The sequence below is a fragment of the Halichoerus grypus genome, chromosome 5 (genome assembly GCF_964656455.1).
Source record: "Halichoerus grypus chromosome 5, mHalGry1.hap1.1, whole genome shotgun sequence".
NCBI classification, from domain to species: Eukaryota; Metazoa; Chordata; class Mammalia; order Carnivora; family Phocidae; genus Halichoerus; species Halichoerus grypus.
The window spans coordinates 146860746-147004924 of record NC_135716.1 but is presented as its reverse complement, the minus strand read 5'-3'; the positions used below and the strand labels follow the sequence as shown (position 1 = coordinate 147004924).

Below are 144179 nucleotides of genomic sequence, written 5' to 3'. Positions count from 1 at the left end.
CTTTTATAATTTCTTCCTTTCTATTATTGCTCTATTTGGAATTATGAGGTCTATTTTAAAATAAATTAATGTTATCAGTTCATGATTTATTCATAGAGTATCAAGTATTTTCTTTTCAGTATTTTCATTTTTATTCCTAAAGTTTTCCAACTAATACCACTTGTCCTATCATGTTACCCCAAAACAGGCATCACTCATAATATATATAGCAAGGGGCAAATAGATTCTTAAAAACATGACCCAATTCCCCCAATAACTTAGTGAAAAAACTGGTACAATCTTCTTTAAGAAAATAATTTTTCTAGGAAGAGTGACTATCAACAAAAGGATTTATTTATAACATATCTACTACCTGTATTCTCATATCTTTATGTCTCTGAGGGCTGACCACCTTATGGTATAATATGTTTGACATCTAGATTTTGGTCTTAGTATAATATGTTTGACATCTAGATTTTAGCCTTAATAATATTAACCTTATTTCATTTGTATGTTGACTATATCATGTTGAATGTATTATCGATAGTCAAGAAACTGATTTTAACAAACATTTGCTGATCGATTCAACTGTAATGTCTCCAAAAAATATTATCCTCTAATATAGGTACTCCCTACTGTAAAAAGGAGGCATTCTTTAAAAGATATCCAGAGAGGGAAATTCTCCTCATCAAGACCTATTGATATATTTACTTATTGTTATTATACTTGACCCTTAACACAGGTTTGAACTGCCCGGGTCCACTTAACTTGGATATTTTTCGATAAATACAATATTGTAAATGTATTTTCTCTTACTCATGATTTTCTTCATAATGGTTTCTTTTCTCTAGCTCACTTTATTGTAAGAATACAGTACATAATACATATAACATACAAAGTATGTGTTAATCAGGACGCCTGGGTGGCTCAATTGGTGAAGCATCTGCCTTCAGCTCAGGTCATGATCCCAGGGTCCTGGAATCAAGCCCCACATGGGCCGGGAGCCCGCTTCTCCCTCTCCCTTTGCTCCTCCCCCCATGCTCATGCTCTCTCTCCCACACTCTGTCTCAAATAAATAAATAAAATCTTTTTTTTTTAAATGTGTGTGTTAATCAACTATTTATCTTATTAGTAAGTCTTCCAGTGAACAGTAGGCTATTAGTAGTAAAATTTTAGGGGAACCAAAAGTTATATAAGGATTTTCAACTGCACAGGAGGTTGGTACCCCTGAACCCCACATTGTTCAACAGTCAACTATATATATATTACACTAAGCTCAACTGCCCATTTTTATTTCAATTCTTCCAAATTACTTGATGCTTTCCCGCAAAAAGAGATAAAAACACATGAAATTACTAAACAGAAATTACCCATGAGGACTCTCAGAACCATAGGCCCAGGTGAGGACTCTATACTACCTTGGTCTTTTCCTTTTCGAGTCTCTCCAAAGATAATATACTCTCTTATCCCTCTACTCCACGCTAAGAATTACACAAATCCTCAAATAGTAATATTTGATTGAGTGATTTTTACATTTTTTAAATTTTCCATCTATTTCTATAATGAGCTTCTATACTTTTATAATCAGAGCAAAATGTTTTTAAAATGTTTTTATACAGAATAAATAGAACTTTACTGAAGATCAAAAAATGAATATACACTTATTTTTTGACATTAAGAAATAAAACATGAGTTTAGGAATTATCCCAAAGAATTCCCAAATTAGAAAAAGACATAATAATAAACATGATTCACACCTGTTTTTCAGTGGTTTTCTTTCTAGCTTCTGCCCTCTCTTCTAATTCTTCCAATTCATTATCCTCAGTATCAAGATCATCATCATCATGTTCATCATCATCATCAAACTCCTCTTCATCATCAAAACCCTCTTCATCATCATCTTCTATTTCAGCTCCAGAATCTTCATCATCATCGTCGTCGTCGTCGTCGTCGTCATCGTCTTCCTCTTCTTCCTCTTCTTCTTCTTCTTCATCATCTGTTGCATCTCCTGTTTTACCTTCCATATTACTTAGGTCTGAAATCAAAAGTGCCTGCAAGCCATTCCGTAATTTGATGTATCTAAAGAAAGAAAAAAAATCACAAAACATTTTGAGTCAGCTATTCATTACACACACCAACACAAATGATCATTTTAGCAGAATAAAAAAAAAGTACATATACATACACACACCCCCAACACTATGTCTACATTAATAAAACTAGTTGTTTCTGCAGAGGGGAAACCTCAAAAGCTTATCACTTTCTGAGTAGCTAAAGAGAAAAGATAAGAGACAGTCACTGTATTTTTTAATTCTGAACTATGAAAATACATTTACCTGTTCAAATACCAAAATTTAGAAGTTAAACACAGACAACAAGCCCACAATTCAGCCTCCCTTAAACTATTTCTTTAATTTATAAGTACTTAAATATTTTATCATACCAGAAGACTCAACCTAACAGAAACATATCACTCAATACACAGAGCAGTCAGGTCAGCTTAAATATTAAAGCAAAATCTCATATATTTAAATTCTGTTCCTTCCCTTTGGTACAATGTATTTGATATTTTATACCAGTTTCCCGAACTGCTTTTATGGACTTAAAAAAGTAGCTACATCTCTAAGAAAACTAAATCCCACAGTCTGGTAGCCTAGCAGGAAAATGATTATCCTATTAGTAAAACTGCTGTGCCAGTTTGATGACAGGATGCCTACTATAAACTTCTCCTGTTTATACTTATTCTTTCGTGTGTTATTCAATAGCATTTACTCAGCAGCCTCTAATATATCAGCTACCATACTACATTTAGAGTAAAGTTAATAAAACCACATTTCTTACCACCAGGCATTCACTGTCTAGTAAAATATGACGCAATTAAGCCAGTACAATCCAGAATGATAGCACTAAACATGTTAGAAAGAAGGAAACAATAAGGGAAGCCCTTAAAGCAAGGTACACTTAACTTGAGCCTTCAAGATGAAAAATGTTTGGAAATGATATAAGTACTACAGCTCGGTGAGTTGTTCCTTTTTTCTCTCCCCTTTCATTTACAACTAATCGGACTTCCATAACTGAAAAAAACTGCCTCTGCACAGCAAACCAGGAAACCTGAGACATCCACCCATGTAACTCAAAGTGGGTAGATTGGGTCATGGAGAGGCTGTGGGAGCTAGTGTCACCAGGTCCAGCAGCAGAACAGCACAATGTTGCTGGCAGAAGAGATAGAGGGTCAAGGTGGTGGGTGGAGGTCTGCCCAGCTGTGAATTCTGCAGCTGGAGGGACCCATTGCTCTGAGGAATAACAGCAATGACTGTAGGGAAGGAAAGAAAAGGGAAGTAGGCAAACAACCAGTACTGAAAGAAAATGTCTCCTGTTGTGTGTCCTGGGTTCAGGCAAGGAGACTGCCCACAGACTCCTGGGTACCCCAACTGGAGGATCCTCCTACCAGGCTATGGGCATACCCAAAGCCTCAAATGCTAAGTATACACCTCCCCCCACTCTGCCTCCTTCCTGCCTTCCTTTCTTCCTTCCTCCCTCCCTCCTTCCCTTCCTTCCTTCTCTTTCTAAATCATCTGCTTCCAACCTTAGCAATAAATCAGCTCTGGTGTACTATAGTGCCACCTTCTGGAAAACAGTAAGAAGGCTCCTAATTTACCAGGCTGTTAAACTGTTAAAATCAAAGTAAACAAAACCTTGCCTAAATAAGAAAGGTGTTTGCTACTTAAGTGCTGCAGCAGAAGCACTTTTCATCAAACACCATCAAAAAACATAATATTTTTTAAAATAGTTTTTATTTATTTGACAGAGAGAGACACAGCGAGACAAGGAACACAAGCAGGGGGAGTAGGAGAGGGAGAAGACTCCTGGCTGAGCAGGGCCCGATGCAGGGCCCGATCCCAGGACCCTGGGATCATGACCTGAGCTGAAGGCAGACGTTAGTTTAACAACTGAGCCACCCAGGCACCCCTAAAAAACATAATATTTTATCACAAAAAGGAAATGACAATTTTCTAGCAACTGAACCCAAAGACATGGAATATTGCAATCTAACTGATAAAGAATTCAAAATATTATAAAGAAATTCAACAAGCTACAAAAAACTCAGGCAATACAATGATCTCAGAAAGATAATGAATGAACATAAGGAGTACTTTACCAAAGAGAAAAAAAAAAACCCCAGAGCTGAAGAAATCAATTAATCAGGTATGAGAATGCACTAGAAATTGAGCAGAGAGATGAAGAGAGAATTAACAAGCTGGAAGATAGGAATCTAGAAATCATTCTGGTGGAAAAGAAGAGAGAACTTAGATTTTTTAAAAGTGATGAAAGCTATTAAACTTCATTAGAAAAGCCAACATAAGAATAATGGGTATTCCAGAAAAAGAGGAGAGGTTGTAGGTGGCAATGAGTTTATTTAACAAAATAATAGCTGACAACTTCCCAAACCTGGAAAAGAAACTGGATATACAAGTCCACAAAGCCAATAGAATACCTTATTATCTCAATGCAAAAAGACCTTCACCAAAATATATTAAATCTGTTGAGGGGCACCTGGCTGGCTCAGTCAGTAGAGCATGTGACACTTGATCTCAGGGTTGTGAGTTCAAGCCTCACGTTCGGCGTAGAGATTACTTAAAAATAAATCTTTAAAAAAATTTTTTTTTAAATAATAAAACTGCCGGGCTCCTGGGTGGTTCAGATGGTAAAGCGTCTGCTGTCGGTTCAGGTCATGATCCCAGAGTCCTGGGATCAAGTTCCGCATCCGGCTCCCTGCTCAGCGGGGAGCCTGCTTCTCCCTCTGCCTCTCTCTCTCTGTCTCTTATGAATAAATAAATAAGATCTTTAAAAATAATAATAATAAAACTGCCATAAGCCAATGATAAAAAAAAAATGTAAGGTAGCTAGGGAAAAGAAAGACAGTAACCTTACAAAGGAACCCACATTTGGCTATGAGCAGATTTCTCATCAGAAAATCTACAGACCAGGAGAGAATGGAATTACATATTCAAAATGTTGAAAGATAAAAACTGTCAGCCAAGAATACTCTATATGCCAAACTTATCCTCCAGATATGAAAGAGAAATAAAGGCTTTCCCAGACTAACAAAAGCTAAGGGAGTTTACCACCAGGAGACCCACTATACTTGCCTTAAAAGAAATGTTGAAAGGAGCTCTTCAAGCTGAACAAAAAGACCTATGTACACTAAACTATAATTAAGGTGATATATAGAATTAGAAAACTGATTCTTTTTTAGAATATGTTAAACTCTTAATTATAACATAAAAATGAAAGGAAAAGAACATTAAAAATAACTACAGCTATTATAATTAAGTAAAAAAACCACAGCATAAACAGAGGTAATTTGTGATATCAAAAATATAAAAAGGGAACAGTAAAATGATGGAACTTTTATAGACAAATGAAGATAAACTGGTATCAGAAGAAAAAGGACTATTTCATTTATGAAATATTTTTTTCTTTCATAATTAAGTTTTTATTGATTATTTTAAGGATCAGGTCAGACATTTCAATTTGTACAATTCTTAACATACGTACTAAAAATCTAAAAAATCATGTAGTTGTGATTCTTTTCCAAAAGTTATTCCAGTGACCTTCCAGCTTAAAATCTGGAGGCAAATTTTCCTTAACAGTATTTCAAGTACCAATATCATCAAATATTGATACACTGTTACATTAAGGCCCATTAATTCACAATATCATATACACTACATACTCAAATTTTTAATCTTGCACAGCACATTAATAAAGTTACTAGAAAAACTGGACTACCACAACCAAGATGTTACAGAGAGTACAAAATTCTGACAGGGAGAGCCAAGATCAAGGAGTAGTTTTCTTTAGGAAACAATTCTACCAAAAACAACACGGGAAGAGAAGTAATTTAAAATGTTCAAGACAGGGGCACCTGGGTAGCTCAGTCGGTTATGCATCTGCCTTTGGCTCAGTCATGATCCCAGGGTCCTGGCATCAAGCCCCATATCGGGATCCCTGCTCCAAGGGAAGCCTACTTCTCCCTCTCCCACCCCACCCCTGCTTGTGTTCCCGCTCTCACTGTGTCTCTCTCTGTCAAATAAATAAATAAAATCTTAAAAAAAAAAAATGTTTGGAACACCTGGGTGGCTCAGTCGGTTAAGCGTCTGCCTTCAGGTCAGGTCATGATCCCAGGATCCTGGGATCGAGTCCCGCATCTGGCTCCTTGCTCTGTGGTGAGCCTGCTTCTCCCTCTGCCGCTCCCCCTGCTTATGCTATTCACTCTCGCTTTCTCTGACAAATAAAATCTTTAAAAATAAATTAATTAATTAAATAAATAAAAAATAAAAAAATTAATGTTCAAGACACACTAAATGCACAACTGCCCCAAAATTGCCATTTAGTATGTTTGGTATTTATATAAAAACAACCCCATCTACGGAATATTGAGCTGATACTCAAGACAATCAAGACCTCCCACATTCAATATCCCACTATTTTCTGGTTGTACCAAAAAATAGGCAACCAGCAAATGATTTCACCTCTTAAAAAAAAAAAAAGGCATTTACACTTAAAAAATTGATGAGATGGGATTCCCTCCTTCTTAAAAATATTTCTAGGGATGCCTGGGTGGCTCAGTTGGTTAAGTGTCTGCCTTCGGCTCAGGTCATGATCCCAGGGTCCTGGGATCGAGGAGCCTGCTTCTCCCTCTGCCTGCTTCTGTCTCTCTCTCTCTGATAAATAAATAAAATCTTAAAAAAATATATTTAAAAAAAATATTTCTAGAGCTACTAAAAAACTTGCATTTATAAAACAGTTGATAAAAATATTCCTCGGGGCACCTGGGTGGCTCAGTCGGTTAAGTGTCTGCCTTCGGCTCAGGTCATGATCCCAGGGTCCTGGGATCGAGCCCCGCATCGGGCTCCCTGCTCCGCGGGAAGCCTGCTTCTCCCTCTCCCACTCCCCCTGCTTGTGTTCTTCTCTCGCTGCGTCTCTCTCTGTCAAATAAATAAATAAAATCTTAAAAAAAAAAAATACTCCCCTGGGGGAGCCTGGGTGACTCAGTCAGTGGGTTGAGCTTCCGACTCTTTGGTTTGGCTGAGGTCATGATCTCATGGGTTAGGAGACCCAGCCCCCCTCCCCCCAAAACAGGCTCCTTGCTAGGTGCGGAGTCTGCTTGAAGATTCTCTCCCTCTGCCACTCCCCCGACTTGCATGTGCACATGTTCTCTCTCTCTCTAAAATAAATAAATCTTAAAAAAATATATATTCCCCTGGATTGTACGAGAAGGGAGACAGGGACCACTGATAAGACATGGTATATGATATCAATCAGACTTGGCTTTTTTCTCCTGCTTCATCCGAGGCTGGACTCTCCTCATTTTCAGTTTCTCCATTTTTCTGCAGATAAGTCTTCATTTCTTGGTTAGCCACTTCAGCCTGTTTTCCCTTTGCTCCCCCCTTCTCCCCTTTGCACTTTTTTGTCTAAAGATTTGTCCTTTCCTGTTGCCTTTTTTGGCTTCGTTTCCACTTCTGCAGGAGCAGGTTTAACTGACAACCTTGATGACCTCCTCTTGGGTTCCTCCTTTGCCACCCCCTCAGTGGAGCTGACCTTCCTCTTGAGTATCGTGATGGGGCAGGTGTGCACCAGGTGCCTGCAGCCACAGGGGCAGAAATCTTTCTTGAAGCTGGGCTGCCTGGCCACTGCCACTCCTCCTGCCCTATCTATGAAATGTTTTATGTAAACCTCATGATAACCACAAAGCAAAAATCTATGGCAGAGATACAAACATAAAAAAAAGGAGAGACTGAACAAATCACCATGGAAAACCACCAACTTACAAAGGTAGACATAAGCAGAAGGAAAAGGAAACAATGGAGAAACAAAATAACCAGAAGGCAAAAAAAGATGACAGTAGTGTATCCTTACATATCAATAACCCCCCTAAAGGTAATGGATTAAACTCACCAATCAAAAGGCACAGAGTGGCTGAATGGATAAAAAAAAAAACAAGACCTGACTATATGCTGCCTACAGGAGACTCAGTTCAGCATTAAAGACACACATAGGTTAAAAACAAACAAACGAAAAAACCCCACATAGGTTCAAAGTGAAACCAAAAGAAGGCAGGCATAGCCATACTTTCATCAGACAAAACAGACTTCAAAATAAAGTCATTATATAATGATAAAGGTGTCAGTTCATCAAGAAGATATAACAATCATAAACATGTGTGCTGCCAACACTCAAGCAACAAAATATATCAAGCAAATAATAACAAATCTTAAGGGAAAAATAGACAACAATACAATAATTATAGGAGAATTCAATACCCCACTATCAGCAATCGGTAGATCGTCCAGAGGGAAAATCAACAGGAAATACTGAAATTAAACCACACTTAAGAACAAATGTACTGGGGTGTCTGGGTAGCTCAGTCAGTTAAGTGTCTGCCTTCGGCTCAGGTCATGATCCCGGGGTCCTGGGATCGAGCCCCACATCAGGCTCTTGCTTGGTGGGGAGGCTGCTTCTCCCTCTCCCTGCTGCTCTCCCTGCTTGTGCTCTCTCTCTCTCACAAATAAAAAAAAATTTTTTTTTAAATGTACTCAATAGACATACAGAACATTCAATCCAACAGCAGCAGAATACACATTCTTCTCAAGTGCACACAGAACATTCTCCAGGATAGATCATATGATAGGCTACAAAACAAATCTTAGCAAATTTAAGACTGCAATCATACCAAGTATCTTCTCTGACCACAATAGTATGAAACTAGTCATCGACAACAAAAGGAAAGTGAAAAGATCTACAAATATGTGGAAACTAAAAAAGACACATCTAAACAATTGGGTCAAAGGAAAAATCAAAAGAGAAAAAAGATATCCCAACACAAATGAAAATGGAAATATAACATATCAAATATTGTGGGACACAGCAAAAGCAATTCTGAGAGTACAGTTTATAGCAATGAAGACATGTATTAAGAAATTGGGGGGGGGGGGCGCCTGGGTGGCTCAGTCGTTAAACGTCTGCCTTCGGCTCAGGTCATGATCCCAGGATCCTGGGATCGAGCCCCACATCAGGCTCCCTGCTCAGTGGGGAGCCTGCTTCTCCCTCTCCCACTCCCCCTGCTTGTGTTCCCTCTCTCACTGTGTCTCTCTCTCTCAAATAAATAAATAAAATCTTAAAAAAAAAAAAAAAAAAGAAAGAAATTAGAGGGGTACCTGGGTGGCTCAGTCAGTTAAGCGTCTACCTTCGGCTCAAGTCATGATCCCAGGGTCCTAGAATCAAGCCCCATGTCAGGCTCCCTACTCAGCAAAGAGTCTGCTTCTCCTTCTCCCTCTGCACCTCCCCTCCTTGCATGTTCTCTCTCTCAAATAAATAAAATCTTAAAAAAAAAAAAGAGCAAAAAAACAAATGGAACTACATCAAACCCAAAAGCATCTGTACAGCCCAAGAAATAACAATATGAGGGGCGCCTGGGTGGCTCAGTCGGTTAAGCGGCTGCCTTTGGCTCAGGTCATGATCCCAGGGTCCTGGGATCGAGCCCCACATCGGGCTCCCTGCTCGGCGGGAGGCCTGCTTCTCCCTCTCCCACTCCCCCTGCTTGTGTTCCCTCTCTCACTGTCTCTCTCTCTGTCAAATAAATAAATAAAATCTTAAAAAAAAAAAAAAAAAAGAAATAACAATATGAAAAGACAACCTACAGAACAGGAGAAAATTTTTACAAACCATATATTGGATAAGGAGTTAATATCCAAAATATATAAAGAACACAGTCAACTTAATAACAACAAAAACAATTCAATTAAAAAATGGGCAGAACTAAATAGACACTTTTCCAAAGAGAATATCAAAATGGCCAACAGACAAATGAAAAGATGCTCAACATCATAGTTATCCAGGAAATACAAATCCAAACCACAATAAGGTATTACCTCACACCTGTTAGAATTGCTATCATCAAGAAGACAAGAGACAACAGGTGCTGGTGAAAATGAAAACCCTTAAACATTGTTGGTAGGAATGTAAATTGGTCCAACTACTATGAAAAACAATGTGGAGATTCCTCAAAAAATTTAAAATAGATCTACCATGTGATCCAGCATTTCTATCTCTGGGTATATACCCAAAGGAAATATAAACAGGAATTCGACAAGAAATATGCACACCCATGCTTATTCCAGTATTATTCATAAAAGCCAGGATATGGAAACAACCCAAATGCCCAACAATGGATGAATGAATGGATAAAGTAAATGTGGCAATATATATACAATGGAATATTATTTAGCCATGAGAAAGGACAAAATGGATAGACCTTGAGCACATTATGCTAAGTGAGATAAGTCAGAGAAAAACAAGTTCTGTAGGGTATTATTTATATGTCGTATCTAAAGAAGTTAAACCTGTAAAAAAGAGAATAAAATGGTGGTTGCCAGGGGATGGGATGGGGTGGGAGTTAAGAGGAATGGTGTTTAAGGGTACAAACTTATAATGAACAGTGAACAAGTCATAGAGATTTTATGCACAATATAATGAATACAGACAATACTCTACTATAATTATGTAATGTGATAAACATCACTATATCAGCAATATTTCAATATATAAATATATCAAAGTAACATGCCTTACACCTTAAACTTACACAATGTTACATGGCAAATTTATTCAATTAAAAAAAGAAAAAAAAAAGTCAGGCTAGCAGAAACTGGGAAGAATAATGTGCAAAGAAAGACAAGGAAAGGAGCCTCTGGCTTAAGACGAAAGACCGAACATATGGATTTATCTACTTTCATACCAAAAATCACACGTAAATAACAAAAAAATTTTGTGGTTATATTTTGTTTTGGTTTTGTTTGAGAATAAAATCATGACAGACTCAAAATAGAAAAGGACACTGTTAGCAGATCAGAAATTTTTAGGGAGCCTGGGTGGTTCAGTTGGTTAAGCATCCAACTCTTGCTTTTGGCTCAGGTCATGGTCTCAGGGTCGTGGGATTGAGCCCTGCGTCAGGCTCTGTGCTCAGCACGGAGTCTGCTTGAGATTCTCTCTCTCTTTCTTGCTCTCTCTCTTCCCTGTGCTCCTCCCTCTGCTTACATGCGCTCTCTCTCTAAAATAAATACATCTTTTTAAAAAGTAGATATTTTTTAAAATAATAAAATAAATAAAACAGCACCCCAACCTCTCTCCTCTCTTATCCTGCTTTAACTTTTTTACACCATTTATCAACACTTGGCTCCTTCCTTCCTCCTTCCCTTCCTTTCTCTTGTCTGCACCTTTAGAATATCAGCTCTGAGGGCAGAGCTATTCTTTTTCTTCACAGATATACCACAGCACCAGAGACATTGTTTGGCACTTCGGAAACATTTAAGAAATGTTTGTTGAATGAACAAAAGAAGGTTAATGCCTGATACATGATTGGTACTTAATATCTGCTAAATGAAAATCTAACTCCTAGTTTTATAAAACTAAATAAAAGTATGTGTACACATGTACACATTAAATGTATATGAAGGTATCACAAAAGAATTAAAAGGATGGAAACCAAATATAACAGTTATATACAGAAAGAGAGGAATAAAAGTAGAGCAGCATACAAAAGAACTTCCATGCTTTATAATTTCCCTATACTCCATAATTTCTGTACTTTTCCAAACTTTTGTAATAAAAATATGTTAATTTATTATTTGTATAATAAAAGTAATTTAATAAAAATTCAAAACCCACTAGTTAACAAAATAAGAACAAACACACAAAGCCCTTAGCTTTATAGAGGGTTAACTTTCATAAATCAACATCAAAGCCACTTAAAGAGTCATGAAAAAAAATGTCCTTTATCATCACTTCTATTCAACATTGTATTGGAAGTCCTAGTCAATGAAAAATGATCCAAAATATAAATAAATAAATAAATAAGGCAAATATATTGAAAGCTAAAACAATTCATTGTAAAATATATGATTACCTAGAGAATACGAGAATTTAGAAAAACAAAACATGAACAAAAAGATCATGAACTTTCCTATATACCAAAGATAACCAATTTAAAGAAATATTTTATTTATTTATTTGAGGGAGAGAGAATGAGAGAGAGAGCACATGAAAGGCGGGAGGGTCAGAGGGAGAAGCAGACTCCCTGCTGAGCAGGGAGCCCGATGCGGGACTCGATCCTGGGACCCCAGGATCATGACCTGAGCTGAAGGCAGTTGCTTAACCAACTGAGCCACCCAGGTGCCCTAAAATGAGATTTAAATATGAGACCCTATTCACAAAAACAACAGAAACTATAAAATACCTAAATATATACTTAACGTTAGCTAACATACTAAATGTGTTAACTTACATGTCTCAACATGTCTTAATTCCATCCTCACAATAACCCTAATTAGTTATTATTACTCCCATTTCATGGATGAGGAAACTGAAACACAAAAAGGGTTTTTCATTTGCCCAAGCTTGGCAGAGACTGAACCCAAGTAGCATGGCACTAGAACCCATTCTTTTCACTACTACTCAACACAATCAACATAAGGAAAACTAGAAAACTGCAGAAGAAAATAGAAGACCTGACTAGTCATACCATACTGTTGAATGGGACGACCCAATATTGTAAAGATATAAATTCCTCCCCCAAATGAGTCTCTAAATTCAAGACGATTCCAATAAAAAAAAAAAAACCAACAAGATTTTTTGTGGATCATGACATACACACTGATTCCAAAATTCATGTGGAGAAGAGTCACATAAATGGCAAGAACATTTTGAAAATGGAAAACAATGAGGGGAAATGTCCTTACCAATTATAATAATATAAATTTTTATTTTTTTAAATTTTTTTAAAGATTTTATTTATTTATTCATTTGACAGAGAGAGAGACAGCAAGAGAGGGAACACAAGCAGGGGTAGTGGAAAAGGGAGAAGGAGGCTTCCCGCCAAGCAGGGAGCCCGATGTGGGGCTCGATCCCAGGATCCCAGGATCATGACCTAACCCGAAGGCAGACGTTTAACGACTGAGCCCCCCAGGCACCCCTAAAAATATAAATTTTTAAATCAACTGAATTCAAACAGTATATTGGTATAGGAACACTTACAGATCAATGAAAGGACATTCTAGAAACAGCAGTGTTTATAATACTGTTGCAACACCATTTATAATTCATTGATGATGCTAAAAAAACAGGCAATTCATTTGAGGGAAAAAAACTTATCTACCTCCTTACACTCAACACATAAATTTCAGAGAGATTATAGAGCTAAAAGAAAAAAGTTCTAAAAGTATTTTTTAAGTATTTAAGAGGAAATCTTGTTATAATATTGGGGTGAAGAAAAATCTGTCCTCAACAAAACACAAAATCCAGAAGTTTATAAAGGAAAAAAAATGGAAAGATTTCACTGTACTCTAATTTAAAACTTTTCTAAAACAAACCATCATAAACAAAATCAAAGAGCAAACTGTATACAGGCATATCTCAAAGATGCTGCAGGTTCAGTTCCAGACTGCTACAACAAAACAAATATTACAGTAAAGCGAGTCAAATGAACTTTTTGGTTTCCCTGTGTATATAACTTAATGTTTACCATATATTGTCATCTATGAAGTGTGCGAGAGCATTATATCTAAAAAAAAAAAAAAAAAATACATACCTTAATTTAAAAGTACTTTATTGCTAAAAAATGCTAATCATCACCCAAGGTTTCAGTGAGTCGTAATCTTTTTGCTGGTGGAAAGTCTTGCTTCAATGTCCACAGTTTCTGCCTGATGATGGTAGTGGTTGCTGAAGGATGGGCTGGCTGAGGCAATTTCTTAAAATAAGACAACAATGAAGTTGCCTCTGCATCAACTGACTCTTCCTTTCACAAATGATTTCTCTATAGCATGCAATGTTCTTTGATAGCATTTTATCCACAGAATTTCTCTCAAAATTAATCTTCTCAAACCCTGATGCTGCTTTATCAACTGGGTTTATATAATATTCTAAATCCTTTGTTGTCCTTTCAGCAATCTTCATAGCATCTTCACCAGGAGTACAATCTATCTCAAGAAACCACTTTCTTTGTTCATCCATAAAAAGCAACTCCTCAGCCATTCAAGTTTTATCATGAGGTAGCAGCAATGCAGTCCCATCTTCAGGCTCCACTTCTAGTTCTCTTCCTCCTTCCACCCATCTGCAGTTCCTTCCTCTACAGAAATCTTAAACCCCTCAAAGTCATCCATGAGAGTTGGAATCAACTTCTTCCAAACTCCTGCTCATGTATTTGCAGACAGTTTGACCTCTTCCCATGAATCACAAATGTTCTCAATGACATCTAGAATGGTGAATCCTTTCCAGAAGGTTTTCAATTTACTTTGCCCAGATCCATCAGAGGAATCACTATCTATGGCAGCTATAGCCTTACAAAATCTGTTAAATCGTAAGACTTACAACAAGTCAAAATTACTCCTTGATACATGGGCTGCAGAATAGATGATGCTGTGTTGGTGGGCATGAAAACAACATTCATCTCATTGTACATCTCCATCAGAGCTCTTGGGTGACCAAATGCATTGCCAATGAGCAGTAATATTTTTAAAAATCTTTTTTTTTTTCTAAGCAGTAAGTCTCAACAGTAGGCTTAAAAATTCAGTAAGCCATGTTGTAAATAGATGTGCTATCATCCAGGCTTTGTTGTTCCATTTATAGAGCAGAGGCAGAGTAGATTAAGCATAATTCTTAAGGGACCTAGGATTTTCAGAATGGTAACTGAGAACTGGCCTCAATTTAGAGTCATCATGAGCTACCATTAGCTCCTAGCATGAATCAGCCTGTCCTTTGAAGCCAGGCACTGACTCCTCCTCTATAGCTATGAAAGTCCTAGATAGCATCTTCTTCCAATAGAAAGCTGTTTCATTTACACCGAAAATCTGTTTAGTGTAGCCACCCTCCTTAATTATCTAAACTGGATCTTCTGGATAACTTGCTGCAGCTTCTACATCTTGCTGGTTCACCTTGTACTTTTTGCTTTTTTAAGGTAGGTATGTATGTATGTATGTATTTGTTTGAAAGAGAGTGAGCAAAAGAGAGAGCATGAGCAGAGAGAGGCAGAAGGAGAGAGAGAAGCAGACTCCCCTGCTGGGCAGGGAGCGTGGACGACGACACAGGGCTCAATCACAGGACCCTGGGACCATGACCTGAGTAGAAGGTAGACATTTAACCAACTGAGCCACCAGGCGCCCCTTGACCTTGCACTTTTATCTTATGGAGACAGCTTCTTTCTTTAAACCTCATAAACCAACCTCTGCTAACTTCAAAATTTTCTTTCGCAACTTCCTCACCTCTCTCAGCCTTTATAAAATTGAAGAGAGTTAGGGCCTTGTTCTAGATTAGGCTTTGATTTAAGGAAGTAATATTCTATCCAGAATACTCAAACCTTCTCCATATTAGGCTGTTTTGCTTTCTTATCACCCTTTCATTTGTGTATTCACTAAGTAGTACTTTTAATCGCATTCACAACTTGGCTAACTGGCTAACTTAGTCTAGCTTTCAGTCTATCTCAGCTTTTGACATGCCTTCCTCACTAAAATTGTTTCTAACTTTTGGTTTAAAGTGAGAGACAAAGGACTCTTCCTTTAACTTGTACACTTAGAGGTCATTGTAGAGTTATTAATTGGCCTAATTTCAATATTGTTGTATCTCACGGATATGTTAAGAGTGTTCACTGAAGCAACATTTGATAGAGAAAAACTGGACATCACCCAAATGGCCACAGATAGATGAATGCGCAAATAAATTATCCTATAGCCAGCCATAACATAGCATACTATATAGCCTTCAAGACCTCATTTTCATATATAGTGAGAACACAGTGACACAGCTTCCAGCCTTAAACTGCTATTTCTAAGCCTAGATAGATAGTGCTAAATCATTTTAGGTCAAAAGAGGATACTTGGGGTGCTAACTTCGTAATTACATAACTTGTCATTACTTACCCCCAAACCATGTAGCCTCAAATATTTATATGTATATAAGATGTCGCTCTTTCTCTAAGAAGACTTCTCTTCCTCTAGCTTATTCACTCTGTCTTCCTTTATTTGGTTTCATTCTCCCATTGCTCCTGTACTGACATGGAAGACCAAAGCAGATTTTTCAAACCATGTCCAAGAATCAAGAGTATTGTATTATTCTCTCTATAATAAAGTATCCACCCATGCATTTTTATTTGTTCCTTAACAAGCTAACTTTTTATGAAGAAATCTACTTTCAGTCACTAAAATTACCAGTTAAGAGCTCACATATTTAAATCCAAAAATACTTGAGACCACATGGTGGAGATGGGGAGGGTGATGACAAGTTACATAGTTACAAAGTAAGCCCTCCCAAGTACCCTCTTTTAACCTAAAGAGATTTAGCACTGTCTAGATATGGAATTAACAATTTAAGTCTAGTGCCTTAGTCATTAATTACTCTACAGCACATTTGGAATTTTAGACATCTTTGCATTTAAAACTGTAGGCCTGGCTCAAGAAATCAATAAAAGCATTAAGTATTGTTATACCCAAAAAAGCTTTAAAAAATCAAATCCCGGGGCGCCTGGGTGGCTCAGTCGGTTAAGTGTCTGCCTTCGGCTCAGGTCATGATCCCGGGTTCCTGGGATAGAGCCCCGCGTCAGGCTCCCTGCTCAGCGGGGAGTCTGCTTCTCCCTCTGCCTGCCGCTCTGCCTACTTATGCTCTCTCTGTCAAATAAATGGGTAAAATCTTAAAAAAAAAAAAAATTGGGGGTGGGGGGATGGGTCAGCCTGGTGACAGGTGCTAAAGAGGGCAAGTACTGAATGGAGCACTGGGTGTTATACGCAAACAAGGAATCATGGAACACTACATTAAAAACTAATGATGTATGGTGATTAACATAACATAAATTTTTAAAAATCTGTTCTCCTTAAAAAAATAAAAAATAAAATAAATAAAAATTAAAAAAAATAAAAAAATCAAATCCCTATTTAGCGCTTTGCCTATAATTCTAGGCCAGCTGCAACTCTCAAGTTAAAACAGCCCACATACTAAAGCTGATATGACCTGCCTGAGTCAACTAAGGCCTTCTTGCCCAAGCTGTGTCAGTTTAAAGCTAACCATACTGGGGCGCCTGGGTGGCTCAGTCGTTAAGCGTCTGCTTTCGGCTCAGGTCATGATCTCAGGGTCCTGGGATCGAGCCCCGCATCGGGCTCCCTGCTCGGTGGGAAGCCCGCTTCTCCCTCTCCCTCTGCCCCTGCTCGTGTTCCCTCTCTCGCTGTCCCTCTCTCTCTGTCAAATAAATCAATTAATTAATTAAATAAAATAAAAATAAAAATAAATAAAAATAAAGCTAACCATACAACAGTTAAAAACAAAAAACAAAAAACCCTGCATGGTACAACATAGTTCCTGCAAATAACCAAGCTCAAAAAACCCACGTCTCCTTACTTGTTAAAACATAATACCAAGCCACCCCATTTAAGACTCACCAGAAGTACATTTGGCTCCCTAAATGGCAGTCCTTCCCCATTTCTCAAGGTTCCTTTGCTACAGAACAGCTGTGAGGTTATTAGGTGTGACTGATCATTTTAATAATGGCCCCAATTATTAACCTGACTAATCTTCCCACAAGACTTAGAGACTATTTCTCTCAACCCCTTGAATCTAGGCTAGGTTTGTACATTTTGCCCTATACATTGTGGTGAAATTGATGTGTGAGTCCTGGAGTCTAGGCCTCAAGATGTCTTGCAGCTTCTGCCTTTATTTTCTTGGGACTCAGCTGTCACCTAAAGTAATACAAGCCACACTGAATAAGGAGAGATTGTGAGCAAAGAGAAGGCCCACTTTCTTGTTGTCCTCACCAAGGCCCAAACATGTGAGTGATGCCATCTTAGGTACTCTAGCTCCAGCCAACCCACCAAATGAATGCAGTCACACAAGTGACCCCAGGCACAAAAAGTACCTAGTTATCCCATAGAATTTTAAGAAATAATAAATCATTGTTGCTTTGAGTTACTTAAATTGTGAGGTAGATTGTTACACAGCAATATTAATATACTAGGAGAATGCAAATGGTTGAGCAATACCATTTCTGGATATATATCCAAATGAATTTAAAGCAAGGACTCAAATAGGATTTGTAAATCAATGTTCATAGCAGCATTATTCATTATAGCTAAAAGGTGCAAACAACCCAATGTCTATCAACAGATGAATGGATAAACAAAATGTGGTATATACATACAATGGAATATTATTCAGCTTTAAAAAGGAAGGAAAAATCAGGACCCCTGGGTGGCTCAGTTGGTTAAGCACCTTCGACTCAGGTCATGATCCCAGGGTCCTGGGATCGAGACCTGCATTGGGCTCCCTGCTCAGTAGGGAGCCTGCTTCTCCCTCTGCCTGCCACTACCCCTGCTTGTGCTCTCTCTCTCTTTCTCTGACAAATAAAATCTGAAAGAAAGAAAGAAAGAAAGAGAGAGAGAGAGAAAGAAATTAATTCTGACATATGCTACAACATGGATGAATTCTGAAGATATGCTAAATGATGTAAGCCAGATACAAAAGGACAAATATTGTATGATTTCACCTACATGAGTTACCTAGAGCAGTCATATTCACTGAAAGAAAGCAGAATGATAGGGGCACCTGGGTGGCTCAGTCTAAGCGTCTGCCTTCGGCTCAGGTCATGATCCCAGAGGCCCACATCAGGCTTCCTTCTCAGCAGGAAGCCTGCTTCTCCCTCTTCCACTCCCATTTGTGTTTCCTCTCTCAATGTCTCTCTCTAATAAATAAAATCTTTAAAAAAAAAAAAAAGAAAGAAAGAAAGTAGAATGTTAGCTGCCAGGGGCTGGGAAGCAATATTTTCTTTCTTTCTTTCTTTTTTTTTTAGATTTTATTTATTTCTTTGAGAGAGAGTGAAAGCAAGAGATTGCAGAGCCAGAGGGAGAAGCTGACTCGCCACTGAGCAGAGAGCCCAATGCGGGGCTTGATCCCAGGACCCTGAGATCATGACCTGAGCTGAAGGCAGACACTTAACTGACTAAGCCACCCAGGCGCCCCTACAAGAATATTTTCAAAGAGGTTGAGAAAACATGAATGTACTACAACTGGAAGTGGAATCTAATACATATTACCACCACTGTTGGTAAAAATTTGTAATGGAGCAGAAAAAACGGTTTAGTTGGAAAAATTTACCCTTTGTGAGGTGTTTCAAAGCCTATGATTATTCATTGTCTTATTCATCAGCAGTACTTTACAGAAAATATTTGAATCTATCATGTATTAGTGAGATAGTAGTGTCATTTACTCTTGTAGACTTTACAATGATCAGTTCTGTGAATTTTTTTTTCAGAAACAGAAGCTGAATATCTTGAATTACCTTACTATAGAGAGGTTTGATGGCTTAGCAATGGAAACACTTCATTGCAATTGAGTTCAGGACAAGATTGAAATTTTTCTGAAAAAGAACAGCCTTCAACAACTACTGTCAAACACCAAATGGCTTTGGAAATCAGCTTTTGCTGAAGGCTCCATAGTGTTTCTTAATGAACTCAACCCAAAATTACAAAATAGCACTTATGCAAAACATCTTATGGTAAAGTCATTTCAACAACAACTAATGTTATCTGAATCACCCATAATGGCAAGCTGCTTATACACTTCCTGTGCTGTCAAAAGTTAAAACAAGAAGCCATATCTCCATTTCAACACAAATTTCCAACAGTTATGTTTTCCAAGCAAACTATAGTTCCAGCAATGTTTTTCAGATCTTGGTACAAGCACAAAGGAAATTTCCGTATTTCAAAGTCCTTTTAACTGTGCAAAGACTCCATCTAATTGAGGAGTTTCCACCTAATTTTCAATCAGAAGTGATTAATCTACAATGTAACGACATGCAAAAGGGCAAAAATATCACAAGAATCTAACGGAATTCTATAAATGCTTTCCAAGCAATGAATATGCTAAATTAAAAGCAAACACTCAATGGACTGATAACAGTATTTGGCAGGACCTGTCAGGATGAAAACACATTTTCAAAGATGAAATAAGTAAAGTCTCATTACAAATCAGTATTAACAGATGAACAGTTGCAATCGACTTTGATAATGAGAAACACCATGAACCCCCCCCCCAAAATGTTATCCCAATAAAAAGAATTCCAGTCTTCTCACTAGTTGATCTGTATTATTAAAAAAGTACTATTACAGGCGCCTGGGTGACTCAGTCAGTTAAGCGTCTGCCTTCAACCCAGGTCATAATCTCCAGGTCCTGGGATTAAGCCCCACATCAGGCTCTCTGCTCAGCAGGGAGTCTGCTTCTCTCTCTCTCTCTCTCTCTCCCCCTCTACCCCTCCTCCCTGCTTGTTTTCTCTGTCTCTCTCAAATAAATAAATAGATAAATCTTTTTTTTAAAGTACTATTACTATATCTTGAACTTAATAAAAATTTTATTTAAAATTTGCAGAAATCTAAAAAAATTGCAGAAATTTGTTCTCTTCCTTTAGAAGTACCTACATAATACCTTTAATTTTGCCTCTTGACTGATAAAGCCTAAAATGTTTGTTATATAGGCCTTTACAGAAAACATTTGGAGACTTCTGGGATGCAGAGTTCAAAAGGTGTGCTTGGAAACTGGTTGTATGTATTTATACAACAGTAATAAAATTAGATCCATACCCAAATATAAAAAGCAAAACTGTAAAACTTCTAGAAGAAAATAAATCAGATGAAAAAAAAGCACAAAACACAAAGATGAAAAAATCTGATTAAATTTTGAGACTTTATAAACAAAGGGTGAAGAAAAGCTATATAGACTTAGAGAATATATCTGCGATTCATATAACCAATAAAGGATTCAAAATATATAAAGAAGTCTTACAAGTCAATTTTAAAGAGGAAAAGAAAGAACACCTCCCCCTAAAATGGGCAGTTCATAAAAGGAGAAATTCAAATGACCAGAAAACACGAAATAATGCTTGATCTTATTAGTAATAAGAGAAAACACAAACAAAAAGACTTTTTAGAAGAGAAAAATAGGGACACCTGGGTGGCTCAGTTGGTTAAGCATCTGACTCTTGATTTCTGCTCAGGTCATGATCCCAGGCTCATGAGACTGAGCCCTGTGCTGCGCTCTGCACAGGGAATGGAGCCCACTTAAGATTCTCTCTATCCCTTTGCCCCTCCCCCTCCACTCACGTGCTCACACGCTTGCTCTCTCTCTCTCTAAAAAAAAAAAAATGAGAATCAAATTTTTTTTAAATCTAACAATATCAAGAGTTGGTAGAAAGGTACAGGAGGAGGAACCCTAATGCTCTATTGGCATAAATGTAAAATAGTACAGCCAATTAGAAGAGTACTTTGGCAATATCTAGTTAAAAATGAGTTGTTTCACTTATAGGTATATAGATAAACTCTCAAATGTGTGCCCAAGGAGTCATGTATAAAATGTTCACTGAGGGCGCCTGGGTGGCTCAGTTGGTTAAGCGACTGCCTTCGGCTCAGGTCATGGTCCTGGAGTCCCGGGATCGAGTCCCACATCGGGCTCCCTGCTCGGCGGGGAGTCTGCTTCTCCCTCTGACCCTCCTCCCTCTCATGCTCTCTGTCTCTCGTTCTCTCTCTCTCAAATAAATAAATAAAATCTTCAAAAAAAATAAAATGTTCACTGAATACTGGGAACAGTTAAATGTCCAACAATCAGAGAAAAGATAAATGGTGGCATAATCATAAAAAAATAACAGAAAATTGGGAATAGGGCGCCTGGGTGGCTTAGATGGTTAAGCATCTGCCTTCGGCTTAGGTCATGATCCTGGGGTCCTGGGATCGAGTCCCGCATCGGGCTCCGTGCTCAGCGGGGTGCCTGCTCCTCCCTCTGCCTCTCTCTCTGTCTCTTATGAATAAATAAATAAAATCTTTTAAAAAATGGGAATAATCTAAATGACCAATAATAGGAAAACAGATAAATTATGATGTATTCATACAAGATATTACTAAACAGCATTTAACAGAGTATTATACTTATTAGCACTGACAAATCTCAAAAGCAATGTTAAACCAAAAAAAAAAAAAAAAAGGTTCTGAGATATCTAATATTACAATTTCTATTTATATGTCTTAAAACAATATACACTGTTTACAGATAAATGCATATGATAAAAAGTATAAAATAAGCATAGGAATGGTATACATTTATATATCTAATTTAGATAGTGATTAATACTGGAAAAAGAGGGTAGGAAATGAAATGGGAGGAGCAGTTATAAAGAATTTCAACTGTATGGGTATGGTTTTATTTCCTAAAAAAAATTTTTTAGGGGCACCTGGGTGGCTCAGTCGGTTAAGGGTCTGCCTTTGGCTTGGGTCATGATCCCAGGGTTCTGGGATTGAGCCCCGAATCGGGCTCCCTGGCCTCAGCAGGGAGCCTGCTTCTCCCTCTGCCTCTCCCCCTGGCTTGTGCTCTCTAACAAATAAATTTCTGAAACAAAAGCGAGAAATAAAATGATTAAAAAAAAAAAGACTGAAGAATGTATCTTTATATAACAATCAGACCAGAGGAGAAAAGGATGAAGGAGTCAAGAGATGGAAGCAAGAATATGAGACAGGCACTAATCTAGGCACTGGGGATACAGCAGTGAACAAAACAAACTCCTTGTTCTCACAAACCAGTAAATATATAGTATATCAAATGGCAATAAGTGCTATGAAGAAACATAACTGTAAGAAACAGTATAGGGGGTGCCTGGGTGGCTCTGATGGTTAGGCATCTGCCTTTGGCTCAGGTCATGATCCCGGGGTCCTGGGATGGAGTCCTGCGTGGGGCTCCCTGAGGAGGGAGCCTGCTTCTCCCTCTGCCTCTCTCTCTGTCTCTCATGTATAAAAAAAAAAAAATCTTAAAAAAAAAAAAAAAAGAGTATAGGGATTGGGAACCTGAGCAAAATTGTTACTTTATATAGGGTGCTATTTAAAGCCAATGAAACTGAATGAGATAACACAGAGAGCAAAGGAAAACAGGGAAAAGAAGAGGTCCGAGGACTGAGGCCTCAGCACTCCAAAATTTAGAGGTCAAGGAGATAAGGAGGAATCTTCAAATGAGGCAGAAAGAGAAGTAGAACAGTACTGATTGACCCGGGAGCCATTTGCAAAAAGCATTTCCAGAAGAAAAGAATGATTAACTATGTCATATGATACTGAAAGGCCAAGTAAGATAAGAACTTGAGAACTAACCAACTGTAAAGGATATTGGTGATCTTGAAAACAGCTATTTGGATATAGCAATAAATGAGAAAAGACCACTCTGAGTTCAAGAAATAATGTGTCAACTATACATTAATAAAAAATATTTTTTAATGATGCTGTGGAACATATTAATGGCAATGAAAGATAGAAATCATATATTAAATGAAAAAAATTACAAATTAAAATGGACAGTCTCAAAAAAAAAAAATGGGAATAAGTGAACTGCAAATTTCAAGTATAGACAATTTTTTTTTTAAGATTTATTTATTTATGAGAGAGATCAAGCGCACACATGTGCATGTGTGAGTGGGGGGAGTGGCAGAGGGAGAGAACCTTCAAGCAGACCCCCTACAGAGCATGAAGCCCCACTGGATCCCACAACCCATGAGATCATGACCTGAGCCAAAACCAAGAGCTGGAGGCTCAACCGACTGAGCCACCCAGTGCCCAAGTATAGACAATTCTTATAACAAGCTTTGCTATAAAGAAAACCAAGAAACTTGGGGCGTCTGGGTGGCTCAGTCGTTAAGCGTCTGTCTTCGGCCCAGGTCATGATCCCAGGGTCCTGGGATCGAGCCCCGCATCGGGCTCCCTGCTCAGCGGGAAGCCTGCTTCTCCCTCTCCCACTCCCCCTGCTCGTGTTCCCTCTCTCGCTGTGTCTCTCTCTGTCAAATAAATAAAATCTTAAAAAAAAAAAAAGAAAACCAAGAAACTTGAGTAGCTGGAAGGGCGTAACTCAGAGGGGATGTGGAATAAAGAAATATCTTTTCCCTGAAGACGAACAATTACAACATATTTGTGTACTCATGGAAATGACCCAGTAAAAGGGGGAAACTGATGATGCCAAGTGGAAGGGGGAAAATTGCTGGAATAATTGATGGATAGTATCAATAAAGGGGATGGGAGCTAGTGCACAAATGGAGCGACGGGTCTTAGATAGAGGTACAGATATGTGACTTACTAGTTAACAGAAGAAAAGGCATGCAAAGACTCAAAGTGACAAAGTCTCTCCGTACAAAAATTTCAGAATAAGGGGGAAAGATAAATTGAACTTATAAAAAATATAAAACAGCTTGAAAAAAATTGCTACAGGGATACATAAAGGAGTAAATAACTCACATGTGGGAGGGGAAGACTGAAGTAAGAGAAAGGATTCACAAGGGGCACCTGGCTGGCTCAGTCAGTACAGCATGTAACTCTTGATCACAGAGATTACATACATACATACATAAAAGGATTCGCAAAGGAGGTAATGCTTCAACTCACAAGGCAAACGTGACCAGAGTACAGCATGTGCCAAGAAAAAGAGTACAAAACAGCACAACAGAAGATAAAGCTAGAAAGAAACCAAAAATTGAGGGGCTTGGAGCTTGTCTGTCACGGTAAGAAGTACGCTTAGAAGGAACCAAATGACAGAACACCCATTTACACTAATCAGTGCTCGGTACCTGCTCAGAATGTGTTTTCACAGAACAGCATTTCAGGCTATCATGTAATAAGAGCACTACCTAATAGGGTTACTGTAAAGATTAAATGAGGTAATCTACATAAACTCCTTAGAACAGGGCCTAGTACATAGTAAGCACTCAACAAATACCAGTTATTATTATTAGGAGAAGCAAGATTACTGTTAGTTTTAGTAATAAAAATATAAAATCTCTCTAAACACCTCTCCAAAGGACGAAGTTAACTTTTCAAACTACAATCTACTTCCAACCCTTCTGAAAACAGTTAAATTCTGGTCCAACCATATAGTTGAGCCCTCCCAGCCCCCCCCCCCCCCCCCCCCGCCAATACTAGAATAAAGGGCCTATAATCTACTCAGTTTCCTGTGAGTTGGAATTGACTTCATTCTGGGAAACAGTATGAATATGAGGCTTATGTCAGAGTGGAAGTCCCAGACCAATCTTCTTGCCTGCCAGATCTCCCAATTAGAGAATATCCTTGAAACAGACCAGATGACCAGAGGTTACCCTACATACCTACCAAACTCATTATGATTGGGTTCACTCTCAAAGGACTCTGTAGGCTTCTTAGGTAAAGAAAATTTGACAATCTAGCTTTTAAAATGGTAATGATTAAATTATGGCATACCTACACAATGGACCACTAGGTAGACAAAGTATATTGAAAAACAGTAAGGGGGCACCTGGGTGACTCAGTCATTAAGCATCTGCCTTCGGCTCAAGTTATGATCCCAGGGTCCTGGGATCGAGCCCCGCATTGGGCTCCCTGCTCGGCAAGAAGCCTGCTTCTCCCTCTCCCACTCCCCCTGCTTGTGTTCCCTCTCTCACTGTGTCTCTGTCAAATAAATAAATAAAATCTTAAAAAAAGAAAAAAAAAGAAAAATAATAAGAAAATGTTCATGACCATTTTTTAAATGTGTATCAAGACAGTATGGTACTGGCACAAAACAGACACATAGATCAATGGAACAGAATTGAGAGCCCAGAAATAAACCAATGCACGCTTATATGATTATGACAAAGAAGCAAAAATAGACAATGAGGAAAAGACAATCTCTTCAATAAATGGTGGCGGAAAAACTGGAAGCTACGGGCAAAAGAATGGAACTGAACCACTTTCTTACACCATACACAAAAATAAACTCAAAATGGATTAAAGACCTCAATGTAAGACCTAAAACCATAGAACTCCTAAAAAAACACAAGCAGTAATCTCTTACGCATCAACCTTAGCAATATTTTTCTAGATATGTTTACCCAGGTAAGGGATAACAAAAGCAAAAATAAATGGGGATTGTATCAAACTAAAAGCTTTTTCAGAGAATGAAGCCATCAACAAAACAAAAAGGCAACCTCCCGAATGGGAGAAGGTATTTGCAAATGATACATCCAATAAGGGGTTAACATCCAAAATAAATAAAGAACTCATACAAGTCAACACCAAAATATAATCTGATTAAAAATGGACAGATGACCTGAATAGACATGTTTTCAAAGAAAACATACAGATGACCAACAGAAACATGAAAAGATGCTTACTAATCACAAATCAAAACCCAATGAGAAATCACCTCACGCCAGTCAGAATAGCTAAAGACAAGAAATAACAAGGCAAGGGTGTAGAGGAAAGGAAACTGTTGTGCACTATTAGTGAATGTGTAAACTGTTGCAATCACTATGGAAAACAGTATAGAGGTTCTTCAAAAACTAAAAATGCAAGTACCAGAGGATCCGGTAATTCCACTTCTGGAAAAGAAAAACGAAAACACTAATTCAAAACTGCAACATTATTTACAACAGCCAAGATATGGAAGCAAGTTAAGTGCCCACTGATGGATGAATGGATAAAGGAGATGTGGTGTACATACACATGGAATATTAACTCAATCATGAAAAAGAATGAAATCCTGCCATTTGTGAAAACATGGACATTATACTACAGGACATTACACTAAGTGAAATAAGTCAGACAGAGAAGGACAAATACCTTATGATTTCATTTACATATGGAATCTGGACAAAACAAACAACAACAAAGAAAAACAGACTCATAAATAATAACTAATGATCCCCAGAGGGGAGATGGTGAAGGGATACCTGAAATAGGTAAAGGAAATTAAGAGATATAAACTTCCGGTTATAAAATAAATAAGTCACGGGGAAGAAAAGTACAGCATTGGGAATATAGTCAATAATACTGTAACAATTTTGTGTGGCGACAGTAACTATACTTATCATGGTGAGTATATGACAATACAGATAATTTGCAAATCACTGTGTTGTACACCTGAAACTTACATATCAAGTATACTTCAATTAAAAATATATATACACAAATTATAAATGCATAGGAATAAAGGTTATAAAAATGTAGTTACAAGTGGTTAATGCTGGATGGACTGAATACAAGGATTTTTAACATTTTCTTTTCATGATCTAAATATCCTACAATGACCATATAACAACTTTTATTTACTGACTTTTTTCATTATTAAAAAGTAAGTAATACTGGGGTGCCTGGGTGGCTCAGTCGTTAAGCGTCTGCCTTCCGCTCAGGTCATGATCCCAGAGTCCTGGGATAGAGCCCCGCATTGGGCTTCCTGTTCAGTGGGAAGTCTGCTTCTCCCTCTCACATTCCCCCTGCTTATGTTCCCTCTCTCACGGTCTCTCTCTCTCTCAAATAAATAAATAAAATCTTTAAATAAATAAATAAAAAGTAAATAATAAAAGTCAAATTCCTTCCACCTTTCCTTAGAGAAATAAGCTTACTATCATTCCTAACCATCTCTGTACATATCTAAACATAAAAAATTGTATTTTAGGTAAACATATAATGGGAGGTGCTATTTTCTCCTTTTAAAAATGGAATTATATAAAAAAAAAAAAAAAAATGGAATTATACATGAACGCCTGGGTGGCTCAGTGGGTTAAACGGCTGCCTTCAGCTCAGGTCATGATCCCAGGGTCCTGGGATCGAGTCCCACGTCAGGCTCTCTGCTCAGCGGGGAGCCTGCTTCTCCCTCTGCCTGCCACCCCCCCTGCTTGTGCTCTCTCTCTGACAAATAAATAAATAAAATCTTTTAATCTTGGTAGCAACAAGCTTTTTTCATTCAACAATAAATCACAGGACATCTTTCCATTTCAATATATAAAACCATCTCTTTTTTTTTATGGCTACATATTATCGTCATTATATAACTATATAACTTAATCTTTAGCCAACTAATGGACAATAAAGTTGCCGATTTTTTGCTATTACAAACAGTGCTGCAAATATCATTTAATAATTGGGAACATATTAAAACAATAACTAACATTTGACTGCTAACTATCTGCCAAGCTCCACAAGCTTCTACATGAATTAAATATACAATTATTACTGTATTATTATTACTTGTATAATTTATATTTTCTTCTATAACCTACCCATTCATACTGTTTTCCTTGAATATCAAGTAATTTTTTTTAAATGATTTTATTTGGGCGCCTGGGTGGCTCAGATGGTTAAGCGTCTGCCTTCGGCTCAGGTCATGATCCCGGGGTCCTGGGATCAAGTCCCGCATCGGGCTCCCTGCTAGGCGGGGAGCCTGCTTCTCCCTCTGCCTCTGCCTCTCTCTCTCTCTCTGACTCTCATGAATAAATAAATAAATAAATAACATTTAAAAAAATAAAAAAATTTTTTTTAAAATGATTTATTTGCCAGAGAGAGAAAGAGGGCTCAAGAGAGTGTGAGAGCACAGGCAGGAGGAGTGGCAGGCAGAGGGAGAAGGAGACTGCTCGCCGAGCAGGGAGCCTGATGTGGGACTTGATCCCAGGACCCTGGAATAATGACCTGAGCCGGAGGCAGACGCTTAACCAACTGAGCCACCCAGGCATCCCAAGTAATTATTTTTTTAATCTAAAAATTTAATCTAAAAAAATTCTGGAGTGCCTGGGTGGCTTATTCAGTTGGGCATCTGCCTTCGGCTCAAGTCATGATCCCCGGGTCCTGGGATCCAGCCCCAAGGCGGGCTCCCTGCTTAGCGGGGAGTCTGCTTCTCCCTCTCCCTCTGCTCCTCCTCCCCCCACTTGTGTGCTCTCACTCGCTCTTTCTCTCAAATAAATCAATAAAATCTTAAAAATAAATAAATAATAAAAATAAAAAATTTCTGGCAGAATATCCAAGAGTTCCATGAAAACATCTAGCGTATGAGCATTCATGCATTTATACATTCTACATATATTATTTGAGAACCTACTATGTGCTGGACACTAAGTGAACAAGAGGACATGGTCTCCATACTCATGGGTTTTTAGCCTAGCTAAACTGAGTTAATAAGAGGAAAGAAAAAAAAAGTAAAAAAGGGAATATGTATATGTCAATTAGGGAAAGACTAGTATATATCAGTGCACACCATTCAATACACAATTATAGTTACCTTTTTTTTTAGATTTGACAGAGCACAAGCAGGGGGAGTGGCAGGCAGAGGCAGAGGGAGAAGTAGGCTCCCGGCTGAGCCGAGAGCCTGATGTGGGGCTCGATCCCAGGACCCTAGGATCATGACCTGAGCTGAAGGCAGATGCTTAACCAACTGAGCCACCCAGGCACCCCTATAATTACCTCTTAAACCAGTCTTGCCTCATCCTATGGATCTAAACTATCTTTAATCTTCTTAAAAACTGGTTTACTTATGTCATTTTCATGATCAAGAACCCACAACTTCTCTTAGTACTTCCCAAATAGATTTCACCCATTCTCTACATTAGCTATTTCAATCTTTACCACTGAAGGTTTCCTGTTTCCCACCACTTCCCCCACAACTTCTAAAAAACCACTTAAGTAAACTCCAGTGCCTACTTTACAGAGCAAAAAAAGTCTATAAAGAATGCTTTCAACACCGAACCGCCTGCATCCACGAACCGCCTGCATCCACGTTCTTCATTACACATTCCTCCATTTTCGATAGAGATTTTCTATTTCTCTAAAACCAATCCCCTCGGGGCACCTGGGTGGCTCAGTCGTTAAGTGTTTGCCTTTGGCTCAGGTCGTGATCCCAGAGTCCTGGAATCCAGCCCCTGCTCCGCAAGAAGCCTGCTTCTCCCTCTCCCACTCCCCCTGCTTGTGTTCCTGCTCTTGCTATCTGTCAAATAAATAAAATCTTTGAAAAAATAAAAAATAAAAAAATAAAATAAAATAAAAAATAAAAAAATAAAATAAAACCAACCCCCTCATGAATATTCTTGACCCTGTCACCTCACAATCATCTAAGGATCTTGTTCCCTCTATTATCTCCTGTATCTTCAACCTCTTCCTCTGATTCTTTTTTTTCTCAGGCAATAGACATGTCTCTTCTGTCTTGAAAAAATTCTCCCTTGACCACATATAATACTTTATCCTAAAACCTCCTCATCCCCTCCCCTAGAACCAAACTTCTTTAGAAATATCTATCTCACTATCTAAAATTTCTCACTTTGTAACTCACTGCAATCTAGCTTCTGCCTCCCTACCATTCCTTTGAAACTGCTTTCACCAGGGCCAAATAATTTCTTGGGTCTCCACAAGACTGTTCTCAGTTCTTACATTACCTGACTTCTCAGAATAATCTAATAATGAAATACTTAAAAGAATTTTCCTTCGGGGCACCTGGGTGGCTCAGTCGTTAAGCGTCTGCCTTCGGCTCAGGTCATGATCCCAGGGTCCTGGGATCGAGCCCCACATCGGGCTCCCTGTTCAGCGGGAAGCCTGCTTCTCCCTCTCCCACTCCCCCTGTTGTGTTCCCGCTCTCGCTCTCGCTGTCTCTGTCTCTGTCAAATAAATAAATAAAATCTTAAAAAAAAAAAAAAAAAAAAAAGAATTTTCCTTCAATGGCTCCTCACTTAAAAAAAGGGTGGGGGGACACTAGCATTTTCTCCCACTTTCTGACTTTCCCTTTTCAATTTCAATGATTTATGGGTTAAAGGTCCTCAGCCTTGGAGAGATTACTGTGCTCAAGGTCACATAATTAATGATGTAAAACTAGATACACGAAGGACTAAGAATGCCATACTTTATACATTCTAGCACCTATTACATTTAATCCATTTGTGCTTCAGTATCTATCTGCTCCCTAACTCTACAGGGGGCTAGATGAACTAGAATTCTTTTTAATGGGCTAGAGATCTTTTTAATGCTAAATCTTATTTCCAAAAGAAACATTTTAGTTAAGCATGTTCTTCCTGGGACGCCTGGGTGGCTCAGTTGGTTAAGCGTCTGCCTTCAGCTTGGGTCCTGGGATCGAGTCCCGCATCAGGCTCCTTGCTCAGCAGGAAGCCTGATGCTTCCTCTGTCTCCTGCTCCCCCTGGTTGTGCTTTCTCTCTCTCTCTGACAAATAAATTAATAAAATCTTAAAAAAAAAAAAAGAATGTTCTTCCTATTCTTACCAGCCCATCAGCCCACACTGAAGAAATTAGTCTAAGGAATGGTAACAAAGATACATTTATTAAAGTCATATTAGTTTTCAGAAGGTTCAATGTATTTCAACCACAGATAGCACCCACTTTGTTAACTGAGCTTGAATCTCACAAGGAATTTGTCTCTACATTACAAGACTAAGAAAGTACAACTGAAATCAAGTTTTAAATTCAGGTATCTGAACAAGGGGTTGGGGCGCCTGGGTGGCTCAGTCAGTTAAGCGACTGCCTTTGGCTAGGGTCATGATCCCAGCGTCCTGGGATCGATTCCGACATCAGGCTCCCTGCTCAGCGGGGAGCCTGCTTCTCCCTCTCCCTCTGCCTGCCACTCCCCCTGCTTGTGCTCTCTGACAAATAAATAAAATCTTAAAAAAAAAAAAAAAGAACAAGGGGTTGGATGGCGTCAAGTTCCTAGAATTTATATAGATGTAAGTACATGATTTCTTTTGTAGCTCTCAGATTCTATAATCTTACCAATAAGATGTATATATACCACACTGCAATTGCTGCCTCATCTACGAAAAAAAAAAAGCATTACTATTCCAGGGGGGTTTAGTTGAAAAGATCAAGAAATAAACCCATGTTCTTCCCATCTAATACAAAAGGAAATGGTCTCTTATGTATATTCTGGTATCTGAGATTTGCCCAAAGCTTCTGCTCAGAAGTGTGTCACCCTACTCTTAACTTTGGGAAGCCAGCAGATGTTCACTTGGATTGTGAACATCCTTCTGTTCATCAGCATGTAACAGTAAACAACATTCAGAAATAACCTGTACCTTATTCAGCACACATCCATTATTTTCTATGGTATATTGAGAATTTATTAAGATAACCATCTTCTCAGCGCCTGGGTGACCCAGATGTTAAGCGTCTGCCTTCGGCTCAGGTCATGGTCCCAGGGTCCTGGGATCAAGCCCCGCACTAGGCTCCCTGATCCGCGGGAAGCCTGCTTCTCCCTCTCCCATTCCCCCTGCTTGTGTTCCCTCTCTCGCTGTGTCTGTCAAATAAATAAAATCTTAAAAAAAAAAAAAAAAAAAAAAAAAAGATAACCATCTTCTTACTTGTAACAGTCTGAACAAAATTTAAAATAAAAGAGCTTGCCCTTCAGAAGCTTACAATCCTTTTCATATTGTTCTTCTCCCCTCCCCCACAGAAAAACACGGGTCTTTTTACAAACTGGTTAAACATGGAAGTGTTTTATACTCTTTTTTTAAGATTTTATTTTTGGGACGCCTGGGTTGCTCAGTCGGCTAAGCATCTGCCTTTGGCTCAAGTCATGATCCCAGGGTCCTGGGATCGAGCCCCGCATCGGGTTCCCTGCTCGGCAAGAAGCCTGCTTCTCCCTCTCTCGCTGTGTCTCTCTCTGTCAAATAAATAAAATCTTAAAAAAAAAAAATTTTTTTTTAAAATAGGATTTTATTTTTAAACACTCTCTACACCCAACATGGGGCTTGAACTCACAACCCCAAGATCAAGAGTCACATGCTCCACAGACTGAGCCAGCCAGGTGCCCCAGTGTTTTATACTTATTTAAGTCAATCCAAACTTCCTAACTGCTCTTCATTATTAAAATAATTTACTACTGGGTACCTGGGTGGCTCAGTCGTTAAGCGTCTGCCTTCAGCTCAGGTCATGATCCCAGGGTCCTGGGATCGAGTCCCACATCGGGCTCCCTGCTCGGCAGGAAGCCTGCTTCTCCCTCTCCCGCTACCCCTGCTTGTGTTCCTGCTCTCGCTATCTTCTCTCTGTCAAATAAATAAATAAAATCTTTAAAAATAAAATAAAATAAAATAATTTACTACTTAGACTGCACTAAAAATTCTGTCCATCTAGAATCTCCACTTTACACCAATAAAGATTTGAACAGTAGTTTCCAAATTGAAGTCCCTTAATTCTTGCAGATGAGAAGGAAATCAACACTTACCACTTATACAGATCCCTAAAAAAAACAGAATAGATGTCCTGCAGGTAGTTTAACATTTCAAAAAAGCTGAATACAAATTACACATATACATAAGTAAAATTCCACAGGCTATTACTTAATAAATGCAGACTGGTCTGCAAATCTTTCTAGGCATTATTTCCCCATAATATTCCTTTAATAAGGGCCACCTCTGGTGCTTATTCACACATTCAAAAGACATATAATTAGGGACGCCTGGGTGGCTCAGTCGGTTAAGCGTCTGCCTTTGGCTCAGGTCATGATCCCAGGGTACTGGGATCGAGTCCCGCATCGGGCTCCCTGCTCAGCACAGAGCCTGCTTCTCCCTCTGCCCTTCCCCCTGCTCATGGGCTCTCTCTCTGACAAATAAATAATAAAATCTTAAAAAAAAAAAAAAAGACATATAATTATACGATGGATATGTACTGTAATAGGCCATGTACAAAATCCTACTGACATACAGTGAAAGGAGGAATTGGTTCTACCTGTAAAAACTTCACAGAGATAACATCTGAGAGTCCTGAAAGGATAATTCAGCTCTCTGGGCCGCAGGTGCCTCATGTCTATTTCTAACTACAAAAATTCACAGAATTTCACTTTAGGTTGGATAAGTCTTTAAGGATCATCTAGTATTGAGGTTTTCCAACTTTAGTCTATAGTCACAGAATCTTGGGGTGCCTGGCTGGCTCAGTCGGTTAAGTGTCCGATTCATGATCGCAACTCAGGTCTTGATCTCAGGGTCATGAGTTCAAGCCCCGCATTGGGCTCCATGCTGGGAGTGGAGCCTACTTTAAAAAAAAAAAAAAAAAAGTAACAAAATTTTTCTTTGTAAGTCTAATTGAAATTTGCAGTATATAGGATAGATAAAAGTGGACCTGCTCTTTTGAAAGGAGAAAGTTACTGGAAAACACTGTTGTTCTAATCAACCCCATTCACTTTAAAAACTAATAAGAACAATGATTTGACAAAGGACCTCATCAAGATAGAACTGCAACAATATATTCAAAGAATACCCCTACCCCAGAAGTATTACCTCTTCTTTTAAGTCTTTCCTAATTTTCCCCCTAAATGTAGTTTGTAACTCCTCATATTATTCCCCAATATATCTAGCATATACTTCTATTATGGCTTCTATAAAATTTTAGTGCCCTAATTTTACCTTTTTTTTTTTTAACGTGTATGTGTGTGTGTGTGTGTGTGTGTGTGTGTGTGTCGCTCTTTTAGATTAAGCTCCCTGAAGGCAGGGACTGTCTTACTCATTTTTGTATCGCCAGCATAGAGAATAAGTTATACTCAACCAAGTTTTAGAAAAGATTTAAGATAGTGCAGCACCTGGCACACAGTAGGACTTAAGCATTTGTCAAATAAATTTGCCAAACTGAGGTCATTAAATGAAACATCTAAAGCGGTTAGAACAGTATTTGACACATAGTGTATATTCTGTAAACATGAGCTGTTATATGTAATTTTATATAGGCAGAAAAAACTGAAGCTGTTACTCAACATTTATTCTGGAAAGTAAGCACCTTTTATCAAGGTTTCAATTTGCTCATTCACATATTACCACACTTGATCTTAGCCAAAAGGCTGAGCAGCTCATTCACATATTACTAATGCAACCACTCTCATCTTTGATGAGAAAAAATTTTAGCCCACCACAAAGATCTCTTGACCCTGCAGCCTGCAAAAAATAGTACAAAGAGTTGTGTACTGTTAATCTCTAGACTTGGGAGTGAAAGGAAAAATTAGGCCAGTCTCAGACTTGAGGCTAAATCACTTCTTTCTAGACCTCAGTTTCAGTCATTTGTCAAATGGGAGAAATGGGGAGTCAAAAGATTTCCTCCAAGGTTCTTTCCTGCTCTAATACTGTAGGGGCTTATAAGAAATTGGGATCTAGAATCCTTCACCTTCCAACCCAACATGAGTAAGAATATAACACCTTCCAACCCAACATGAGTAAGAATATAAAAATCAGTAAATGGTGAACGGGATTTGGTGTCAAACGGACAGGGTTTTCCTATCAGCTGTTACTTAACTGTGTAATTCTAAGAAGCCAACTCTCTGGATCTCAATTTCCTCAACCTGGAAAACGAAGTTGTTGGACAATACGATCTCTCTTTACAAGACATCATAGTCACAACATTCTATGAAATAAGCTATCTCTGAAAGAAATACTCAGGTGGGGACTGAGCCACTAGTTATTAAAGATGTTCAGAGGATTCCAGCATAAAAGTAGACAATTTCAGGATTAGAAGAAACCGCACAAGTCTTCTATGACTCACCCAACTGAGAGCCAAGTCCTCTCTAACAACACCTTGGAAGAGATCCCCCAAACATTCTAGTAAATGAGGAACAACCCATGGAAACGAGCCACTTCATCTTAGGCCAACTATGATGCCCAAGTTCTTTTACTGAAGCCACACCATCCTCTAACAACTTCCACCCATTAGTTTTACCCCTCTTTCAGCCATGGGCACCTAAAATATTTCTGGATAGTAATAATATGCCCCTTAAATATCCTCTCCAGAATTAAAATTACCAACTCCTTCAACCTTTCCTCCTAACATAATACCAAGACTCCCTCACCATCCAGCCTGCCTTCCTCAGAGAACCCTCCATTCTTGCTTTAGCGAATGTCAAAATCACTCGAACAGCCCTTCCCATTGTAACATCCTGATTCCTCGTAGAACCTAAGATTTTGCACTTGTCCAGCTGAAACCACATGGAAGCCCCTAATTGCCCTTGCCACCTCCACCCAAGGAAGCACTTGGGATGGGAAGTGTGCCCCTGTTGCTCCTTCGGAAGACAGAGACAAGAAGTGACGGCGTCAGCAACAGAGAGGCCCGCACCCGGCTCTCCCCTCCGGTCCAAGCCTCCTCCCTCACCGGTATTGCTTGGGGTCGCTGGGAGATTTGACGATCTCAGGGTCTCCGGCATTATTAATAGGCCCCCTCCGTCCCTCCTCCTCAGATTCATCAGCTCCTAGACGGGCAACCCGGCCGCTCTCCCCCAAATCCTGTCCATTGGGTTGCAGGTCAGGACAGCTGCAGGTAGACTTCGCCTTGTTCCTTCCAGGCATGGTCAGAGTAGGAAAGGGTCTGGCAGCAGCCGAGTCTTCGCACTGACCCCGCGCTTGGATTCTCCACAGCGCCGCGAGCTCCCGCCCGGCCTCACACCACAACTTCCTCCCGGTGGCACAGACTGCAGCAACCGTGATTCTCCTCAGCATTCACCACGAAGCCGGAGCAGTGGGCATCCCGCTCGCCAGGGACCACCCCCTCCTCCTCCTCCTCCAGCCGCTCCTCCTCCTCCGCGTTCCAGAGGCGGCGGCGGCCGGCGCTGGTGCTGCCGCAGCCGCTGGGGAGGACAGGCCTGAACCCCTCCCCCAATCCGGTCGGCCTCACGCCAGCTTCCCTCATCCCTCCGCCCTCCCGGCCGCCGATGACGCTACTGATTCTAGCCAATCAGGAGGCAAGAAGAGAGGTCACGCGCATGCAAACAACCAATGGGAACAGGGAATAAAAGGAACCAAAGAGACCGGGCCGGATTCTGGGAGCACCTCGAAACCTAGGGTGGGCGGGGCGAGGAAGAAGAGGCGGAGAGAGCGGCGCGGAGGACGACGGGAAGAAAAGCGCTTGCGCTGCGTTTATGACGTATACGGGGTGTTGGTGTGCGGTCGGCAGTGAATAATACTCCGCGGCTCTGAAAAAAATATTCCCCTGATGAGAAAACTGAGAAGCGAGTGGAGAAAATGAATTTCCAAGGTTTTTTTCCCCCAATTATATATTTTTTATATTCTGCCCTTGACACCCGGGGCGTAGCTTTCAGCCGTGACTCAGCACGTAAAAAGCGGAACGCCGGAAGTATTTTTCTCGGCCGGATGGAAGCTGCGAAGGAGTGAAGCCTAGCCGTATGCCAGAGATAGCGGTTGTGGTTCTCCGCCTTATCGCTTGGAGAACCTTGGTGCTATTCCCCCTCAGAGCCTAAGAAAGTGCTTGAGAGACTAGCGTAGATGTGCTCATTCTTCCATGCGAGAACATTAGCTCCGCTGCAGCCTAGAGTCCACAGCGTGTCTGCTGCCTTCAAGTACCTTTTTCCAAAGTTTTTTCTGCCTCTAATGGTCTTTGGTGGGCAATCATTTAAATTGAAACAGACATACTTGAAAAATAAAAAGCAACTGACATGTTAATAAGATACAGTATACTGACATCCTGAAGCAAAAGATCCTCACACATAAGGGGGAAAAATACATATGAATGAATGGAGGAAGATAAGAAAGAGGTATTGATGGCTGTTGAATGTGTTTACATTTTACTAGGCCTCCGGAGCTCCAGACTCAGGGAATGCAATCATGAACAAAACAAAGATCCTTGTCTTTATGAAGCTTGCTTTTTTTTTTTTTTAAGTAAACTCTACCCCCAGTGTGAGGCTCCAACTCAGACTCTGAGATCAAGCGTGGCATGCTCTACCAACTAAGCAAGCCAGGAGCTCCTGGGGCTTGCATTCCAATGGGGATAAACAGACAATAAAATCAGTGATATATTTTTAAAACAATGAATGCTATGACAAATAATTCAGGATAAACGAATAAGAAGTTGGGAAGAGTAAGTGCATTGATTCAGGCAGATGATGAAAAACTGAACTAGGGCAGCACATGAGATAAATTAACTGAAAAATATTGTTTAAATATCCCAGTTTATTTTCATACATCTTCAGGAACCTGTCAGTTTTTAAGGTAAGAACTCCACTGGACTGCCCTCCTTCAGGGAAATGTTTTTTCTTTGTAAATCCAGTTCCTAGCATAGCTTCCCAGTCAGTACATTGTAAAGCAGTCAGTAATGTTTGTTGTTGAATAAATACCTGAAGTGACATGTCTATTTTGAGAGTTTTTTTTTTTTACTTAACAAAGCAATAATACCGTAAGGAAGGACTCTTTAGATTCAGCCAGTAATTAGAATTTTATAACTACAGACAAAGAGAGGCTGCATCTAAAGTGTGACCTGTTAGTTTTTCCCTTTAAAAAGAGGCCTCTGGGGGCGCCTGAGTGGCTCAGCGGGCCACAAACTTTTAAATTTACCATTGTGAAAAGCTCTAAAAGGAAAAATACAGAGGGACCTAGTCTGGTCAGAGAGTTTCTTTAAACAATAGACATTTAAACTTAAATTTGAGGGGGCGCCTGGGTGGCTCAGTCGTTAAGCATCTGCCTTTGGCTCAGGTCATGATCCCAGGGTCCTGGGATGGAGCCCCGCATCGGGCTCCCTGCTCTGTGGGAAGCCTGCTTCTCCCTCTCCCACTCCCCCTGCTTGTGTTCCCTCTCTCGCTGTGTCTCTCTCTGGCAAATAAATAAATAAAATCTTTAAAAAAAATTTAAAAAAAAATAAATTTGGGGATGCCTGGGAGGCTCAGTCGGTTAAGCGTCTGCCTTCGGCTCAGGTTGTGATCCCAGGGTCCTGGGGTGGGTCCCGCATCAGGCTCCCTGCTCCTTGGGGAGCCTGCTTCTCCCTCTGCCTCTCTCTGTCTCTGTCTTTCATGAATAAATAAATAAAAATCTTTTTTTTCTTTCTAAATAAAAATCTTTTAAAAAAATTAAAAATAAACTTAAATTTGAAAAATATATGGGAGGGCCACCTGGGTGGCTCAGATGTTTAAACATCTGCCTTTGGCTCAGGTCATGATCCCAGGGTCCTGGGATCGAGCCCCACGTCTGGCTCCTGGCTCAGCGGGGAGCCTGCTTCTCCCTTTCCCTCTGCCTCTCCCCCTGCTCGTGCTCTCTCTCTCTCTGTATCTCTGTATCTCCAATGAATAAAATCTTTAAAAAAAAAATTCTTCTAACTTGCTTTAAAATATATATATATATGGGAATTTGCATATAATTTATAGGAATAAACTTGTTCAAAAACTCTGAGAAAGCAAGTCAGTATGGCTAAACTGTAGTAATCTGGGAGCAAAGGGGAAGTGAGTCAGTGGCCAAGATCGAACAGAACCTTCATAAGAATAAAAAGGAGGGGCGCCTGGGTGGCTCAGTCATTAAGCGTCTGCCTTCGGCTCAGGTCATGATCCCAGGGTCCTGGGATCGAGCCCCGCATCGGGCTCTCTGCTCTGTGGGAAGCCTGCTTCTCCCTCTCCTACTCCCCCTGCTTGTGTTCCCTCTCTTGCTGTGTCTCTCTCTGTCAAATAAATAAAAAATCTTTAAAAAAAAAAAAAGAATAAAAAGGAGTAATTGCCTTGTCTATTTTGTGTATCACTGGATTTCTAGTTTCTAGAATAGTGTCTGGCACATTATACTCACTAGGGGTGCCTGACTGGCTCAGTGACTCTTGATCTTGGGGTCATGAGTCTGATGCTCACATTGGATGTAAAGATACCCACTAAATAATGGTTGAACAAATGAGACAGGAAGACAGGATCACAAGTGTTTTCCAAGTAGATCACTCTGGTTGATGTGTGAAAAAGAGTTCGGATGGCGGAGGTGAGGGCAAGACTAAAAGTAAGAAGAGAGAAATCAGGAGAGTATTGAAGTAATATAGGTAATGAAGGATAGTCAGAAGAAAGGCAGGCAGGGACAAGGGACCCCTGCCCTGAGAGGAAACCACCCTTAAAAGGATTTTACACCAGCCTGGAAGGAGCCCTCTACCCTTTCCTAGGTGATAGGTAGATGATAAAAACCTGATTGGGTGACAGGCACATGGAGCGTTAATCAGATTAAAACAGCCCAACAACAAGCCCATAAAAACCCCTAGACTTATAAACTCGGGTAGCAACCCTCTCGGGTCCCCTCCCTCTTCAGGAGCTTTCTACTATCACTCAATAAACTTTGCTTTGCTGCCCGCCACTCTTCCTCTGGTCTACCTCTTCATTCTTTGGAGCAGTGTGACCAAGAACCGTGAACACTGGAAGAAAAGAAATCCTGTAACATATGCACTAGAAAATGATAATTTGGATTTGAGAAGTGTTAGTTGGAGATGGAGAGATGTATACAGATAGGTCATATATTTAGGAGGTAGAAATGACTGGTTTTGGATAGTAATTGATTTAATGTGGAAGAGTAAGAGAGAAGTGTCAAGTATAACTCCGTGGTGTCTTGTTTTCTGGACGAGTATGAGACAGCAGGGACTGGACTCAGGTCCTCTCAACCTTGACTGCAAAATCCAGTGTTCTTTGGCTTCCTCCATAAGGAGGGAGGGAGGGGCTAAATCTCTATGCCTCTGGAGTAGCATATCTTGCAGGAATGCAGAGGGAGGATGCTTACCAAAAGGAGGACACTTACAACAAAAACTGGTGAAGACTGGACTAAACCAGTCTGTGCCAAGATGCACCCCAGTGCTGAACTTTCAACAACTTTTTCCCTCATTTTAACACTAAAAATCCTGCTGGGGGTGGAGATTTAATGTGCCAGTTAGACATGGGACACATGAAGAAGCATGACCTTTAAATGTGCAGGTGCTAATAAATCCCAGCCTCTACATGCTTAGACATCACCCTTTTCCCACCTAATTTCTTTAAAATAACTCTCCCTAACCTCTCCTCATGGAGTCAGACTGAGGATTCTTTCCTTTGTGTTGTCTACTTTATGTTCAAGCAAAAGCCCTAGTAATGCCTTGCCTAAAACTCCCTTTGGCTTCCTATCGATTTCTATTGTTTAGAGAGCTTAAGGTAGATGATGGTGCCATATCTCATTAAGCAAATTCTGAAAGAGGGACAGGTTTTAGAGGAAAAAGCATAAGCTTAGTTTTAGATATGTTAAGTTTGAGTCGTTTGTGTGCCATGCAAAAGAAAGATTAGGCTGGAGATCAGAAAAGAGGCTTTAATTGGAGATGCCAATTTGAGCCAATTTGAAGTTTATCCGTTTATAGGTGATAACCAAAGCCTATTGAGATCACTTACATTGAGGTTGTAAAACAAAAAGAGAAGAAGGCTGAATGGCCAAGCTTTTAGGAGCTTTTAGAAAATGAGCTCCCCAAAGACACTGAGAAGCAGCTACTGGAATGGTAAGAGGAAAACCAGAAGAATGTAATATTCCAGGAAAAATACCTCTTTAATGGTTGGCCCAATACAATTCTGACCCTACAGCAAATGTCAGAGAGTCAGATTAGATGTATAAAATATGAGAACTAGCAAAGGATCACAGAAGTACTTTAATCTGGCCTCTTCAGATATAAAGAGAAATACCTACCCAGAGAGGTGAAGATCACAAGCAACCTGTAGCACCGCCAGGACTTCCAAATCAGAAGTACTGTTTTCCCATTTAAAATACAGTGAACTGGGGCACCTGGGTGGCTCATTCGGTTAAGTGTCTGACTCCTGATTTCGGCTCAGGTCATGATCTCAGGGTTGTGGGATCAAGTCCTGTGTTGGGCTCTGTGCTGGGTGTGAAGCCTGCTTAAGATTCTCTCTCTCCCTCTGCCCTTCCCCCTGCTCTCTCCATCTCTAAAAAATAAAATAAAATAAAATAAAATAAAAATAGTAAAATAAAGTAAAATAAAATACAGTTAATAATAATAAAATAAAATACAGTTGAACAATGCAGAGGTTAGGGACACCAACCCCCCCCCATGCAAACAAAAATTTGCATATAACTCTTGACTCCCCAAAAACATAACTACTGATAGCCTGCTGTTACTGACCAGAAGGCTCACCAATAACAAAAACAGTCAATTAACACATATTTTGTATGTTATATGTGTTATAAATTGTATTCTTACAATAAAGCTAGAGAAAAAATTATTAGGAAAATCATAATAGAAAATACATTTACAGTATAGAAAATACATTTACAGTGTACCATATTTACCAAAAAAATCTGTGTATAAGTGATTGTACATAGTTCAAGCTATATTGTTCAAGGGTCAACTGTAGTTTAGAAATTTGCCATTCTTCATTTGAATATTCCTCAGAGAAAACAAATTAAGCTATTGCCATTTTATAGGAAATTGAGATATTAGAAAGTTAAAAAATCTTGAGATCCACAGGAGCACCTGGGTGGCTCAGTTGGTGGAACATGTGACTCTTGATCTCAGGCTTGTGAGTTTGAGCCCCACGTTGGGTGTAGAGATACTTAAAAATAAATCTTAAAAAAGAAAGAAAGGGGGCGCCTGGGTGGCTCAGTCGTTAAGCGTCTGCCTTCGGCTCAGGTCATGATCCCAGGGTCCTGGGATCGAGCCCCGCATCGGGCTCCCTGCTCGGCGGGAAGCCTGCTTCTCCCTCTCCCACTCCCCTGCTTGTGTTCCCTCTCTCGCTGTGTCTCTCTCTGTCAAATAAATAAATAAAATCTTTAAAAAAAAAAAAGAAAGAAAGAAAGAAAGAAAGATGGGACGCCTGGGTGACTCAGTCGGTTAAGCGTCTGCCTTCGGCTCAGGTCATGATCCCAGGGTCCTGGAATCGAGTCCCACATTGGGCTCCTTGCTTGGCAGAGAGCCTGCTTCTCCCTCTACCTGCTCTGCCTGCCGCTCCCCCTGCTTGTGCTCTCTCTCTCTGACAGAAAAATAAACAAAATCTTTAAAAAAAAAAAAAAGAAAGAAAGAAAGAAGAAAGTTGAAGATCATAGATTATAATTTTTACCCTCATTTACCCAGGTCCTCTGAGTATTTAAATGCTTTTTCTATCTTCAGCCACCCTTTCCTTCCCATTTTTACCTCCAGGATTCCCTTCCCATTAGGTTTGGTGACCTTTCTCTTCATTTTTCTGCTGAGAGGTTAGAAATCATAAAAATTAAAAACATCTCATTTCTATGTTTGGTGCTTACCTCTGAATGTTATTTTAGTCAATGCAATGGCTATCTGCCTCCCAGAGGGACAAATTAAGCCCTACTCCTAAAAATTCAAAGGTAAATTATTGTATTAACCCCCATTACCACCTTTATATTTGAGAGTCATGATAAGTCAGAAATATGAAATGTTGATTCTAGGTTGAAAAGATTGGGAGTGCTGTGAGCCCATTAAAGTCTCAAGCCCAAAATTATCTATTTTACTTTATGTCTAAAATTCCCCCATTAGTGAATCATTGTCCTCTTTAGAATTCCTTTTAAATGTCAATAATAACCCTGAAAGGAATGAAAAATGGATTTGTTTTATTCCCCCATTTTTGAAACATACTGGGGGCAGCTTGAGATCACCATGAACCTGGGGTGGTTGAAGAGGTTGCTAAATGTGGGAAGAAAGGCACAGAAAGAGGATGTAGATAACAAGAGGTGTATTATTTACTTTATTTACTATGTTGTCCTAGACCCACACTCTAAGCAATTATATCTTCGGAGCTCTAGTTATTAAGTGTCCTGCCCACTGATTGCTCTCCATATTTGGTAGCTTTGTATCTAGGTCAAGAAGTAGGCATGTTCTGGGGCACCTGGTGGCTCAGCTGTTAAGCGTCTGCCTTCGGCTCAGGTCATGATCCCAGGGTCCTGGGATCGAGCCCCGCATCGGGCTCCCTGCTCAGGGGGGAGCCTGCTTCTCCCTCTCCCACTCCCCCTGCTTGTGTTCCCTCTCTCACTGTCTCTCTGTCAAATAAATAAATAAAATCTTAAAAAAAAAAAAAAAGAAGTAGGCATGTTCTTATATAGTTTTCTCTTGGGAGATCAAATGTGTGTACAACATTCCAAGGAATTTGTGTGACCATAAAAATTGTTTTCTCCTGCACTATTAACATAGTGCTAGAGAGAATTTGGTATTCAAACTTCAAAAGAAATTAGGAGCAACTCTAAAAAAATCTTTATGTCAAATGAAAAGTTATCCCATCACAAATCCAGCTGTTTTACTCTCTGATCTAAAGGTACAGATTTTGAGACTGCCTGGAAGGGAGAATGTGAAGGCACAAAATGATATTTAAAATAAATAAATCAGAGGCACTTGGGTGGTTCAATCAGCTAAGATTCCCACCCTTGATTTCGGCTCAGGTCATGATCTCATGGTCGTGAGAGCTGGGCATGGAGCCTGCTTAAGATTTTTCTCTCTCCCTCTGCCCCACCCCCCTTAAAAAAGTAATAAAAAGAAAATTAAAAATAAAATAAAGGGATGCCTGTGTGGCTCAGTCAGTTGAGTGACTCCTCTTTTCAGCTCAGGTCATGACCTTGGGGTCTTGGGCAGAGTCTGCTTGGGATTCTCTCTCTTCTGCTCCCTCTGCCCCTCCCCCTACTCGCACTCTCACTCTCTCAAATAAATAAATCCTAAATAAGTAAGTAAGTAAATAAATAAAATATATAAGTCAGAACATATTATTTCCCTTTTTAAAACCTATCAGTGGCTTCTCTTTGCACTTTGAATAAAATGTAGCTGTTTGCCATAGCCTATAAGGCTCATTTATGATTTCTAACCTTCCCCTATGTTCACAATCTCATCTACCTTTGTGCCCTTTGTTCTATTCACACTGGCTTTTTTTTTTTTTTTTTTTGAGAGAGAGCGAGGGAGAGAGCATGTGCTTGCGCACAGGGATGGGTAAGGGGGCAGGCAAAGAGAAAGAGAGAATCCCAAACAGGCTCTGTGTCCAGCCCCAAGCCCAATGCAGGGCTCTATCTCATGATCTTGAGATCATGACCCTGAGATCATGACCAAGCCTAAATCAAGAGTCACTTAACTGACTGAGCCACCCAGGCACCCCACATTGGTTTTCTTAATGTCTTTCAACACACTACGGTAGTTCTTGCCTTAGGGCCATTACATCTGTTCCTATGCCTGGACTGTTCTTCCTCTAAATTTTGCATCATGGCTGAGCAATGAGCATGAGCAATATGAGACTCCTTTTCACGAGTCATATGTCATTTCAAATGTCACTTCTTAAGAGAGGCCTTCTCTTATCATTCTATCTCAAATAGCACTCACTAACTGAAAGTATGTTATTTTTGTCTGTATATCCCCTCTATTTTATAAGGTCCATTGGAGAATTGGTACTTTGTCTGTCTTGTTCCCACCATGTCCCCAGCATCAAAAATAGTGCCAGGTACATAGTGGGTATTCAATAAATACTTGTTGAATTAATGGATGATGATACAGGAAAAAGAGGGGGCCGTTGAAGTCATGAGGTCCCAACGGAGGCAGAAGGGAAAGATTAGCCTTAAATTAGAAAGGGACACCTTTATCATTTGGCATGGAGGGAAAGAGGCACAGATAGGTACAGAAGCAGCAAAGATTTTAAATGTTGTTAGGAGGAAAGAAGGGGTAGAAATTTAAAAGCCTCCACCTTCCGGGGCCCTTGGGTGGCTCAGTCGGTTGAGCGTCGGCCTCTTGATTTTGGCTCAGGTATGATCTCGGGATCCTAAGATCAAGCCCTCCGTCAGTCTCTGTGCTCAGCAAGGAGTCTGCTTTTCCCTCTCCCTCCCCCTCTGCTCCTCCCTGCATGCATGTGCGTCCTCTCTCTTTCTTTCTCTCTCTCAAGTAAATAAAAATATTTAAAAGACTCCACCTTCTTTTTGAAATGTAATATAAAGTGATTGCTGGGAATGAGGGGATAGATAGTGATGGGTCCTGCTTCTGTGGGAATCAGTAAATAAGATATTTGCTTTTTTAGTTTGTTTAAACTTCACACGTCTTGAAGCCAAGCCCAGTTGGTAGTTTTCATTTCCTGATTAGCAATAGTTTGGGCCAAGCATTTTATTTACATTAATGTTACATAACTCCTCATAACAACCTACGTCTGTTATTTACCAGTTTATTGATGAAGAAACTGAGGTTCAGAGAGGTTAAATAACTTGCACAAAAATCACACAACAGGAAAGTAGTATTACCAAAATTCCAAAAATTTTATTTTTTTGTCTCTCACATGATGCCTGTCAAATACCTCAAATACCTAGAATAAACAGACTTCAAATTCATTAATTTGATCATTGATATTCCTTGTTGTGGTTAACACCCAGTCCAGTTTTTAAATGCAATATGCAAAATAACAAATGTCATAACTTATATATCCCAAAAGGACAGTTCATAAATATCATTAAGAAAGCATCTGGCTTTCCATCAGCCTTCCTTCCTTCCTTTCTGAATAATTATATCTAAAAGTCATTTGCTTAGATGGGGCTAAGCAAACTAGGCCCTGCACCCAGGGTGTGGAAGAGCAGCCTGATGAGAGGTGTTTGAGCATGAGCAATATGAGAAGGGTGAATATGTGGGCGCTTGGTGCAGGATATCAGAGTCCCAGCAGAGCAGGGAGGGTGAGAGATGATGGCAGTAGGGGCAATAGCAATTGGTTACATACAAGGGTGATTTATCAAATAAATAAATATATTGAAGATAATGAAGGGAGATGTGAGGAGGGAGTTATAAATATGGAAAAACAGAAATTAGAGTGAACTCACTGGGTATTTACCCCAAAGATACAAATGTAGCGATCCGAAGGGGCACCTGCACCCCAATGTTTATAGCAGCAATGTCCACAATAGCCAAACTATGGAAAGAGCCCAGATGTCCATCGATATGAATGGATAAAGAAGATGTGGTGTATATATACACAGTGGAATACTACTCAGCCATCAAAAAATGAAATCTTGCCATTTGCAATAAGGTGGATGGAACTAGAGAGTGTTATACTAAGCGAAATAAGCCAATCAGAGAAAGATAATTATCATAAGATCTCGCTGATATGTGGCATTTAAGAAACAAAACAGAGGATCATAGGGGAAGAGAGGAAAAAAATAAAACAAGACGAAATCAGAGAGGGAGACAAACCATAATGAGACTCTTAATCACAGGAAACAAACTGAGGGCTGCTGGAGGGGAGAGGGGTGGGGGGATGGGGTAACTGAATGAAGGACATTAAGGAGGGCACATGATGTGAGGAGCACTGGGTGTTACATAAGACTGTGAATCACTGACCTCTTCCTCTGAAACCAATAGTGCATTATATGTTAACTGAATTTAAATAAAAATTAAAACAAACAAAAAAAGAAATTAGAGTGAACTCTGTGGTGTTGGATTGGAATTGTAGGTATCAGTGTGAACTCATAATTTTCAATAGATAGATATAGAAATAAATATAGATGTGTGTATATGCATATGTGAACATGTATATACATACGTATATTCTCAAGCCTTGTTCACTCACAGGGCCTGGGAGCAATAACACCTCAACAACAATAAGCACACCTAATATCTCCATCTTGATTTCTAAATTCTGTTCTCCACTAAAAGGCCATTTTCCTCTAAAAGGAACTGCTTCTTAGAGAAATAGTTGATTCCAAGGCTAGGGCAGGGAAGGTACAAGATGAACCTGCAACATCTTATATGCCAGAAAGTAAGGAAGTATTCAAAGAATGATGAGGCCATGTCAAAAGGACACAGAGGACAACTTGAAGGGGCCCCCCACAGGACAAGAATGGGACAATTTGGGAATCAAAATAAAGAACAATAGCAACAGATTATAACCCATTGTATTAAATTGGAATCCATGCATCTAAACTGATATAAATAAATAAAAACGGATAGAAGAAAGTTTTTTGTTAAAGTGGAATGCCAACAGTGAGTGTAGAAGGGATGATAGAATTAGAAATTCACCATTTGGCAACCATAGTAGTAATAATTAATTAAGCCAAGAATCATCTATGTATGCTAAGCCACTTGGTGAAAATTTGATGAGGAATGGGATATTTATATAGCCTCAAAATACTTCCCTACAAAATACTTATTAATTAAGAAGGGGAAAAGAACAACTATACTATGGAAAACACCAGCAAATACCACTTAATCTGTGAACAGTTAACATCAGTAATAGGAAAATTGAAATTGTTACCACCCGATGGCATGCAATGAGAAAAAACAACAACAGCATCACTTCTGTGCTATTCTTGCTAAAAACGCATAATCTGAATCTAATGAAGAGGAAACATCAGACTTACTCTCACTGAGGAACATTCTATGAAATAACTCACCTATAATCTTTAAAAGTAGCAAGATCATGAAAATCAAAGAAAGGCTACAGAACTGTTTTGATTAAAGACTCACAAAAGATGATAATTAAATGCATCACTATAAAGGCCATTATTGGGAACAATTGGCTAAACTCAAGTGGAGTCTGTGGATTAGATGAGAGTAATGCATCAGTGTTAATTGCCTGATTTTTTATAATTTGTGGATGCTGAAAAATCATATGGGGGCACCTGGGTGGATCAGTCGTTAAGCCTCTGCCTTCGGCTCAGGTCATGATCCCAGAGTCCTGGGATTGAGCCCCGCATCGGGCTCCCTGCTCCGCGGGAAGCCGCTTCTCCTTTTCCCACTCCCACTCCCCCTGCTTCTGTTCTCTCTCTTGCTGTCTCTCTCTCTGTCAAATAAATAAATAAATAAAATCTTTAAAAAAAATTATATGGGCAACCTACTCTCAGAGTTTTAGAAATTAAAATATCCTTTTTGTACTGTTCTTATAATCTTCCTATCTATAAGTTTGAAATCTTTTAAAATAAAAAGGAAAAAATATTAGCAAGGGTGTCCAAAAGAATACCCTTCCAAACATTGGAACTGACTGCCAATGTCTTAAATGGAAAATGTGATTCCTGGAATTGTGGGTAGAAAAACATTCCTTTACGGGCTTAATAATAGCAATTATTCTCCATCTAACCACACCCTCCAAGATCCCAATAGAAATCTACCTCCTCCTGGAAGCCTTTGACTCTTCCAGCCCACACTCATCATCCATTCCATACCAGCACTCAGGATACATATTTTTTGTATCACTTCCTTGGCATTTAATCATGTATAACCTTGTGACCTCTCTTCTACTATTATCATACATAATTTGGGGGTTCTTGTTTAAATCCTCTCATGAATATATCATCTCTACCACTATACCACTATAATTATGTTGCAATCAGCTTACGAGCAGACACCATGTATGATCTCTTTTTCTCCCAGGGTACCCAGCATATGTTTGTTTGTTGTTGTTGTTGTTTATTCAAGTGTAGTTGACATATAACATCGCATTATTGTCAGGTGTACGGCATAGTGATTTGACAACTCCACAGTTATGGTACGTAGCATATGGTTTGCAATCACATTTCCACATTCCAAGGACTGTCAAAGGATAATTGATCTCAACTGATAATTGATATTACTTGCATCCCCACTATGTATCAGGTACTGTAAATAATAATTCCTCACATGTATAGAATGCTTTACAGTTTATGTAGCACCTACAAATCCATTATTTCATTTGTTCTACATAACAAATGAGGTAGGTGCCACCACATGTTAAGTATGCTCAGAGAAGGACTGTGATTGACTGGAAGTCTCACAGCCATTTAATAGCAGAATTGGGATGCCAACCTTGGTCTTCAGATGCCACGTCAGGCCCGTTTTCAACATCACCCTAGGAAACAGGTAACAAGTCTGGACACATTGATGGTCATAGGTATTGTATTAATTTTCTATTGCTTCTGTAACAAGGTATCACAAATATGGTGGCTTACACAACACAAATACATTAGCTTGCAATTCTGTAAAATAGAAGTCTAACAAAGGTCTCACTGGGCTAAAATTAAGGAGTCCGCAGGGTTATATTCCTTTCTACAGACTCTAGAAGAGAATCCATCTCCTTGCCCTGTCTAGTTTATAGATGCTGATCATGTTCTTTGGCTCATGTCCCCCTTTCTCCATCTTCAAAGCAAGCAACAGTGCATCTCTTTGTGCCTCGGTCTATAATTACATCTTCCTCTCACTCCCTCTTCCACTTATAAAAACTCTTTTTTTAAAAATATTTTATTTATTTATTTATTTGAGAGAGAGAAAGAGAGAAACAGCATGAGAGGGGAGAGGGTCAGAGCCGGGAGCCCGATGTGGGACTCCATCCCAGGATTCCGGCATCATGACCTGAGCCGAAGGCAGTCACTTAACCAACTGAGCCGCCCAGGCACCCCAATTATAAAAACTCTTGTGATTAAAGTTGGACCTATCCAGATAATCCAAGATAATCGCCCTATTTTGGGTCAGGTCAGTTGATTAGCAACCTGAATACCTTCTGCAACCTTAATTCCCCTTTGCTATGTATTCTAACATATTAACAGTTTCCAGAGATTAACACATGGACATCTTTGGGGACCACTATTCTCTCAACTGTATGTTCTTCAAAGTTTCACTTCCCCAAAATTCCCTGAGCACTTTAACATCTTAAATCATGATATGAACAGTTCTTCCATCTACTGAAAATCAATCATCAGATTCTAATAGGACACTTTGTTTACTAATACATTATTAATATCTAGAAAATCATTTTTATGAAAAATGAGCCAGAGTTTGATTTACAAAAATTAGTATTCTCTGAGTCCAGTGGTTCTTAATTCAATAAATAAGGGAATTGAGGCCAGTGACATTAAGAAACTTTGTCAAGGACACACAGCTAGTAAGTGGCAGAGTAGGAATTCAAACTTAGGTCCTACCGCAAAGATCAGGGCTTTTCCATTTATACCATTTCTTCACCAAGAATAGCTCCTCCCAGGCCCTAATGCCCTAATTTAATGCCTGTGACTTAAATACCAATCTGTTCCTTTGGATCATCCACTTTCTATGGACTGCCTTGCAAATGTAAATCCTTGCAGAAGATTAATACAAATCCTCCGGTAGCCCATTAAATAAGATAATGGTTGTACACATATGTTGTAAAGGGAGAGAAAAGCATATATGATAGATGTATGCCTTAGTGTATAAGCAGACAGTTGTGAAAGAAAGGAAAGGCTGAGAAGAGGCTTGATCAAATCCTGACTTTGCCTCTTGTATGATCATGGACAAACCCCAAATCCTGGTAAACTCTCTTAACCTTAATTTTCTGATCTATCAAATACATCATTCATAGGGTTGCTGTGAGAATTACATGCCATAATTCTTGAAAAGCACTTATGACAGAGCCTGGCTCAACGTTTGTGTCTAAGAACTGTTGGCAAGTGTTAATAGCCTGATGGCTTCTTTACCTGATTCACAAATAGATTCTGGAATGGGTGATTTCTTGATCAACCACAAGGTGGAGATAGAGACACAGGAATGTACGTCTTTTTTTTTTTTTTAAGATTTTATTTATTTATTTCACAGAGAGAGAGAGAGAGAGAGAGAGAGAGAACAGGAACACAAGCAGGGGGGCGTGGGAGAGGGAGAAGCAGGCTTCCCGCTGAGCATGGAGCCCGATGCGGGGCTCGATCCCAGGACTCTGAGATCATGACCTGAGCCGAAGGCAGATGCTTAACGACAGAGCCACCCAGGCACCCCAGTAATGTATGTCTTGATTCTGGAATTTTGAATTTAAGGGGGTAAAAGGAGTAGCCTTTCCATCTGGGTCTTGACAGAATAGATCCTATCTGCCTTTAAGCCACCACACCTATTCCTCCATCATGAGAGCCCTTGTTTTTTGTGTTTTTTTGTTTTTCAGAGAGAGTCAGATAGGCAAAGGAGCTTTCAATAGACATTCTTTAATAATGTGAATTTTACTTCCACTTGGAGAAAATGTGGTATCTGATACAGAAGAGATGACTGTACCACTGTTATGAGAGAAAATCTTTTTTTTTTTTTAAGATTTTTTATTTATTTGACAGAGACACAGTGAGAGAGCTAGCACAAGGGGGAGTGGGAGCAGCAGAGGGAGAAGCAGGCTCCTGCTGAGCAAGGAGCCTGATGCGGGGCTCAATCCCAGGACCCTGGGATCATGACCTAAGGCAAAGGCAGACACCCAACGACTGAGCCACCCTCAGTTCTCTCAGGCATCCCTGAGAGAACATCTTTAATACACTTATTTTCTTCTGCTTCCTCAGTCTAGAAACAAGAGGCAGGGTGGGGTTTTTTTTTAAGATTTTTAAAAATTTTTATTTATTTTAGGGGCATACTTACCCTTTCTCCCAAAAAGCCCATTGGGTCCTCATGAAAATAGGACTCTTAGAAGTCTATCTTAGCATCCCAGGATTCTCAGGATGTAGATTTGGTTTCAGTTGTTCTCAGAGAATCACTTTGTTGGTATATTTTGATAAGTTCATTAAAAACTCAACTCTCATTACCTCCAGGCATGATCTTATAGGCTATGTACCTATTATAATTATAATCTCAAAAAATTATATACATATTATATATATAATTAGGATTAGAATCTCAATAAAACCATAAAGTCCACTTAGAAGATGAAGGTACCATCAAGTATCAACTTCAAAGGGCCACTACTCTTAGGACTCAAGAAAACATTACTGTAGAAGCAGAGCTTAGATTTTCCCCAAAATCTAACTGGATAAAAGAAACCCCTTCATTTCTATGTATAACTAAAGGATGAATAAGCATTAGCCAAGGGAAGGAGAATGAAAGAGGAAAGATCATTAGAAGCTGAGTTCCAAGACATGTAAAGGGTCAAAGAAGAAAAAGCAGTGTTCTTGTAGGTTTGAAAGTAATTACAGGGGCGCCTGGGTGGCTCAGTCATTAAGTGACTGCTTTCGGCTCAGGTCATGATCTCAGGGTCCTGGGATTGAACCCCGCATCGGGCTCCCTGCTCCGCGGGAAGCCTGCTTCTCCCTCTCCCACTCCCCCTGCTTGTGTTCCCTCTCTTGCTGTGTCTCTCTCTGTCAAATAAATAAATTTTAAAGATCTTAAAAAAAAAAAGAAAGTAATTATGTATGGCTTAACAGTAAAGACTGAGTGGGGAATGGCAATAGTTAAAACTGGAGGGGTAAGCTGGAAATAAATGATTAGGCCCTATGTTTTATGTTGAGTATGGACTTTATCTGAGGACAATGCAGAGTCACCAAAGGACATCAAGGTGGGGCAAGACAAGATCAGATTCATTCTTTAGAAAGATCATTCTGGCTACAGGATAGAGACTAGAGGAAGGCAAAACTGGATGGAAGGTGTGCTCAATATTTTGTTTGTCTCTCCAGATGGTCTTTCCACCCTACTCCACTTGTTTTGTGTCACAGAAGCCTTACTGATATGGGCTCCCAACAGGCTCCATTGCCTTCTGGCTTCTGGTTGGGTCCAGAAACCAAATTCTTGGTTGGGAAATAGCAGCAGGAGATCAGAGGTCAGAAAGGAAAGAAAGAAAGGCCTGAATACTTACCCCCAGCCCCCTTCCTGCTGAGCCACTTTATAAGGACCATAGCTCTTATCAGACAGCACCCTCCATTCAGCTGCCCTCTTCAGATTCTGGTAATCACTCTCTCCCTTATTTTTTCATGCCTTTGGCTAGTAATGATTCCCACTGTTGCTGGCCCCAGGGGAACTTTATATCCCTTGTTGGTTCCCTAAACCCTGCACACATTTTGTAAATATTTCCTTTATTAAACACACTGGAAATTATCTAGTATGAGTGTGCTCTCTATTTCCTGCCAGGACTCTTAACTGGTATAGAAAGAAACAAGTAATAATAATGACAGCTAACATTAATTATGTTCCAGGCATTCTCCTAAACAGTTTACATACGTTAACTCATTTAATGCTTATAGCAACTCTATGAATTATCTCTCCTTTACAAATATGGAATCTGAGGTATAGAGAGATTAAATAGTTTTCCCAAAGTCACTAGGAAGAAGCTAAACCATAATTCAAATCCACAGTCTGTTTCCAGAATCTGTGTTCTTAACCACTATACTCCTTTGATGAGGTAAGAGTTGTTTTAAGTTGAAGCAATAGCAGTGGATGGAGAGGAATGGAAGGGTTTAAGAGGTATTATTGCTAATCTCAGCACAATTTGGAAGATTAGTTGGGTTCAAGAGACAATATAAATGCATTGATTTAAGAATGAAAGGGACCCTTGTTTATAATTTGTATCTTACTACCTGGGTGATCTTGAGTAAGTCACTTTATCTTTCCAGGTTTTAGTTTCTTCATCTGTAAAATGGGACCAATAATACCTACTTCATGGAGTGGCTATAAGAATTAAACAAAGTATTGGAAGTCCCAGCCAGACAGTTAGGCAAGAAAAAGAAACAAAGGCATCTAAATCAAAAAGGAAAAAGTAAAACTGTCTTCATTTGCAGAGAGAGAAAGAGAGAGACTCCACCGAAAAAATATGAGACTAATAAATTCAGTAAAGCTACAGGACACAAAATCAATTTGCATTTCTAAACGCTAATAATGAGCTATCAGAAAGAGAAATCAAGAAAACAATAACATTTACCATTGCATCAAAAAGAATAAGATACCTAGGAATAAATTTAACCAAGGAAGTGAAAGACCCCTACACTGAAAACTATCATATGTTGATAAAAACAACTGAAGAAGACACAAATAAATGGAAAGATATTTCGTGCTCATGGAAGAATTAATACTGTTAAAATGTCCCTATGAACCAAAGCAATTTATAGATTCAGGGCAATTCCTATCAAAATTCCAATGGCATTTTTCATAGAAATAGAACAAGTAATGCTAAAATTTGTATGGCACCACAAAAGACCCTAAATAGCCAAAGCAATCTTGAGAAGAGCAAATCTGAAGACGCAACACCTTCTGATTTCAAACTATATTACACAGCTATAGTAATTAAAGCAGTATGATATTGGCATTAAAAAAAGACATATAAATCAATAGAACAGAATAGAGTTCAGAAATAAACCCACACATATATGGTCAGTTAATTTATAAAAGAGCCAAGAATATACAATGAGGAAAAGAATAGTCTCTTCAATAAATGGTGTTGGAAAAACTAGACAACCACATGCAAAAGAATGAAACTGGACCCTATCTTATACCATACAAAAAAAAAAAAAAAAAAAACACCTGAAAATGAATTAAAGACTTGAATGTAACACCTGAAACTATAAAACTCCTAGAAGAAAATACAGGGGGTAAGGTCCTTGACATTGGTCTTGGCCATGATGATTTGGATTTGACACCAAAAGCAAAGTCAACAAAAGCAAAAATAAACAAGTGGGTCTACATCAAACTAAAAAGATTTTGCTCGGCAAAAGAAACCATCAACCAAATGAAAAGGCAACCTATGGAATGAGAAAAAACATTTGCAAATCATATATCTGATAATGAGTTAATATCCAAAATACATCAAGGACTCATACAATTCAATAGCAGCAAATGAACAAGCAAATAATTCAATTTAAAAATGGGTAGAGGACCTGAATAGACATTTTTCCAAAGAAGACATTCAGATAGCCAACAGGTATGTGGAAAGATGCTCAAATCACTAATCACCCAGGAAATACAAATCAAAACTACAATGAGATATCCCCTCACACCCGTTAGAATTGCTATTATTAAAAAAAAAAAAAAAAAAAAAAAAAAAAGAAGTGTTGGTGAGGATATGGAGAAAAGGGAACCCTTGTGCACTGTTGGTGGGAATGTAAATTGGTGTAGCCACTGTGGAAAACAGTATGGAGATTTCCTCAAAAAATTACAAATACAAGAGATGATCCAGCAACTCCACTTCTGGATATTGATCTGAAGGAAACGAAAACACTAACTTGAAAAGATACCTGCACCCACACATTCACTGCAACAGTATTTACAATAGCTAAGACATGGAAACGATTGAAGTGCCCACTGATGGATGAATGAATAAAAAAAATGTGGTACACACACACACACACACACACACAGTGGAACATTATTCAACCACAAAAAAGAAGGAAATCCTGCTATTTACAACAACACAGTTGGACTTTTCTTTCCTTTGGGTGTCTACAGTACTTTGATCATCTATGGCATCTTTATGGCATGTCTTTTACTCTGTCTGCTGTTAGATTTAGTGGTTCATATGTCTCTCTCCCCTGTGAAGCTCCATTAGTCAAGGTCAGAGTCATAGAATCCTGATTCATATCTTTAGTTACTACCGTAATTTGTAGCACACAGTAAGTGCTTGGTAATACTTACTGAATGGACAAATAACTCAACACTCCTAGGAAATTATTTCCTGAGTTTTATCTCAATTTGCCTTTCCTGCTGTCATGAAGATGAGAAAACTACACCTCAACTTTATTGGCTACTCTTCTTATTTATTCACAAAGCCTGGGACACACTAGGTGCTTAGTAAATATTTGTTAAATGAAGGAACTAACATCAAGCAGTTACAGGAAACTGGCAGCCTAGCACACCGGAGGTTGTGGAGTCAGATGAGCTGGATTCAAATCCAGGCTCTAATGCTGTGAGATATTGAGCAAGTTCATATCGTCAGTGTGCCTCAATTTCCTCATGTGTAATGAGGATAATAGAACTTATCTCATAAACATAAAAGAATTGTGAGAGCTAAAAATGCTGGCTGGCTCATAGTAAGGGCTTACTAAATGTTATGCACATAGTGCTGAGGGTAGAGAGACACTTTGGAGTCACCATCCTTTCTTTTTTAAGTCAGTATGTGAAGCCCAGTACACAGGGCATTACTCTGAGTCTGGCCTCCTCAACACTAGGCAAATGAGTAAGTCTCAAACTTTAGAAGACTTAAGAAATAACTAGGGAGATAGTTTAAATGTCAGAAATGCAGATTCCTAGGCCCACATTTTGAGGGACACTGCACTGGGCTCTTCACAGATCAACTTGATCATTGAAACTGGCTTGATATTGCTACCGTGTCCTTGGCCCAGGGACTGAACTTTTCCTGCTTCTGAAGAATTGATCCCAGTTAGCCCTAAATTTCAGTCTCTCATGATCTGCTGCACAGCCAGTGTATAACATTGTCTGCTCCTGCCAGATGTTTCCTCGATGCTCACTCCCCCAACAGCATGCTAATTTCCATCTCCTTACTTTGGCTAGTTCCTCAGTCTGAAATGCTTTCTTCAAAAAAAATTAAAATAAAAAAATAAAATTTAAAAAAAAATATATATATATATATTTTAAAGAGAGAGAGCATGAGGGGGTGGTGGGGAGGAGGCAGAGAGAGAATCTTAAGCGAGCTCTACTCCCATCATGGATTTCAACACCCTGAGATCATGACCTGAGCTGAAATCAAGAGTCGGATGCTTAACCGACTGTGCCACCCAGGCGTCCCTGAAATGCTTTCTTTTCAACCTTTTCTATTCAAATCTTTCCCATCCACCAAGATTTGGCTCAAACTACTCCTGCTCCCGGCCCCGTCACATGCACCTTCTCAGAAGCCCTCCTTGGCTAGCTTCCTTGTACCTCTCCCTCCTCCCTATTCTGAGAAAAATAACCACCTTTATTCCTTGCTTGTCCATCTGTGCTTCCTTCAAGTGTTGCTTTAAGATTAAATGGAATGATTCCTGTGAAAAATAAGGTCTTTCCAAGTTTATTTTCCACATGGGCACCCATATTAGTGAACCAAGAGGGTTGAGCTCACAAAACTCATTAACTGATTCTAAAGCTGCACCATGTTGTCAGCATCTAGTCTCCATGAAACTAAGGAGACTATGTGATATTTAGACTAAAAGCTAATATAATAATCTAAGGTTTTTGACTCAAAGTTTCTGTTGAAGAATAGGAAAAGTATGGTGGTAGACAAAACAATCTATTTTAGGGATAGTCTTGGTGAAAGTCCTAGTTTCTGAAAGTCAGACCTGGCCTTTATCACCAACTTTGTATTCCCCTGCAACTTTATTCACCATCTTTGTATCCCCCTGCAATACCTAGCAAAATACTTTGCACCACATAGGTCAACATGTGTATAATTAAATCATGGCCTGCTAATTCAAGTTCTTGATTTTGTTGCCCCACTGGATAAACATTAAGGCCTGGGGAGTATGATTTACTTGTGTAATGAATTGTTTAAATATGAGATGAAAGAGAAGGCATAAAGGTATGGCCCTATTCTGTACTGAATTGTGTCCACCCAAAATTCACATGTTAAAGCCCTAATCCCAATGTGACTGTATTTATTTATTTATTTATTTATTTATTTATTTAAAAGATTTTTATTTATTCATTTGACAGAGAGAGAGTCAGCGAAAGAGGGAACACAAGCAGGGGGAGTGGGAGAGGGAGAAGCAGGCTTCCCGCGGCGCAGGGAGCCTGATGCGGGGCTGGATCCCAGGATCCTGGGATCATGACCTGAGCTGAAGGCAGATGCTTAACGACTGAGCCACCCAGGCGCCCCCCAATGTGACTGTATTTAGAGATAAGGCCTTTAAGGAGGCAGTTAAAGTTAAATAGGGTCATAAGGGTGGGGTCCTAATCCAATATGACTAGTCTTTATAAGGAAAGACAGACACCAAGGGATGCACTTAACAGAGAAAAGGCCATGTGAGGACACAATGAGAAGTTGGCCTTCTGCAAGCCACAGAGAGAGGCCTCAGGGAAAACTAAATGTGCTCACACTTGATCTTAGACTTACAGCCTCCAGAAAATAAGAAAATAAATTTCTGTTTAAGCCACCTAGTTTGCTGTAGTTTGTTGTAACAACCCTAATGGACTAAAGTAGACCTTATTCTACTTTTTTTTTTTTTTTAAGATTTTATTTATTCATTAGAGAGAAAGAGAGTGCACATAAGCAGGGGGAGAGGCAGAGGGAGCAGGAGAAGCAGACTCCCAGCTGAGCTGGGAGCCCAACAAGGGGCTCAATTCCAGGACCTGGAGATCATGACCTGAGCCGAAGGCAGACACCCAACCATCTGAGCCACCCAGGAGCCCCCTTATTCTACTTTCTAATGAGAGTGGAATTTCCCCAAAGCGTGTTCAGTAGAACTTCAGCAGAATATTGATAGAGGTCCAGAAAAAGTTGTTCAGTGTCAATAAACTTGAGAAATATAGGTTTGAACAAATTAGAGCTGTTTCTCAGGATCTTTAATTTGCTAACATATATTTTGATTCTCCAAGAGGACAAAATAGTATGTAGCATTTCCCAAACTTGCCTGACCATAGAAACACCCTCTTTTTTGGAGGGGAGGGGCAATGTATAGTCTTACAAGACCAGTATTTTGTGGGAAACAATTTGGAAAATACTTATAGTTCTGGGACGCCTGGCTGGCTCAGTCAGTGGAACATGCAACTCTTGTTCTCAGGGTTGTGAGTTCGAGCCCCACTTTGGGTGTACAGATTACTTAAAAATAAAATCATTTTCTAAAAAAAGAAAAAGAAAATACTTATTTATAGTTTTGTTTTTCTTATCCTGATCAGCCTGTTCTTAACTATCCCACCATTCACCATCAGGATCTAGACAGATGTTGAAGAACCTTGGAAAAGGGAGGTCCAGGTCTCGTTCAAATGAATTATTCCTGGAATGAGGAATGACCCTCCCTGGAGGTCTGCCAAGCTTGTTTCTTCAATGACCAACCCAGAGTAAGAAGTGGTAATGACCAAACCCAAAAGAATAGTTAAAAGGGAAGGACTAAAATCTAACCTGATTTCCTACAAGGAAGTCAAACTACACTGGCAACCAAGACTTCTGTAAATATTTCTTGTTTTTTTTATTCCTTTTGTATTTCCCTAAAATTGTTGGTAATAAAATGCTTTTTAAAAAATGACTGAGCTTCGGGCGCCTGGGTGGCTCAGTCGTTAAGCGTCTGCCTTTGGCTCAGGTCATGATCCCAGAGTCCTGGGACGGAGCCCCCATCGGGCTCCCTGCTCGGCGGGAAGCCTGCTTCTCCCTCTCCCACTCCCCCTGCTTGTGTTCCCTCTCTCGCTGTGTCTCTCTCTGTCAAATGAATAAATAAAAAAATCTTTAAAAAAAAAATGACTGAGCTTGTAGTCTGAGGAAGAAGAAAGATGAAGAGAGAGTGTATCTAATTCTATAGCCGGATAGAGAGAGAGGGATGAGGTGGAGGAGTGGCAGAATACCCCAAACACAGAGTGTGTGGTGGTAACCACCAGGAAAAGAGAAAAGGAGACAGAGTCTGTGGTGCTTGTAGCAAGGAAGACAGGATAAAAGAAGCTCTTCCTGGCTTGTGCAATGGGATTTTGAGTTTTAAAAAAAAGTGTCAGGGGCGCCTGGGTGGCTCAGTTGGTTAAGTGTCTGACTCTTGATTTCAGCTCAGTTCATGATCTCATGGTGGTGAGATTGAGCCCCACGTTGGGCTCTGCTCTCAGTGGGGAGTCTACATGAGATTCTCTTCCTCTCCCTCTGCCCACCCACCCTCCATGTGCACATGCATGCATTCTCTCTCTCTCTCAAATAAATTTTTTTAAAAAGTCTTAGTGAAGATTTCTTGCTGCTGTATCATGGATAGGGAGGTCTTGCGCCAAAGGTAGATATCCATTGGGTCAATATTCAACACATATTTATTTAATACCTAATGTATCAATACCATTCTAGCAAAGAAACAAGACAAAAATCTACCCTCCCAACCTTTCATTCTAGTGGGAGTTTATTATATTTTATTTTTGTTGGAAGATATACATACAAAAGGTTATCTGCAACATATGGGACCATATTAAAGAATAATCATCATAAAGCAAATACACATCTACAAACAGCCCCACTTGAGAAATAGAATATTTCCAGTACATAATGAATCCCTCATCTGGCTTTTTTATATCATGTTTAAACACACACACACACACACAGAAGTAATTACTATCCAGAATTTTGTGTTAATAATTTCTTTTCTTTTTTTTTTTTTAAAGATTTTATTTATTTGACAGAGAGATAGTGAGAGAAGGAACACAAGCAGGGGGAGTGGGAGAGAGAGAAGCAGGCTTCCCGCTGAGCAGGGAGCCCAATGCGGGGCTCGATCCCAGGACCCTGGGATCGTGACCTGACCAGAAGGCAGACGCTTAACGACTGAGCCACCCAGGCACCCTTCTTTGCTTTTCTTTATGTTTTTCCACACGGTCTGCATATCCCTAAACATTATTGTATCAGTCAGGGTCCTGGCAGAAAACAGGTAGCACACTCAGAATATAAGGAGGCAGGGTATTGTAAGAATATTTTAGGATACTATTTTGAGGCTCGTAACAGTGCTCTTTTCCACCCTAGGATCGAAGAGGGGCAGGACAGAGTAGCTACCAAACATAAGAAATGGTGGGCTGTGTGGAGAGAGAAATGGTGAGCTGTGTGTGAGACCTTGAGTGGAAGGAATCGGACCAGCTCACAGCAACCCACAGTGAGAATACCAGAGACTAAATACCCAACCCCACTCTCCCCTAGTTCTCCAATCTTCCTCTGGTGCCTACCATCAGCGAAACCTAACCAGACGCCAGAAGTTAAAAGAGCCATTTGAGTCCATGCAACTCAGCCTCCTGGAACTAGAAATGTGGAGAGTGTACCTGGAAGGGCAAACTGATGATAATTCGGCCCACATACATTGCTTATTTTGCCTTTTTAAGTTTACATAAATGGAGTAATACATTATGTATTCTGCTGTGACTTGCCTTTTTTGTTTATTCATTAGAGAGTTCAAGTGTGTAGATGTAGTTCATTCATATTCAGTTCTGTGTAATATCCCATTGTATGAATCTACTACAATGTATTTATTTATCCATTCTACAGTTGATGGGCATTTGGATTGTTTCCAGCTTTTTGTTAACAGAGAATACCAAACTATTTTCCAAAGTCATACGAATTGACATTCCCGACTAGCATTAAATGAAGCTTCCTGTCATTCCATCATCTCACCAATACTTGGTATTATCACACTTTCTAATTTTGTGAGTTTGATAGGTGGGAAATAGTATCTTGTTGTGGTTCTAATGTTCATTTCCTTGTTTCTAACAAAGTTGAACATCTTTTTACATGCTTATTGGCCATACCTATGATTATTTTTTTCTTTTGCTCATTTGTCAGTTATATGTGTTATAAATAGCATCTCCCCCTTAGTGCCTTGTTGTTTCACTCATAATATAGTATCTTTTGGTTCACAGAAGTTGTTAATTTTAATGTAATTGAATTTATACTTTTTTCCCTTCGTGGTTTGCACTTTTGGTTCCCCTTTAAAAAATCCTTCTCTACCTTGAGGTCATAAAAATATTTCCTATTTTGTCTTCTAAAAGATCCATTGTTTTACATTATACTATAAGCTTTAAGTCTTTCATAGTTAAGTCTTTTTTTTTTTAAAGATTTTATTTATTTATTTGACAGAGAGAGACACAGCGAGAGAGGGAACACCAGCAGGGGGAGTGGGAGAGGGAGAAGCAGGCTTCCCGCAGAGCAGGGAGCCCGATGCGGGGCTCGATCCCAGGACACTGGGATCATGACCTGAGCTGAAGGCAGACGCCTAACGACTGAGTCACTCAGGCGCCCCCATAGTTAAGTCTTAAATCTACCTGGAACTGATACTTGTGTATGGTGTAAGTAAGGGGTCAGATTTAATTTTTTCCATATAGATAACCAATTACTGAATAGTCCATTTTTTTTCCCAAATGGCTGCAAATGCTTTCTGAGACAAAAATTTTGTTTCAGTATATGTATTAGTTTTTTCCTGGATTCTCTGTATAATTTGCTAACCTGCCACAGTGCCTGAGAGTCTACTCTTAGGGACTTCAGCTCCTGAAGACTTATTCAATGATAATTCTCTGGAGAGATTATATATTAAGCCAGTATCTTTCAGATCATCTCAATGGGAGAATAGTTTATTAGTGTCTATCAGGATCTGGAGTGTGGTCACTTTAATGTTGGAGTAAGACAACAGGATCTAAGGCAACATGGAGACTGTGGTTACCTGAAAGGTGGTGCCCTTTGCAAAGGGGAACAGATGAAAGTAGAAAGGGGTGATCCTGATCCTAGTAGCTAAGGAATATGTATGCAGATATAATCTGCCAGGATGAGCAAGTTTGTGGAGCAGAAGTACTTCTAGAATCATATTTTCAATATATGTAAAGAAATCTGCTTATGTGAAGATGTATAATGTTTTAGATATATATGTATGTTGAAAAATAGCTACTCTTATTTTTAGAGCTGTTCTTTTAAAGTCAGTTAATTGAGTCATGCATAGACAACCCAAGTATTTCATTTAGACAATTACCAGTTGATTCACAGGCATCCTATATACCATGACAGACAGGAGGACACCATTAGGGAAGGCACAGAGGTTTCGCTTTCAATAGGCACAACTGTGATCCAGGCAGCTCTTGCAAAATCTGGCAGCTTGGAAAGACAGCTCCCCATATCAACCCTGATAGTGGACTCTGGATATCACAGCCAACTTATCTTTGAAGAAAAACAGGGAAAAGGGGTCTTCCAATTTAAGCAGACTGTAGAGGTATTACAAAAGGATTTAAATAAGACCTTTGGCCATGAAGGGCTTTAAACTTGTGACCACCTGAACAAACCATTTCCTTCATGGCCCCCTCCAGAACTAGCTTGACTATGATTCCTGCATACTCTCAACACCCTTCCAAAATACCATCACCACTACCACCCTTCAGCTAAAAATCTAAGATATCAGCAACTGCCTTGTCCAGGAACAATCCCATCTGTTCAAAACGAGCATTCAGTTCCCCTCTTTCAACAAATGGCTATTGGACACCCTTAATGTGCTGGCACCTGTGGAAATCAGGGGATTGAGAGAGAAATAAAACCTTCTACCCTGACCTCCAGGAGCTCACTCTTTTTTTTTTTTTTTAATTTATTTATTTGAGAGAGAGAGAATGAGAGAGAGCAAGCACATGAGAGGGGGGAGGGTCAGAGGGAGAAGCAGACTCCCTGCCGAGCAGGGAGCCCGATGCGGGACTCGATCCAGGGACTCCAGGATCATGACCTGAGCCGAAGGCAGTCGCCCAACCAACTGAGCCACCCAGGCGCCCCCAGGAGCTCACTCTTTAGTGGTGGCAAAGAGAAACTGGCTGGGCCCCAGAACAAGTTTATTTCTTAGAGAATGCCTCAGTAGCGTTCCATAAAGCACCGATGCAGCTGCCAAAGCCATAGGTATCTGGAACAGGGGCAATTGAGACAGATCCTTTCCTCTACTTCTGTTACACCACTGGAGGGGATGGCTTTGGGTGTATCCCATGTGGGATACTGGGTCTGATCCGGGAGCTGGGTCTCCAGCACCAGTCCCTGTGCCTGCCACTAGAGTGAATCCCTGACCAAGCTTCCGAACCTCTTCAGGATGTGAAGGAAGACAACACCCCATCCCATGTCGACAAAGTACGACAAACTGGGGGGCTACACTCAGCCACCAATTACCTTGCTCCTTACTACTTTATAAATTGACCCTCACAGCCATTTCTCCAGGCACAAGCCTGCCCACAGGAGGACAGATAAGATGCAAATTTCATGCCACACAGACCCAAACTACTATTCCCCTCCAATACTGTCTCGATTTTGAGTCCGTTCATTGACTCTATCTCTTTCCATTCTCTTGGAGATTTATTCATTCAAAAAGGATTTGTATTAGGAGACAACATAGTGTCATGGTTAAGGGCAGGGACTCTGGGGTTTCAATCCCTGCTCTGCATTTACTAATTGTGTGGCCTTAGGAAAGTTAGATATCCTGTTTCCTCATCATTATGGGGCTAAGAATAGTTATCTATCTCATAAGGATACTAATGAAACCTATCTAATAAAGTTGTGAAGATTAAATTAATATATAGGTAAAGGGCTTAGAATGGTGCCCTGGAACAATATAAACGCTAGCAAGTATTGACTATCACTTATGTGCCAGGTGTACCAATCTAAGCTCTTACATTAATGCCTTCGATCCTCATAATAACCCTACGAAGTTGGTACGTTATACAAATGAGAGGTTTGTAACAAAGGTTTTAGTAAAGCAACCTGCCAAAGGCTCTGAGGGTACGGCAGTGAACAAAACAGGCAAGGTCCCTGCTATCATGAAACTTTTCTTAAACAAATAAAATAATTTCATCATGATTAATGCCATGAAGAAGATAATAAGTAAAACAAGATGAAGGGGTATGATAAAGTTGGGGTATACTTCTCTGAGGAATGACTTCCAGAGACGCCCTTCCCTGTCACTGGCCCGTGTTCATAGCCCCCCTGGCTTACCTCAACACGTTTCAGTAACTCTGAATCTTGGGAGTGAAACTATTGGAGTCTCATTTCCTTGTTTAAGTAGGTCTCCAGACTCCTTATGCACATTTGCCTACTGCTTGCCTGGTTTATTTCACAGAAACATGTGACAGTCTACTCCCACAAGTGACCAGGAAATCATAGTATAGCACACTCGGTTCTACGGCAAAGGAAAACAAAGGGGGATATGGTTTCACAGAGGAGGTACCTAACTCAGCTTGGGAACCAGGAGTAGAAAGAACAGCATATGCAGAGGCTCAAATCTAAAGTGTGCCCCAGTCCTCTTCCCAAACCAAGAAGTTGCCCCTCATTTTATTAGCAGCCCTCACTCTATGAACTACTACCATTTGAAAATGGTGTTTATTCTCTGTGTGACAGTGAAGGTCATAGGCACCTCCAGGATACTCTTAGGCAGTAGGACCCATGAGCAGGCTCAGATTTTCTGTTGGGATCTCTTAAGTACCTGGGTTGACCATATCTTCTACCAGGACACAGGGATAGAGGAGAACCTTATTCTCAGGATTGCTGCTAGCTCATGTAGCACCTGTATTAGTTTCCAAAGGATGCTGTGACAAAGTACGACAAACTGGGGGGCTTAAAACAATAGAAATTTACTCTCTTACAGATCTGGAAGCTGGGAGTCCAAAATCAAGGTGTTGGGAGAGTTGGTTTCTTCTGAAGGCTTTGAGGCAGAACCCTTTTCGTTCCTGTCTTTTAGCTTCTGGTGGTTGCCAGCAATCTTTTGCCTTCCTTGGTATATAGCTGCATCTCTCCAATCTCTACCTGCATCATCACGCTGCATCTCTCCAATCTCTACCTGCATCATCAAACAGCCTTCCTCCTTATGTCTCCTCTGTGTCTCCATGTCCATTTTCCCTCTCCTTTCTCTTATAAAGCCACCAGTTGTTGGTTTTAGTGCCTACCCCAACTCAAAATAGCCCCATCTTAACTTGATTACATCTGCAAAGACTCTATTTCCAAATAAAGTCACATTCAGAAGTACCAGGGATTAGAATTTACATATATCTTTTGGAGAACACGATTCAACCCACTGCAGCACCTTTAGCAAATTGGATAGGTGGCCCCTCTGGATGGATGCTGCCCCTCTACTCATGGCTTGGTAAGCAGATGGCACTTTTGTGTGAATTACACAAAGGAATCCTTCCTCCTAGTGGAGGTAACTCCACAGTAGGATACAAGGCTCTGCACTTAGAGCCAAGGCTGTATTTCAATCCCTAGTCACCCCCTGCTGCCCCCCCTTGACAAAACATACCCTATCACGTCATGTATACGGACCCTGACTGCTCTGTGCTCAGCTGACTGCCTCAGGTCTGTGCCCCCATCCCTGCCCACTTTATTCCTTCCATTCCCATATCCTAGGGGCAGGACCCATTTTTGTTCTCTTCTGTCCAGTTTTTAAATGTCTTTTGTGCAATGATCTGATTCTGTATCTCCTGTGAATAGCTGATTTTTTGCCTAGCCAGCATCCATTCTTTTCTCTTCTGGAAAAAAGTGCCCTAATTTTCTTTTCAAGCAACCACTCCTCTGCCACTTTCAGTTTATCTGGTTTGAGTAGTACTGACCCCAGCCTCCAACTCCAGAGATGGAGCTGGACAAGATCTAAGCTTAGCCAATCAGAACACCTCACCTCCTGGCATAATTGATCCTAGTTTAGGTACATGACCCAGGACTTTTGCCAACTATTAAAGCAAAGACTCTCTGTCTAGATGGCTATATTGGTAGGGTAAGCCTGGGGTGGACTGAGAATGAAGCCAACCCAGAGAATCCTGAAAATATAATTTGATCACCTAGTTCCAGATGGGCCTGAAGCTAGATATACCACTGGACTTTACAGTAACATGAGCTAACAAATTCCCCTCCCACCATGATCTCGTTCTTTTCTCGTGATTATTTAAAGTGGGGATATGTCACTTATAATCAAAAGAATGTTGACTGGATGCAGAATCTGACACTTCTGTCACCCCTGCTCTACATTTCCACAGCTCTTCTTTCCCTCTGGCCCTCCAGGGTCTCCATGCCTGAGTCCTGACAGATGAGGAAGAGTTAACCAGGCTAAAGAAAGGGAAAGGGTTCCCTACCACACTGCAATGGGAATGGGCGAAGAACTGGACTGAATTTGCTGTGTTCTTAGACTTGTTATAGTTTGGGGCTGTTGGCAGGTGGGGAGTGGGTTCTGCCCTTTCCAGAGCTGTCAATTCTGTCTGCTTTTGTTTCATTTTCTTGTGGGCTCACCACTTTCTCTCCAGCTCAGCAGCCTTGCTTCCACATGCTGTCCAGCAATATAGCCTAACCCTTTTTTGGGGTACACACTGCTCCCTGGGATTCTCTGCATCCTCTACAACAGCCAGGATACAGCCAGGAGCCACAGGGGCTCCAGAAGCACAAGCTGACCTGCTGTCCCTGACCTCTTGCAGTGCCAGTCCTTCCTCCTCCTTGAAGCCTTCCCAACAGTTATACCCATCCTGATTTCCCCCTATCCTGAGTCCATCATGAACTTGCCTTGTCCATCATGAACTTGAATACTGCCTTGTACTGTGGCTTTCATTGCATTGGTGCTGGACCTGTTTTTCCAGTTCCTTTCCAAGATCTCAGAAGTCTACCCCCAAAGTTCTTAACACAAGCCCAGGGAAGAGTCACTCCATAAATGAGGTATAGTTCAGATGAACTTTAATGCACATACCATCATTGCCATTACAATAAGGATAGGAGATACATTAAAATAAGCCAGTTTGTATCAATAAAACATATCAACACAGAATGGGGGAGACATGGCAGATATTTGCAAATGGCATCTTCCCTTTTGTTACTGTGTATACGTGTGTGTGTGTATTTGCATTTGTACAAACTCACAATACCACGTAACATTTCATATATCACTGAGAATAGCTGTCGATATACAGAACATAGGAAGAATAAAAAAGCATGAAAACATCTGCTTAGCTAGAATCTTATGGGGAGAGACGTGAGCGTTATTATTCCTCTTTGTGCTCAGTCCCATAGAGGGAGAACTCCAATTTTTGCTAATTGCTCCTCCTGAGGAATTCTGCTCAGCCTAATATGGCACATCTCCTAGGCTAGCATGAGACCAGCCCAGTCCCTGGTTGAATAAATTAGAAAGAGCAACTGGGGGAGTTGAAGGTGGTGTGCAAATTGAGTAAGGTGACACTTCTCTGTGTAACTGCCGAGACCATCAGCCTCTGGCCCCATGATATGAGGAAAGCCTCTGTTCTAAGTTTTGTTATTAAGGGTGTGGGGGTGGTGAGGAGAGTGTGTGTTCCTCTCCTTCCTTCTCTCCCACAAGCAGAGAGGAAGCCAGATGTAGGCACAACTGATGCTTAGGTTTTCTCTTCAGCTACCCCCAATCCCCCCAAATAGGCAGGGTTCAGAATCAGGACTGCTCACTCCTTGGGGCAGACCCTACCTTGTTCTGAGAAGAACCAAGCCATTTGCTGCCTTCGTTATGTAGTCTTGAGCAGGTTGCTTCACTGATGCAGGCCTCAGTTTTCCTTATCTGAGTACTGGGAATAATAAAACCCACATCACAGGGTTGTGTCAAAGACCACTGAAGCTTCACTGAGAAAGTACTTTGGTAACTGTAAAGTGCCGAATACACAACTGATGATTTTTGTTATAATATACTAATCATAGTACAAATGGACTCTACTCTCTGCCCCTCTTAGGCCCCAACCCCATCCATAGCTCACTGCTCTGTTCAGCATGCACTGGCTGATTCTTTTTGGGAGATCTTAGCCTCTGGAAGTTTCTCTGTAGCCAACCAAACTTCTGGGTATAAGGCATGTTGGAGTGATATTTCTATGTGAGGTTAGGTTCCTGGGGCCAAAATGTAGGGGAGAGGGGAAAGTTGGTAGAGGTGGAAGGGACCCTCGGAAATGGCTCCCGGAGGGGTATGCCCAGGTTCATTCTGGGATGAATGCTGCCTACTCCCAGCCCCTCACATTGGCTCCATCTTACATGTCCACAATACTTCACAGTTTCTAAAATGCACTTTTATTTGACTCTCACAACTATTTTGTAAAGTAGGCAAGATTATTGATCTCGTTTTATAGATGAAAATATGTCCAAGGTTACACAGCTAGTATATTGCAGGACTCAAACCCAGGTCTTTTGGAATCCTGGTTTTCTGAGCACTGGGGGGCATTTTTTTTTTTTTAAAGTAAACTCTACCCCCAATGTGGGGCTCAAACTCACGACCCCAAGATCAAGAGTCACATGCTTTACCGACTGAGCCAGCCAGGTACCCGTCGGTGGGGCATCTTTTGACAAAGGCTCCAGGACACTCTGCCTAATTGGAATGACCTTGTGTAGTACAATAGTCAACACCACATGTTCAGCACCTACTAAGGGTGGCAGGCACTACACTAAGGGCTTTAAACTTGTTCCTACATTAATCCTCTCAACAACCTCTTGAGGCAGCTATTATTCCATTTGTATATGAAGTAATTGAGGCTCCAAGAGTAATTTTCTCAAAGTCACACAACTATTTAGTGAAGAAGATCCAAGGATTGAACCCCGATCTCTTGGACTACAAACCTTACGCTCTTAACCACTCCACCATGCTCCTTTCTCAGTCCTCATCCTGTAACTTGATGTTTGGAGGGACTGGAAGATAGCTCAGCACCAATCTCTCAGCCCTTTAGTTCCCAGGCTTCCAGCTGTATGACAGAAAGATCTTACCCAGCTCAGCCTGGCACATGTTTGGTGCTTGGTAAATTAATTCCCCCTTGAATTGGCTCTTAAAACATGGATGCTTGCTGTCGCTTCTCAAATGCATATGTCTGTACTCTATTCTCAACAAGTCTCAGCAGAGATTCTTGTTCCTCTTCCTTGTTAACCTTTAGGAACCTCTGGCCTAGTACAGGCAGGCATGGACCATCCAGATGCACTTAGTAAAATTACTAAGATGCTTTCTGGAAGCCTCAGAAATCAAGGCCACAAGCCTGGCTGAGTGATGAGGGCAGGGGTGGGTACATACAGCCTTGGCTGTTTTCATCCTACCCAAAAAGAAAGAAGGCTTTCATAATGAAAGGATTCCTGCCAAAATCCTGTTTGCCACTTGCAGCTCTGACAGAAAATGGGCCTAGAATCACAGAGCATCAGCTCCAAGAGGGCCTGCAGAAATTATCTGGTCTAAACTCATGAAGCCCAGAAATAGGGAGTGACTTAATCAAGGTTGCACAGCCCATTAGCTTTATCCCAGTCCATTGGTAAAACTTGGGAAGAGATGCATCAGAATCTGAAGGGAGCTGGGAATCCTAATCTCACCCCTTGAGGACTTGCTGATTTACTTTGCCAGACATTAGCATTTCTATGACATGATTTTGTACCAAGCCAAGGAAACTCTTATTCAAGTCTTCCAGAGACTTCCTATTTAGGTATTTGCTGTTTAGCCACTTCAAAATGATAGAAGAGAAGCAGGCAAAACAGATGTCACACAACCCAGTCCAGTCAATGGTATTTTGTCAAGATGGTGGGTGTCACTGAATTGGTAGCCATAGGAACAGATGTGGAGAAAAAGCAGCAGGGGTGTTAGCTGTTTTGTCTCGCTTCTGAGTCCCTAGGAGGTTAGTCTATGTGTGGACTAGTAACCCTACCGCAGGAATCTTTGTCTGTGCTGTCATCAGTGTTTGTGGAGAACTACTTTTCACCTTGAGAAATCCCTCTTCCCCTCCTCTGTTCAGGTACATGAAGAGAAAATGGTGAAGAAAGTAGGTTTTGTTCCAGATTATACAAAATCTTCATCAGAAAGTCGACAGAAGTGGACTTTTTCTGAAAGACTCAGTGTTTAAAAATTAGAACTACTGCACTTCGGACCTAGAAGGATGTATAAAGGGGAAAACTAAGAACCAAAGGGGGACAATGTATTTTTGGTTATTAAGTGTTAAGAACCTAACTCCAATGAGCAAAACTAAATGGGGACTTTGTTGGAAACACTGAGGTGTCTAATAGAATCAAAGGAAGATGTGATCTGCCAAACCTCACGAAGCCAGAATCAGGGCTGAGAAAGCCACAGGACAGAGTTTCTCATCCTATAAATATGCCTCTGTCTGCATGATGGCCTTGTTTTCTCCTACTATAGATCAGCATTTTATACATGGGTTGAGGATAGGTCATCACAGTTTTAGAGAACGCATCTTCATAATATTTGCCATTCAAAAGGGAAGAAAATAGCTCCAATTTTTTTCTTTTCAAATCCTAGGGAAGAATTCTGATTGACCTTGCTTGATCACATGTCCACTTTACTGACAGTCTTTACTAGAATCACCTGGTTTGGATGAAGAAGTAGTAGTAGTACTACAAAAGAAGAGATTACTATTTCCAGAAGAAATTCTGGGGAGAAGTGATAGCTGGCTATTACAAGAAATGATTTACCAGGGGTCCTATAGTAAGTTAGGGGCAGATTCAGGGCTAGAAAGAGAATTGATAAAATAACTGTTATTAATAATAATTGAAGTCTCTGGATTCTTTTCATGTGTGGTATTGAAGTAAACCCCAATGTTACTGAGCTATTCATTTATTTGTATTTTTAAAAGATTTGTGTTGTGTAGAGGATGGACTATTGGAGAGCAAGTGTGGACTAGGGAAAATGGTTAAGAACTCTATGGTAGCTCTCTAGGGGAGAAACAAGTGGCTTGGACCAAGATCATGGCATATGGAGAAAAGTGAGCAGACTTGAGATATATTTTAAAAGTAGACTCACAGGACTTGCGCTGGATGTGGAAAGAAAAGAAAAGACAAAGAAAAGGAAAGAAAGAAAGAAAGAAGAAAGAAAGAAAGAAAGAAAAGAAAGAAAGAAAGAAGAAAGAAAGAAAAGAAAAGAAAAGAAAAGGAATTAAGAATAATAGCAAGGTTTCTGTGATGACTGGGGTTGAAATAAATTTCCATGTGGACATGTTGAGTTTGAGACATGGAGATGTCTACTGGACCCTGTGTATACATGTCATTACCAAAGATTGGCATCTAAAGCCACAGGACTAGATGAGGTCTCCAAGGAAGACAGTATAGCTAGAGCAGAGGGACCAACTGTTCTTCCTTTTTTTTTTTTTTTTTAAGATTCTATTTTTAAGTAATCTCTACATCCAACGTGGGGATCAAACTTACAACCCCGAGATCAAGAGTTGCATGCTCTACCGATTGAGCCAGCCAGGTGCCCCTCAACTATTCTTTGAGCCATTTTTTCTGCATACACTGAATCCTTCTGCTGGGCCTCCAGCCAGGAATCTCAGGTGGGAATCACAACCATTATTACAGTTAATTCCATAGAATGAGAAGCCAGATTCATCCCTCAGGGAGTAGCTAAGTAACCAAATGAATGGTGAAATATGCATCAAAACACCATACAGATGTGTCTTCATTCCTCCAAAGTAGACCCTTTGGACAACTAAACAAATGGGGAGACTGCCCTGCTGCAAACCATTTTGATATTTCTCTTTGGGGATAGCAGGTTTTAAGACCCAGGAAAATTTGTCAGACTTGGTTTCAGATGACTTAATGTTGCTTCCTTTGGTGGGTTGAAAAACGGCCACAATATTTTACAGCTCCTCCCATCAAGATATGGCATCTATTTCTCCACCCCTTGTATGTGACTTGCATTAGTCAGTGGGACATTAGCAAACATGATACAAATAGAGGCTTAAGAAGAACTTCTGCATCGGAGCTTGCCCTCTCTTGCTGCTGGAAAAACTTCTATCACCATGTGAACAACTCTGGGCAGCCTTCTGGAAGATGAAAACACATGGAGAGGCACCTCAATCACCCTAGTCATTTCAGCTGGGACTCCAGGCATGTGAATGATGTCATTCTAGACCATCCAGCCTCAGCCAGAAGAATCATCCAGCCAACCCAAAGAATCATGAGAACTAACAAATGTTTGTTTCAAATCACTAAGTTTTGTGGTCATCTGTTATGTCCCTCAGAAGACAATAATTAACTCTGAACCAGGCAGTCTAAACATATTTCACAGGTACAGATATTGTTTCTCTCACCCTTACTCTTTTTGGAGGATTTGTGTTTGATTAGTCACCAAAGATTTGAACTAAAGGATGAAAGCTTGAGGAATATAAAGCAATGGCCAGTGGATAGTGGAGGTATTTGGGGGCAGTGGAGTCTTTCAGGACTCCTGAAACAGCTCCCCAAAGATGATTCAATTTTCCCACTTGTAGTCTCATAAAATGACGTACCTTTTCTTCAGAGCACTTTTTAATTATATTTGGGTGAGTATTTTACAATGTCTAGACTAAACCATAAGCTACTAGACTATAAGCTTCATGAAGGCAAGGCTTGTTTTAATTTGCCATTGATTATATCCTGACACATACTAGATATTTATTGAATGAGTAAATATGAATGAATAAATTTGAGTTTTGCCTACTTCATATAAGGGATGAAGGCCTTCAAAAACATCACTTAACAGTATTCGTATCTCATGGGCCTGTCTCTTGCATGCAATCCCAGGCACAGGCTGATCCTCCAACTGTGGCAGGTAATCAGGGATAACTTAGTAGAGATGCAGAATCTGAAATCAATGAGATCCCAGGACACTGGTTACTGTAATTCCTTCTCCTTACCCCAAAACTATTGGCAAACAAACTCCAACAAACATTCCTCAAGACACTCTAGGAACCTTGATACCCAAGCAAAGAGCTTTGGAGCAGGAGCATGTGATGTGAATGGGAAAGTTGGGTCTGGCGGATATTTATATCATTCTGTGGACATTACAAGGCGGCAGTCACAAAGTAATTGTGAGACCAAGGACTCTCAGAGTTAATTAAACAATATCAACAGAGACACTGGAGCCTGTCACTACCACCACTCCAAATACCCTTCATCTGAAAGACAATGGAATGAGCATGAGTCAGACAGAAGTGAATTCAAATGATATTACTAAGTGACTTGAACATTTAACTTTTCCAAGGCTATGTTTCCTTGGCTGTCAAATTGGGGTAATATTTTAGAAACAGGACCTCCATTAGACTATAGGTACCTTGCAGGCAGGGATCATTTGTTTTAATATACATTTATCTAGTGTTTAACAGCACCAAGCCCACAGTAGATACGGAATAAATAAATGTCTATGTAGAGGTGATCCAGACTGAGTCCTGACTCCATCACTAATATACTCTCAGAGTCGCCCTAGGAAATTTTCTTTTTCTCCCTGGACCTCAACCTTCCTCTTTGTAAAATGAAGAGCCTGGACAGGATTTTCTCTAAGCTCCCTTCCCGATCTAATATTTGACAAGTCTGTGGCCATTCAGTACACTCTACCTCACTGCTGCTCCTAGGAGTTAATTAATGCTACAGACTGAGGAGACAACAGTAAGTCACAAATCACTTTGTATTTGCAGGTACACATGCATTTAAAACAGATTCTGTAAATAGCTATAATACTGTATTGCACATTTGGCCTACTTTTGCCTCTTTTGAGGTCAAGAGTTTTTTTGTTTTTAAATCTTTATTTGGATTGTTAAGCAAGATAAAAACTGGGACAAGTTGCCACTAACATACTCTGCAGCTTAAACCTTGGTGGCTAATTGCACTATTACCGTGACTGATGAACATTGCACTGTAATCAGCTGGAAGCTGCTGCCTTCCACGCAGCAGAAACAAGGTCACAGAGCAGGGCTGGGGAATTGCCATCTAGCAAGCAGCTCTGCTTGTTTGATGCCCAGCAGAAGAGTTTGCCACTATTACATTTAACTCTTGATTCTATCTGTTGTCAAGAAAATTGCTCTCTTACACTGGCTCCTGAGTTTTAAAGAATTTAACAATTTTTTTTTTTTTTTAAAGATTTTATTTATTTATTTGAGAGAGAGAATGAGAGACAGAGAGCATGAGAGGGAGGAGGGTCAGAGGGAGAAGCAGACTCCCTGCCGAGCAAGGAGCCCAATGCGGGACTCGATCCCGGGACTCCAGGATCATGACCTGAGCCGAAGGCAGTTGCTTAACCAACTGAGCCACCCAGGCGCCCCAAGAATTTAACAATTTTTAAGTAAAAATTTCAATCTTTGCTTGGATATCCAAGATGAAAGAAAAGATTATTGGATATATGTCCTAAAATAACCATGGGTCATGAAGAGCTCAGTCTGAAATCCCACTACTAGGGTGGATGGGTGTTACTGCGCAGAAAAATAGTAATTGTGCCTGACCTGCATTGACTTGACAGTGTAAAAAGCACATCTAGAACCACTGCCTGAAAAGGGATCACACTCTTCCGTGGTCAAGGAAGTTAACCAAGTCACTCCTGCAAAATGCCCCATTGCTAGAGCAGGGAGGCTGCTTAAAGCACTGATTGAGAGCTAGGTAAGAATTACTTGACAAAGGCAGATACAGGGACTTGAACCTGAGAAACACCGGACAATTTCTGCTCAGTCTCTTGGGACCTGGCTGCCTCAGAGCCTGACTCCTTTCCAGAAGCATTAGACATCCACCACCTGGATTAGTCTGAATAGATGAGCGATTTGTTAATAGAGAAGAGACGTAAGTTTTTTCTCCAGTGGACTTAGAATCTGATGGCCTTGGGATCGAATCCTAACACGGCTCTAATACTCGCTAGCTGTAGCATCTTGGTCACGTCCTTAACCTTTTTGGGTCACAGTTTATTTATTAAAAATGTAGTATAGAATGTGGTCAAGAGCGTAAACCTTGGAGCCTACTGCCTGGGTCTGAACCCCAGCTGTACTATTTACTCATTATGTGACCTTAGGCAAGCTAGAGAATCTTTTTGTACCTTAGTTTCCTCATCTTTAAAGGAGGTTGATTATAGTGCCTCCCTCACAAAGATGTTGAGAAGATAAATAAGATCATACATGTATAGTGCTTGGAACAATGCCTAGTACAGAGTAAGCATGACATCAGTGTTACCTACAATGACATTGGGGTGATAATCCTCATCTCTTAAGTTTATTTTGCAGATAAACTGAAATGATAAAGATGAAAAAAAGAGTCACAGTTACTAGCACTAGAAGGGACCTTAAAGATTACCCAAATAGGGGTGCCTGGGTGGCTCAGTCGTTAAGCATCTGCCTTTGGCTCAGGTCATGATCTCAGGTCCTGGGATTGAGCCCCGCATTGGGCTCCCTGCTCCACGGGAAGCCTGCTTCTCCCTCTCCCACTCCCCCTGCTTGTGTTCCCTCTCTCGCTGTGTCTCTCTCTGTCAAATAAATAAATAAAATCTTAAAAAAAAAAAAAGATTACCCAAATAACCCCCTCACTTTATAGGTGGGAAATCAAGACTCAGAGATGGAGTGACTGATCCAGAGTCACACTTGATTTAAGGGCAGAGTCCGGGACTCCTGATTCCAAAGTCCAAAGCTCTATCCTGTGCATTGCATCAAAGAAAGCAACATCCCCATCAGGCTAACTCTGGAGCATCCTTTTATGTAGTCATTGGACCTATGCGAGTTAATGCACTTTCCTAGGATAATGAGATGCATTTGAAATGGAGAAAAAATTTGGTAGAGCCTCTCCCCCTTCCCCCACCAACTTCTGAGGTGGCATGTTAGTGCAGGGGGAAGCTGGGGATTTGGGTCAGGCCTGGGAGGAAAGATTTTCAGGAATCACTGCTAGTTCCATGTCATTATTTCAGCTAAAAACCAAACATCTGCCATGTCTAAACAAGCTAGAATCCATTCAGTTTGTTTCTGGTGTGTCAGAGGGTTTTTTGTGGTTTTGATTTTGGCTTAGTTTTTCCCTTCAGGTGTTTAATTAAGCAGTTTCCACTAGGAGTGGTTTCACATCCTCTCTTCAGTAGAAACTAAGATTTCACTCCCAGGAGAATGAGTCTGGGATTGGGACCTCTGAGTTCAGTTTTCCCAATTTTGTCAGGGTCATGCCCCCTTAGATTTATTCTGCTTTGAATCACATTTACCAGTCAGACTACTCAGGAGTGACTGAAAGATGGGTTGGAAGAAAGGGCAGGATGGCGGGAAGACACTATGAAGAATGGCTGAACTTTAGAGAAAGGGCAGAGGTCATGATTTCTGTTCTCAAATCATCTGAGGGTTTCAAGGGGCAGAAGGACCTTGGACTGTGAGGTCTCTGACAGCAAAGCTGGGATAAATGGGGTGAGAAGAGGAAGAGGAATTTCCAGGGGACAGATTTCAGCTTAAAGCAAGGAAAACTTTCTGATTATAAGAGCTGCCCAAAGGTGGTATGGACAATGAGCTCCCAGCCCTGCCTAGAAGGTGTGTTTTAGAAGAAAGAGATTGGGGGGCGTGCCTGGGTGGCTCAGTCATTATGCATCTGACTCTTGATTTTGGCTCAGGTCATGATCTTAGGATTGTGGGCTACAGCCCCAAGTTGGGCTCCGTGCTCAGCAGGGAGTCTGCCAGAGAGTCTCTCCCTCTCCATAGGCCCCTCCCACCCCCCACTGCTCGGTCTTTCTATCTAAATAAATAAATAAATAACATCCTTTAAAAAAAAAAAGAAGAAGAAGAAGAAAGAGATTTGGTTGTGAGGCCTGGCAGCCACTTATCAGAGATGTGAAGATTGAAATTGACTAGTCAGACTAGGTAGCTCTAAATATTTCAAATTCTGGGAGTCTAAAAAACAAAGACCAATTTCATGGAGTTCCCACAGTTAAGAACCAGAAGGAAAGCCGCAAAATCAGAAAGTCATGACCTGCTCCTTTATCTTGCCTGTGTTTCTCTTTTCTTTCTCGTTGTCTTTCTTGAGCTCACTCTCCTGCTCTTTTATATAGCAGGAACCTTTGACATTTTGCAGGGAATAATCACTTCTTTTAAGAATATTTCTGACTCAGCCTTTGCTCCTTCAGCATCATTAGAGAGTCTGAGCTCTCTGGAGATTAGCTCTGGCCTGTCACCACAGCAACTGCCCCAGGCCCTGTGGGCATCCGTGGTAACAGGCATAAGGCTTTGAGAGTCAAAGCTTGGCTTGCAGTGAGAGGAAGCCCCACAGGGAGCCTGATATGAAACAAGCATGCTGTGTATGACGACGTTTTCTTTAACAGGATTAGCTGTGCAGGTGGGCCGCACTTACCCAGCTGGCCGGGCCCTAAAAAGTGTGCGTGTGTCAAATTTTGGTAAATGGAGGAAATCTTATTTTAAAGGCAGAAAAGAGACTCACTTTCCAAGTCCCTGAAGTGAATACCCTTTGTAAGATGGAGTCTTTTTTTGTAAAGTGAATCTCTACCCATGCTGTGACCTGGCTGTTAGTCTAGGACTGGGTGTCTATTAGCGGGGCCATCTGCAGAGAACTCAAGGGGCATGCTTCCGCCTCCACTTCAGGCAAAGGTCAGTGGCAACGCGGCCTGCTTGGGGCTGGGGGTGGACAGAGTGTAATGGGGAAAGCAGAGTGGGTGTGGGGTCACAAGAAGGGGAGATCAGGAGGGTGGGCCTTGCCTAACACGAGCAGTTCTGCTGCAGCAGCGGTGGGGTGTCCGAGAGACGGGTGTTCTTGGAGGTGCCCAACATGGAGGGGTCCGTGTCCAGCGAATCAGACATCTTGTCACAAATGGCATCTACCAGCCGCTCGAAGGCCTGCCTCACACTGATGTTCTCCTTGGCGCTGGCTTCAAAGAAGTCAAACCCTAAGGAGAGAAGAGAGGTAACAGTAAGGATTATCCTTTCCTTTTTATGCCCCCTGGCCAGACCACTCTGGATTAATATAGCCAGTGCAAAGGAGTGAAGCAAGGAGGCCTAATTTCATGGCAGAGGACTCTGCTCTAAAGAGATGGTACAGGGGCGCCTGGGGTGGCTCAGTCAGGGAAGCGTTTGCCTTCAGCTCAGGTCGTGGTCCTGGGGTCCTGGGATCGAGCCCGGCATCGGGCTCCCTACTCAGTGGGGAGTCTGCTCTCCCTCTCCTTCTGCCCCTCCCCTGCTCATGCTCTCTCCCTTTCACTCAGTCTCTCTCTCTCTCTCTCTCTCAAATATATAAATAAAACCTTTAAAAATTAAAAAAATTTTGGGCACCTGGGTGGCTCAGTCGTTAAGCGTCTGCCTTCGGCTCAGGTCATGATCCCAGGGTCCTGGGATCGAGTCCCACATCGGGCTCCCTGCTCCGCGGGAAGCCTGCTTCTCCCTCTCCCACTCCCCCTGCTTGTGTTCCTGCTCTCACTATGTCTCTCTCTGTCAAATAAATAAATAAAATCTTTAAAAAAAAAAAAAAATTTAAAAAAATTTTAAAAATAATTAAAAATAAATAAATAAATAGATGGTACAGGGCAGGGATTACCTGCACTGGTTGTAGAGTCAGACAGATCCTGGTTCTACCATTGGCCAGCTGTGTTACCCCCAGCAAGTCACCTAATTCTCTTTATGACTCAATTCCCTGGTTTATAAATAGGGATAATTTTACCTACCTCATTAAACAAGATAATGCAGGTAAAGTGTATAGTGCTGTGCCTGATACAGAGTGGGGTTCATTAGGTGTTTTCTGAAAGACTGAATACTTCAATATTTGTACATAGCACTTCACAGTTTTCCAATGCATTTATCACATCCATTACTTCATCTGATCCTCAAGTCACCCCCGGGAGAAGGAATGTCTGGGCAGACCCTCTCCATTTCACTAAGGCAGACACTGTGGCTTAGAGAAATAAGCTGACTTGCCCAAGATAAATAGAGGAACCAGTGTGAGAAGTCCAGGCTCTGACCTTTTTGACTAGGGTTTTCCTCTTCTTTCCCCTGCCTTCCACTCACCGCAGCCTACTCAGCTCTAGTCTAGGATCTGGAAGGCATCCCAAGATCCACAATGAACAAGCAAAGCTTCATTTGCCCTTTCCACCCCAGACACACTGGCTTATCTCTACTCCCTGAGGTTCCTCCGCCCCAGATCCCCCTGGAATTCCCCTGTATCTCTCCCTCCCCACACAAACCCCACAAAAGGCACCTGGAGGACTGCACCTGAAGTGTGAGATATTCTTGTCTGTTTTGTACCTTCAGATCCTTAACGACACTTTCTGTGACAATGAACAGAACTTGGTTGTCCTGGGAGACATAAGAAAGGCCCTCCTGATTCAGACAAAGTGGCTGCTTCCCAACTGTGGAATTTTGGCCAGTTGGAGGCCAGTCCTTCTCTGCATGTCCCTGCCCCAGCCTCCTCCCTCCTCTTTTGTCCATCTATCTTTCTCTTTCTTTTCCTTCCAGGCCCATCTTTTTTTCTCCTCAAAAGCTTCTCTCTTCCCTTTTTTTTCATGTCACTCCTTCCTTTCCCTTACGTTCCTCACACTTTCTCCTTGGGATTCTTTTTGTTGAGCACCTACTAAATGTCAGACACTAGGCCAGGAGCTTGGGAAATACTATTTTACTTAATCCTCACAGCAGCCTGTGGGGAAATATAATCATCTTCAATTTATAAATGAGAAAATGAGATTGCATAGCTTATGCAAGGTCACATGGCTACTAGTGGAAATTGGGTTTAGATCTGGGTTTGACTGGCTCCAAGTCCATACACAGCCTTGTCTCCCACTTCTCTTCCCCTCTTTATTTTTTTTTCCTTTCTCCCTTTCAATTTCCTTCCTTTCTTGACCATATCTTTCTCTTCTTTACAAGTCTCTTTGGCCCCCTCTGGGTTTTTTTTTTTAAAGATTTTATTTATTAGAGAGAGAGAGCGCATGTGAGCTTGAACAGGGAGAGGGGTAGAGGGAGCTTCTCTGGAGTGGGAGAAGCAGACTCCCTACTGAGCAGGGAGCCCTGATGCAGGGCTCGATCCCAGGGTCCACGCTTAACTGACTGAGCCACCCAGGCACCCCTGGACCCCTCTTCTTTTATCTGACTACCACAGTGGCTGAATCTGGGCAAGTCACTTTTTTTTTTTAAAGATTTTATTTATTTATTTGACAGAGACACAGCGAGAGAGGGAACACAAGCAGGGGGAGTGGGAGAGGGAGAAGCAGGCTTCCCGCAGAGCAGGGAGCCCGACGCGTGACTCGGTCCCAGGACCCTGGGATCATGACCTGAGCAGAAGGCAGATGCTTAACGACTGAGCCACCCAGGTGCCCCCAGGCAAGTCACTTTATTTCTCTGAATCCCTTAGCCTCTCTGAGTCTCAGACTCCTCAGCTGTCAAGTAGGAATAGCCACAGTGCCTTTCTGTCGAGAGCAATGGGGAGAATTGAGTGAGACGTGGATAAACTGCTATACAAAGTTGCCGTTGGAATGACAGCTGCTTTTTCTCTACTTTCGTCTGGCTCCTCTCACCTCCTTTTCATCCCATTCTCCTTTTATCGTCTTTTCCCACAAAGGAGGGGCTCTCTTTCCCCTCCCTCCTTCTCCCTATTAGCCCACTGTCCACAGAGAGGGCTAAAGCCCCCAGGTACAAACGAGGTTCTTCTTCCCCTGCCATCTCAGCTTGAAGGCACTCCCAGCTCCTCCCAGGCCTCCTCTGGTTGACAGCCTCTCTGTGGCTCATTTCCTAACCTGAAAAAGGCCAGCAGCAGAAGTGCGCCCTAACTGTGGCCACGTGATAAAGAAGGAGGTGGCTGCTGGTTCATTATCTGCAAGCCATAGAAACCCAGTCAGCTTCAGAGACCCTCCAGCATGTTTTCCTTAATGAATATCATAAAAATTGACTCTCTGGCCTTTGACTGGCTTATCATAAATGACAATGTTTGGGGAGGTGGAGGAAGTATGTTGCTTGCCTAGGAAAGGGGCAAACAGGTAAAGAAGTAAATAGGCTTTAACTATCAGTTTGGATGAAGTTGAGGACATAAGTCAAGGCCGGGGGCACAAATCCCTTCTGAGGAATTGGCACCAAGGGGAGGCCATGCAATGTTGTACAGGTGGGCAGTGGGAAGAGGCCCAGGAGTCATATAGCCTGGATTTGAATATAGTCTCTTGTCAGCTACTAGCTGTGTGACCTTAGTCAAGGTCACAATCTCTCTCACCCTCTATTTCTTCATCTGTAGAATGGGGTGAATATTACCTACTTCAAAGGGTGGTAATAAGAATTAAATGCACTAAAGTATGTGAAATGATTGGCATGTGGGAGCCATGTTCATTCCCTTTTCCTTATATTCCTAGCTCACTTTAGTCCCAGCTTCCTTACACCCAGGGCCTTTAGGGAAACCTTTTTCCTCATCATTCAGGGCCAGTCAATAAAACAGGTCTTTAATGAACACTGATTTTGTTCCAGGTCTTTTGTTGAGAGCCAGGGACAAAGGGAGACCAAATCTGATCGTGGAAAAGACACACTAATCAGAGTTTCAATCCCTCACATGTGCATAGTCTGTAACAGTTCAAAAATACAATTTTAAAACCTTGTGAGTAGGGTAGGGCAAAGCAGGAGTTATTTGTAATCTACAGATAGTAAAACCTAGACTCAGAGATGGGCATAAGCCAGGGCTCTATCCCTTATGTCCCCTTGTCTCGCTCTCAGTTGGAACAGTGACCGAACACTATAACATTTCTAACCCAGGTAGAGCAAACCAGAGGCTGTGCAGGAATGCGGTGGGGAGAGAGTGGCAGGGGAAGAGAGCAGGAGGAGGCTTCCAGAAGTTGGTGGAGAGGGGAGACTTTAAGGCTAGAACTGAGCAAAACTCTACCTAACTAACTTCTCATTCTTCAGGACTCAGCTTAGATACAGCCCCTTCATTTTCCTCTGTGCTTCCCTCTGCTATAGCACATGTTACCCTGCATGGTAGAAGTCCATTTGACAAGGAGCTCCCTGAGCAGGGATCATGTCATTCATCCGAGCCCCAGCACTAGCCAGAGGAATAGGTGGTTGGTGAGTGTCGATTGATGAACAGAATGAAGGACGTGGGAATGAGCATGGAGGGTGTGGACAGTGGGGGTCATGTGAGCTCAGCTGAACATGCATGAGGACACTGAGGTGAATCAGTAGTTCTTACCCTCGAGGAGCTCCTAGTCTAGTGTGGGAAACAGACACACTGACAATAGTACAGTGATAAATGCTGGGATGGTGGGAAGTGAGGGGATTAGCAGGGCACAAGAGGAGGCACCTAACTGTCTTGGGGGCCAGGGAAAGCTTCTTGGACAAGGTGATTCCTAAGCAGATATCAGCTAGATAAACACAGGTGATTGTGAGTGTATGTGTGAGCACATGCATGTGTAGCGTACCAGGCAGGGGAAACAGCATGAGCACAGCTAATGGGGCAAAAAACAGCCTTGGTATATGCCAGAATGACCATAGCAGTTTGTTATCATTCGAGCAGAAAGCTCACAGTGATGAGAGATGAGGCAGTAAGTCTTGTGGAGACTCGGAGAGCTCATATGTCATGCCAAGGAGATGTCGTCACTGTCATCTCCAAGGTACCCAAGGTATGGGAACTCTGATTCAAATAACCAGCTCATGGCCCTAGCCAGCTCATGGGTCTCTTTTCCTAGCAGAACCACCCCAAATGTACACCCACCCAATGACTGTCAGACTTCTGGAAGGCCCTTCATTAGCAGGCCCAGATGGTAACCTTTTCCTCAGGTTCATTAATAAGGATTCTCAGGAGCTGAGAACCTAGTGAGGTCAGGAAGATGACAACAAATGAATCAGACTAGCCCTCCATCCTTTCCTCCCTCTAATTGGCTTCAGAACAATAATCCACACCAACCGCCATGATCATGTTCGCCTATCCTGTCCACAGGCAGCTGCCACAGACCCCTCTACAGTTTGTCCACACTACCTACTCCTGAATTTGACCTCAGAATTCTATTCAAAACTCATAACCAACTGAACTCACCTCTCCTCATCCTGATACTGCCCAGAACACTTCTCCTCCACTTTTATGTTCAAATTCCTTTTCTATCTCGCTCTGATACCTCCCATCTCTGTCATGTATCAATCTTCAACTCATGTCCCTCTGGTCACTGATGATTTGGCCAGGGACTCACTGTGTTCCTTTCTGTCCAGAGTTGTTCTCCGGACACCTAAAATAAGCACCACAGTGTACAAGGGTCTGTGGAGTCCGAGTGATAAGTAGGAATTATGTGAATTGAAATCATAGAATCAAAGAGGGATAGAGCCAAATGGACCTTCCCACTCAACAAATCTGAATCCCGTTTTTCCGGTGGGCAAACTAAGACCCAGGGACAGGAAACAAGATGCTCAAGGTCACATAGTAAACTAGTGGCAGAAACAGAATAAAACCCTCCAGCCTCCTAACTCCTAGTCTGGTGCTTTTCTCACTATACTTTGCTGGAGTGAGTGTATGTGTGTGTTCCAAAACCACATTGTAAATGAGTCTCTCCTTCCCTTGTGGGCAGAAGTGCATTTCTCCTTTACTATCCTTTAGGCTTTGGCAGACCCATTCGCATTCAGATCTAGGGAAGGAACAAGAAGCCCCTTTCTGAGGGGCACAGGAGGGCAGAGGCCCTAAAATGCCATGCTTCTCAGAACAGGAGTCCCTGAAACTCCCTCAGTCTCCCAAAGATCCACTTGCCTCAGTGACTCCACAGTCTCACCCACGTCCCAGGAACTTTGAGGATATTGACGGCCTGCTGCTACTCCCAACTTTACAAAAAGTTAGCTGCTGGCCATATCACTAGTCTTGGCCTAGTGAGCTGAGAAAAGCTAAAGGAAAGGGAGTCCTGAAGAGGAATCCCATAAAGCAGAAAAGGGGCACTACTGTGGTGACCAGCAGACCACTGAAACTTACTTAATTGCCGGCATAGCAGAGGGATAGGACTGATGTGGGGATGAGGAAAGCTGAGCATCCTCCCTCACTGTTCCCAGATCTGATCACATCCTTGAAAAATTCTTAACATGGCCCACAAGATCCTTTATGAACTGGCCCCTGCCTACCTCTCTACTCTCACCTCTCACTACTCTCCCCTTGATTGTCTAGTCTCTGTGGCATGGGCTTCTTTCAATATCATGAGTGCTTCAAGCTCTACCCCACATTAGGACTATTCTTGATCTGGAATATGGCCCTCTGCCTCCCCCCACACACACACCCACACCCACACACACGCACACCCACTCTTTGCCTGGCTAACTTTTTCTCATCTTTTAGTTCTCAGCTTCAGTGTTACTTTCTCAGAAGATCTTGATTCTCCAGTCTAAAATTAGGTTTCTCTTTCTCACTTTCTTCATAGCACTTGTAACTTACGTTACTTTTATCTGCCCACCATTCCTTCCTTTAGGGAATCACTATTTTAAAGAGTTGTGGCGACACTATAGGTTATCATACCCGCCTCCTCAGCCACTGGGACAGGCCCATGACTCACAGGTGGCCAATCATAGTCTTCCCTGACATTGATATGTGGTGGTTGGGACACAGAAGGCCTTTTTTTGCAGGAGTTGGGAAGATATGAATCTGGAGCTTCCATCATCCATTTTACTCCTCATGCAGAGTTTGACTGGAGAAGGAAGGAGGCTGAAGGGATAAGCAAAGTTGAGAAATGGGAAGTGCAGTTGAATCCTGAGTCTAGTGGACTTTCCAGCTACATGAGCTAATAAATTCTATTTTTAAAAAATTGAAGCTAGTTTGGTTTGGGATTTTATCACTTGTCATAACAAGAGTCCTAACTCATGCAGAACTTATCACAATTTCTAACAGGTTTATTGAGATACAATTCACACACCATTCAATTTGTCTATTTAAAACATTTTAAGTTATATATTTGTATAATTATTTATTGTCCCTTTTCCATTAGTTCCATGATAATAAGTATCATAGCTGTTTCGTTCACTATTATATCCCAAGTACCAAGACAGAACCCAGCTCAGAGTAAGTGCGCAATGAATAAGTGAATAAATGTATGAATGAATGAATATCCAACCTATGCTGGGTGCTTAGGATAATGAACCAAATTAGACATAACCTTGTTGCTCTGGAGGTCTAGCAAGAGAGATAGGTCTCTAAATAGGGAAATATTGGTAAGCAACAGAGGAAAGCTCAGGAAATTGTGCAGGACAGACATGGTTTACTATGACCTGCCCAAAATCTGACCTATTCATTAAGGCCTACTTTAAGTGCCTCCCTAAACCCTGCACTAAGAATTAATCTGACTTCATCTATATTCTTATATAAATTTGATAGATCTAAACTGACTCCACTACTTCTTAACTGCATAAACTTGAGCAAATTATTTAACCCCTCTGAACTTCATTTTTCAGAGTATTAGACATACCCTATAGTATCGACCTGGAAGGGTTATAGTGAGAATTAAGTGAAATAATTAATACACAGCATATCATATAATACCTGGATCAATATGTATCACCTATTACCATATTTACTGTGCAGTGAGGTTAAGTAGTTAGGAGCCCAGGCTATGCAGCCAGACTACTGCTTGGGTTCAAATTCTGACTCTACCTGTTACTAGCTGTGTGACCTTAGCAAGTTACTCAATTTCTCTGTGCCTCAGTTTTCTCATCTGTTTAAAAAAAAAAAACAATTTAGAGATAAGAGAAGTAAGTATGTCAGAGGGCTCCAGGGGGATTAAATTAACTGCGTAATACTTTAAAACACTTAGAATAGTGCCTGGCACAAGGTAAATACCTAATAAATATTTAACCAACTCACTTTTAACAAATCTTAGTCATAAGGGCTTGGCATGCCAATTATATTTTTTCCAAGTACACCTTTTAAAACTTAGTCTTGTTTAATTCTAAGGGCTTGACATGCTGATTATATATATTTTTTCCAATACATACATGAAATCATCTTACACACTTCCAGTGGCATAAGTCTTTCTTTTGGGAAATGCTACTCTCGACTCACACAGTCAATGATTTATAGTTCCCTGAACACACATGCTGTTCCTTGCCTTTGCCAGTGTTATTCCCCTGAAATGTCCTTGCTTCTCCTCATCACTTGGCTGCTCCTGTTTTTGTCTTCAAGACTCAGCTTGGGCATCATGTTCTCTGATCCCCACTGAGTTAGGTGCCTCCTCTGGGCCCCCCCAAGCCCCAGCACATCCCTCTATCACACTGATCACTCGGGGTATCACTGTTTCTGTCCTTCAGACAGGGGCGTGTGATCCTATTTCACAGCTCAGTACCTGGCAGAGAGTAGCACTCAGGAAGTCTTAATTGGACTGAAATAAAATGAAGTAGCCAAATACTTAACATAAATAAAATTTAATCAAAACATATTTTTGCAGTGTCTACTCAGTGCCAGGCCATATAAGTAGGCACTGTTGGCACAAAAATAAACGACTCATTTCCTGTCCTCATGGAACTTGAGGGGAGATGGACAAGTAAACAAGCGCACCCAAGTGTGATTGGGACTGTGTCTGCTGTGTGTGAGGTGGGGGCACGAAGAAAAGAGCTCTGGGGGCCAGGAGAGGCTTCAGAGCGTGAGCTGTTTTGAAAAGTGAGTGGAGGTTTACCGGCTGGTTGAGGGTAATGGGGTGGGGAGTAGAAGAGAGCGCTCTAAACAGATGGGGTGTAGCCACTCCAGGGAAAGTGCTGGGAGCCTCCCTGGGGACAGCAGGTTGAAGGCATAAAGTGATACCTAAGGTCACCCAAATGTATGCTTCACCACATGCTCACTGCTCTTTGAACCAGGGGGACGGGTAGAGGCACTTTTTTTTTTCCCTGATGGGGAAAGAACAGTAAGATCCAAGATAACCCAACCTCCCTCTTTATTAAACACCTACAGTTTGCTAATTTCTATTCCAGGCCACCCTGGGGAATAAGGGAGGGAAGAAAGAAGTATAAGACACTCTCCCACACACGTACTCATAATACGCATAATACAAATATATACCATACACAACTCACATTTGTATACTATAGAGTTTGCCCGCCTACAAGCCCAAATATCTATACTTCAGAGACCATCAGAGAAAATAACTTTAAAGTCCCTACTCCTCAATATTTACAACACCTAGGTTATGAGACATATTTAGGGAGACTGGCTAAAAGTTAAGCAATATATCCTTTCTTCTGGGGAAGTTTTCTCTGAGGTGATCCTACATTGAACCCCAATACAGAAAAGAAAGGGGAAAAAAAGGAAAAAAAAAAAAAAAAAGAGGGAAGCCTGGGTGGCTCAGTTGGTTAAGTGTCTGCCTTCAGCTCAGGTCATGATCTCAGGGTCCTGGGATCAAGCCCCGCATTGGGCTCCCTGCTCAGTGGGGAGCCTGCTTCTCCCTCTGCCTGCAGCGCCCCCTGCTTGTGCTCTCTCTCACACTGTGTCTCTCTGTGTCAAGTAAATAAATCAAATCTTAAAAAAGAAAGGCAAGGCAAGGCAAGGAGCTGCTCTTTGAAGCAAGTATTGGTCGGAGTTCTGCTGTGGGGCCATTGAGACACATCTGAGGCACCTGGGTCTCAGTGAAGCACAGAGATAAAAGTGCTTTAACCTTGGAAAATGCCAGAGCATCACTTAAACCACACTGTTTCATCCCTTCATACAATTACTTTTGTTGTGAATTGTGTTTTGGTAAAGAAACATCAGTTTACATTGAGGGAAATTCTAAGACGTAACGTTGTGGTTGCTGTAAGAACGTTTGATATTAAGGACATTGTCACATCCAGCATACAGAGTCTGCTTTACAGTTGCACAAGAGAAGTGCTTCTCTGAATAATGGGTTTTTTATTTTAAGGACCATCTCAAGACTGTGTATTTGATTATGTTTCTTGCCTTGCATGGCTGGTAAGGAAGCTCAAAGCCAATATTTTGGTCCAACTCTTACACATGCCTGGGAACTTAAAACATACCCACTTATCTCACCCCGCCTCCTCTTATTTTCTCTTAACTTTGTTTTCCCTTTACTCCAATTTTCTTATTTTTTTATTGATGTACTATGATGATTTTTTTAAAAGATTTTATTTATTTGGGGGTGCCTGGGTGGCTCAGTCGGTTAAGTGTCTGCCTTCGGCTCAGGTCCGACTGCTCCTATTCCCCCTGCTCGTGTTCTCTCTCTCTGTCAAATAAATAAAATCTTAAAATTTATTTATTTATTTGACAGAGAGCTAGAGAGAGAGCACAAGTAGGCAGAGCGGCAGGCAGAGAGAGAGGGAGAAGCAGGCTCTCTCCGCTGAGCAGGGAGCCCAATGCAGGACTCAATCCCAGGACCCTGGGATCATGACTTGAGCCAAAGGCAGCCGTTTAACCAACTGAGCCACCCAGGCGCCCCACTGTGATGATTTTTATAAAACACCTCAAAGCCTTTGTGGAAGGAACTGGTGAAAAAAATTCGTGAATTTAAATTATACTTATTAATTCAATGTAACAAAATATACACATCGTAAATAACAAATTACCTAAAATTCACTAGCACAAAGCTTACATGCACATGGCACAAATATAAAACAATATACACAGAGCACACATGCACATAATTCACAATCACAACACACCCTTAATGTCACACTCCCATGTAAACATGTACACATATACATATGTTGTGCCCATACCAAGCTGCTCTGCAAGGAGCCGGCCCTTCTCGGCGGGAACAACCCTCTCTTCCTCCATGTCACACTTGTTCCCAACCAGGATAACCTGTGCATTGTCCCAGGAGTAGGTCTTGATCTGAGTAGCCCTAAAGAGAGAAAGAGAGAGGACTGTGTTAATGACATCCTGCTACGCTGGAAAGAACCCTGCAAAACTCGAAGACATGGTTTCCCTTCCAGGGGGCTTGCTACACCCAAGTTACGTCAATGAACTCAGCTGAGGACAGACAGATGCCTGCCCCAGCTGGCTGTCACAGGTGCTGACCCATAAGCTCTTCTTGCAAACCTCACCCAGCTCCCAGAAGCCTTCCTCTAATACATCTGCCCATCCCTCTCCTCACTGGGCAGAGAGCTCTTTCTAAAACATCCTTTTTTTTTCTTTTTAAGATTTTATTTATTTTTTTTTTTAAAGATTTTATTTATTTATTTGACACAGAGAGAGACAGCGAGAGAGGGAACACAAGCAGCGAGAGTAGGAGAGGGAGAAGCAGGCCTCCCGCTGAGCAGGGAGCCCGATGCGGGGCTCCATTCCAGGACCCTGGGCTCATGACCTGAGCCAAAGGCAGACACTTAACTGACTGAGCCACCCAGGCATCCCTAAAACATCTATCTGACCACGGTAAGTCCTTTCTTAAAAGGACTCTCCTCTGGCCCCCTGACTAGAGTGTGATGAAGTCTAGATCCCTCAGGTGTTCAAGACCATTCACATCCTGTCTCTGTAGCTTTATCCCACTTCCTCCCACTTCTCTCCCATCCCAAAATGCTCTTCCATGGCTTGTGCTTTTGCCCAAAATGTTCTTCCATGGCATGACTGGGAGTCCCTTCCCCACACTAACTCATCCCCCAGGGCCCAGGGCTGATCTCATAATTCCTTGGGAGAAGCCTTCCCAGGCTTTCTCAGGCCCAGCTAGCCTCTCCCTCCTCCTCCTCTGTGACTTATAAACATTCACTGAGGCCTCAGATGGTGATTATTTGTAGAAACCAAAATGTCAGCAGTGGTTTCCTTCACATAGGATGGTTATGAAACTTTTTAAAAATACTTTTCTGTAGGGGCGTCTGGGTGGCTCAGTTGGTTAGCCAACTGACTCTTGATTTTGGCTCAGGTCATGATCTCGGGTCATGGGATCGAGCCTAGCATCAGACTCCAGCTCAGTGCAGAGTCTGCTTGTCCCTCTCCCTCTGCTCCTCCCACCTCCCTGCTCACTCGTTCTCTCTCTCTCTTTCTCAAGTAAATACATAAAACCTTTAAAAAAAATTGCTTTTCTTGGGGCACCTGGGTGGCTCAGTCGGTTGAATGTCTGCCTTCAGCTCAGGTCATGATCCCGGGGTCCTGGGATCGAGCCCCACATCGGGCTCCCTGCTCGGCGGGGAGCCTGCTTGTCCCTCTCCCACTCCCCCTGCTTGTGTTCCCTCTCTCGCTGTGTCTCTCTCTGTCAAATAAATAAATAAATAAAATCTTAAATTTTCTGTATTAAAAAATACAGAAAAATCTGTATTTTTCAAATTTTTGAAAGTGAGCATACGCTACTTATATAATGAGAAACAAAATTTTAATATAATGAATAAAATAGGACCCTTATATTGTGGATACATCTCTTTGTGGGGATGAGCCTAACTCTGTCTCTAACCACCCCATCAAATAGAAATGATTACTTCTCCTTTTGGTCCCCTACACCTTTACCATGGCACCTGCTACATTTGGCTGAATTTATAAGTCTCTCCTTGAAGGCAGGGGTAGTCTCATTCATCTTTGGAGTGCCAGTCCCCAGCACAGAGCACAGAAGGTGTCAGCAACTGTCTGATGAATGAGTAAGCCAGCTAATGGTTAATCCTGAAGCAGATCTTAAATGTTACCCTATCCTGACACTGACACTCAATCTAACTCAACCCTAACTGCAACCTGGACCTATTACCGACTCTGCTCATAAAGCTGATCCCCCACTAATCTTCTCTTTAAGGGGGAGAAGCCATTCCCTCAAGGTACAGAATTCACTCAGCCACATTTGTTGTGGGCTGACAAAGAGCCAGGTTGTGTGCTGAGCACTGGGACTTAGATGGCTAATCCAGGACCAAGTTGTTCAGAGGCAAAACTGAAAGGCCAGGGCTTGGGAGAAATAGACATTCAATCTTTAGCCTCAAGGCAGGTAACTGGAGCCAAGTCTCCATGTCTCCCCATACTCCTCTTCCTGTCATCTTCCTCCCTCCTCCCACCCTCATCCACTCTCAGCTCCCAGATTAGCAACTCAGGTTATTCTTGGAGGAATTGTCACCAAGTGTTAAACTCACTGTGTTCCTGAGACAGAATGAACAGGGACTGATGGTGAAAGGGAGGAAGGTCAGGCCAACAGGGAATGAGCAGTGTGAAGACACTTAAAAAAACAGCTTATCACTCCAGGGTAGGAGGTGGAGGGAAAGATGGAAAAGGAGGGGAAGAGGAGGAGGGGAGACAAATCATGACCGTAGAGAAGAGAGGGAATAAAAAGGGGGGAAAGGAAGAGAAAAGGGAAGAGAAAAAAAGGGAGTAAAGAGAAAAGAGAGGAAGGAAAGGAGGAAAAGGAAGATACAGGGTACTTGTTAGAAGAGAAGAAAGAGAAAGGAGGAAGGGGAAGATGCCCGGTAGGCTGGGAAGGAGAATGTCAACCACCATGAAGGACAGACATGTGCACGGCACCCTGGACAGGCTGCAAAGCCACTCTCAGTTCAAGGCTACAAGGCACCCACAGGACTCCACAAATCATGGCAACTGTTCCGTCGGAGAAGGGAAGTCCTCAAAGGGTGGCTATTATGCAAAGGGGAACAGGAGATAAGCTTGGCGCTGGCCAGCGCTGCTGCTGTATGCCTGGCCTGCTCAGCCTCTCTGATTCTGAACAAGACCCATGGCACAGATGTTCCACCTTCTCCCATCCTCATCCTTTCCACTGGGCAAGGGCCCCGGCCCTCCCTCTCACCTAACCTTCCCCTCAGCTCCCTTCTCCCGGTGAGTTATGCTCCAGGAAGAAAGATGTAAGTTACTCAGAGGTTGTACATCTGGAGCTGTGCTGATTTCCACTGTATACTGAATCTTTACAAACTTGGACTGGATGTACTCTTGACCCCCAGCCTAGGGATAAACTTTATGGGGGAGTCATATGTGCATTCACTCACTACTGGGACCAGAATGATCTTTCCAAGACATGAATCTGAACCTGTTGGTTCTCTGTTCAAATGTCATCACCTAGGGGATAAACTCCGAACTCCTTACCCCAGCACACAAAATTCTTCATGACCTCTGCTCTCCCTGTACCCTTCACTTACCATCTCACCTTTGCACATCTGCATTCTTTTCCTGGAATATTCTTATTTACTCACCCCCTGGCTAACTCCTGTTCATCTTACAAAATGTAGCATCTGTGTCAGCAACTCCAGGATCCCTCCCCTGACTCCCCAAGCCGGGTCAGAGCCCTCTGTTGGGCTCCCACAGCCCTGGTGCCTCTCCTCATTACTGCACATGTCACATGAAATTCTTACTGCTTGCTTACTGATCTGTGGTTTCCTCTCATCTGTGAGTTCCTTGAGGCCAGGAGCCACGTCTGATTCATCCAGATTGCCCTGGCATAAAGCACAAGGCCTAGCACACATTAGGTTTTTCTAGACAGTTTGATGAATAATGAATGAGTGAGGTGAATGAATGAATGAGGTGAATGAATGAATCTCATACCAATCTTGGACAGCATTGAAGGAATCCTCATTGGTAATGTCATACATCAGAATGAAGCCCATGGCCCCACGGTAATAGGCTGTTGTGATGGTCCGGTACCGCTCTTGTCCAGCTGTGTCCTGGGTAGGAAAAAGAAAGAGTTAGCCTCCTAGAAAGTCTACTTTTGTCCCTAAAAGGTCCTCAGAATAATTAACAAATAACCCAAGGTATATCTAAGGAGCACCTATTATGTGTCTTGTATTGTACTTGGTGGGTAGAATGTTTTGTTTGTTTGTTTGTTTTTAAAGATTTTATTTATTTATTTGACAGAGAGAGACACAGTGAGAGAGGGAACACAAGCAGGGGGAGTGGGAGAGGGAGAAGCAGGCTTCCCGCTGAGCTGGGAGCCCGATGCGGGGCTTGATCCCAGGACCCTGGGATCATGACCCGAGCTGAAGGCAGACGCTTAACGACTGAGCCACCCAGGCGCCCCAATAAAATGGTTTTTAAAACCTCATAAAAAGGGCGCCTGGGTGGCTCAGTCGTTAAGCGTCTGCCTTCGGCTCAGGTCATGATCCCAGGGTCCTGGGATCGAGTCCCACATCGGGCTCCCTGCTCGGCGGGAAGCCTGCTTCTCCCTCTCCCACTCCCCCTGCTTGCGTTCCTGCTCTCGCTATCTCTCTCTCTGTCAAATAAATAAATAAAATCTTTAAAAAAAAAAAAAAAAAAAACAAACAAACCTCATAAAAATTTGGGCACCTGGGTGGCTCAGTCAGTTAAGTGTGTGCCTTCAGCTCAGGTCATGGTCTCAGGGTCCTGGGATCGAGCCCTGTGGTGGGCTCCCTGCTCAGCGGGGAGGCTGCTTCTCCCTCTCCTTCTGTTCCTACCCCCCCACACTCTCTCTCTCTCAAATAAATAAATAAAAATCTTTAAAAAATAAATAAAACCTCATAAAAATTAATAAGAAAATAATTGGGGAGTGCCTGGCTGGCTCAGTCAGTAGGGCAGGCAACTTTTGATCTTGGGGTCATGAGTTCAAGCCCCATGTTGAGGGCAGAGTTTACTTAAGAAAAAAAAAGAAAGAAAGAAAATAATTGAAATTCCAACAGAAAAAAGGGCAAGCCCCGCATTGGGCTCCCTGCTCAGCAGGGGGCCTGCTTCTCCCTCTCCCACTCCCCCTGCTTGTGTTCCCTCTCTTGCTGTGTCTCTCTCTGTCAAATAAATAAATAAATAAATAAATCTTTAAAAAAAAAAAAAGAAAGATTTTAACTATTCTTTTTTTTTTTTTTTTAAAGATTTTATTTATTTATTTGACAGAGAGAGAGAGATAGCGAGAGCAGGAACACAAACAGGGGGAGTGGGAGAGGGAGAAGCAGGCTTCCCGCGGAGCAGGGAGCCTGATGCGGGACTCAATCCCAGGACCCTGGGATCATGACCTGAGCCGAAGGCAGACGCCCAACCATCTGAGCCACCCAGGCGCCCCAGATTTTAACTATTCTTAATTATAATTCCCATTATAGATGAGTATGTAGTGAGATGTGCAACCTCACTCCTTGCTCATGGAAACTTGCTTCAGTCTTTCTGAAAATCAATTTGGAAGTCTCAAGACCATTAAAAATATTTGCAAACTGAGGGTTCTAGAGGGGAGAGGGGTGGGAGGATGGGTTAGCCTGGTGATGGGTATTAAAGAGGGCACGTTCTGCATGGAGCACTGGGTGTTATATGCAAACAATGAATCATGGAACACTACATCAAAAACTAATGATGTAATGTGTGGTGATTAACATAATAAAAAAATACAGAAAAAAAAATATTTGCACTCTTAACACAGAAATTTTCTTCCTTAAAACTTTTGCTACAAAATTAGAAAATCAGCCCTATGCACAAAAATATTTGTTGGGACAGGAGACAATGCTTGTACATGTGATATAATATCAGTTTTGTAACTATATATGCAGAGAAGAAAACATCAAAAGATTAATAGTGATTATCTCTGTATGAGAGTCAAGAATTACAGGGATTTTAAACTTTTTCATGCACTTTTATTTCCTCTACAATAAGCACATATTGCTCTTACATAGGGAGAAACAAATATTTTGCTTAAAATCCTTTAACGATCCTTTTTTTTTAAAAAAGATCTTATTTATTTATTTGTCAGAGAGCACAAGCAGGGGGAGCGGCAGGCAGAGGGAGAGGGAGAAGCAGGCTCCCTGCTGAGCAAGGAGCCCGATGCGGGACTCCATCCCAGGATCCTGGGATCATGACCTGAGTCGAAGGCAGGTGCTTAACCAACTGAGCCACCCAGGCGTCCCCCAACACAATTCTTTATCTCAAGCAGATCACAGTCTAGTTGGAAAGACAGACATATAAGCAAGCAAGCAAAAACAAGACCAACAGTAAAGTGTTATTGGAGCACATTGGGATGTTTCACGTATGTCCACACAGTCCTTATGTGAGGGACCAGCCAATCTTCTGTTTCATTACAATTTTAGAATGCATGATACTTGAGCATGTATAAAACATCTCTTCATATATTAGCTTACTTAAATTTTATAAAATCCCTGTGAGGTAAGTATTATTAGCATTTACATTTTATAGTTGAGAATGCAAAAATGCAGCCAGGGTAAGTGACTTTCCCAAGGTCATAAAGCTAGTGACAAAAGCTATGCCTTAAATCCAGGGCTTCTGATTCCAAGTCCAATGCACATACCACTAAACCTCAATCAATGAAGGACATGTGCACAAATACTTCCTGAACACAATCTATAATGATAATAAAAACAAATAAGGGAACAATAATAACTACAGTATGCCATTATTTGTACATATGTTGCACCTGTTAGCCACATACTTCAGAAAAACCCTGTAGGATATATATGGCTACTCCATTTTACTCCAGATGAGGAAACTGAGGCTTAGAGAGATTGCCACTAAGTGTCAGAATTGCAATTCAAAATAAAGTCTATCTGACTTTATCTGACACTCATTACAATTTATACCTTAGCCATGAACCATACTTTGTGTGATATAACATAGAACAAACACTATCCCTGCCCTCAGGGAGCCTCAGTAAAAGTGCAGAGGTAGCTAAGACATACACCAGTAGACTGATAATAAGAAATATGTGGCAATATGTCATGAGTTCCAGATAATCAGTATGAAGAAAATGTGTTACACATGTCAGGTAAGGTAGAAACATGGTGGTTTTGGGTAATTATAGAAGATGTCAAAGCAGAGATAGTGTATCAGTTAGGATATACTGAGTTATTCAATAACAAAGCAATCCCCAAATCTCAGCAGCTTAAACAAGGTTTTATTTTTTACTATTGCTCCATATCCATTAAGCGTTGGCTGGGTGCTCTGCTTTTTGTCTTCCTTATTCTAAGATAAAGACTGACAGAGCAGCTACCAGAGGGAAAAAGTGTGTGAGTCATGTGTTGGCTCTTAAAACTTCCACTTCTCCCATTTCACTAGCCAAAGCAAGTCACACACCCACATCCAAGAAAATGAAATCTTATAATATGCCCAGGAGGAGAATCATAAATGTGGTAGACAGCGTAGCTCCCACTAATGGAATCTGTACCAAGTCCAGAAGCATTGGCCTGAAGATGTGCTTATTTGACAATAGTAGGAGGACAACAAGGACTTTTCTAAAGAAGAATTTTCCAAACAGAGAAGTGAAGGAAAAGTATTTTGGCAGAAGGAAGAGTTTTTGCCATTGAGTACTCCAAAAGAAAAGGAATGGCAGGAAATGGGAAATGGGTACGTGCTGAAACTGGAAAAAGCTTTAAATGTTGTGCTATGGGGTTTGGACTTTATCTTTTTTTTTTTTAGGCTCCATGCCCAGCACAGAGCCCAATGTGGAGCTCGAACTCATGACCCCAAGATCAAGACCTGAGCTGAGATCAAGAGTCAGACACTCAACCAACTGAGACACCCAGACACCTCTGGACTTTATCTTTTAAAATAAAAGATTTTTGAGGCAGGGAATTAATATAATTAGATCTGAACTTTATTTAGAAAGATCACTCTGGCTGTGATGTGGAGAATGGACTGGAAAAAGAGACGGGAAGCAGGAAGGCTAGTTAGAAGATCTTTGCAGTGGTTCAAATGAATCCCAGTAAGGATTGAACTAGAGTGGTAGCAATGAGAATGGAGTAGAAACAGATCCAAGAGATGTTTAAGAGGTGAACTCTAGGGCATGGTGATGGATTAGAGGTGAAGAGATGAGAAATCAAAGATAAGGTATGTTTCTGGCAGGGCTCATTTTCTCCATGTCCTCAGCAATTCAGCTCTGGCCCAGACTTGCACAACCTTACTCAGCAAAACAAAATCTGTACTTACTACACCCACCATCCTTGGGGAGCATATAAATCTCCATCTCCTTTTGTTGAGCATAGTCTTTGGGTGTCTTACTCTTCACCTGAAGCAGCTTTATTCCTTCTAACCACATACAGTACTTCTCCCTAAGAGTTCTGGCAAATAGGGGCACCTGGGTGGCTCAGTCATTGGGCGTCTGCCTTTGGCTCAGGTTATGATCCCAGGGGCCTGGGATCGAGCCCCGCATTGGGCTCCCTCTCAGTGGGAGGCCTGCTTCTCCCTGTCCCACTCCCCCTGTTTGTGTTCCCTCTCCCGCTATGTCTCTCTCTGTCAAATAAATAAATAAAATCTTAAAAAAAAAAAAGAGTTCTGGCAAATATAATTTTCTCCAGTTCATAAATGAGTGAGCAGATGAATGAATGAATGAGTGAAGAGATGGATGAGTGAGTGAACACGTAACTTAGGCACTACTGAGAGAAATCATCAGTTTGCCTACCTACGCAGAAGCCTTGTGTGTACCTATGGAACACTTCAGCAGTATTTGATTTACCCCACCCCCATACACTCTTCACTCAGCTTCCTGAGCTCCTCGGAGTCAACACCGATGAGACTCTCAACAAAGATGAGACTCTTTCCACCCATCTGAAGGCCAGGCCCCAAATCTTGTCCTGGAGGATTTAGAATTTAGCCAACCATCCAGAGTAGTGATCTAGAGGCCCAGGCAAGATTTCTGAGAAGCTGCACTGCTAGCAGGTCTCAACTCTTCTCACTCCATCTGTGTTGTACCATTTCCCTGTGAGAGTTTCTAGTCCCCCACCTCTGACTGGAGCCTGGCCCTGTGCCACAGCTCTTTGACAGAAGAGTCCTGTCACCCAATTGATATCCAATTAAGCCCCACATTGGGAGTAGAGATTACATTACAATACAATACAATACAATACAATCCTGGTATGGAATAATAAGTGAGCTTGGACATGGAAACAGTTTCATCTCCATGCTCCTAGTGCCTAGCACAGGGCTGTGCATACAGTAGGGATTCAATCACCATTTGCTAAACAAAAAGGCCACATAGTTTTGAGATTGAGAGCATGGTCTCTGGAGTTAGACTCCTGGGTGTGAATCCCTGTTCTAACCGCATACCACGTGGCAATGGTAGGCAGCCTCTAAAATGCCTCCCAATGATCACTGTCTCCTGGTATTTATCCTCTTGTGTAATCCCCTCCCGCCTTGGGCAATTTGCCTTTTTGAGCCGTATTCTCTTCGTCTATAAAGTGGGAATAATAGCAGTATCTACTTATTGTGAAGATTAAGAAAGTTATTATATCTAGGGGCGCCTGGGTGGCTCAGTCGTTAAGCGTCTGCCTTCGGCTCAGGTCATGATCCCAGGGTCCTGGGATCGAGTCCCGCATCGGGCTCCCTGCTTGGCCGGAGGCCTGTTTCTCCCTCTCCCACTCCCCCTGCTTGTGTTCCTGCTCTCGCTATCTCTCTGTCAAATAAATAAATAAAATCTTTAAAAAAAAAAAAAAAGAAAGTTATTATATCTAAAATGCTTGGAATGGTTCCTAGTACATAGTAAGTGCCATAAAGGAATCAGAATTGTTATTTCTGCACTTCCAGAGTTAGCCCCAGGAACAAGGCCAGCTTCCCAGGGTCTGCCCAGCTGGAGTAGATGAGCTTCATGCTATGTGTCACTTCCCACTCATTCAAACCTGCCCAGAGCTGCCTCCAGCCAGAGTCTTAATATGATGCTTCTCTCAAAGAGTAGCAAATGGCCTGATAGAAAGGGAACAGATGAGTGTAAAAGTTGAGCAGGGCTTGGTCTGACTCCCAGCTCTGCATTCATCAGTTGTGTGATTTTGGAAAGCTTGGCTTTTTTCATCTCTCTGACACTCAGCTTCCTCACATCTAGAATAGAAATAATAATGCCTACATTGTAGGCTGTTTGCAATTAAAGAAGATTTTTTAAAATGTCTAGCTCATAAGCGGTACTCAAATATGAGAGTACATACCATTTTCATTATTACTTAACTCTTCTAAGCCTTAGTTTTCTCATTTGTAAAGTGGTGATAATAATACCACCTTTGAAGTGCTTGTGTGAGGATTACAGATAGTGCTTGTGTGAGGATTACAGATAATGTCTTTTTAGAACGTGGCACAATGCCAGGCACACAGTAGGTGCTCAGTAAAGCTCATAGGAGCTCCTGCTACTACTGTTGATATTGTTGTTATGGTTATTTCACTTCAAGAAAAGCAAGGTTGGAACAACAACAATCCAGCACTCACTATCCCATGCTCAATGGAAAGTAGCCCAGAGAACTGCTCCTGAACCTCCCTCTCTCTCCCTCTCTTTTATTTTAAAAAATCACTTTGACAAACATTGATTCCCCTCCTACTGATGAGAGTCAGAAATAGAACCAAAGAGGAGACAGGAACGAGGAGAAAGAAAGAGTCATGACTCACTGGCTACTTGAGGAAGGAGACCATGTCATCAAGAACAATCAATTCACTCCTATGAAACTGGCATTCATTGAGCTCTTCATATGGGCAGAGCATTATGCCAGAGAATGGACACCAGGGTGTGCAAGCCACTGCCCCAGCCTCCAGCAGCCCCATGTGGCAGACAGACACATAGGCAAGGGGGAAAGACGCTAACATCAACTATGTGCCAGACATTTTGATAAATGCTTTATATATGGGATCTCATTATTTACAGTAACAAAATAAAACTACTAGTTGAGCACTGTTAAATGCCAGGCACCATGCTAAGCATCTTTCCTATTTTATTTAATTATCAAACAGTCTTGAAATACTGTTATCTCTATTCACAGATGAGAAAAAGTTCAATAACTTGCCTAAGATCTTGCAACCAGTTCGTGGCAGACAGATTCAAACCTGGTTCCAAAGTCTATGCTCTTCCCAGGATGCCCTTTATTTCACATCACTTCTCTTAATTGTTACAGCAGCCTAAAGCAGGGTAAGTTTGAGTCTCCATTCTATATATAAATTAGCTGAGGATCACAGAGGTTAAATAAATTGCTAGAGTCACAAGCTATAAGGAGACAGAGTCAGGATTCAAATTCTGTCTTTTGACCACAGCCTGTGCATTTTCAGTACAACCTATAGCCCAACCAGACTATGTATTCTTGATCCCTTTATGCCCCCTAAGACAGGATCCAGCTCACTCTGCAGCACCCTCCCCCTCCCAGATAGGAGGTCCTCTAAGGCTTCCTGGGGCGAACAATCTCCCCTCCACCAGAGGGTAAGGCTGTACCCACAGAGCTTAAATGGAATCACATGCGTCTGGCACTCAGGTGCTCAACCAATATTAGTTATCTTCTTTTTTTGTTTGTTTTTTTAAGACTTTATTTATTTATCTGAGAGAAAGAGAATGAGAGACAGAGAGCATGAGAGGGAGGAGGGTCAGAGAGAGAAGCAGACTCCCTGCTGAGCAGGGAGCCCGATGCAGGACTTGATCCCGGGACTCCAGGATCATGACCTGAGCCGAAGGCAGTCTCTTAACCAACCGAGCCACCCAGGCGCCCCTAGTTATCTTCTTTATCTACCACTGAATCATACCCAACACAGACCCTTCATTTCTTTCTAGAGTTTCCTCATGGTCGCCCACACGTGCCACACTCATTTCTGCCCCATTATTTCTGTTCATGCTACTCTCTGCCACATCTGCCCTCTCTCAGCTCCTCCACTTGTCTTGACTACCAGATTGTTGAATTCTAAAGTTAAAAGGAAACCTTAAGAGTTATTCAATTTGCTCTCTCACTCAAAATAGGAATTTACTGCAGGGCATACTTGTATTGAGTGTTTCTAATGTTGGATGCCCACCACCTTAAAAGGCAGTGGTTCCACTGATGGACAGTTCTGATTATAAGAACATTTCTTCCTTCTGTTGAGCTGAACTCTGCATGTGGTAATTTCTATCCATTGATTTAATTCTGTTCTCTGGAGACACAAAGAATAAATCTAATTTTTCACTCATGTGGCAGCCTTCCAAATATTTAAATCCTATGTTTGTTTAGCTCTTAGACGTTATAAAGTTTGTTCTTATTATCTCAGTTAATTCCCAAAGAAATCCTATGAGAGAAGAACCAAATCCCCATTCCACAACAGAGGCAACTGAAGCTTGTGGAGGCTAAGGACAGTGAATGATGGAAAGGGACTTAAATAAAACCAGGTCTTTTGGCTCCAAGGGACCACGGCTCTTTACACAAGCCTACATCTCTGTTTTAAATCACCTGTCACAGGGACCTGGACAAATAGCAGAAGGAACAGAACGGTGAGGGGAACTTGAAACTGTATCACGGGAGGAACAACTACAGGAAGGAAGATGTTTAGTACACTGGGGACTAGCACCGCTATCTTCAAATATCTAAAGTGCCTAACAGATTTTCCTCCTTTGCCTTTCTTTTCTTTCAAATCTTCACTGGGTGTGGCAGTGTTGGCTAGGTCCTGAAGATCAAAGGATGAATGCAACACAATACTTGCTTGAAATTTGCTGCAGAAGGTAAACATGCATGGGGTGGGATTCTGAAGCCTGAGAGGCTGTTCCCATACAGCCTTGCTGTGCCTTTTCTTGAGGTAACACTCTTCCCTTGGAGCTCAGCTCAGCTCAGCAGAGAAGCTTCCCTGACCATCCTGGCAGAGTCAAATGCTCCAATTACATGCTGTCCTGGCACCATGTCCTTCTCCTTTGTAGCACTCATCCCCACCGTAATTTTGTACTTATTTGTGTAATTATTTGATTAAAGTCTGTCTCCACCGCCAAACTGCAAGTGCCACAAGAACAGGATGTCTGGTTTTGCTTCCTACTGTGTCTCAGCGCCTGGCATAGCACTACCACATAAGGTGGGGGAGATTTCCAACAAACACTTGTTGAAAGGATGAATTTATTAGGTGTCTGCAACATTTTCAATGGAGCACACTGAATGTCAGATGCGTCTTTCCAAAATCCAAATCTCATTATTTCCCTCTTGATGTAAATCCCTTCTCCGGCCTCCCATAGCCCACATCACAGGGTCTGAACTTCTCAGTAGAACACACAGACACTTCAGGATCTAGCTCAGGCTTCCCTTCAGTTCCTTCTCTCTCTTACTTCCACTCAACCCATGAGTTCCAGTTTTGCCCAACTACTCGTGGGTCTTTTGCTGATTTGCAGATGTTTGACTGGAATCCCCACCCCTTCTCTTTTATAATTCACAAACTCATTCAAAGGTCACATGCTCTCTGAAGCTTTCCCTGACCTCCTCTTCCCTCTCTGCCTTTTTATGCTTTGGCTTTATATCCCTGGACACATTTATTATAGTTACTGGTTTATTTATCTGTCTCCTCTTTCAGATTATGAGCATCTTAAGACCCAATCTTATATTTAGCTAAATCCCAGGCCCTTGACTATAGCACCTGACATATAGTAGGCACTTAGTAAGAATGCTGAATGAAACTCAAGGGCTGACCATGTGCTGGTATAGGGAAAATTAATTTAGAACTTCAAGATTGATTAGAAAAGGGTCTGTAAGATCATACAAACCACCCACTCTTACTGGTCCCTTTCCATGTTATAGACAAAGGGAGAGACCCAGAGCAGTGATAGAACTTGGAAGGTCACACAACCAGTAAGAGGTTATTTCTGGGGCCTCCATCCCTGGATATGGCCCTGTTGCATACCTTCTCCCCCAGCCAGACTCCTCCCTCCTCCCTCTTCAATTCACTACCTCTGGGCCATGTTGGGAGTTAGAAATAACGAGTACCAGGAAAGCAGGTAAGGAGAGCTTCTGGACTGGCTCTCCCCATACCCCACCCTCTGACCCACAGCTGCCAAGCTCCAAGCTCTCTGTATTTTGCAGCAGCAGGGAGCTGAGGCATTATGTCCCATGGGAATGGGAGGAAATCATAGGTAGAGAGCTTTTCAGGGAGGTTCAATGGCGCCTGGGAGAAGCAGGACTGAGGAATGGAGAAAGTGATCTCTTGGAGCTAACTTGGTGTTACACCCATCTGTCCTCAGCAGTACAAACCAAATTGTGGAGCACCTACAGTTTATAAACATTTTGTTGCATCATCTCATTGGATACTAACAATAACCCTGGATGCAGACTTTTTAGAGCCAGAAGAAATCAATCTTAGCTATCCTGTCTAACTCCTTTATTTTGCAGGTAGGAAAACTGAGACCTAGAGAGGTCTTCCCAAGATATGGCTACTTGGCTGGTCTGGGACTCAAATCCAACTATTTGGACTCCACAGGATGTTCTTTCCAGCATACCACGCATTATTGTCACTACTGGTTTACAGGTGAGAAAATTAAAGTCTAAGGGCATATAGGTAGTAACTTGAGGGTAAAGGGCAGGAAAGAGGTCACTGGAATCCAGGATTGGGGATTATACAGCACTTCCCTGCCCACGGTAATCCTATCTAACCTTTGAGGTCCAGGTCAAAGGGCATCTATTCCAGAAAGTTCTTTGGGATCCAGCATCAAAATTTGTGATCATTCCTTCTGGGCTTCCACAGAATGTACATGGGACTTTATTTTAGTGATAGCAGAGCATAGAGTATTAGAGCAGGAAGATTCCCTTATGAGAATAATCAATTCCACAAATATTTATTGAGCCCACACTGTGCCAGTAAAAAAGATCCATGTAATCCCTGCTCTGGGAATTCTCAGTCTAGTGGGAAAGTTACTTCCCATGTGACAAATCCCATGATAAGTACATATAGGGTCAACTCCCTCATTTTACAGATGGGAAGCCAAGGCCCAGAGAAATGAGTGCCCTGGATTCTTAGTTTTGGCACTGGTCTCTTACACAAAACCCTCAAAAACTCAAAACTCAAAATCTCTCAAGGATAGAACTATTGATTTCCATGATTTCCATTAAGATATAGGCATTACATTTTACTTCAAGCAGATAAACTAAAGGTCATAGGACTTCTTTTCACTGTTCCTCAATATATCTGCCATGTCTTGGGTATTCAATAAATATTTTCTGAAGGAATGCACCATAGCACTTACAGCAGGGATTTGTCTCCACTCCCATCTGTATCTCCTCATTTAGACTGTGGGTTAGGGGCTTTGTCTTTCATTTCTGTACCTTCAGCAATATCTCAAGCAGTGCCTAGCACCTGGCAGGTATTCAAAAATACTAAATGAACAAAGAAATGAATGAAGGAGAGAAGGGCTGATAATTTGATCTCTCTGTTGCCCTAAATAATAAAGATGGCATCCCCAGACACACACCCTTTTTTTTTTTTTTTAAGATTTTATTTATTTATTTGACAGAGAGGGACACAGCGAGAGAAGGAACACAAGCAGGGGGAGTGGGAGAGGGAGAAGCAGGCTTCCCACAGAGCAGGGAGCCCGATCTAGGGCTCGATCCCAGGACCCTGGGATCATGACCTGAGCCGAAGGCAGATGCTTAACGACTGAGCCACCCAGGCGCCCCAGGATAGTTCTATTTTTAACTTTTAAAATGATACTGCACTTTTTTTTTTAAAGAATTTATTTATTTATTTGAGAGAGAGAGACACAGCAAGAGAGGGAACACAAGCAGGGGGAGTGGGAGAGGGAGAAGCAGGCTTCCCACTGAGCAGGGAGCCAGACGTGGGGATCCTGGGATCACGAACTGAGCCGAAGGCAGATGCTTAACAACTGAGCCACCCAGGTGCTCCCTCACACTCTCCTCTTCTTGAAAACCCTCCTTTCCTCTGTCTATGAAACCTTGCTTCACTAGTGTGTTCCCTTTATCTCCCCCTCCTCCTGCTCTGTTTTCTACACTGGCTCTTTACCCTCCCCTCGGCCCCTCACCTCCAAGTTTTAGATGGAAATTTCCAATTATCTGCTGAACCTCTCCACTTAGTCTGAATGCCTTTGAAGTGTACATAGTTGATTATTAATTATGACCTATTTCATTTGTGTCTTCTCTAGCTAATAAGCCCTTATCAGTACCCAGCACAGATCTGGGCACGTAGCAGGTATTTTAAAGATACCTGCGGAATGAACCATCATCCATAAAACCCTAGTGCTTTGGCATGGACAAATTTAGCATCAGAGTTGCCAACCCATTTCCTCCTCACCCTTTTTGGCTCCAAACTGACATCAGCACCATTCAGAGCATGCTAAGAAGTCTCTCTGGGGGATTCACTTAATTTTTCACTTCCTCTATCTTTTAGGTGACTCACCCAAAGCCCCTTCAAGACAGGAAGAGGTGGGGGAAGTAAGGTAGGAGAGGGCCAGGAGGAAAAAAAGAAGCTTGGAACAAGATTATACTTAATACATTCCCAGGTCACAGCAAGTAAAAGGAAATGATAGTCAGACCTTGTACTGAGAAATTGCCGGTGATAAAAATAGGAATCTTGTCGAACAGACAATTTGCAGAAAACAAATGGTTAACAAATATATAGATGATTGTTCAATAAGTAATCAGAGAAATGCAATTTGAAATGATGAGGTAACATTTTTTTACCTATCGAATTAGCTAAAATTAAATAATGTAATATTCCATGCTGGCAAAGATGGAGCGAAATAGGAATTTCACTATCAAAAATCTATTTAAAAGAAATCATCTGAAACCTAGGAAAAGTTTTACACACAAGGATGATCACTGATCACTGTAACATGATTCATAACAGCCCCAAACTGAAAAGTAGTTAAACACTCAAATAATGGAAAACAACTAAGCTTTAAGAGGCCAGAGATTGTGGCTCATTCTTTTACCATGATTTAGAGTGTCCAATAATGTAAGTGCAACAAATATTGTTGAATGCATGAATTAATGAACGCATCTGGTGCAACCTCCCTATAGTGTACGATGAAGTCATTAAAAACATATTCATAAAGGTTTTCTAACAACGTTAGCTAAACTTATGCTATAATGTTACTTTTTTAAAAAAAGCAGGATATATAATTGAATGTACAGTATGACTTCAATTATGTTAAAAACTCATAGAAAAGACTGGGCGCCTGGGTGGTTCAGTCGGTTAAGCGTCTGCCTTCAGCTCAGGTTGTGATCCTGGGGTCCTTGGATCGAGCCTGCTCTGCGGGAAGCCTGCTTCTCCCTCTCCCACTCCCCCTGCTTGTGTTCCCTCTCTCCCTGTCTCTCTCTCTGTCAAATAAATAAATAAAATCTTAAAAAAAAAAAACTCATAGAAAAGAAACTGGATGGGGCGCCTGGGTGGCTCAGTCGTTGGGCATCTGCCTTCGGCTCGGGTCATGATCCCAGGATCCTGGGATCGAGCCCCGCATCAGGCTCCCTGCTCCGCGGGAAGCCTGCTTCTCCCTCTCCCACTCCCCCTGCTTGTGTTCCCTCTCCCGCTGTGTCTCTCTCTGTCAAATAAATAAATAAAATCTTTTAAAAAAAAAAGAAAAGAAACTGGGAAGAAACCAACCAAAACATAATGTTTTCTTCTCTATGCTTGGATGTAATCTTTTTTTTTTTAAAGATTTTATTTATTTATTCGACAGATAGAGCACAAGTAGGCAGAGTGGCAGGCAGAGGGAGAGGAAGGAGGCTCTCCGCTGAGCAGGGAGCCGGACATGGGACTCGATCCCAGGACTCCAGGATCATGACCTGAGCCGAAGGCAGCCGCTTAACCGGCTGAGCCACCCAGGCGCCCCTGCTTGGATGTAATCTTAAAGTGTTTTTTTTAATGAGCATATATTACTTTTATAATTGAGAAAAATTAAGCCCATAGTAAGTAGTGGCAGTTGCTATTAATACTAATAATCCCAGGAGAACAATATATGGGAAAAACATGGAGGATAAACTGTAAGGTGATAATTGTTGCAGATGGATTATGGAGTGCATGTAATATTTAGTCTCCCTACTTGAGTGTGTGTTTGAAATTTTCCATAAGAAACAGTTAAAAGGGAAAAAAAAATAATAAAGCCTGAAACAGCATGGTGTCTGGGGAAAATACAAGCGGTTCCAATTTCACTGAAGTATATAAAATACTCAGAAGGATTCTAAGATGTCCACTTTTTCACATTTTAGCATCTCTGAAATAAGAATGCAAATTACAACTGATAGCATTTTAGATTCTCTGAAACATAGTACTTAAAATACTAGGTGGGGGAAGAAGTAGAAAGTGAGGCTGGAGCTAGCTAGATCATCAAGGTCTCGAATGCCAGGCCAGGTGCTTGGACATTGTCCGGAAGAGAACAAGGAGCTACTGAGGGGTTTGAGGCACCCAACAGAGGGCCTAGTACCTGGAAGACACACAGAAAGTGTGTGCTAAATGGTGAGGCCCCTTGTGATGGGGACACTGCTGCTTATGCCAAGGGCCAGGGAAATTGCCCTTTAGCGGAGAAGTGTTTGAGGCCTTGCTCTGCCCCCCTCATCACCTCATGAGTCCCAATTCTCTTCAGCTCTGCAGGGCAGAATCATGGGATGTCTCATAAAGTTGTCTTTCTCCCTACAATCCCCTATAGTACTTCCATTTTCCTTCATTTCTCCAGAACCTGAGCCAGCACCACAGCTGAATAGCTGATATGAATGTCCACAGGCCTGGGTTCCACAGCACCTTCTGACATGACATTCAAATCCCAAAAACTCAGCTTAGAGCCTGGCCAGAGACCTACTTATGAACTCATTTCCAAACAGAGACACAAAGAGTTAAAATATAGATGGCAGGTAAGAGATTAGAATAAACTCCCCAGGGGACGCCTGGGTGGCTCAGTCGGTTAAGCATCTGCCTTCAGCTTAGGTCATGATTCCAGGGTCTTGGGATCAAGTCCTGCATCGGGCTCCTTGCTCAGCGGGGAGCCTGCTTCTCCCTCTGCCTGCCTCTTCCCCTGCTTGTGCTCTCTCTCTCTCTGACCAAAAAAAAAAAAAAAAAAACTTAAAAAAAAAAAAAAGAATAAACTCCCCAGCACTTCTAGGACTTAACTAGAAAGATAGTCCAGGATCGCTACCCTGCCCTGGGCTGTGCTTTTTCTTTGGTTTCATAGCTGCTTTCTTTGGGGAGTTGGCCTGTCACCATAGCAGACAAGTCCCCTGAGGATCATTTGCATACAGGTGCCAGAGTGCTCTAAAAATAGAATAAACACAAAGCAAATGCCTGAAATTTATTTACAAGGGAGGGGAGACAATCATCTGAAGAGGGAGGGAGAATCTGTCAGAGGCAGCCTGACAATGGTAAGGGAGCCACGTGGTGCAGGCTGGGAGTCAGGAGGCCTGAGTATGATATAATTCTACCACTAACTTGTTTTGTGGGGTTAAAATATGCCCCACTTTGGGCCTTGGGTTTTCCATCTTTGTTGTTGTTTTTTTTTAAATTTTTTAATTTAAATTCAATTTAGTTAACATATAGTGTATTATTAGTTTTAGGGGTAGGATTTAGTGATTTCATCAGTTGCATATAACACCCAGTGCTCATTACAACGAGTGCCCTCCTTAATACCCATCACCCAGTTACCCCATCCCTCACCCACCTCCCCTCCAGCAACCCTCAGTTTGTTTCCTAGAGTTAAGAGTCTCTTATGGCTTGCTTCCCTCTCTCTTTTTATCTTATTTTATTTTTCCTTCCCTTCCCCTAAGTTCATCTGTTTTGTTTCTTAAATTCCGCATATGAGTAAAATCATATGGTGTTTGTCTTTCTCTGACTGACTTATTTCACTTAACATAATACACTCTAGTTCCACCCAAGTCATCGCAAATGATATCATTTCATTCTTTTTGATGGCTGAGTAATATTCCAGTGTGTGTGTGTGTGTGTGTGTGTGTGTGTGTGTGTGTGTGTGTGTGACAAAATCTTTATCCATTCATCTGATGATGGGGGTTTTCTATCTTTAAAATAGGGACATCAGACTAGATAATTTTTAGGGCCCCTTCTAGTTCTAAGGAGTCAGGATAAATAGTAATAATGAAAATTATGAACATAAATCAAGTATTTACTAAGTGTCAGGCATTGTGACAAGTGTTTTTCATGCATTACTTCACAATCTTTATAACCAGCTCTATGAGGTGGGTAGGACAAAGAAACCAAGACACAGAGAGGTTAACTACTTGCCCAAGTTAGTAAATGCTGAAGCTGGTTTAACCCCTGTGCCTTCCAGGATGCTAGGATGCTACACTTATCCCTGGTTCTCTAACTTAAGTAGTTTTACTGCCTTAAGCTCATACCACCCCTCCCAATCTTTCTACCCAGTTTCTAATCCCCCTGAGCTACTTTCCAGGTCCCAAACATTATGTTCTTCAAAGTCTCTGTGGTTTTTTCATGCTGTTCCCTCTGCCTAGAACAACCTGATCTCCTGCCCTGCTGAACCAGTCCCTACTTACCATTCAGAATTCAATTCAAATGTTTCCTCTTCTCTGATTCACATTTCTGCTCCCCGCCCCCAATACCCACAGGCAGAAATAATGACTGGCTGCCATTTGCTGAGACTTAGAGTGCACCAGGCAATGTGCTAATTCATTATTACAATTTTCTGAGAGAGGTTCTATTATCATACCCCTTCAACAGATGAAATAACTGAGACTCAGAGGTTAAATACCTGCCTAAGGTCATACAGCTGATAAAGATCTGAACCAGGCAGTCTGACCCCACATCCTTCCTAACCCCCATTCTACCCTCCCTCTAATGAAATACTATGTGAATTGCCAAGTTGTCTTATCCACGAGACCACAAACTCTTCCAGTTTTGTTTTTCATTTGGTCTGGTTTTTACTTTTTAGGACGGATTGAACTGCTGGGAGATAATTTGGAGCGGCACACCTTGGGGGGAAAAATTAGGCTAGAGTCAGAACCAAACTGGGAAAAAAAAAAGATAAGTCCTTCATTCTGTCTAACCTTTCTTTACCACTTTAAATCCCTTTGGAAACAAGACCATTTTTAAAATATATATATATTTTATTTATTTATTTGACAGAGAGAGACACAGTGAGAGAGGGAACGCAAGCAGCGGGAGTGGGAGAGGGAGAAGCAGGCTTCCCACTGAGCAGGGAGCCTGATGCGGGGCTCGATCCCAGGACCCTGGGATCACCACCTGAGCTGAAGGTAACCACTGAGCCACCCAGGCGCCCCTAAATATATGTTTTTTTTTTTTAAAGATTTTATTTATTTATTTGACAGAGAGAGACACAGTGAGAGAGGGAACACAAGCAGGGGAAGTGAGAGAGGGAGAAGCAGGCTTCCCGCGCAGCAGGGAGCCCGATGCAGGGCTCTATCCCAGGACCCCGGGATCACGACCTGAGCCGAAGGCAGACGCTTAACGACTGAGCCACCCAGGCACCCCTAAATATATGTATTTTTAATTCTATATATTGGTATTCAATTCTGTTCCCATCTCAGGAGTGGGATCACCTCCTCCAGGAAGCCTCTTAAAATCCTCATTCTCATCATCCCCCTAATTTTAGTGTACCTTCAGCACTTATTTGTCACTTAGTTAAACATCATTAACATTTAGTGAGTGGGTACTGTGAGGGGCAGCAGTTAAGAGGATAGATTTGGGGGTCAAACATACCTGAGTTTAAATTCCAGCTCTGTCACTTCCTGGTGTGTAACCTTAGACCAGTTATCTGACTTTCCAAGTTGATCTGTTAGCTGCAAAATGGGGCTGATAGTGATATCCTTTTCCCTGCATCGCTGGGAGGATAAAATAAGTGTTGTGCCAATGCTTGGGCAGCTGTAAAGCTCTGTATAAACATCAGTCATGTTCATTCAATTTACATCTTGCCCTCAATTATCTGCTGTTCCTCCTCTGGTGCCACATCCAGGGCAGGCGTCAGATTCCCGGAGAGCTGGAAGTGTGGGAAAGTGAGAAGACGGAGGAACCCAAGAAAACAGGGCCAGTAACTACCTGAGCAAACTTCCGCTGGAAGGAAATTAAAAGGCTAATGATGCCTCCACTGGTGGTAAATTTCCAGGCCAGCCTTTGGGCTCAATCAGTTGACACAGCAACACACAGGTGGGGGAGGATTGTATCCTGAGAGAACATTTTCTCTCCTCACAAAACGGTACCTCCTGGGAGCCTGGACACAATGTCCAACCTTAGAATCACCTCTGATTTCTTCTCTTCACTCTTTCTCTTTCACCTCCCTCATCTCTTCCTCCCCAAGTCCTAGCTGAGGAAACTGAAGGGTTCAGCCTGGAGCGCTCATTAAAACAAAGCCTGCGGAGGAGGCAAGGACGTCCTGGGATGGCTCCAAGACAGCACGGAATTGTCGCTTGGGGTTAGAGCTCTTTTTTTTTTTTTAATTTTTTTAAAGATTTTAATTTATTTATTGAGAGAGAGAGAGAATGATAGAGAGAGAGCATGAGAGGGAGGAGGGTCAGAGGGAGAAACAGACTCCCTGCTGAGCAGGGAGCCCGATGTGGGACTCGATCCCGGGACTCCAGGATCATGACCTGAGCCAAAGGCAGTCGCTTAACCAACTGAGGCACCCAGGTGCCCCGAGCCCATTTTTTTATATGCAGAAACACTACGATCCTGTGAGAAGAGCCAGGGTTTGAAGGTGAGTCACGAATGCCTGGGTTCAAGTCTCACTTAACCCATTTGCCAGCTGTGTGACCTCTGGAAAGGTACAAACACTCCACCTCTCCGGGCCGCAGTGTCCTCATGTGTCCAATGAGGATGACAAGACCTCCTCTCAGGATCAGAGATCACCGATGTATCCAATGATCTAACCGGACTGGTGTCCACATGGCTCTGAGAGGAAAGCACGTGAGAAATCAGTGGGCCTGTTCCACAGAGAGGCCAATCCAAGAGGAGCTTCTGCCCTCCCAGCCACCGTGGGGCAGAATTGACCAGAGGAGGTTCCTGGGGGAGGCAGAACTTAATCTGAGGCCAAAAGAAGGGTCAGACATGCCAGGTGCAGGGAGCATGGCTGGCCTTGACTTGGAGAAGTATAAAGCCACTGCCTGAGCACTGACTTCCCTTTTGCCAAGCTCTATTGAATGCTTCCTCTTTGCCAGGCCCTGCTGGGCAATGGAATTGTAGACATGAATCAGACCTGCCCCTGCCCCCAGGGAACTTACAGTCTGGGAGGAAGACAACAAGTCCCAAACACTTGCAGTACAGCTGGTAAATGTAGAAGTAAAGGCTGGGCCCTTAACCCAAGCTAGGGGTGAGGTGGGTCAGGGAAGGTTTTCCAGAGGAGGTTCTATTTGAAAGTCAAATGGAAGTTAGCTGGTGGAAAATGAGGGTCAGGGGATTGGGGGGGCAGGAGGAGAGGGGAGGGTAATCCCCAGGGAAAGGGAAAGCAAGACGCAAAAAAAGTGCATCCTAACGCTCACAGCCAAGAGGAACCTAAGCAGGCATGACAATTAAGTGCAATATGGTATCCTGGATGGGATCCTGGAACAGAAAAGGGATATTAGGTAAAAACTAAAGAAATCTGAATAAACTCTGGACTTATCTGGTTAATAACAAGTTATCAATATTGGTTATAATTAGAACAAATGTACCATATTAATGTAAGATGGTAATAATAGGGGAAACTGGGTGCAGGGTAAATGAGAACTCTTTGTGCTACCTTTGTAATTTTTCTGTAAGTCTAAATCTATTCTATTTTTTCAAAGATTTTATTTATTTATTTGAGAGAGAGAGAGAGAGGGAGAGGGAGCATGAGCAGGGGGAGGGGCAGAGGGAGAAGCAGGCTCCCTGCTGATCAGAGAGCCCAATGCGGGGCTCTATCCCAGGCCCCTGAGATCATGACCTGAGCTGAAGGCAGACGCTTAACCAGCTGAGCCACCCAAGCGCCCCAAAAACTATTCTAAAAAACAAAGGTTTTGTTTTTGTTTTTGTTTTTTTAAGTGCACCCTGTGTTTGGATTGGGCGTTTGGAGAACACATGGGTGGAGTGTGGACTGCCTGAAGGGTGAGTGACTGAAGATGGAGTTGGGAAGGCAAAAAAGGATCTGGAGTGCCAGGAAAAGGAAGTTATTGGATATCAGTAGACAGCCCTTTCTGGGTTTTAAGCAGTGGAGTGACAGTGATCAGAGAGCATATGGAGCGAGCAAGACTAGGGGCAGGGGGAGCCGCCTGGGCTGCTGCTACAGTCTGAGGGGGAAATAAGAGGAATCTGAGGTAGGAAAGGGGCAGAAGAGAGGCTCACAGTTAAGCCTAGATAAATGTTTATGGAGCAGAACTGAGGAGGGAAATTTGGGAGACAGAACTGATAGTTCTCACGAACAACTGGATGACTAGGACAAGAGCTGAGAGGAAAAAAGGAGGACGCTCAGTTTTGAGGTAGAGGCTCAAAAAGAGAGGGAGTATAGATATTACCTTGGACTTGACCTCCCATCCTTTTCCCCTCTTGTCCACCTCCACCCTGGGGCCTGAGCTCAGAGCCTCTGCGTCATTAGCACAGAGTTGACAGACTTCACAGAGGAAGGTGAGAAGCACAGGAGTACAGACAGGATGAGTTTCCAGCTGTCCCCTGGCAACCCAAGGTGTGGGGCAATGGTGTGGGGGAAAGGGGAGGCCGTAGAAGGAAGGAATTATAAATCCTCAGTAGCATAGCCTCCCCTCCTCCTGCCCCTGCCCTCAGCAACACATTAGGCAGGACCCAAGAAAGCTAAGAGAATCTTAAAAGGCTTCGAAGGCAACTGGGCATCTTTAGGAGCAGAGCACTGCCTCTCCCTCTATCCCTCACTGAAAATGGGGGTAAAAGGTCCACGACTCACACCTAATTTCTCTGCTCACAGATTCTACCCTGTAAACCCTATGCCTCACAACCTTTGGAATGGCAGTAACCAAGATCAGTCACAATAGTGTGGTGCAATAGAACACTCATGAACTTATCCCGGCTCTACACTCACTATGTGGCTTTGGGCAAGTTTATTGAGCACCTAATATGTGACAGGCACCATGTTAGGTCCTTTCCTTATATCATCTCATTTACTGCACTACTGAGAAGTAACCACTAATATTATTCCTATTTTACAGCCGCGGAAAACTGGGGTTCAGAGACATCGTTATTTATCACAATGCTGGTGCCGTGTTTTCATTCTGCTTCTACCACTGCTGAACTAACCCAGCCCCATCCTTCCTTTCACTCTGCCAGAATATGCAGCAGCTCCGTACAAACTACTACACTAAGTGTCAAGTCGCTTACTTACATACCTATGTATCAGTGTTATACAACTTTGGATGCCCATCAGAATCACCTGTGAAGTTGCAGTGGGGTGGAGAGAGGGAGCAGAAGGAGGGCAGCTGGAAAGCTAAGAGCAGATAGTTTACAACACATAAACCCATCCCTTTCTGGGTGTTTGCTTGGAGGCTCCAAATTTCAGCCATGATACTGGCTCCCTACCACCCGTGAGGTCCTTGCACTATCACAGGGCAGTGGGAAGATGGAGGAGAGCAGGCTATGAAAAGAATACAGGCTCTGGGGGGCGCCTGGGTGGCTCAGTCGGTTAAGCATCTGACCTTTGGTTTCAGCTCAGGTCATGATCTCATGGGTCATGGGATCAAGCCCTGATCCAGCCCTGAGTTGGGGCTCCATGCTCAGCGGGGAGTCTGCTTGAAGATTCTCTCCCTATGTCCCTCCCCTGACTCACTCACGTGTGTGCTCTCTCTCTCAAATAAATAAATAAAACTAAATAATAATAATAATAATAATAATAATAATACAGGCTCTGGCAGCAGATGGCCCTAATTTTGAATCCCAGCTGTGCCATTTACCAATATTAGTAAGATTTGGTCAAGTTCCTTAACTTTTGAGTCTTAGTTTTCTCATTTGTTCTGTGTATTATAGTTGTCATGATTTTTTGAAAAATGTATGGAAAGCATTTGCACAATATATAGTTGCTTCTGAATAAACTACAACTCTTAGCAACATTTTCACCACCTATTGAGTACTTTCTAAGCGCCCAAACCCTTACCCGTGTGAAGATACAACAAGGAAGGTAGGGGGACAAGGCATAGGACATACAGGGGTTTTGAAGACAGACCTCAATTCAAATCTGGACTCTGCCACTTGCTACCTATGTGAACTGAAGTAAGCTACCTAACTTCTCTGGACCTTAGTTTACTTATCTGTAAGTATGGGGGTACAGATCACTTAAAAAAAATATATATATATATATATATATTTCTTTTTAAAGGCACTGAGTACAGATGGCCATCAGCCAGTGCCACACCGACCACTGGCAGCTCACACCAGCCCTGTGAGAGGTATTATTAGCCCCATGTTATAGGCGAGGATATTTTACATAAATGGTATTTGGGGCTTATTGCCACAATAATTATTGATGTGTGAAATCAAGAGGGAGGCATTCCAAGTAAGAATGGCACCTCCACCACCAGCCTCCTTTTTTTTTTTTTTAGATTGATTGATTTATTTGAGAGAGAGAGAGAGAGGGAGAGCGTGCGCATGGGGGGAGGAGTAGAGGGAGGGACAGCGAAAATCCCAAGCAGACTCCCCAGTGAGTGCGGAGCCAGATTCGGGGCTCCACCCCACAACCCTGAGATCACGACCCAGCTGAAATCAAGAATCTGATGCTTAACAGACTGAACTACCCAAGTGCCCCTGCACCAGCCTCTTGATCTCTAAAACCAGGGATCAAGAGAAAGCAAGGCCCTATTTGCCCCTGCTCCACAACCACTGTCTGTCTTGGTGCCATCCGTCTGCATTTTAATTTTTTATGTTGTACCTTTTATTCCTCTATTCCTGTCAGTCATGACAAGTAGCCCAAGTCTCTCAAGCCATCCTTGATCTCTGGACTCTGAATCCCATACAGCCCTGCACTTTATCTTTTCCAACCCTATCCCCTCCCCTCCCCACTGACACTTCTCCCTGGGCCTTCTGAAACCCAAGTCAGTCATTAGAGAAATCTCTTTTTTCCTCTTCTCTGAATGTTTTCTTCACCTCCTTGCTGTGACCAAAACCTGGCTTTCCCTGAGGACACAGCTTCCCCTAAAGCCTCCAAACTGACGGTTGCTTCCTCCCTCACCACGTTTGAATCTCTAGGCCAGGAGGTAGAACAGATATTGCTGCTTTTCACCCCTGCTTCCAGATCATTCTCTTTCCCTCCTTCAAAAATCACAACACCTCCAGCTTTGAATCTCACATCATGACACTATGCCACCCACTTATCTGTCTACTGACCAGTCAACAACTCCTGGTTCATTTGTTCTGCTCTCCATAATTCTTGGTGATTTCAATGTCCACAGAGATGAGCCTTCCAACATCTTGGACTCTTTCCTCTAACCCCTCCAGCTCATCCACTCACCCTCATCATCATACCCCGCACCTTGTCATTGCCAATAGTCATTTCCAGCCTCCCATTTTCAGATCTCTATGATCTTTCTAGCTCATTCCTTCAATGGTCATCAACCCCTATGATCTTTTCACTGTCCTCTACCCCCCCTTATGTCATCACCTCCCTCTCTGCCCAGCTTGAATCCTATGGCCAATTATACAATGACTTCCCTGTACACACTCCTGACTCCCCTGGCCTTCTACTGCTTTGTCCATACTTGGCAAAACAACACTTTCATTAAATCCAACTCTCTGCCTATTCTATGACTGTATCCACAGAGCAAAACATGGTTGGAGAGAAACACATAACCATGCTTCAAATTCATGAATTCATGAATTAATTTCAAGTGGAGCCTTAATGTTAATGAGCAATCAAATTACATTTCCCTAGTCTATTCACTCTTCTGCCTTCCTAGATGATATTCTCCTCTCTCCTCAAATCTCCACACTTCCTGCCCCCCATCCTCACTCTCCGCTGCTGACCTTGCTTTCTACTTCATTGGAAAATTATATCAGGAGAACTCCCACCAGCACATGTAGCCCCTAGCCATACCTGTGCCCATAATCTCTGCTCTCTCCCATGTTGATGTGGATGCACAGTCCGGGCTCCTAGCAAGGGCTCACCCTTTGCTTGTGATGCCACGTTCTCTCATCAATTCAAGGATATTATCCCAGCAATTCTCCCCTCTCCTGCAGCATCAGTTTGGTTTTGTTTCTTTGTTGGTTGTTTAGTTGGTTGATCTCTATTGGATTGTTCCACCAGCACACAAACATACTAGTACTTCTACCATCTTAAAAAAAACAAAAAATAAAAACCTTCTCTGACTCACAGCCCCCTTCACCTTTAGCTACCACCCATTTGACTCCTTTTCCTAAGAGCAAAAAAAAGTGCCATGCATACTTGGTATGTCCGTTTTCTCTTCTCCCACTCTGATTAGGCTTTCATCCCCACTACTCCAGCAAACAGCTCGTATCAGGGTGACCACTGAACTCCATGTTGCTAAATCCCGAAGTCAATTCCCAGGCCTCACATTCATGACTAGCAGTAGCATTTAACACAGTTGGTCTCTCCTTCCTCCAAAAAACTCTATCTCTACTTTGGCTGCAAAGACACTATATTTTCCCTTTTCAGTTGCTCTTCTTCAGTCTCCTTTGCTGCTTCTTACTCATCTTCCAAACATCTTAGTGTTGGAATGTCTCTGGGCTCAGTCCTCAGAACTTTTCTTCTTTCTATATTCTTTCTTTCTGTTGATTTTATTTGGCTTCATGGTTTTATTTCATTTATTTTTTTTTTAAAGATTTTATTTATTTATTTGACAGAGACTCAGTGAGAGAGGGAACACAAGCAGGGGGAGTGGGAGAGGGAGAAGCAGGCTCCCCGCTGAGCAGGGAGCCCAACGCGGGGCTCGATCCCAGGACCCCGGGATCATGACCTGAGCCGAAGGCAGACGCTTAACCAACTGAGCCACCCAAGTGCCCCTGGCTTCATGGTTTTAAACACTACCTCTATGCTGATGACTTGCTAATTTAGATCTCCAGCCAGGCCCTCTGCTCTGAACTGCAGACTCATTCATCCAACAGCCTATTCTATATCTCCACTCAGTTTTCCAAAAGGCATCTCAAACTTAACATAACCAAAACTCAGCCCCGGTTGTCTCCCTGAATCCTGCCCTCCCTACAGTCTTCCCTTCTTAGTCAGAGGCATCTTCGACCTTCTGGTCACTCAGCCCAAACCCTCAGCACCATCCCTGACTCCTCCTCTTCCTTCTGTCCCCACATTCAATTCATCAGCAAATCCTGTCAGCAATATTTTCAACATATACACAGAATCTGACCACTTTCACGACCACCACAATTACCACTCTAATTCCAGCCACATCATTCCTGGCCTGGATTATTACAAATCCTAACTGATCCTCCCTGCTTCTGCCCTTTGTCTGTTTATAATTTATCCTTGAAATAGTCATGAATATTATTATGACTACAATCCTTCCTCAGAGCAATCCTATTAAATACTGAAGTGTAAGTCATTAAATTATTCTGGAGTTAGTAGTGATGGTTGCACAATTTTGGGAATACTAAAAATCACTGAACTGTATACTTTAAAAGGGTGAATTTTAAGGACACCTGGATGGCTCAGATGGTTAAGCGTCTGCCTTCAGCTCAGGTCATATTCCCAGGGTCCCGGGATCGAGTCCTGCATCGGGCTCCCCGCTCAGTGGGAAGCCTGCTTCTCGCTCTGCCTCTGCCCCTCACCCCTGTTCATGCTCTCTCTCTCTGTATCTCTGTGTCTCAATTGAATAAATAAAATCTTTAAAAAAAAAATAAAAAAATAAAAGGGTGAATTTTATGAGATATGAATTATATCTCAACTTTTACAGTATGTTATTAAATATAACATGAATTGGACCCTGGAACAGTAAAAGGACATTATCTGAAAACTAGTGAAATCTAGATAAAGTCTATAGTTTAGTTAATAATATTGTACTAATTTTAATTTCTTAGTTTTGACAAATGCACCATGGTTATGTAAGATGTTAATATTAGGGAAACTGGGTGACGGATATATGAGAACTTGCTGTACTCTCCTTGCAAATTTTCTATAAAGCTAAAATTATCCAAAAATAAAGTTGATTTTAAAAATGTTAGTTCACGTAATTCCTCTGCTCAAAACCCTCCCAACTCATTCTGAGTAAAACCTAAAGCCTCTCCTTATTTTTTTTTTCCCCAGATGGTTTTCCACAGTGGCTGCACCTACATTCCCATCAATAGTGCACAAGGTTAGAAAAGTGTACAAGTAGAACAATGGTTCCAATTTCTCTACATCCTCGCTAACACTTGTCATTTTTTTCTATAATAGCCATCCTAATATATGTGAGATACTACCTTATGGTTTTGATTTGCATTTCCTTGGTGATTAGTAACACTGAGCCTTTTTCATATACCTGTTGGCCAATCGCATGTCTTCTTTGGAGAAATGTCTTTTCAAGTCCTTTGCCATTTGATCTAGCAATCCCACTTCTGGGTATGTACCCAAAAGAACTGAAATCAGAATCTCAAAGAGGTATCTGCAATCCCATGTCCACTGCAGCATTATTCACAAAAACCAAGATATGGAAAAAACCCAAATGTCCATTGCTAGATGAATGGAGAAAGAAAACATAGTATACACATACAATGGAGTATTATTCAGCCTTTGAAAAAAGGAAATTCTGCCACTTGCGACATATGAATGAACCTGGAAGACATTATGCCAAGTGAAATAAGCCAATCACAGAAAGGCAAATATTGCATGATTCTATTTATATGACATAACTAAAGTAGTAAAACTCAAAGAAGCAGAGAATAGAACAGTGGTTTCCAGGAGCTGGGGGGAGGGGGAAATGAGGAGTTGTTTCATTGGTATAAAGTTTCAGTTATACAAAATGAATAAATTCTAGAGATTTGCTGTACAACATAGTGCCTATAATTAATAATACAGTGCTGTGCACTTAATTTTATTAAAAGGGTAAATCTCATGTTAAGTGTTCTTACCACCAAAAAAAAAAAAAGATGTGGGGAAGGGGACACAAGAAAACTTTTTTTTTTTTTTATTTGAGAGAGAGAGAACGAGAGAGAGCATGAGAGGGGGGAGGGTCAGAGAGAGAAGCAGACTCCCTGCTGAGCAGGGAGCCCGATATGGGACTCCATCCAGGGACTCCAGGATCATGACCTGAGCCGAAGGCAGTCGCTTAACCAACTGAGCCACCCAGGCGCCCACAAGAAAACTTTTAAATGTGATGAATATGTCTATTATCTTGATTGTGGTGATGGTTTCACATGTTTGCATAAGTCCAAATTCATCAAATGGTATACATTAAATATGTGCCCTTTTTTGTGTGGTATCAATTATACATCAATAAAGCTGTTTTTAAAAACCCCGAAGTCCAGTTATGGAATAAATAAGTCATGAGAATAAAGGACACAGCATAGGGAATATGGTCGGTGACATTATGATAGCATTCTATGGTGACAGATGGCAGCTACACTTGTGGTGAGCATAGCATAATGTATAGAGAAGTTGAATCACTATGTTGTACACCTGAAACTAATGTAACATTCTGTGTCAGCTATACTCAAATAAAAATAATTTTTTTTTTTTAAACACCCAAGTTTTTGCAAAGGCCTCTAAGGGCCTACACAATCTGGCCCTCCCACCAACTCTCTAGCCTCATCTCGGACCACTATCCTCCCTGCTCCAGCCGCAGCACCTTACTATTCCAGGAATGTGCTGGGGGTACCCCTGCTTCAGCGCCTCAGGGCTTCTGCATTTGCCATTCCTTCTGTTTCTTGTGGAAGGAAGGGCTACACCACATGGTGTATGAAGCAGAGGCAGGAGCTGTGACTGGTAGGTACTGAAGGAGTCCAATCACCTCACAGGAAAAACACTGCCCAAAGCACGCTACAACTCACGCCCTCCCTTAATGTCAACCCCCTTGCTTGGGACACCGCTCCCTCTTTCCCTGTCCTGTAGTGCCCTCCCTGCCCACGGCCTTCCTCCCAGAAGCCTTTCTTACCCACTCTTCCCAATACTGAACTCTTTCCTTTAAATTTCCATTGCGTTCACTCTGCACCACACACTTTAGTTTTTTACGGTTTCCTAAATTGTTTTATCTCCCCGGCTAAACTGCGTAAGCCATTAATTAGGGCACAGCTCTGCCAAAGTGGTCAGCCACCAACCATCGCAGACTCAGCTCAGGACTCAGAGAACGAATTCAGGTGGATGTTCGTCAATGCCTAAAAGAGATGCAGCTGAGATCAGACTTCTGGTGCCACAAATCAATCCCTGAGAGTACCAGAGTTAATAGTAACAAAAACTACCAACTAATGATCATTTACTATGTGCCAGGGACTATGTTAAGCATTATCTCATTTCATTCTCTCAACATTACGTAGGTGTTACTAAAATTATCCTTATTTCAGAAAAAAGAAAGCGAAGCACAGGGAGGTAACAGGACTTGAACAAGGTAACAATGGCAGACATGAGTTTGGAGCATGGGCCTGGCTCACCCCCAAAGCCTCTGCTCCTAAGGACATGCTGCACTGCTTTCTGAACGTGCAAATCATTCCAGGCAATGTCAGAACACTGTCACTGAGTCAAAAACTGAGGTCAGCCTTGGGGCGCCTGGGTGGCTCAGTCATTAAGCGTCTGCCTTTAGCTCAGGTCATGATCCCAGGGTCCTGGGATCGAGCCCCACATCGGGCTCCCTGCTCAGCGGGAAGCCTGCTTCTCCCTCTTCCACTCCCCCTGCTTGTGTTCCCTCTCTTGCTGGGTCTTTCTCTGTCAAATAAATAAATAAAATATTAAAAACTGAGGTCAGCCTGGACCACAGAACTAGATGAATGAGACAGATAGCCCTGCCTCTGAGGATGTTGTATCTGCTAAATCTGACTCTCATTAAAATAAGGCCACCTCCTCCACGAAACCCTCCCTGATGCTCTCAAGCTGAGAGGGAGCACTCCCTCTCTGAACTCCCTTAAAACTTTCTGTACCTCTCAAGGCATCATTCATGTGTATAGCATCATTGATATTTATGTCCATGTTATATCTGTCTTACTGCAGAGTGCCCCTTAGAGGTAAGGATGTTGTCTCACCAGTCCCTGCAGAACCTACCACAGCCAGGCATATAATGGGTCTTTAAAAGCAATCATGCTTTTGCAAATGTCTTTTGCTTGTAAAGATCTTCTCCAGCATTAACCTGAAAAACTGACTCATTTGCCAAGACCCAGCTCAAGTGTCCCCTCCTTTGTGAAGCTGAAAATAACTTCCCCAGGCAGAGTAACAGCTCCTTTCCCTTTCCTACAGCACTTTCTTTATCCCTTTATTATATCATTCGTATTGTATCATGGCTGTTTATTTGTCCTCTTATGACAGTGCCTGGAACGTAATAGGTACAGGTTTATTGAATGAATGAGTACACAAATGGCTTGTAGGTTTTTATTTTTCTCCCACACCAACTTAGGTAGAGGTTAAGGGGATGGTGGCCCCAAAGAATGGAGGCCCTTTGAATAGCCAATAACGCCTTTGGTTAATTCATTTGCAAACTGCAAAAGCAGACTATGCCTGTGATTCTGATTTGACTTCCCATAGTCTTTGTGGTGATTTTAAAAATCAGACTAAACCTCTCCAGCAGCTGGTTCCTACAGGAGATGGAAGTGTCAACATGTCTCTGCAGCCACACCAGGAAACTTGCTGCCTAGAAAAATCAATTCTGATTATCATAAGAGCTCTGTATGAGATGCTGTGCTCAGGAACTGTCTTCATATTCCTGGAGCCACAGGGACCCGTCAGAGCCCCAGCATCCCTGTTCAGCCTTCAGCCTCCTCTGTGCTGTCCACCAGTCTCTCCGTGGGTCCCCAGTCTATGTTCAGGTGGCCAGATTTCACCTTCCTGACGTGGTAGGAAGAGCACTGAAACGTGTTAAGAAACCTCACTGTGGGCCCTTAGTAAAGTCTGCATCTCTCTCTGGACCTCAGCCTCCTCATGTCTAAAATGGGAGACCGAGATGTGATGAGCTCTGACCTCACAGGCTTGTTGGCATCTAACAAGGTGACAGGCACTCCGGTGGGCAGTGTGAGCCTAAGATGCAGACAGTACCTGTTTCAGGCAGTCAGCGGAGGGGACTAGCATCGGAGGAGAGGGAGGTAGAGCCTTGAAGGATAGGGAGCATTTATATTAGATCTTTTCCGTGTTATTGTTATTATTTTTTTACTTCTATCACTTCTAGTTAGTTAGTTTTTGCTTTTTTAAAAGATTTTATTTTATATATATATATATATTTTTTAAAGATTTTATTTGTTTATTTGACAGAGAGAGACACAGCGAGAGAGGGAACACAAGCAGGGGGAGTGGGAGAGGGAGAAGCAGGCTTCCCGCTGAGCAGGGAGCCCGATGCGGGGCTCAATCCCCAGCCCTAGGATCATGACCTGAGCTGAAGGTAGACGCTTAACCGACTGAGCCACCCACATGTCCCTTTTGTTTGTTTTGTTGTTGTTTCTTTTTTCATTTTTATTTAAATTCCAGTTGGTTAATGGGGTGCCTGGGTGGCTCAGTTGGTTGGGCATCCAACTCTTGATTTCAGCTCAGGTCATGATCTCAGAGTTGTGAGATCAAGCCCCTTGTCTGGCTCTGCACTGGCATGGAACTTGCTTATGATTTTCTCTCTCCCTCTGCTCCTCCCTGCTTCTTGCGCACGCACAAGCTCTCTCTCTCTCTCTCAAAAACAGATAAATAGATAGATAAATTCCAGTTAGTTAACGTACCATGTAATTTCAGTTTCAGGTGTACAACAGATCTTTTCCATGTTATCAACAGATGCTGTGGTAATCAGAACAATAGCGTCCCAAAAGATACTCACATCTTAATCCCCAGAACCTATGAATATGTTACCTGGCATGGCAATAGGGACTTCACAAATAGGGTTAAATTAAGGTTTGGAGATGGGAGATTATCCTGATTATTCAGGTGAGCCCAAGATAATCATAAGGGTCCTTTTAAGAGAAAAGCAGGAAGGTGAGAGAGAGAGCAAGAGAGGGAGAGATCAAAAGATGTTGCATCTCGGGGCGCCTGGGTGGCTCAGTCGGTTAAGCGTCTGCCTTCGGCTCAGGTCATGATCCCAGGGTCCTGGGATCGAGCCCTGCTCAGCGAGGAGTCTGCCTCTCCCTCTCTCACTCCCCCTGCTTGTGTTCCCTCTCTCGCTGTGTCTCTCTCTGTCAAGTAAATAAATAAAATCTTAAAAAAAAAAAAAAAAGATGTTGCATCTCTGGCTTTGAAGATGGAGGAGGGGGCCACAAGCAAAGGAATGCAAGTGGCCTCTAGAAGCCAAAAAAGGCAAGTTAACGGATTCTCCCCAGAGCCACCAAAAGGAACACACACCTGCCAACACTTCAATTTTTTTTTTAAAGATTTTATTTATTTATTTGATAGAGAAAGACACAGCGAGAGAGGGAACACAAGCAGGGGGAGTGGGAGAAGGAGAAGCAGGCTTCCCGCTGAGCAAGGAGCCCAATGCGGGGCTCGATCCCAGGACCCTGGGACCATGACCCGAGCCGAAGGCAGACGCTTAATGACTGAGCCACCCAGGCGCCCCAACACTTCAATTTTTAACCGAGGGACACCAATTTTGAACTTCTGACCTCCAGAACTGTATTAATTTCTCTATCCCCAATGTAAGCCATAGTAAATATTTGTTAAAAGACTGCCTAAGAGCCACAATCCTTCTTAATGTAGGTTTCTAGTATGATTATATTTCCCCACATTCCTAAGCTCCATTACATTTATTGCACTCTTTTTTTTTTTTTTTTTTTAGAGAAAGAGAGAGAGAGTAGGGCAGGGAGGGGCACAGGGAGAGGAAGAGAGAGAATCTTAAGCAGGCTCCGCACCCAGCATGGAGCCTTATGCAGGGCTTGATCTTACCACCCTGAGATCATGACCTAAGCCAAAATCAAGAGTCGGACACTTAACTGACTGAGCCACTAGGCGCTCCATATTTATTGCATTCTTATATTACTGGTTCTAAGATATAAGTCTTTGACATTCCCCAATTTAATATTCACTACTTTTCTTATTTATAAGTGACTCAAAAGCCATGTGGTAACCTAAGTTTCATCAAGGTGGCTGTGTGGGAATAAGGTAGTTGGATAGTAAGTGAACCTAGCTGACTTCCTGACAGCGCTATCTCATCTGGTCTTATTGTTCTCAGCTCCTGGTGACATAGGAAGTCACCCATTATTACTGTAGAATTCAGGATTCCCAGGAAATCTCTTAAGACTCTTCCTATTTTTCCCAGCTTTCATTATTTTTTTTTAAAGATTTGATTTATTTATTTAAGAGAGAGAGAAAGAGAGTCCAAGCAGGGAGGAGAGGGAGAAGCGGGCTCCCCGCAGACAAGGAGCCTGATGCAGGGCTCGATTCCAGGACCCTGGGATCATGACCCAAGCCAAAGGCAGACACTTAACTGACTGAGCCACCCAGGCGCCCCTCCCAGCTTTCATTACTCTGTCCAACTTCCCTTTGGAGTGAATGCTTACTTCTATCTATCTCTTTAATTATAAAAAGAGCTGTTGGAGGAGGAACCCTCCCTTCCTCCATGAGGAAGACTGAACATGGAGATAGAGGCATCTAACACAGACCTGGGTGGGATGCTTTAGGCCTGAAGCATTAGTAAGTCTGGGCCACATGTACTTTGACCTTGGATGCATACTGCATGAGCTAATTGCAGCTGGCCCGTGTTGGCCTGTGATTGGTTTCTACGTCTATCTGACTCCAGAGTGAAGTATTAGCAAGCTCCACTTCCCTGAAGACTTGGACCAGGAGCTTCATTCTAGCTTTTATCAGTAATGAGGCTATCACATTACTCCCCATCTCTCTGACTCTCTCACTTGGTTCCAAACTTGAGGAGGGAAGAAAAGGAGTATCATTTCTTTTTTTTTTTTTTAAGATTTTATTTATTTATTTGAGAGAGAGAGAATGAGAGAGAGCACATGAGAGGGGTTAGGGTCAGAGGGAGAAGCAGACTCCCTGCCGAGCAGGGAGCCCGATGCAGGACTCGATCCAGGGACTCCAGGATCATGACCTGAGCCAAAGGCAGTCGCTTAACTAACTGAGCCACCCAGGCGCCCAAGGAGTATCCTTTCTTGATCACCCTGGAACCTTAATAAAAACTACTGTTTGTTGAGTGTTTACTCCATGCCAGGCATTATGTTAGTGCTTTACACACTTTATCCTTCCAATATCATCACCAACACAACAAAACAAATAGAATAATGGCGGTACACACAAGTGCTGTAGTAACTGAGGGCTTCAGAGGAATGAGTTGTAGAGAAAGAAAGATGATGGAAAACAGTAATACCAGGAGAGGCCCAGGAGTAAGGACAGCGGCCTATAAATCCTTCACAAAACAGAGTTCTTAAACAAGCAAAGAAGAATGTTGGGCAGGCCAGCCGGTCTTTTCCCAATCCATATACAAATAAACCCCAGATACATGAAGCACTCCTATCTTTAAAGTCTTCTTGACATGCAGGTCATCAAAAAAGCCTCACTGGTAGGAGTAGGCAGGAGGAGATACTATCTTTCCCCCACAGAGACCCCTGGTATCATGTCCCCTGACGGAGATAGGCCTGAGGTGAACTGGTGTGGTGAAAATCATCAACAAAGCTAGCCTTTTAAATTGTGAATAGAGGGGCGCCTGGGTGGCTCAGTCGGTTAAGCATCTGCCTTCGGCTCAGGTCATGATCCCAGGGTCCCATGATCTCTAGTCCCAATGCTGGGACTAGAACCACACTTCTAGAACCAATGAACTAAGTAGTCTGTTTAGCTTCTTGCATTTCTAATAACTCCTAATTCCTCAATACTTTTAATAGAGACTAAATGAACAAAATAAACTTTTATCGCTATATAAATTAATACTTAACTATCATAAACGGAAGTATGGGCTCTGTAAGACTTCACATGCACAGTGTAGAGAAAAGAGCATGTAATCAGATATGGATATATCTGGATATATCCCTGCTCAGTGGGAAGCCTTCAAAAAAAAAAAAAGAAAAAAAATTGTGAATAGAATTTGACCCTGAACTCCAGTTGCAAGCCTATGGATGAGATTTAAGTCACATTTCAGTGATTTCAGAGTTCTGAGTCCCCCAGTGGACTGGGTTTGAAACAAGTCTATTCTTTTCCTTCAGGGCCCTTACCACTGATAAAATTAGTTTTGTTTTTTTTTTTAAAGATTTTATTTATTTATTTATTTATTTGAGAGAGAGAGAGAGTGTGCGCGCACACATGCAGGGGGAGGGGCAGAGGGGGAGCGAGAGGGAAAGAATCCCAAGCAGACTCCTGCTGAGTACGGAGCCCGATGTGTGACTTGATCTCATGACCCCAAGATCATGACCTGAGCCAAAACCAAGAGTCCAAAGCTTAACTGACTGAGCCACTCAGGTGCCCCCAAATTAGGTATTTTTTATTCATGTACTTAGTGTCTATCTCCCCTCCTAGAGGGCAAACTCCATGCGAGCAGGAAGTCTGTTTCCCCACAGCTAGTACAATGCCTGGCACAATGTCTACTGAATGAATTAAAGAATGAAGTTTACAGTTTGGCTCCACATAAGGAACTTCACATCTCCGACCTCAAACACCCATTCTTTATGGAGGTAACTACCTCCCTGGGTCAGAGGGAAGGTGGGAAAGATACAAAGAATGATTGAAATCACATACAAGAAGAATTCACATGGCTGACAACATCCATAATCCCCTGATCTCCTCAAGGCTTCAGAGTTCTCTTTAGGCACTCCTTTGCATTTCCTCACTTGATCTTCATAACAACTCATGAGGCAAGAAGAGCAAGGATTATTTTCTCCCTTTGATAGTTAGGGAAACAGGCCCATGGAGCAGAAGGGTCACTCCAGATCACATGACTAGAGGGCAGAGCCAGGACTGAAACCCAGGACTCCAGAGTCCTAGGTCAGCTCAGTCCTTCTGCAGACATCCCGATTCTTCCCTTGACCAGCACCAGACCCAAGAGTCCCTGAAGTGGGCCCCAAACAGAAGTAGTGGAAGGCCCTCTCCCACTCATCTCTTCCCACAGGCCTCCAGCAGTTGCTTGGCAACCAGCACCTAGCAGTAAATGGCCTCTAGTCAGGTCTGTTGCTGTGGAGTTACCAAGTCTCTCTCCCTTCACACCTGTGCATGCTCTCACTCTCTATTAATGAGATTTCTCCCCTACCCCCACCTCCCCAGTAAGATTCTCTTCTCTGATCCACAATAATTAACCTCTCATGGAACAGAGGGGGCTCTCAGGGACCTATGTAGCCAAGGACCCCAGGGAACAAAGCACTACCAATACCTTCATCATCCAACACCCTTCAGAGATGAGAGAAACTCCTTTTGTGAATGGTCCTGCTCAGCAATGCTCAGAACCTCCTCTTGTTCCCTCTCTCCTCCTTCCACGCTGACAATGGCTTTCGAAATCCCAAGAGATCAAACTGGCTGGAGAAATTTAATTGAACACTTGAGACAGCGCCTGTCCTGTTCCAGCACTCCTGGAACCACAGGTGGAAAACCTGGGAAGGGACCCAGTCAGCCTTTGTGTATGGATTAGGAGCAGAGAAGAAAAGGAACCTAACATTTACTGTGTTCCTGATACATGCCAGGCACAATACTGTGTTATCACATGTAGCCCCCCATCGACAAACCTGCAAACCCTCATTTCCATCCCTTAGGTCATTTTGTCACTGTCTTACTATTATGTTCCAAATGCTGTATTCTCCCAAAATTCATACATTGAAGTCCTAACCCCGAATGTGGCTATATTTGGAGATGGGGATTCTAAGTTAGAGATTAAGGTTAATTGAGGCCATAAGAGTGGGGTCCTGATCTGATAGGATTAGTGTCCTTATAAGAAGAGACACCAGAGAGCCCACTCACTCTCCATATATAATAAGCACCCAGGAAGGGCCATGTGAGCACACAGCTAGAAGGCGGCCACCTGCAACCCTAGGGGAGACCTCTCCCCAGACATCAACCTAGTTGGCACCCTGATCTTGGACTTCCAGTTTCTCGAACTGTGAGAAAATAAATTTCTGTTGTTGAAGCTACTGAGTCTGTGGTATTTTGTTACCACAGCCCAAGCAGACTTAATTTAGGCCCTTTGTAACTTACCCAAACCACTGGCTTCTTTGCCTTGCTTCCATCTATCCTCCAAACCGAAGCAAGGGATTTTTCTAAAATGCAAATCCGACCTTGATAAAACCCTTCTATAGCTCCCCACTGTCTGGCAATGGTCTCCAAACTTAAGCCTCTGTAAGTAAGGCCATGTGAGCACATAACCACAATATTTGTATATTTACTTAGATCATATGTACATATATATCTACTTCTGTACACAAAAGATGTTAAAATACATAAAAATGATATAACTAATATTTCAATGTTTACATTTTAATGCATTTATAAATAGTACAGACTTTTTTTGCTATAGGAAAGCACACATGCACAAAATCTCTTTGCCAATTTTTTTTTTTTTTTAGCAAAAGCAATGTGATTGACTATGTCAGATCTAATTAGATGATCATTGATTTTACCTCAAAACATGCCTGACAATGAACTTGTGCTGGGAGTCAGAGAAACATCAGTTCAGCCATTTTCCGTGCTCACTTGGGCTCACTATACTGATATAGTCTTCAGGCAGAGGTTTCTTTGCAGGATACTTTTAAAACCACATATCCATCGTGAAGGCTTATTTAGTTAAATAAGGGTGGTATAATCAATAAATCCACTGCAAAAGCTCACAACGGCTGAACATAAATGAAGGAGTGAGGGAACCACCCCTGCCAATCCCTTAGAAGGGCAGAAGGTCTTCCCCTACTGGAAGACTTTTTGAATTCAGGATATGTGACCATGTGATGTGGAATGTCAATCCACATAAGAAATATTAGTCAACATGCATTTTATGTCCATAGATAAAAATACATTCTAATAGCTCCTTCAGCTCTCTCAACAATTATCAGGTAGGTAAACCCTGGCCCATGACAAGAAACTTCTGTTTGCTGTGCAAGGTCTCCCTGACCCTCAAGCTGCTGCCTGATAGCCTCTCCAGCAAATTTCTCTCTCAGCACCCCTCTCTGCTCTCCGCAGCCTTGCTCCAGTTCCCCTGTATTACTCACCATGCCCCAGTACCCTGTGCTCTCATCTCTCTGTGCACTGGCTGTGAAGAGGATGTTCGACCACACAAGGGGAAGCACTTGGCACATAATAGGTACTTAATAAATGCTTACTGATTCTCACCATGAGATGGGCAAACCAAATGGTAGTTAAACCAAAGTGGTTCTTCAATTTTAGCCTGCCTCAAAGTCACCTGGAAGGCTTGTTATAACACACACATTGTTGGGCCATAGCTCAGAGTTTCTTATTTAGTGGGTCTCAGGAGGGGCGTGAAAATTTGCATTTCTAGAATTGCATTTCTAACAAACTCCCAGGTAATGCTGGGACTAGAACCACACTTCTAGAACCAATGAACTAAGTAGTCTGTTTAGCTTCTTGCATTTCTAATAACTCCTAATTCCTCAATACTTTTAATAGAGACTAAATGAACAAAATAAACTTTTATCGCTATATAAATTAATACTTAACTATCATAAACGGAAGTATGGGCTCTGTAAGACTTCACATGCACAGTGTAGAGAAAAGAGCATGTAACTTGGAATCAGAAGGTCTGAGTTGGAATTCCACTTTGCAACTGTGTGGTCGACCTAAGGCAAGTTAATTACTGAGTCTCAATTTTTTTCTTCTGTAAAATAGGAGTGAATTAAAATAATATCTGCCCCATGGGGTTAATTGTAAGATAATACATGGAGATAATTTATAAAAAGTACTGTATATATCCAATAAAATATATGCACAGTGTATTAATGTACATTTAACAAGCTGAATGGAGAGATAATAAATAACACATGCTTTGAATACTTTAAATCACTAATTTTCAAAATTTCCAATCCTGGTACTAATTCCTTATTGAAAAGTATATGATCAGGGCGCCCGGGTGGCTCAGTTGTTAAGTGTCTGCCTTTGGCTCAGGTCGTGATCCCAGGGTCCTAGGATCGAGCCCCGCATCGGGCGCCCTGCTCCGTGGGAAGCCTGCTTCTCCCTCTCCCACTCCCCCTGCTTGTGTTCCTGCTCTCGCTATCTCTCTCTCTCTGTCAAATAAATAAATAAAATCTTTTAAAAAAAGAAAGAAAGAAAAGTATATGATCTACATTTTGCTATATCATCTTATATATATATATATATATGTATATATATATATATGAGATCTACATATCTCTTATTATTAGTAGTAGTACCACTGTACTAATAAATTGGTAGTAAATACCAATAATAATAGCTGTGGTGGCCAGCTTCTATGATGGTCCCCAATGATCCTCACCTCCCAGGATTCATACCCTTGTTTACTTTCTTCCTACACTGAATCAGTGACCAACAGACTACTCTAAGGCTAAGTAATAAGAGACATTGCCACTTTCTCTCTGGTTTCTTGGCTTTCTTCCCCTGGGGGATGCTATGAAGATACTTAAGCAACTCCAAGGAGAGAACCACATGGGAAAGAACTAAGGCCTCCTGCTAACAGCCAATACCTGATATACATGAGTAAGCAGCTTTGGAAGGGATCCTCCAGCCCTACTCAAGCCTTCAGATGACTGCAACCTGAGCCAATATCTGGCTGCAACCTCATAAGAGGCCACAAGATAGAAACCAAGCTACTCCCAAATGTTTGATCCACAGAAACTGTGTAATAATGAACTACTGTTGTTTTAAGCCATCAAGTTTTGAAGTGACTTGTTATGCAGTGATAGATTATGGACACAGGAGCTAACATTTACTGTGCATTTACTACATTCCAGGAACTATGCTAAGAACCAACAGCTCTATGATGTAGATGCTATTATAATCCCCAAAGAGGAAAAGGTAGCCTAGAGAGGTTAAGTAATTTAGTCAAGATTCCATGATTAATAAGTGGCAGAATTGGAAGTTGAATCCAAATTTCTAACTCCAAAGCCCAGATTCTTGGTCACTCATTTGTATGGGCAGGATAAAGCCTCTTAGTTAAGCAGCAGAAGCAACTGAGCCCCCAGAGGAGAGAAACTTCTATAAAATCAGCAAGGGGCAGTCCAGGGGCCAGACCTTCAATAGCACTGGTGCATAAGACCCAGAAGTTCCAAACTGGCACCCACCTCCCAGCCCTTATACTAGCAGACTTGTCACCCCATGAGATGCCCAGGACTCACCCAGATCTGCAGCTTCACTCGTTTTTCATGGCGGTAGACTGTTTTCACCTTGAAGTCAATGCCCACAGTGCTGACGAAGGCTGGGGTAAAGGTGTCGTCAGCATAGCGGAAGAGGAAGGAAGTTTTGCCAACGCTGCTGTTGCCGATGATGAGCAGTTTGAACATGTAGTCAAAATTCTGGTCGGAAGCATCTTTGATTCCAGCTTTACTATCAGTCACTGAAGCCATCTGTAGGAGACACCTGTGGTCACTCAGGAACACACCTCCAGGTCACCAATCTTTAATGGTCACTCCACCATTCACACACATACTCTCCACCCAAGCATCACTGAAGAAACACACACACCACAGAATCACCCCAGTACTGCACCTGATCCAAATGTTGTCTCAGGATTGGGGTGGAACCCGGTTCCTCCCACTCATTCCTTCTGCAAATATTTACTGAGCATGTTGCTTTGGGTCAAGCCCTGTGCTGGGTATAGGGACTACAAATATGAATCAGACATGGTGTCTGACCTCTGAGTGGCCACAGATTAGAGTGAAAAAGCATGTAAACATGGAGTAACAAGTCAGTAGGTAAGTCATAAGACGGAGGGAAGCCTTGGCCCAGGAAGCCCACAAGAAACATCTGACATCTAACCCAATTTGAAGGCATGATGGTCAAGGAGAGTCTCCCATAGGAGGCAGCTCCTGAGCTGAGTTTTGAAAAGAAAAAGCCAAAACAGTAAACACATGAATATTCCAGGAAAGGCTCAGCACAGGGCTATCATTCCCATTTCAAAAACATTCATGGCTCCCCATGGCTCTAAAGATCAAGCCCAAACTGTTTAACTTGACAAAGAACCAACTAACCAAAGAATAAACTCTCTAAACTTTATCTTCCCCAAGCCTTCTCCCTACCAACCTGTGCCACTTTTATACCAAATTACACTTTAAATATGCCACGTTATTTCTTGCTTTGTCCCTTTAGACACGTATTCTTTCTGTTCACAACACTCTTCTAATAAACTCCTCTTCATCCTTATAGATCCAAACGCAGTCTCACCTTCCCCGTGCATGGCAGAGGTACACATGCCCTCCTGCCTCTACGCCCCCCGGGCACGCTAACAGCACTGGTATCATTTCACAACTGTTTACTATTCCAGCTCCTCCTTCAGACCAAGCATCTGGGACCTAATGTACTTCGTTTCTCCATCTCTAGCCTCTAGCACAAGTCCTAGTACATAATCAGCACTCAGTAAATGTGTGCTGGATTAATAAAAGTTACCCCATCCCTCTGGGACTCAATCTCATCATCTGGAAAATGGAAAGGACAATTTCTGCCCTGCTTTCCTTACAGGGCTGTTACAGGACTCAAATGAGATAACAATAAGTAAGACCTTAATAAACTGGTAAATCCCACACAGCTGTGAACATAAGTCATTATTGTTCCAAATCCCTTGAAGCCTCAATCCTTTATTTATTTGTTCACTCATCCATTCAGCAAGTATTTATTTATGTGCCAGGCCTTCCTTGAGATCCCAGCTCTCTCAAACCTGCCACCTTTCCCAGAACACTTTGGATCTGAACCCCATAATCCAGCACTCAGTCCCACAGTCCTATTGGAGTAGCAGGTGCCCTACTTCCCCACCTGCAATCTCTCCTTATGCTCAGCACTGGGTTCTTGGACAGGTGTGTTAAGTGATCAGAAGAGGGTGGGAGGACAGCCCTCACATGAGATAATGTCCAGGGTGTCACTCTCTTTAGAAATTCCTGTTTTAGAAGGAAATAGTCAACAAAACCAAGAGACAACAGTCAGAATGGGAGCAGATATTTGCAAATGACATATCAGATAAAGAGCTAGTATCCAAAATCTATAAAGAACTTATCACACTCAACACCCAAAGAACAAATAATCCAATCAAGAAATGGGCAGAAGATATGAACAGACATTTCTCCAAAGAAGACATACAAATGGCCAACAGATACATGAAAAAATGCACAACATCACTCATCACAATGATACCACCTCACACCAGTCAGAATGGCTAAAATTAACAAGTCAGGGAATGACAGATGTTGGCGAGGATGCAGAGAAAGGGGAACCCTCCTACACTGTTGGTGGGAATGCAAGTTGGTGCAGTCACTCTGGAAAACAGTATGGAGGTTCCTCAAAGAGTTGAAATTAGAGCTATTCTACGACCGAGCAATTGCACTACTGGGTATTTACCCCAAAGATACAAATGTAGTGATCCGAAGGGACACCTGCACCACAATGTTTATAGCAGTAATGTCCACAATAGCCAAACTATGGAAAGAGCCCAGATGTCCATCGACATGAATGGATAAAGATGTGGTATATATACATAGTGGAATACTACTCAGCCATCAAAAAATGAAATCTTGCCATTTGCAACTACGAGGATGGAAATAGAGGGTGTTATACTAAGCAAAATAAGCCAGTCAGAGAAGATAATTATCATATGATCTCGCTGAGATGTGGAATTTAAGAAACAAAACAGAGGATCAAAGGGGAAGAGAGGAAAAAAATAAAACAAGATGAAATCAGAGAGGGAGACGAACCAGAGACTCTTTTTTTTTTTTTTTTAAAGATTTTATTTATTTATTTGAGAGAGAGAGAATGAGAGACAGAGAGCATGAGAGGGAGGAGGGTCAGAGGGAGAAGCAGACTCCCTGCCGAGCAGGGAGCCTGATGCGGGACTCGATCCCGGGACTCCAGGATCATGAACTGAGCCGAAGGCAGTCGCTTAACCAACTGAGCCACCCAGGCGTCCCACGAACCAGAGACTCTTAATAGGAAACAAACTGAGGGCTGCTGGAGGGGAGAGGGTGGGGGGATGGGGTAACTGAATGAAGGACATTAAGGAGGGCATGTGATGTAAGGAGCACTGGGTATTATATGCAACTGATTAATCACTGATCTCTACCTCTGAACCTGATAATACATTATATGCTAATTAATTGAATTTAAATTTAAAAATTTTTTAATTAAAAAAAAAAAAATTCCTGTTTTTGTTCCTCAAAGGAAAAGAAAGAGATTTTGACTGGTGGATTTAGCTCTATACGCCTCTCAGATGAGCTGTAAGGACAAGGAACTGACAAATGTAGAAAGTTTAAAGCTCTCTTGAAGAAAGGTCAAATATGTAGGATTATTAACAGCCCTTTAATGATGTAGGAAAGACGTTAGGTTTTGAAGCCGACGGCCAAGAAAGAATTCTTGAGACGTCTTTGGTGCAAAAAGGTGATTTTATTAAAGCACGGGGACAGGACCGGTGCGCAGAAAGAGTTGCTGCACCAGGGTTATGAGGGGTGGCTGATTATATATTATGGGGTTGGGGAGGTAAGGAAAAGGGAGGTTTCAAAAGAACTTTCATATGCTAAAGAGGACCTACAAGATAATGGAGGCCTTGCCATTGTCAAGTTAAGGTTGTTTTCCCCTCTAGCAAGGTATTAATATTGATAGTTGGGAGATTCCTGAAAGAATCTCACACTGTCCCACCCAGGAGTGGGGGAGTGGGGGGAGGTTGCAGGGTGTCAGCTTGTGCTTTGTCTTCAGCCAACCTTCTGCTCTCTCATCAAGAGAGGACTGGGGAGGGGTCGGGCTCAGTGGGCCTTTTGCCCTTAGCAAGGTGTCGACATTGACTTAGAGGCAGTTGAGCTCCTTGAAGAATGGCACTCTGCCCGTTGCAAGGACTTATCAATGGACTATAGGTAGTAAATAATTTTTCTTCTGCCTTTGTTTCCCACATCATTTAATATGCCACCAGTAGCCTCCGGTGGCCTCTGTTCTTCTTTCTCTTTTCTCCCAGCTCTCAAGCCTTTATCTGAGACCCTCAGTCCCACTCCTGTACCAATCTGCCCCATGACAACACTCACTAGTGGGTGTGGAAAATGCCCAGGACACTTGGACATGTGGAGCAAATACATGGAAGATGAAAGTGAGATTGGAGGGGAGGGTGCCATTGCTTGCTTAAACTGTCTCAGAGACCTAACTTTCCAGCTTTTCATGGCACTAGATGCAGAGCCTGTTTCAGGAATTGGCAATTCAAAGACATGACGCTTTTTTTTCTCTACCTAAAACAAGGGAAGCATTAAATGGGAAGAAAATCTTTACAAAAACAAAACAAACAAACAAACAAACAAACAAAAAAAAACAAGGGAAGCAACCGCAACAGCCTCACACCATCCCCTACTCCGCTGCCGGTCGTTTTTGTTTACAAGAGAGGATTTCTGCTTTGAAAGTATATATTCATTATAAAAAATTAGAAAAGAACACAAGACACCCCATCCACTCAGAAACTGCCATTGTTAACATTTAAATGTATTCCCTCATTTTCTTATGCAACAAAGTACCATCTGTTTTTAAATTATATTTTATTAGTTGTTGATTTAAAAAGTAATACATACATTGAAAATAATTCAAACTTTTACTGTTTACAAGCGTTATCTTATCACCATCTGTAGCTGGCATTATTTTCTTAATTTTTTCCGTAAAAAATAAGTAATATGTAACCTAAAGGTTTATAGTGTAAAGTTAGTGCTTTCAACCGTGATTCCCAGCCTCTGTTCCTCTCCCCAGAGGCAAATATGTTACCAATGTATGTATCCTTCAGGGTTAGTCTTTGTCTATATAAACATAGAGGTCTGTTTATACTTTTTATCTATATCTATATGTCTATTATCTTCTATGTATATTTTAATAGCTGAGATCACACTTTCCATTAGTTTTGTATCCTGCTTCTTTTCACTTAACATTATACCATAAATATTTTTTCTGAGACTTTTAAAACTCTTCACAAATATCATTTCAATTGACTACATTCTATTCCATCCTATGGATGTGTCATAGGACCAATTCTTTAATATTGTTCCTTTATTTTTCTATTTTTAATTATTATAAATTAAATCAGAGTGGTGTTGGGGCGCCTGGGTGGCTCAGTCGGTTAAGCGGCTGCCTTCAGCTCAGGTCATGATCCCTGGGTCCTGGGATCGAGCCCCACATCCGGCTCCCTGCTCAGTGGAGAGCCTGCTTCTCCCTCTCTCTCTTCCTGCCTCTCTGCCTACTTGTGCTTTCTCTCTCTGTGTCAAATAAATAAATAAAATCTTTAAAAAAAAAAAATCAGAGTGGTCATGTCTTTACATAAATACTTGCTCAGTTTCCTATTTATCTCCTTAAGAAAGATCCCTAGAAATGGAACTGCTGGTTAACCAGCAGTCATTTAAAGTTAAATAACTTAGTTATTTAACCAAGTTAAATAACAGCAATTATAAATAAATAAAGTTTCAGTAACTTTACTGAAACACAGATTGGCTCCTTACCTCATTTCACATCCTCTATCTCATTTAATCCTCTAAACCTGAGAGATAAAATTAGATGGGCAGATATTATTATTCCCATTTAATCAAGAAACTGAGGACCAGAGGGGCGCCTGGGTGGCTCAGTCGTTAAGCGTCTGCCTTCGGCTCAGGTCATGATCTCAGGGTCCTGGGATCGAGCCCCGCGTCGGGCTCCCCGCTCAGCGGGAAGCCTGCTTCTCCCTCTCCCACTTCCCCTGCTTGTGTTCCCTCTCTCGCTGTGTCTCTATCTGTCAAATAAATAAATAAAATCTTTAAAAAAAAAAAAAAAAAAAAAAGAAACTGAGGACCAGAAATTAAGGATTTGCTCAAGCCTCAAAGCCAACAGTTGAGACTAGACCTAGTCTTTTTCATTATAGGAAAGTTCAAAATCCCTGTTCTAGTCCTCAGCTGCATTTTTGGGCAAGTCATATCACCTCTCTAAGTCACAGCATTTTTACTTCAGAGAAAAATACCACCTACATCACGAAGTTGGGGTACAAATAGAATGAGCAGTTGCCATATGTAATTAATCTAGCATGGTTTCTTGGCCCATTAGAGGTATGCAATAAATATTATTTCACTGGCCCCTTTAATTCACTTCTGTAGTCAAATCTTGTTCAACTGCTTTCTCCCTAATCTGGACTACATTATTGGAGCTTGTTTTACAATTAGCTGTCTGCCTCCTCTTCTGGATCCATCTGAGTTTTATCCATCCTTACACTCTGACTACACTGGACCTGTAGCAAATCTTTAGGGCACGTTACTCCTTTCAATAAACATTTATTGAGCATTTGCCATGTGCCAGACTATTGATGTAAATGTCATATCATTAGTCTTCATTTTTTTCTGATGCAGCTGTTTACACTCTTAGATTTTTGGAATAAGAACGGATTTGGGAGTGTGGTAGCTTCACCATAACAAAAAGCCTGGCTCCTGGTCCCAGCTTTCTCATAATTCAATGTATGAACTTGGGAAAGCCATTTAAACTCTGAACCTCAATGTTCTCATCTATGATGTGATAATATTACCTACCTCCAAAAGCTGCTGTGGATTTTAAGTTAAGAGAATGCATATGAATGTGTTTCATACACTGTGTTGAGAAAAACGCACGTGGCCTCATGGACAATCAGCGGGGAAAGTGCCTGCCCTTATGAGCTAGGTCTACCACAGGGAGTGAGGCAAGAGTAAAAACTAGTTTCAGTTCTTAATCTGATCCACTTCCCTTCATTTCACAGGTTAAAAAACAAAAAACAAAAAACTGAGGCTCCAAAAAGAGAAGTGATTTGTCCAAGGTCATATAGCAAGTCAGCTGGAGTATCATGACTAGACCTTCTGTTATTTAATGACTCCCAGACTGGATTAGGCTTAGGGAAATTTAAAACTTCAACATTTTTAGGGTGAGTAAAGAAGCATCTCCAGCACCCTGTGCAGCTCTTTCCTAAAACTTGCCATACTGCACTGTCAACATCTGTTTATGTGCACACAGCGTAGCTTTCCCAGTAGGTGGTGTGAGAATGGGGAGAGGTGGAACCAGAGGGCAGGGAGGTTCCTTTGAAAGGCACATTCAGATGGAAGCCTCTAAGGGAATCTTCAGGAAGGTGGCAGGGGCTACACAGACATTTGGAAGAGAGGCAAAAAGCATCCCAGCAGGCAGCCGCCTGAGGCAGATAGGAGCAGACAGGTCACTGCACAGTGGTGAGTGCAGAACGCATTTGTAAGATAAGCATCGATCAGATCTTCCCTGTCTTTTCTGACAGTCACATAAATGATAGAGCTAGGTAGTTCACTGTCTCCGTGACAAGCCATAAAGATGAAAGCCCAGGGACCATCTGGGAAGTCATGTCTGGTCCCAAGCTGGGGGAAAGAAGAAAATGGCCCCTCGGAGGATTGCTATGAAAAACAAATAAGGCTTTCAGTCTGATAGGCAGAAGAAATAAGCACCTAAGGAGAAGCTAATTCCAGCTAGAAAGAGGGGAGAGAGTAGGAGAAGAGCCCTAAAATCTAGTAAGAGATCAACTCATTACATGTAGTAAAGAAGTGAATGAATGAACTTCTCTCTTTTTTTTTTATGATTTTATTTATTTATTTGAGAGAGAGCGAGAGGGAGCACAAGCAAGGGGGTGGGGGTGGGGTTGGAGAGGGACAGACGGAGAAGCAAGCTAAGCAGGGAGCACAACGCTGGACTCAATCCCAGGACCCCAGGATCATCACTTGGGCCAAAGGCAGACACTTAACCAACTGAACCACCCAGGCGCCCTGAACTTCTCTTGATAGAAATAGCACAAGATTGAGTCCTAGAGACCTAGATTGAGCCCTGGCTCTCTCAGCAGTCGTGAAACCTCAGGCAGATCAGTTTTCTCATCTATAAAATGAGTTAACAAAAGACTTCCTGGCAAACTGTTGTAAGAATTAAAAACCAATATATGGGAAAGTGCCTTATAAACTCCTTAAAAAATTTTTTTTTCTGTTTGCTTCATGTTTTCTTCTACCAAGTCATCCTAGGTAGTAGAAATAGCTTGGGGTTCCAAATCAAACAAACCAGATTCAGTTTCCAGGTCTGTCGTTTATCAGCTGTGAGACCTTGGCCAAGAAATTTTACATGACTAAGACACAGTTTCCTCATTTGTAAAACAAGCATTGTTGGAAAAATTATAGTCAATGTTGGTAAAGCATCTAGATAATATATGACATATAGCAGATGCTCAGTAAATGTACTCCATCTTCTCATTGGGAACATTTATTTAGTGAGGATAGGAAGGGAGTTGGGCAAATGTGGACCTCACCCTATTATATGCAAACTGCTCCCTAAAGCCATACTCTATTTTTAATTCAACCTTTCTTTAGACATTCCCCAACCCAGCACAGCCAGCCTAGCCCAGCCCACCTCCTCACTATTTCCCCAGGTCTCTTAGAGCCACAGAAACTGTATCATAATAGCTACCATTTATTGCACACCTACTAAATGCCAGGAACTCTACTAAGTGCTTTCGATGCATTCTGTCTTGCACAGAGTGTAGGCACACCTGCATAATATTAGTGGCCTCTCTCTTTTGTACACTGCTTTATAGTTTATGAAGCTCTTTTCACCCATGTTACCATATTTGCTTCTTACAACAATGGGGTGGGGGGGGGATGAGTGAATTGGAGGCAGGAGCACCAGCACGGGTCAATTGTTCACTGAATCAACATTCACTGAGCATCTCTTGTGCACCACACCCTGTGTTGTACTCTGGGGAGATGGAGAGGAACCGTAAGGAGTTCTGAGCTTAGGGGGAAAATCTTTTAAAACATCCTCTATAGGTTATTGGTATCTCTCTTCACATCATATTCCTTAAGAAACTGGAGATTTACTTATTGGACTGGAGATCATTTTAGAGTTTTGCCTTTTCCCATAGTGTTTCCTCTGATAGGAACACAACTGTCCTCCACTGCTGGCTAAATCCTTCATGACCAGAAAGCCTTCCCTTACCCATCGTCTTTCTGGCAGAATGTCTTCTCTGGCTAACACAGTGCCAGGACTTCCCACTACCATAGCCAGGGCTTTTCATGGTATTCCATGGTCTTTCTCCGTTTTTATGCACAGAACAGATGGGCATCCACCTGTAAACACACACTCCTTTTACTGTCCCCAACCCCTTTCCATCTGAATTCCTGGAAGTTGGGATGGAGGGCCCTGTCTTTCTCCCACTCCCCTCCACACCTTTATTAGCTCCCAGAGGCTGCCACCCTGCCCTCCCTAAAATCCTTCATACGTTTAGACTAATCAACAGAGGCGGCCAGTGGATGACTATTTCCGTCCAAAATTCTCTTCTTGTCTGTGATCCCAGGTGGTGGTGTATCAGAGTTCAGTGCCTGCGCCCCCTCCTCAGCCTTCTGAGTAGCTAAGACACGTTTAGCACCTGGGTGCCCATGGACTCCATACGGGCCCCATTGTCTTTCCACCCTCACACAACCCATACCTGGCTTCCTCCCTAATCTAACCCAGCACACCCACTACCCTAATCGCTCCAAGCTCCCAGACAGTTCCTCCACCCACAACCGCCGGACCCCTGCTCTATTCCAGTGCCTCTCCGCCCCCCACCCCTAACAGAACTCAGGCGCCCACTGCCCATATCCAAGGCCACTGCCCTCTCCCTCCACCAGCTCCCCGCCCCCTTCCTCTGCAGTCTGGGTAGACCCAGCCTTGCCTCCCACCTTCCCATTCTTGCAGGCTTCCCACCTCCGAGCCCCACCCCCCAGCCCCGACTCACGGTTATCCCCTGTGCCCGCGCCAAGCTGGCCTCGGGCTCCGCATCCTTTTCGCTCCCAGCTCTCCATTCACATTCCCTCACCCTCTTCCCCTCTCCCCGACCAACACCCCCCTCTGCCCAGCGACCCTTTCCCTCATCACCTCACTGCTCCCCAGCTCACCACGACCCTGCGGACCCCGTGTACTGCCCTCCACGCCGCCCCCTTGCCCTCGCTGTCCTCAGTGCCCTCGCTCAGCGCCCGCTTCACGTCCCTCAGCTGCCTGGCACCCCCTTCCCGCACTGCCCCTCTCAGGCCCTCCTTACATCTCCCCGCCCCCAACGCCCCGTGTTTCCCCCCAGCGAGCCCCTACTGCGCTCCAGTGGCCACTTCTGCTTTCCCACCTCCCGCCGCCCCCTGCCCTCGGAGCACCCCTCGCCGCCCTCGCGGTCCGGTAGACCCTCTCAGCGCCCCTTCCCAGGCTATGCGCCTCCCTCCCGGCCATGGTGCCCCCTCCTCAGCGGCCTCTCCCAGCCCCTTATCCTCGGTGTCGCCTCCCGCTGCCCGCACTCCTCAGCGCCCGCTCGCTGTCGCCAGAGCCCCGAGCCGGGGTGGGTCCCAGATTCTCTCCAGGCGGGGTGCCCGGGCCGCGCCCCTTACCTGGGACTCCGGGTGCGTTACGAGCGGCTTGCTCCTGGCAAAGCTGCGGGACGGCGGACCTGGCGGCACGCGGCAGAAGGCGCAGCCGGGTTCGCGGAGCACGGTGGTGCGAGTCGGTGCGGGTCGGGTCTGGTGCCCACCGCGGCTACTTAGGGCTGAGGCTCTGGCTACAGCTCGGCTCCGCTATTGCCGCGTCCAGGCCCCACCCACGCCCCGCCCAGGGGCGGAGTCTGTGTTCGCTCCGCCCCGGGCTCCAGCTGCCGGCAGGTGTAGAAATTCGTTGTATCTTGGGCCCCCGCCCTCCCTCCACACTGAGTTCGCCGGTATCTGGGTGACTACCGTGATTTATCTTTATTGTCACATCTCATTCCACAGACTGAACTTACTATGGTGATCAGAGAGCTTTGATAATAATGTAGATGATGATGGGTACCCAGCTTTGCCATTTCCAAAACACTCTCCTGTCATATTGCTTCATGCTCACAAAAGCCCAGGAAGAAAGGCAGAACCTGGACCGCTGACTACAAGAGGAAACTAAGTCAGAAACCTGGGCATTGTCCTTTACTCTATGCACTCCTTCATGCCCCACATCCCATGAGTCTGGTAATAACACCTCCTTAACATATCCTATCGCTGCCCTTCCTCTCCATCTCCACGGCTCTCACCCTGGTTCAGACCTCATCACTTCTTGCCTGGACTAATGTAACAGCCTCCTAATAGATCTCCCCACCTACACTCTTCAATTCATCCTGTACACCAGCAGCCTGAGTGATTGTCCTAAATGTCACCACGCTACCATCAACCTTATTAAAACAAAACAAAATAAAAACTTTCAATGGCTCCCCATTACTAGCAGTAGCTTGGAGTGAGAAATTGTTATTGCCAATCATTAGGAAGTCCCAATTCTGTCAGAGGAGGCAGGTACAGGAGACAATTTGACTTCCCATCCTGACATGGACTTCACTTTAAGTCTTCCTGAGGTCATAGGGGTAGTTGCCAGCTTTGATTTAGAATCATCACCCTTCCCCACACTCTTCCTCCATTTCAAATCTTAGAGGTCTGAATCAGATACAAAAACCATTTTCCCCCAAGTTCCATTATGACCCTATCTGCAATTTGTCTCCCCAAGCTGGGGAACTGCCCAATTGACAGTCCCTCTGGTTGTCTAACTTCTCTCTCAGACTCATCCTTATACATTTCTGAGCTTCTCCATCCCTCTCCCCTTCACTCACCTTCCGACTGCCCACCTCCCTGTCAGACCTTTCCACTGTGCCCTATAGAACCCTGTTCCTTTATCAATAAACTCTCCTACATCCTCTGCTTCTTCAGAGAGTTTTCAGGTTACTTCTTTTCTTGTTGAAACTTGACCCTCTTCCAAGACTCCTCTTGTAGCCCATCTGCAATAAGGCTTCTCACTTTCCCACCCCACACACGCCATAAAACTGGGCAGTGGAGTCAGTATTGCCTCATTAGCCCCTGTCCTGCCATCCTGACTTCGGTAGCCATGTGATTTCCTGATCCCTCAGTCCTTGGTCTCCTCTTCATATCACTTTGGCCACTGGCTCCCATGGTCACACCCTGAACTTCTTACTAACCCCAAACTAGTGCCTTTGTGATCCCAAAATCAAATATCCTGTACTACCTGTTCTCTCACTCCCTGTCTCCCACAAGGCCATTGGTTTACTCATGTCAAAATGGGTGGAACGATAATGACTATTCATTCTTCACAGGAATAACGAGATAACATATAAAACCGTCCTTTTAAAGTTGTGAAACAATATGAGAACAGATGGTGTTGTGTTTATGTAGCCTCAGGTCTTCTGATT

General features: G+C 42.2%; 2 protein-coding genes and 1 pseudogene across 5 annotated transcripts in view; all 3 read right to left on the bottom strand.

Annotated features, from left to right (window-relative positions):
• NRDC (nardilysin convertase) overlaps positions 1 to 36445 on the bottom strand; it is a 106315-nt gene extending 69870 nt beyond the window's left edge. For 2 of the 3 annotated variants that reach the window (XM_036108386.2, XM_036108388.2), the window contains exons 1-2: positions 35928 to 36443; positions 1737 to 2058 (exon numbers count right to left, since the gene is read on the bottom strand). In XM_036108386.2, coding sequence (XP_035964279.2) covers positions 1737 to 2058; positions 35928 to 36271 — 666 coding nt within the window. In that variant the 5' untranslated portion in view covers positions 36272 to 36443. Of the gene's footprint in view, positions 1 to 1736; positions 2059 to 35927 lie in introns of all 3 variants that reach the window. The other variant, XR_013448192.1, reaches the window with a different exon arrangement.
• Positions 7305 to 29607, bottom strand: LOC118545879 (non-histone chromosomal protein HMG-14 pseudogene; annotated as a pseudogene).
• Positions 36446 to 67444: 30999 nt separating the features above from the next.
• On the bottom strand, positions 67445 to 142551 carry RAB3B (RAB3B, member RAS oncogene family). 2 transcript variants are annotated; one of them, XM_036108403.2, is made up of 5 exons: positions 142354 to 142551; positions 132130 to 132357; positions 92818 to 92936; positions 89085 to 89209; positions 67445 to 78358 (listed from the first exon to the last, which is right to left on the bottom strand). In XM_036108403.2, exons 2-5 carry the CDS (start codon positions 132355 to 132357, stop codon positions 78171 to 78173), a joined length of 660 nt encoding a protein of 219 aa, XP_035964296.1. In that variant the 5' UTR covers positions 142354 to 142551; the 3' UTR covers positions 67445 to 78170. The 2 variants fall into 2 exon arrangements, with proteins under 2 accessions (XP_035964296.1, XP_077929286.1); XM_078073160.1 differs by lacking the exon at positions 142354 to 142551 and adding an exon at positions 133760 to 133871.
• Between the last annotated feature and the right edge of the window lie 1628 nt (positions 142552 to 144179).

Coding starts and splice junctions, on each gene's coding strand:
- RAB3B (XM_036108403.2), bottom strand. CDS start 132,357: ATGGCTTCAGTGACTGATAGTAAAGCTGGAATCAAAGATGCTTCCGAC. Junction 92,937..132,129: donor GAGTGAAGCTGCAGATCTGG/GTGAGTCCTGGG, acceptor TTTCCTACCCAG/GACACAGCTGGACAAGAGCG. Junction 89,210..92,817: donor TTCAATGCTGTCCAAGATTG/GTATGAGATTCA, acceptor TTCTCTCTTTAG/GGCTACTCAGATCAAGACCT.